This window comes from Melopsittacus undulatus, chromosome Z, assembly GCF_012275295.1.
Source record: "Melopsittacus undulatus isolate bMelUnd1 chromosome Z, bMelUnd1.mat.Z, whole genome shotgun sequence".
NCBI classification, from domain to species: Eukaryota; Metazoa; Chordata; class Aves; order Psittaciformes; family Psittaculidae; genus Melopsittacus; species Melopsittacus undulatus.
In genome coordinates, this window is record NC_047557.1 from 60,509,582 (window position 1) to 60,623,114 (window position 113,533).

The window sequence follows — 113,533 nt, forward strand, 5'->3', positions numbered from 1 at the left end:
TGCCCAGCAGCAACCACTGTGCTCCCATGCACACAGCAGCAACACTCACACGTCCTGGAATGCCACCTTCTCCCTGCTTTGGATAACCAGCTTTGTTACCTGGTGGTCCAGTCACACAGCAGGGCAGGCGCTGGGCACTGCAAACAAGAGGGTACACAGCTCCTGCCTCCTTCAGGGGAGCACTCTGCCTGCATGGCCTGCAGCAAGGCTTGGCCACTGGCCATGTGCTGTCATAGAATCATAGAATTATATGGTTATAGCTGGAAAGGACCTTAAAGATCTAGTTCCAACCTTCCTGCCGTGGCAGGAACACCTCACACTAGACCAGGTGATCAAAGCCCTGTCCTGCCTGTTGCTGTGAGGCTGGCAGGCTGACAGAGACTGCAATGACAACAACATCTACTTATTCTGACTTGAGCTGCCCCATCATGAATGCCACTGACCCCCTTCTGGCTGCAGCTGACAGGCATGGGATTTGGGCTGGACACATGGGACTGTGGGTACCACGAAGACACCAGGTGGGCTTTGTCCACAGCAGCCATGTGGCCCTTCACTCTGGAGGCCATTGCCCCCCACCTCCTGGCCAAAGCTGACATGCTGTGTCCCAGGAAGCTGACCCGGCCTTTACCCAGAACAGATGGCACTCAAGAGGCTGTTACACCATGGCCAAGTCCCTGCACTTTCCACCTATGTCCACACAGATGTCAAGGATCAGCTGCTGCAGAGCTCACTGAAGGAAAGAGCCTGTACTTGTGCCATGGCAAGTGTCACACTTGGCCAAAAAACACCCCAAAACACAGACTGCCCAAAACAGCCCCTCTTCTAAATAAAAGTGCCCTGTTGAACAGAAAGAGTGAGATGGCAGAAATACCATAAAGATATTTAACAAATACCTTTTTCAAGGTTTTTCTTTTTTCAAGACTCTGCAAACCAAGTGTTCACAGTGTATTAGAAAACTTGCCCAGAGCCTAGTCAGAGCCAGTCAGGTGGAAAAGACAGATATGCTTGTGTTCCATTTCTTACTGTGGTTGATTGGTTTAATAATTGGCTGAAAGAAAACACAGTAAATTTTAACAGGGAACTGGGCCATGGCCAACTTTTTCTGCTCTGAGTTCTAAAAAATAAGTGATCCAAGAGATATATACTCCACAAATTAGTAACCCAATGCTTGCTGCTGGGATACGTGATAAAAAGCTCATCCCCACACATACAAAGGAGCCTGTGGCTACAACAGCCCTGTGAGAGGACCATCTTCTAAAAGGACACAGTGATCACCTTTAGCCAGCTGAAGGAACAGGGCTAAATAGTTGTAATATTGACTTGCTTTTCCTGGTCTTGAACTAAAATGAATAGCCAAATATGTCATCCACAGTTGTCTTCCCATGGGGAGAGAAACATAGGTTTAAGTCAGGTGTTTCTTTGTACATTCTTTTTATAAAACAGTCTCAGATGCCTGTTCCATCACTATGATGTGACCCGGGCTAGACACAATGATTTTGCTCCTTTCCAGTGAGCAGGGGAACTGAAACTCAGCTTCATTCTGTATTGCTGCATTTCCACTGATTTTCATAACATCATGAAATCCCTCTGGCCACAAGGGCCAGGGGCAAAAGCACTGTCAGTGCCGGAGTGTGAGCTGCTACAATTCACTTCCATGTCCCTAAAAACAGCTAAGTCACTTTTCACCACCCTTCTCAGATGAAAGGCAGGCATTCTCATCTGCCCCCTACTTTTTCAGGGTGCTTCACTTCCTTGAAAGTGAGCTCTGTATCTAGCTTAAAGATGACTGCAATTTTAACTTCACCACCACCAAAAGCAATTGTGTGCTGGAGGGCAGTCAAAATTTATGACTGCAGAAAACTGTGTGACACACTTCAGATCAGAGTGTGTCCAAGCCTTAGGAACACCAGTGAATTCCCAGTCCCTACCTGGAATCTCTTTTCAAGAAGTTTCAGCAGCAATGGAAAGTAAAATCAGTTCCTTATTTTGCAGCTCTCTATAAATGCTGTTATTTCCATCACTTTTGAGGCTCCAGCTGGAACAAAGCATCTTTGCTGAGTCTCCTTGATCATGAAAATAGTGTTTGAGTATAGTTTCACTCAAATCTTCCCAAAGAAGCTGCCTCACAAATCATAATCCCCTGCAGGGCAAATGAAGCAGCGTCAGCTCCATGCTTGCTTCTGCTCACAGCTCCTCAAGCACGCCAGGGGTACATACCCTCAGGGTGGGAAACAAAATGAGAATGACAACTATTGTGTAGGTTTGAGTGGAGTTTATTTAGCAGTTGGCAGCTGGCCTGGAGTAGTGGGTGAAGATGGGATGTGTTATGGCTCTAAATACAGCAGGCAAATAACACTGTAGGCCTGTGCTTTGCTCTCTCTGGCTCAGCAACCATAAACCCAGGATTCCTCTGCTTTCCACATCAACACAAGCACTGCTGCCTTTTCCAAGGCCTTGATCAGAGCAGTGAGCCTATGTCAGACCCACCCACAGACCCATTCCAGGGCAGTGCCTGCCCAGCACCCTCCCCAGCACAAGGTCCCTTAGGAGACAAACAGGTCAGGATGTCACAGTGCCCCCTGATTGCACAGTTGCTACATGAAGTTCCCAGCACCAACTTTCTCCAGCAATTTCCACCTTTTTTTGTTTTCCTAAGACTGCCTTGAGGTATGTTTTATCAAAAAAAGTTACACCCTGAATGCAGCCGTGAGTATTCCCATGAATATTCCCATGTCCTAAACTGGGATTGATCAACAAATCTGGCTCAGGGATGGGCACAGGCAATGCAGTCATGTTGCTTGGGGAAGGAGGAGCCACCACAGCTGTCTAAAGAAAGCTGAAGTTACCTCAATGGAAAAGGAAGGGTGAATATTGTTTTAGATTAATTGCTATATCAGTTAAATGATCAACTGGTTGTGCAAGTGTTCTAATTTAATCAAAAGGTGTGAATATCTTCCTAAGCCAGCTAGACCAGTGTGGCGCTCAGCCCAAAATAAAGCATAAAAGCTGAGCAACCAGCAAAACAAACTTTTAAGAGAGCTATGGGCTTGAGCTGGCTTCAATGCACGTATTTCTTATCAGTGACTGGAGATATGTAGCATCATGATCATAGATGTATATAGACCTGTAATGGCAATTTTGTCTGTATTCTGATTCAATTGGCTGTTGTAAATGCTATATCGTGGTTGCATTGTGATTCCTGCTTCACTCTGCTAAATCAAAATCCCAGCTAACAAATATTTCCAAATAAGTAAATTTGGTAATAACACATTAGACCGTACTCGTGGAATATCTGAATGAGCTTGGTCATAATGCATTGGACAAGAGAAGTGCTAGGACTGCAAGGCAGCATGGTCAAGACACTCCTCCTCATGAGGTATGCATCTTCGAAGGGGGCTTGGTTTACTCAAGACAATATGCACATCACTGTAACGCAGGATGATTTGAAATGGCCACCCTTTTGTAGCATCAAGGGCACATGGGGAATATGTGCTTAAGACTGTGTACAATGTTTACTAATGTAAGGCCTCAACTTCATGCAAGAAGGGACAGCAGGTGATGTTTCTGTCTGACCTTGATTCAGCTTAATTTTAGCCACTTCAACAATGCAGTAATAAGAAACCAACAACCTTGCATGTATGAAAAAGTAGAACTCTAAATACATTTATTATTCAGTTACATTTGTTTTTCATTGCACAAATTTGGTTTTTATCCCCATGGTTTACATTTTTTTACAAAGCTGTTAGGATTTTTAGAAACTATTAGAATGATCACTTAAGTCTATTTAGGCACAGTTTATTAATGCATAACTGCACTTTGTCCACTTTTTTCTCTGTGTGAAAGATTTAAGGTTGCATTTAAGCTCCAAATTGAAATACATTTCACAGTCTACACTTTTACAGGCATAATGTCTAAAAAGTTTTGATTAAATAGTCTCACCTTATCAAATTTTGCCAATAAAGCCTAAATGAAAGCAACTTCTTTTCCAGAAATGCTGAAATCAGCACAACCCTAAGACAAGAACCATGGTAACTGGCCATTTTCTATGCTAGTCAGTCAGAGGGTAATGAAGAAACAGTCCTCAAGAGGATTTAAAAATCCCCCAGGAGAATTACTCTAACTTGGAAAAAATTTAAATAATTTATCCTGTATGAAAAATAACAAAAAAAAAACCCACAAAAACACAGTGCAGCAAATAAAACACATATGGTGACAAGGATGTGTCCTATCCCCTGGAGTGCTGAGGCTGTGTCAATTGCTCTCCTTTCTGACAATGATAGTTTGAAAACCAGAGTACCATATCCCTGGGGCTACCCTCTGTGAAAATGGCTTTGAAGTTTGAAGCTGTCAGGCCTGTTTGACATGGCTGAAAAACTGTGAGCTTCTAGATTTTTTATGTAACTCTTCTCTTTGGTGAGAAAGCCTGACTACTTCTGGTGTAATATTCATGTATTTGGATTAAAGCTCTGTAACATGGGTTGGGCTGCTTCTGCCTGTAACCGCATACTGCAGTGCTCACAGGGCACAGGGAAGTCCATTCTAGAAGACCTGAAATGAGCTGAAGTTTATTTCAACAACTTTGCTGTATTCTTTATTTTTTTTTTACAAAAAAAAGTAGTGTTAATTGACTGATGGTAAAGTACTCCTCCTGATGCACATGAACAACTACCCGCTTTCTGTAATGCTGCAGAAAGAAACAACAGTATTTGTGACTTTTTAGCACCCACAGCTGTTGTTGCTATTGATAAATGAATGGAATATTTTTGAAAGTAGGTGATGCGTTTGCAGCAGGGGAAAAGGGATGCTGGAGTCTTTGTGTGATTCTCTTGAAAGTATTTAGTGCCCGTGAGCTCCCTGCTGGCTATTGCTCTCAGGGATAACCAGAGGGGCATCTCACATAAGCACAGGCAGTGCACAGCTTTTAGTCCCCTTGCTAAGGATTCCTGTCTTTGGAAATTTCTGACTACAGAGATACTTAAATTTCTTTAGACTTTGAGACAACATTAGACATCAGGCAACTAGAAGGGGATGATATTCATTCCTGCATGTGTCACAACAAAGGTGCACAGATCACAGAATCACAGAATCCCAAGGGTTGGAAGGGACCTCGAAAGATCATCTAGTCCAACTCCCCTGCAAGAGCAGGGTAACTTAGAGTACATCACCAGGGTAACTTAGAGTACATCACACAGGAACTTGTCCAGGCAGGCCTTGAATATCTCCAACGTAGGAGACTCCACAACGCTCCTGGGCAACCTGTTCCAGTGCTCTGTCACTCTTGCAGTAAAGAAGTTCTTCCTGATGTTCACATGGAACCTCCTATGCTCCAGTTTACACCCATTGCCCCTTGTCCTACCACTGGATATCACTGAAAAAAGCCTAGCTCCATCATCCTGACACCCACCCTTTACATATTTGTAAACACTGATGAGGTCACCCCTCAGTCTCCTCTTCTCCAAGCTAAAGAGACCCAGCTCCCTCAGCCTCTCCTCATAAGGGAGGTGTTCCACTCCCTTCATCATCTTTGTGGCTCTGTGCTGGACTCTTTCAAGCAATTCCCTATCTTTCTTGAACTGAGGGGCCCAGAACTGGACACAATATTCCAGATGCGGCCTCACCAAGGCAGAGTAGAGGGGGAGGAGAATCTCTCTTGCCCTACTATACAGGTTAAAAAGCAGTAGCTTGCTCTGCTTGGGTTTAAGATATCTCCATAAGCTCTGCATTTGGGACATTCCCACTCCAGTGCTGCTGCTATGCTCAGATCCCAGGGCAACAGGCAATGCACTCTCTTGCCCCACATTGCAGGAACAAATGGGAAAAAAACCCAGGCACGGGTGAGGCAGGCATGTCTATGCCCTGCATGTGTGCTCTGCACTGCTGGCAGGCTGCATAAAAGCTGGTCACAAGTGCCAGCCCTGAAACCAAGGATGGGGTGCATCCTACAGCTGCTTTTGTTCCCAACAAAGGGCTGGGGGAGGCAGCAAGATAGAGAGTTGATGCTGAGGGGCAGATATATGTGTGTGGCTTCAGGGCCTGGCAACAGAGGGCAGCCCTGGAGGATGCAGGATATTAGGCAACGCAGCTGAAAAGAGGGAGCCTACAGCTGTAGATGGCTGGGGGCATTGGACAAGGCAGTGGCAACTTGGAGCTAAGGAAGCAGAAGCTGCAGCCAGAAGGACAAGCAATACTCCAGCAAGGGGGAGGGCTGTTAGTGACCACCCACAGTTCTATGCTCCTCGTGTGGCTCACAGCAGACCTTTGAGCAAGTGTGTTCAACACCACAGCTTTAAATGTTGTTCTCATTTGCCTGATGACCACTGCGAAATCATGGGCCCCCAGCTGACTGCCACTGGTATTTGGCAGGAGGGACAGAAGGCCACTGACTCAAAGGACCCAGAGACCTCCACTGCACCTGAAGCCCACAACACTACCCTTTTTATAGTAGAACCTTCAAACATCAACTCTCTTTTATCACAAAAGTGCCCGCACGTGTCAGCCACAGTGCAGCCACCTGCTCAGAGAGGGACTATCCCCAAGTAAGGGCAGCTATCACTTTGCCCAGCCACCCCGGTTCAGGGCCAGGCAGTGAGGCAAGAGTGGTGCATGAGGATCACTTGGGAGCTAGAGGTGCCTGTGAAGCTCAGTTGCACTGTGGCCTCCCAGGGTAGGAGGACAGCAGTCACAGGAGTCGCACTGCTAGGTCCATGAGTGGGAAAAGAAGCTGGTAGCTGCCTTCAGTATCCCATCTTGATGTCACGTGGAGGAACAGCAATACAGGTTGTTCCTAAAGGATTTCCCGGATCCGAAGAGCAAGATTTTCCAGTCTCTCACTAGCATTAATGCATGAGCTTCTGACACAAGTGAGCTTGTGAGCAAGGGGAGACTGTAGAAACACAGCAAGCCCATCAGTAACTGTCTGGTGATGATTAGGGAAATACAACCACCACAAGCCAGGGAAATCCATGCTGCCTGATGCATCATTTTTTCCCCCAGCAAAAACACTAGGAGGAGTCATCCACAGAAACAGGAGTCTGCTGCAGTTGCCAGGGGTGCCAAGAGCTGGAGGCCAGCACCCTCAGTAACTGTCTGTGTCCATAGAGAAGTTTCCACTTTCCAGCTTCATCTGTTTAATTTGAACATCTCTCTGGTTTACCAGCTCACGTAGTCTACGGATTTCCTCCTGTTGTCGGTAAAACATCTGCAAAAGCTGTAAGAAAAGTCACATTTTATCTCCCTTGCAGTAAGGAAACACAGACTTATCCTGTCAAATGTCACCAGTCCTGTCAAATCACTTCTGAGAGAAACCATCTAAGGAGGAAGACTTCAACCAACAGAATATATATCAGCAGTGCTCCTGCTGTCCTCTGGCTTGGGCTATAAATGCATGTGTTTCTTAGCACCATTAGCGATGCTACCTTGGATTAATTCAATGGAAAAGATCAGAAAAAGTAACTTTCACACTACTGATCACTCCAAGAGAGCCTAAACACAGAGAGTATCTGGAGTCTAAATTCCTGGATCTGCCATGTCTCCTACTCTGACCTTAGGCATGTCCTTTTACTTCTAGTCTTTTTTCCTATTGATCCTGCACCACTGCACAAGTTTTGGTTACGATACACAGAGGGGTTTGGCTGTCAGTTAAGTCAGATCATGTTGCTGCCAGGACCTTTTCTGGAGCCATTCCCAGGAGCAGGCAGTGACCAGCAGCCAGCCTCAGTGGCACTGCACTGCCAAGTTGCTCCCTAGCAGTGAGCTTCCAAGGCAGGGGCAGAGCCAGACCCTTTCCCATGTCAGGGTCTACAATAGAGCTAAGTGCTCAAGACTATATGGATGCAACCTGGGCCAAGGGAGCAGGATACACCCACTTCTTCCACAGATACCCCTGATGCCTCATGGGGCTCTCTGAATGCAGCTCCCATAGAAGGTTTACACTGCATATACGCCCTTCTCTTTCCCAGAACCTGGAGGTCACAAGCACCTCCTTGTCCCCAGATCATACCAAGCAGGTTAATGCACAAGAATACCTAAGAAGCAGGAATACCAACTGCTCTCACCTTTCCAGACGCCCTCAGCTGGGGTGCAGCTGGGCCACGTTTCTGCTTCAGCCCTGCAGCCATAGCTTGCAGAGATTCTGCCCCACAAAGAACAAAGAGCTTGCACTGGCCCAGGTCTGCAAAATAAATCCTCCCCACATTCTGTCACCTAGTGAATGGCATGCTTCTGCTGGCTGAGGCTTCTACCCACAGTCCCAACCCTTCACCCCAGATATTCACACCTCATTTTCTGTTTTGGGTGGTGGACACTCAAATATGTCAAAGCTACCGGAGAGGCACATTTGCTCATTTTTTGGCAATTTCTCCTCCACTCTGAGAAGTTTTCTTCTATGTTCAATCTCATTTGGCGCCTGCACGTCCTCCAGCGGCATCCTTTCTCCCCAGCCCTGGTGCTGGCTCAGGTCAGCAGTCTTTGCGGGTGGCTCTGGGTCAGAAAGCTGTGGTAAGGAATTCACAACTCCAGAGCCCGGTCTCAAGGATACCAAGAGAGGTCCTAGGGGAGGAAGCAGGTGACAGGTTAGCACTTAGGAACCATACTCAGAAACCAGCTGTAAGCAATTCACTCATACAGCTTGCAGGGATAAATGAGTAGAGTGGAACAAATTCCAGAGTTCGCAGTGGTGAAGATTTTAGCCACCAAATTATTTTAGCTTTCAGCCATATCTGTTATGTCTCTTCTTTTTCTCCCCTTCTTTCTCTGGAACTTGACAGGCAAGGGAGCCAGTAGCAGTTTACCCAAGCTGTGGAGAGCTGAAGGGCTAGGGAGTTCTCCGTGTACTGACCTTTGTTAACTCCATTCAGCCACTCTTGTGCTGTAAGTGCTGGCTGGGCTGCTGTGGTCAAGGGGTAGATGTCTTCCTGGTACGATTCCGACTGCAAGCAAACCAAAGTCCAGAGTCACCGTATCAGTGAGGGTTTGGCTTAGAGGGATTATACTGGATTGTGTTGGAGAAAGAAGTTTGTTCCCCCTCAGCACAGGAAGTGTCATGAGCACTCACCAGCTTGCACATAAAACCTCTTGTCTGCCCTGAGCCTCTCTCCTCCTCACCCCAAATCAGAGTTGCATCTGAAGGCCTATTTTAGTTCCTGCCAATAAGGTATTTACACATCCAGACTGGGGGAGGTTGGTGAAACACTCTAACCCAGTTCTCACAAACTCAGTGCTCCTGAGGATGAAGAAGTGGATACGAAGGATAGGCACAAGTCACAAATTATTAGCTGATCACCAGCTGACAGAAACTGGTCAAGCAGGTAACATTGGCAGAACATGCCTGATTGGTCATTGCAATGAGCATTAGCTCTTGCTGCCTTTCTGAACTCAAGGCACTCATACCTTCCAATGTTTCTGGAATCCATTGCTCCCTTTTACCGTGGGTGATTCTTTCTTCCACAAGCAGATTTTCATGTAACTCAACAACACCTCCAACTCTTCTCTCTTTTGGCATTATGTCAAACACAGACACTCAACTCCCGAGTTACCAGCCAAGGTTTGTTGGCACAGCTGCCCCACAAACTGACCAGCTTTGTTCCTCAGTCCAGGACAGCGAAAATCTGTTATACTTTCCTGCCCTTAAGAGTCACAGAGAGGGGAGCTGCCTTCTTCTTCACTGATATTTGTCCCAGACACGAACATGACCTGAAGTTAACTTACCCGTCGAGGCACAATCATGGAGATGGGCTCAATCAGGCTTTTAGTAGGTATTAGTTTGTAGAAACGGAAGATTTCACAAGCTGACACTTCAAGGCCTCTCTTTGGCATCATTCCTGGTAGGATAGCATGAAACAAACAGGATATAAATCTTCCTAGGAAAGTTAATGTCATCCACATTGGAATAAGGATGCCACTAAACAACAAAAGGAATCACAGCATCAGCTATACAGCAGTGAGGTTTGAAGTTTGCAGTCAAAACTGGCTCAGTGGGACAAATGACAAGACTAAATAATTCTGGTTTCTGTCAGATGATGAAGTTACATATAGAGTCTGTGTTTTTCATGCTAAGCCTCCTTTTCCTTCTTTATTCTCCTGAGCTGCAAATTGAGTGAATAGGACTGAGCAGAACTGGCAGGGAATGCAACAGGATTTGACTATCAAGATCAACAGGAAGGGATTTCAGGACACCTGAACACACTAGAAGAGCTACACAAGTTATGCTGAAAGCTCTTCCAGCCCAGTATCCTTCCCCCAGCACTGTCCCAAAGCAGAATGGAGTAGGAGCAGGACGTGAACATCTACTTTGTCAGAAAGCACCATTTGTCCTTCAGGGAATCCTGAGCCACATAAAGTCTCAAAGTACCTGGTAACCTCACTGGATTTCTATCCCATAAGCTTATAAAGCCCAAAGCCTACTGTCCTCGGTTCAGCAGTAACAGTCATTTTTCTCCTTCTTAGTAGCTGGTGCAGTGCTGTGTTTGTTACTTTCAGCCTGGGAACAACAGTGATAACACCAATGTTTTTAGTTGTTGCTAAGTCATGTTTACTCTGACCAAGAACTTTCTAAGTCTCATGTTCTGCCAGGGAGGAGGGGAAGCTGGGAGGAAGCAGAGACAGGACACCTGACCCAAACTGGCCAAAGAGGTATTCCATACCACAGCACGCCATGCCCACTATACAAAGTGAGGGCAGTTACCTGGAAGGGTTAGATCACTGCTCGGGTCGGGCTTGGTATCGGTCGGTGGATGGTGAGCAGTTGTATTCTTTCCCCTTGTTATTTCCCTTATCATTATTGTTATTGGTGGTAGCAGCAGTGGTTTGTGTTATACCTTAGTTACTGGACTGCTCTTATCAAAACCCGTGGGAATTACATTCTTTCCATTCTCCTTCCAATCCCTCCAGAAGTGGGGGGAGGAAGAAGTAGGGAGGAGTGAGCAAGTGGCTGCATGGTTCTGAATTACTGGCTGGGTTTAAACCACGACACCTACAAAGACAAGTCCATGTCAATTCCCTTAACAAAAGGGATTGTCTCGCCTTTAGACCTTGCTTCATTGTGTCCTACAGAAGCTTTGGTTTTTACTAATACCAAATGACCCCATCAAACAGTAGATTCTACATGAAGGGAGAGTGATCATTACATTGTGCATTCATCTAAATGTAAACCTAAGCTACACTCCTCTACATCTACATTGCATTCTGTTTTGCAAATATTGGGAGATAAGATTTAGTGAAATAACCTTAGCAGTACGATTTGATCAGCATAACAGGTCAGGTCAGGGAAGTAGATTTGATTCATTCAGGCCCTTTAAAAACACTTGTACACTTTCTTTTCAGTGAACACATTTTAAGAAGACTATAACAACTAAAAATTAGCATACTATATACTGCAAGGATCATAAAAGCTGAGTAACAGACAGATATTTCAGTTAAGTTTTAAATAATTTATTCCTTTCCAATAACAGGTTTTTTTGAAGGGCAGAGGTACAATATCCAGTGCTGCTAGATGTCTGTAACAATGTCCTGGAAGAATGGGAGTGTCTGCAAGTAGTGTGCAGTGGTGGCAAATGGTCCTAAAAACGCATCAATGTATAGAGAACTACAGCTTACAGAGCAGTCTGCAGAAGGTTCAAGAAAAGGATACTAATAGGGTCTGAGAGCTGAAAGCCAAATTGTGTAGCTTGAATGAGCTAAGCAATGGGTAGTAAGCGGGCAGGTTAGTAAGCATGGGTCTCCAATGGAGGAGAGGTGACCTAATCACAACAAGTCTATCTCTAACTGGGAAATGCCAGGAAAGGAGAAGGTAGGCAAGCAGTAAGAGTGAAGGTATTAAGATGTGGAGCACCCATTACCAGAAAAACCCCAGAGCAGAAACAATGTCAACAGAGCTCAATGCCAAAAATCTTGGAGCAGATTCACAATGGGCAAGGAGCATCCTCCACCTTTAAATCCAAATTATCCTCCCTTCCACCTTGATTAGGTATGTAGGAGGGGATGCAGCAGTGACTGGTAAAGCTGCCTGACCCATGCTCTGCTGGTCAGAAGGGACCCATCCAACCTGTGCCCCTGTAATATCACCTGTGATATAAAGGTAAACTGGGTCAAGCTGACTGCTGTGCTTCTATAAACCTGAACAGAGACTCAAATCTGGCCCACTCTTTTCGAAATTATATTTTGTATAGTCCTGGACTCTGGCAGCCTTTAAAACAAAGAAGCCACCATCCTCTTGTAACATTTGACATACTCTGTCACTCACCCATTCCTTTCTGTGGTAAATGAGAACGATATTCCATCAGGTAGTACAGGTATGGTTTCTCAGGGCTTATCTCATAGTACCGTATATTTCCGTCACCCTATAGGCAAAGAAAATTAACATAAACCAACCTCTGCTGCTTAGTATGAGAGTCTGAGAAGATTGCCTGGCCTCAGAAGCCATGCAGAGTCAAGAATGAACTAAATATTTACTCCCAGATTCCTGTGTGGGAAGGTTAGAGCTCTGCAGTGTGCCTCCCCAGCATTTGCTGAATGGGAAGCACTTACCTTTCCCACCACATAAAGCATGTGTGTGTCTGAGTCATAGAAGGGAAACAGGATTCCTGAGGAGCCATCCAGATCCTCCTCCAATAAAGGCACAGAAAGGTCATCCTGGCAGGACACAGGAAAAACAGAGAGCTTCAATCACTGGCCAGTCACCTTGAGTCAGGAACATCTCACCCAAGCCCCACCTGACAATGGCACATAAGCCAGCTTCTTCAGAAACTCATAATGACCCTAGGCCATGGCCAGCTGCCCTGAGCAGAGGTTCATGCACAGATTTATTCAGAGTTCTGTGAGTGGGAAATGGGTGTTCTGTCCCAGGCTCTCAATTGAGTGCAGCACCTCAGGACATCAGGTCATGACACCGGTACAAAGCGTGACAGCACAACAAAGAGGCAAAAGACTGTTACAAGGTAGTTAACACAGAGGGATTAAGCGAGACACTGACAAAAGGAAAAGAGTATCACTGTGTAAGAGAGGGGTAGAGAACAGCAGGGTTTCATAGGGCTAGCAGGCATCATGATAGGAGAGTATGTCTTAGAAGTGATCAGTAAGTACTACCTCAATACTCTAATGTCAAAGATCATCAGAAAACAAACACCCCACATTTTTTAACTCAATTGAGGTCTTCACGAATAGGCTGTATCTAGAACTCATTTCTGTTTCCAGTACCGGTATAAATTTGCCTGTAAGACCAGGAAGAGCTGCTTTTAAGTCAGAGCTACAGTGACCATGCAAAGGTTCTTTGAATGATTTCTACCCATAGCAGGCACAGCGTTCTCTCTGTTCTGGTGGATTTCTATGCTGAAAGTTTTGAGAGTTTCTTCAGAAACTCATACTCAATTAACAGTATCATAGCAGTAAGGACTATCACCAAGTATTTGACAGATCACTTCTGAATTGCTGTTATAAACCGGTTCTTGGGTATTTGGCAGGCAGAAAAAGTTAATGAGACAGCAAAAGAGAGAAAACTGAAGCTGGTGTGGTTAAGATTGCTGGTCCAACTCACTTGATCCCACAGTGCAATTTGCCTATTATTCCACCGAGATGTTCCAGTAGAGATCAGTTTTTTCATGTTTCCAAGGAACAAGACTTTACTGGCTTTGTGAGAGTTGTAGCTGGCTTCCTATAGGAAGAGAAAGGACACTGTGTGAGGAAGAGACAGCATCTGTCACATAGCTACATTTCATGTTATGCAAGACCTCCGACTCAGTAACATCTGAAAGATCTGCTCAGCCTGCCTGAAGTACAGCAAGCAAGATTTCATGGGCATCTGAGACAGGCAGCCTGAACTCTTCAGAGCCATCCACAAAAGCCCAGTCAAACTAATAAATTATGTATTTGCAAAAGGGCAATCTCTTAATTGCTGGCAGGGCTTTGCACATCCAAATCTGTGCAAATACCTAGGAATAAGTCAGCTTCACCTTGCCAACAAATACAAAATCCAGGCAACAATAACAACCCTGGCAATGGGACACTTGCACCCTTCTGACCACTTCATCTCTACAAGCCCTGATCTCTACAAGTCCTCCCTGTGACATCCCACACAAAACTGCATGAGACAGCTATGAGAACAATGCCCTTCAAAAGGAGGTTCAAGGAGCAAGAAGCACGGTAGTAAGATGTGGAAACTGTGTTCAACAATGACAGCAAGTGTTCCATCAAAAGTAGAAGGCAATTGTACCACCTGGTGTGTTGGGCAATGGAAGGCACAGAGGAGTCTTCTTTAATGGCAATTAATCTACCCAGAAGAGGAAACACTCCAAGGGGTGAGATCAGCTGAACCACAAACCTCTGAACCCAACCTACCTGTAGAACTGTTCCTGCACGAGGGTCTATCAGACGTATCTTTCTGTCCCTACAGGCTGTGGCAAGGAGACTGCCATCTGTGTTGAATGACATGGAAAGGACCACATCTCTGTGAGCGTTGAGGATCTTCACTGGGTTTGAGATTACAGTCTTTGTGGTGTCAAGGTTCCAGATCATTATCTGGAGAAATAAAATCAGATCTTTGCTGCTTGACCAGCTGGGGGCTTTCTGTACCCTATTCACCTCTTCTCTGCATGCATAGGTCTTGCCATCATAAGTGGTTGTTCTGCAGCATTTAAAATATTCCCTGGTACTTACAGTAATATATCAGGGATACACTGCTCAGAATGTCAAATATTCTAATTTCCTTCACAACTACATTTTATAAATAAAAGTAGCATCAGTGTAGATATTTGCACTAGCAGAAGAATGAAGCCAAATAAAAAAAACACAAAAAAGTGCATGGCACTGCTTATTGTATGTAATCCAGTAAAGGAAAACGGCAGAGTAGACTTAAGTTCATCAGAGACTGGAAAATTAGCAAGTCCTTCTGAACTTGTAGCAATGTCCTTTTGCCTTTGGGGTCACCATGGAATTTCCCCCTGGGGAAGGCTTATGAACTCTTTAGCATTAGTTCACAGCTTGAAATGAAAACAAATTTCAAAACACCCTGCCAAACAGGGTACCCCAGGAGGAGAGCTGCACATAGGACAGACCCACCTTGTAGTCATACCCAGAGCTGAAGAGGATGTTATTAGCAGTAGGATGCCATTCAATGAGACCAACTCTTCGAACATGCCCAAGAAGTTCCTTCTTCGGATTGGTAATGGTTTTTGTTAGCAAGGGCTTGGGGATCTCCCATATTTTCACCTGAATGGCACAGGATGAGTTTTTGTGAGATTCCTGAGTAAGGATCTGATTTGGAACTTACCAATAACTATTATTCCCTTGGTATTATTATGTCCTTGATAGTGAATAGGAATGCTCCTGGCTTTATTGAATGAGAGTTATTTAAACTAGTATCTTTACTTTTCTGTGGGCCGGAGGAATCCTCTTTACCCTCTACCTTTAGCCAGCAGTTCTACCAGTTTGTTTTGACTTGGTAATCCAACACTTACGCTTGGCCAAGCTGTCAACACAATTACAAAAACTTATTTCCAAGGGGAAAAAGTAAATGACAGATCTTGAAGACCTTGCCTCATAACAAACTTTGAGCAAAAGCAAGCAAATCTGAAATAAACTTCGAAAAGTCACATAAAATATTATAGCAGTGATCAATCCAAGCAATCATCCACTCAATACTATCTAGTGAAAGAACCGAGAACTCCCCTGGTCAGATGACAGCTATAGTACTGTCTGTCCCATAGAAATTGCACCAGTGCTGAACACTTTACAGATGACACAGCCATTTGTCAAAGTACACAGAGCCCACGCAGGCGGGCAAAGTACTCAGAAGCCCACAGAGCAGATGTCCCAAAAAGAGAGACTGAGAAGCACTGCACTGAAGTTTATTCAACTTCAACTGGGAGTGTGGTGTCTCATAACAGGTCTACCTGCAGCCCTGGGTTCTTCTACAGGGATGTTGCATGAAGACAAAAAACCTCTGTCCACCTGCAGTGGAAGAAGAAACCTCCAAAAGAGGCTTGATCTATGCAGGTATAATGAGAGTCTTTCCCTCACTAACTGTAGAAACACAAGTATTTAGGATTCTAACAGATTATTAACCCTTTGGCACAATGAAAATTACTATGCTTGTCATATTTTTTCCTAGACTTAGCCTGAAGCAAAAGGGTAATGCTCTTTGAGGTAGATAGGTCATGGAAATTAACCACATCTGCCCAAGTCTCCCATTGTTTGGCCGATGAGGATCACAATTTTCTAAGACAAAGAAGAAGAGCTACAAATCCTGGGACCTGCTGGGAAAGGTCATGAGCATTCCTCTCAACTGAGGAATCAAGCTCATCAGAAACCTAAGGACTGTGGGGTCCAGTAGCCTCCAGACAAACTTCCAGAGTGATAAGAGAAAGCATCACACTTTACAGGTTCAACAACTATCACTAAAGCAATAGGGCTGAGAGTGTAAGAAAGGGAAAAATAGATTGTGTTCATACTGCCTAGAAGGAGTCATTCACCCCACATGCTATTAAATGGTTGGCAGTAAAAGCAGGGAAAAGCCCCTGGCTGGTATCTCATCTTTATTAAATGGCAGAAATTGCCAGTGCTTAGTGAGCAGGAGTGGGTCTTGGAGCCAGCCCTGCCAGGTCAAGCAAGAACAATTCATGAACAATTTACCTTGCTACACCTAGAAGAAAACCTGACAAAGCAAAGTCACAGAATTGCCCTTATAACCACACAGGACATCCTCAGCAAGCTGAATTCATACATTCCTGATGATCTGCCAAAAGGAACAGAAGGGGTAAGAGGATAACCCCTCTCCCCATACTGTTCAAACTCTCAATCCCTGTCCACTTGCTCTGGCCTCAGTTCTAAGCCTGCCTGAAGCAGCACTGGGAACTGTAAAGGGCAACAGGTGAGACTATTGACTATCGACTCACAGAGACTATCCAACCCCTCCCATGCCAAAAATTACCACTCTACAGTCTTCAGCTACACACTGCAAAAGACAGTTGTGGTACCACCAAGGCAAGCTCCAGAAGGGCTGATTAAGGGCCAAGAAACCTCTGAGGAACGTGGGTAATGGGAAATTTCCACTATCTTCACAGAAGCTTGTGGCCATCCTCAAAAACTCCAGGGAGACCCAGTCCAGCAAGAACAATCAGATGCACCCTTGCATACAAGCCAGAACAGGGCTTATGCCACAGTGAGGCTCAGAAACGGTGCAGAGCACCATACCTTTAACAACAAAATGCAAGGAGGCTTGGGTTCTGATGTCCAGCCCAGTGGAAATGGTTGACACCTCTGGGACCCCACAAACTTCCTCAGACTTCTCTCAGGACAGAGAAGGTGCTGCTGTGGAGATGTGCCAAGTCTGAGCTCTCTAGTACAGGCAAGCACAAGACAGATGTTGACACCGTATCTGTCAATGATGTGTGAATTCAACAGCAGGCACTGAGATGAAGGGGGAATGGGAGCAAATCTGAGAAGGGGTGGGATGAAAGGAATTTGTTCAGTCTCTGGCTACCCTTCAACTTCATTGCAGAAAAGCACAGAGGAGATGGAGCCAGAGTCTTTGGAGGTGCACAGGGACAGCACCAAAGGCAAGGAACACAAATGGCAATATGGGCACTCCCTCGGGATCAGAGGAGACCTATTTTGCCTAGAAGGACACTCAGCCCCTGGAAGAAGGGACCAGTGAGGCCACAGGATCTGAAGCCTTGGAGTTCTTCCAGATCACCTGGACAAGGCTTGGAACAACCCAATTCAACTGACCTGCTCTGAGTAGGGCTTGAACTAAGTGAGCTCTACAAGTCTGGCTACTGGCTACCAGGCAAACCAGTCACACTAAGAAACACAGTCTGCTGTCCTCAGTAGTTAGGGGGGAGGGAAGAGGTATCCCTACACTATGTCATTGTGTAGGGGACCACTAAGGTCCTGGTGCCAGGATGATGGGAAGGTGGTACCAAAACAGAGAGTATATTCACAAATAGCAAGACTTCTTAGAACAACTTTTATTGATGAGACCAGTGACAAGCTCAGTATTTTCATTGTTTACATTATCAGGGAATAATGAGCCAGTGCCAAGTTTCAGTAGGAAACTGGAAAAGAGCTGACAGGGAGCAGCTTTTCTGCCTAGACTCCAGAGTCCTGGTAGACAATAGGATAAATATGATCCAGAAGCATGTCCTGGTGGGGATGAAATCTAGCAACATCCTGGCCTGGTACAAAAGGAAGACAGCCATTAGATCAAGGGAAGCAATTTTTTCATTTACTCAGCAATCATTAAACAGCAGCTGGAACACTGCATCCAGTTTTGCAGTATCCCAGGGCAATAAAGATGCTGATAAGTGATTTCAGTGGAGACCACCAGGATGCTTAGGAGGCTGCAGCATTTGCTCTTTGAGGAGAAGATGAGGGAGATGGGTTTGCTTAGCTTGGAGAAGACATAGCTTCAAGACAAACTTAGAAAAGCCTTCAATACTTAGAATACTGCTAAGAAATTAGAGCCAGGCTCTGTCTTGAAGAGCAGGGTGGTAGGACAGGATACAGTGGTTACTAACTACACTGAGTAGTTACTACTAGTAGTTACTAACTACACTGCATATAAGGAAATATATTTCTCCAAGGAAGCAGTGAAGAACAGGTACAGGTTCCCCAGAGAGGTGGTGAAATCTCTATCCTTGGGTTGCCTCCTGTGCTCAATAGACCTGCACAGGAGAACACCCAAGCTCCTTGTGATTCTGTAACTGCAGCAGGAAGTTTCAAAGCTTGTGCTTATTCCTTATCTGAGGATCAAAAGAGAGGTCATGGTAGTGCCTTCCTGCCACAGGTCCACCCTAAAACAGTATGAAAACTCAGCAGGCAGGTTGGAGGATAAAATAAAGCCCTCACAGGCAGCCCGGAAATTTAAAGCCTTCAAAAAATAAAAGACAAGTATATCCAAAGAAGCAAAAGCAAGTCACTACATGAAGGACAATTAAAAGAGACTAGATTTCTAATTCAAGAGTGATTTTTGGCAGAGCTGAAAGGGTAGAGGATGTGCACTAAGCCAGGGTTGGAGGAAATGAGAAGGAAAACCTCCCTAATGCTGTATGGTAGAGAGTGAATATACCCAGCGGAAGAAAACACATGTGGGATCTCTGGAAAAAAAGGACAGTAGTTAGTCAGATGGCTCTGTTGCAGAAGTCAACATCACGCTTTTGAGAGGACATGGGAAAACAACCTTTCATGATCACTTATATATGGGCTAAATTGCCCATTACAAACATTTCAGTTACTAGTCTGCACCTACACTGAGGTAAAATGTGTGACTGCATCTTAATTATATAATACCAGGTAAAGCACTTATTGCAGAATGGTATGATACAGATTCCTCAGCTACTCCATAAACGATCCAGCATAACTTTACAGAGTAACTGGGTCGAGAAACAAACTCAAACTTGCTCTGCAGGGAATTAATCTGAAACAGCTGTTCCAGATTACATTGTGTTGAAACTTTTGTTTGAAATTAAATGAAGAGTTTTATAATGATTAAAATTGAATAGTAATTCAATTTTAAATTCGTATTCTTGTTTTCTCATGCAGACACAACCAAAAAGACAGAAGTTCCCATAAAACAGATCTTTTCTTTACACACTGATTTTGATACATCATCTGGAAGGTCTGACCCCAAGAGAAAGAAAGGATCTTACTTTTATCTGACTTTTTTATATGTATATTTATGTTTTCACATCTCAGCCATGGGCCTTTTGATTTCTTTTTCATTTCTCTCCCCCAGAAGGATACTAGCCATGTAACAACACCATCTACAAGCCGGTAAACTTACTGTGGCATCTTCTGAACACGAAGCTATTACAAAGTCATTGAATGGGTTCCACTTGATGTCCAGAACATTCCCTCTGTGCCCCCATATTCTGGGATAATGTGGGTCGAGCTTGCCTGTCTGGAAAACACATACCAACAAACCTAAGGTGAACCATGTAATTACAGGACATTTTTAAAGATCCAAGACAGCTCCAGCAAAAAAACTCTTTCTCCTTGCTATGCTCCAAGTGCCTTGGGTGGTCTCCTGTCTATTGAGAATGGGGTTTTGTTGTCCCTGATAAGCAAGTCTTGATGATACCACTGAAAAGAAAGGAAAGAAGTGTTCAGGCCTTTCTAATTACTCACTGCTACGAAGAAATCTGTACACATGCAGCAGTTGAGACTGCTGAAGTTAGAAGGCAGTATTTGGTTCAGACACCAAGATAAAACTTTGAGGGGAAACACTCATAAGCATGTTAAATCCTCCATATTTTTAAAGATCTTGGGGAGAGAAACACACACACCATAAGACTTCTTATATCTTTCAGAAGACATTTCTTACAAGCAGGAAAAGAATATATATATATATATATATATTAGCTTTTATTCTTTAACTTTGTCAGCTAGATTTTGTTTTATTTTTCAAGCAAAAAGGCATTTGTGACACAAATTCAAAATGTAGTTTTTCTTTCAACAGCTGTTTCTCCCTGATGGTGCTCAAATCCAGCCATTCACCAGACTGAACCAGATTCCAGACTCTCCTAAAAGACTCCAAGTTTGGGTGGCATCTTCACTACTAAAAATCCTGGGAAGTGCACAAAGGAGTATTGAGAGCCTGATGCCGCATGGGAGCAGTCTTGCATCAGGAAAAAAAGATACTGCAGGCACAGCACTACAAAGCCAAACCAGTGTATTACACGCTAGGAAGCCTGCTGGGGATTTTATTAACATTGGAGCAATACTTGCTTCTCGCTGTCGGGAGCAGGAGAAGTACGGACCCACCTTCTATCCAAGACATTTGTCCAAAAGCAAAGGTCAGACACCTAAAGAGATGTGGTGGCAAGCTGGTCCTGCTTACTGCTTTATTTTTGTCCCACCTCAAAGAATTACAAACTAAAATGAACACAAATGCATGCTTTCATGGAAAGGAGACACTTCTGCTGGTGTTCTCCCTGCTCCTTTCCAGAGGTGAGCCTCAGGAGTGCACAGCAGAGGGGAATCAGTGCTGGCTCTAACTTGGATGTGGCCCGAATGTAATTTTCCCAGCCTTTAAAATGTGTATGGTTCTGAATGCGGAACAGGACACAACATGTAACTATTCTGGCCTCACTGGAAAATTTATCACATAGACTGGGACTAACCTGCTTTAAACTGAACACCAGAGGGCTTTGAAATGTAAAAGACTGTGCTTTTTTAGACTGCAGTCTAGAAAAATCATGACAATGCAAAGTGACTTGGGAAGGCAAAAGAGAACACCATTTAATAAGCAGTGTTCCCCCACCCACAGTGTCCTTTTGTAGGCTTCAGGGCTTGGTTTCAAGTTGGCAACTCAATGGGCTGGGCAGCCAGCTCCACAAGGATTCCTTGATCCCTATGGGAACTCTGTCCCCTCCTAGAGCTGGCTGACTGCTCCCCATTCCATCTGGGAGACTCCCAGGCTGCCCTGAGCCTGCTCAGCCTGCAAGGCTGTCCTACCACCATATCCTCAGCTGGCTCAACTGGCCCTGGAAAAGGAGCCCTTGCCCTTCCAGCCACCAGCCCCAGTGTAGCCTTGCAGCCATGGGACAGAGTAGGACCCCACAACACATGAACCTCCAGGCTGCCAACAAACACATAGGACAGGTAGAACTGCTGGTCTCAGATGCACATCTGCATGTGGAAGTGAAGCTCTTCACATGCTGGGAGAAGTTTTCATCTCAAAAGCTATTTCAGCATCTAATGTATTGTTATTCATGCAGAGGTACCCGACTTCCACAGAGATTTGCAGGGATTGAATATTAGTAATTTTTCAACCTCACACTTTCTAAACTCGCAGCACTTCTGAAAAGTAGCCTTGACAAAAAAACACTTCTACTGGGACAGCCCTTACAGCTCTCCCAGAAGCAGAGTTTGTACAGGGTAGATATCCTCCCTTTAACAACCGGTGCTGACATGTTGAAAGACTGGAGATTGCAAAGAGACAAATATCTCCTGCCTCTTGGGACTTTGTTCTCATTTTTCTATCCCTTTGCTTTACACTGCAAAGGAAGAGACAGATGCAGTCTCAACCAAATCTGATCACGGGAAAACTGCTCTCTCAGTCAAGATCTTTGCTTGCTATGTACTGCCCGTACTTCCTAAATACATCTGTGCCAGACATCAATCTACGCACATGCTGATGGAAGGCCATCATCTCCCAGTTACAGTCACTGAGCCTGTGTCTCCTTGGACTTGCAAAATTAGCAAAAGCAGTCAGTCTGTTCAGCCATCTTCCTCCCTGGTGAGATGTGCTGTTATTCAATGGTACATCTTCACGAGGACCTGCCTGACACATCCTGCATCAGAAGACCATTCTCCAAGTGGAGGCAGATATTAAACTAATTCCTCTTCAGGCTGAAAGCAAAGGCCTGCTGAAAGAGAGTATCTATGGCAAAGAGCTATCTCCCTATATAACCTCTGCTGTTCTCAACCCTAACTCTCCCCCAGGCTCTCAGAGAGGACGAACAGTGCAGCAGTAGAGAGCAGGATTTATGCAAAGACTGATGAGAGAGCTTGGCACCCACAATAAGGAGCACAACAAGCCAGCAAGGAGGCACGGTTCAACAGAGAGAAGTTTAGCCTGCATTTAAGCACATCTTGAAGCAGGCAGTCCCTCTAGTAGCACATGCAGAAAGAACTCCAGAAAGCATTGAAGGGACAAGGGCAGCTCCAAGGGCAGGTTATTCACCAGCCTGGAAAGTGCAGGCCTCCCTTTCCCAGCTACCATCTCTCACATTAGCTAAATGTGATGTCCTGGCTCTTGCGCTTTTCCTCCACACGATGGCAAGGTTGCAACGCTGCTGCTGTCTGTGATCCAGTCAAAAGTAACCACGTATCAGAGGCTCATCATGAGAAGGCAATACGGCCCCATGCATAGTCTCCAGAGCAGCTGCCTTTGGTTCCCTGCAGCTGGGTCCACAGTATGCTGTCTACCATGGTCAGCATCGCAAAGGATGGCAGCCACAAATACCAGCACCACCAGAAGCACAAGTCAAAAGCTGCCTGTTTTTACAAGGTGGGACCAGTTGGGAAGTGTTATCACAGCTCCCAGGCTCAGGGAACCTCTTTCTGTGAGTGGCTGAGGCCACTCTCCACACCCAGCAAGAGTCAGGAACAGCTACTCAGAGAATGTCTGTACAAAGTGCAGCACATACAGATACGTTCCCTGATCCACCACCAATGGTCAACCCTCAAGGGACTTGCATCAGAACCAACACAGTTCATAAAAAGCTCTATAACTTCATCCTGGTTTACATCCCTTAATTCTTCTGGTCTCATCAGCATCTGGAGCAGTGAGCTCCACATCTGAACTGCAGAAGAATTCACATCTGCTGATAAGTTTGCTCCCTTTACCAGGATTCCAGGGATTCCATACAACACAAACCAAGAATTGCTCCTTATGCTTCCTTCCCATCCTCATGACAAGTTTTATATATCTCACTTCTTTGTCTTTCTTTATAGACTGAGGCCTAACCTACAAAGTCTTTCCTCACATATTTTCATTGATGTACTTTAATAACCTTTTTCTGTATCTCCTAGTTCTACCATGCCTTTGAAATAAGCAGTTATTTCTGCAGACAGTTATTTCAGATCTGGATGGAGTGTTAAGCAGGTGTTAAGAATGGAAGAATTACTACTGAAGACTAGCCTAAAGAGCTCTAGAGAGTTGAGAAGAGGTGAGAAGACAGAAAAATGAATAGAAAGCAGTGCAAGCACTCAGCTCATTTTGCCAACACTTTGAGAGCTGGCTCCCACCCCCTCTCCCACAGTCACCAGCTGCCGTTTACAGATGCAGCTTTGTGATAAAGACAAGCTCTTCAGCCTCAACAGATCATGGCTGAGGGGGCAGAAGTGACTCAGTCAAGAAAAACAAGGCAAGGGTTAATTTTAGAAGGACTGTCTTTGAACAGCACCTGCAGTGAAGGAGATTAACAAAGTCTAGGAGGACCAGGAACTGTGCTAAGTTCTTCAAGCATAGCCAGTTCACTTTCATCCTTAGCAAATATATATTGAAAAAGTGGTAATGCAATAACACCATCAATGAATCTTTTAATTAAAGGCTGAACTTTTGCCTTTCATCTGTTCTGCCCTGATTCCAGAGAGCTCATAATCTCATATTTGAGTTAATCCACATTAGTGCATGCCTAATTTTTTCTGAAGCAATAAACATCAGATGGCCTGCTTCTCCCTCTCATCAGATATGTAAGTCATCAAAACCCATAAACATAGGATTTGTTTCTGAAAGGGAAGCTTCTCCAGCATCAATGCTTTAAGCTTAAGAGCTTCACTGCCTGATAACCATTTCTCCACTCTTTCACAAAGAAGGAGGTAGAGCGAAACATACCACATTTCCTTTTGTCATATCTGAAAACATGCCAGTAATGCAGCTTTCAGATTTTGCCCTCTGTGTCTCCTAATTGCTTCTATATTTAAAATTTCTCCTAGGAGACAAACATCCAAATAGCACAGTTCCTGCTCTTTATACAGGAAATGCAAATGAGATGTGAAATGTATGAAGGTGCTAAAAAGCTGCAAGCAGCAATATAAGACATAAAACTATACACAACCCAGGAATCGTCTGCCAGGGCATCTGGGGCCCCTTCTATCACTCTGCAATCTGGACAGCAGCATTAACTGAATATCCTCCTTGTGATCTAGCTCCCTAGAAAGCTTGGCTCTCTTCCAGCCTCAAGATGCTCTCTCAAAAGCCAGCTTGCCTAGGGAGAGCTCACCTGGTGTATGGGAATGACAACAAAGGCCCCCCCGCACGCACACTCAGTCACCACCGCAATGAAGTGGGGGTTTACAGCGCAGAACTGGTTGTCGTGGACGTTGTGGGTGATGGGCACGCAGTCATAGCATTTCTCCTTACTGGCTGGTCTGCCATACACGTGGCGGAACTTGGAGGTGCGGTACTGCAGGTTCCACGACATCTGCAATTGGAGAAACACAACACTCTGTGACATAAGGACCAAGCAAGGCTTGCAGACCCCCACTCCCTAGCACAGGCTCACCCCTCCACATCTGTGCTCCTCACAGCAACCCTCAGACAGCAAGCAGCAGTCACATTTTTCTCTGCTGGTCTTCACCCCTGTGGCATGACCTGTGTCTGCACCTGTTGCAGATGGGCTGACGAAGAGAGGAGAGTGCAGGGGAGAGAAGACAGCTCTCTCCATCACCAGCTGGGCTGTGCATGCAGTCCCTATCACTGGGGCAGGGCCACACGGCAGCAAGTTTAAGAGGAGATGAACCCTGGTAGCACAGAGCTCAGGAAGGGTAAAAGATACATCTTAGGTGCGGAAAGCCTGAAAGATGGCAAGTGAAAAAGCCAGTCTGGATGCATGCTTCATTTAGCCCTGAGGTGGCTTAGGACCAAAATTAAGTCTAAATTTTGCATATATGAAGGGGAAAAAAAGAGATATGACAGATTACAGGAATAGTTGCTGTCACCTGCTGGTTTTTTTTCCCCGCTAACAATGAATGACATTTTGCATGACTAGTTTATAACCGCACCACAGCCTTCTGACATGCAGCATTTTAAATGGTGTTTAAATTAGACACATAAATCACGCTAAACACAAGAAGCCTTCCCACAGAGAGCATTGAAGCTTAACAGAACTCGTGCAAGTGATCTCGAGTAGGAAACTACCAGTGTTGGGCAGAAAAGGCAATTCAGACTATTAACTCTTGCTCTCTCAACAAGACCTAGACAGTGAGGATGGTCCTGGTGTCTAAAGGAAAAGAAAGGCAGATCAGGCAAGAAGGTTATGGGCGAAAGAGATCCCCAGTCAGCTGTGAGTATGGGCAAACATTGAGAGAGGACTTGATTTTGCGCTGTACTGATTTCTTTAACATGCATTTGGTGAACACTGTTATCAGCAATGGTGGATCAAAACACTCCAGTTTGAGATAGGAACCCAACCAAGCAGCTTTTGAGCTACAGCAATACTTAGACCACTCCCTCATGTGGGTAAACATTTAAGGGGAAGCATGCAATGGCAGGAAGTCAAGAGTGTCATCACCCAAAAAGGAAGGGGTCTAAGCAATTCTAAACTTAAATATCCTTGTTGCTGGCATGGTTTTGCATCCTCTTATGATGACTGAGGTTAGGAAACTGTATTGCTTGATCCTGGGCTGTTAAACTGAAACTTTACAAGCACCAGTCAACACAAAGATCCACAACTCACATCCCACATCACACTGGAAGATTTGAGCTATGAATAGTGCTAGAACAGAAGTCCTGTCCTGTCTCCTGTTCCCAGAAGGAGCACAATGTGGTCTGAAGTGCCATGACATATCTGCAATACAGAAGGCACAGATGCCCCTTCTGAACACCACTGCAGTGAGACACATGGAGACACAAGCAGCAGCCCAGACAGAGAAGCTGGGAAGAGCTGGGCTGGGCAAAATACTTCTCTACAGGGCTGTACTTAAGCAGCTCCAAGTTTTGGAAGAACGTTACTTGCTGCACTCCAGGCAGCTATAACAGGTTTTTCACCTTTCACTCTCCACTCCTGCAAGATTGCCAGCTACTCAAAACGGCTGCGTGGCAGTAAGCTGAGTGGTCACTTGTGCCACCAGATCCATTCCCCACCATTCTGTCTTGGAGGCAAGCCCACCTTGAATCCTCTCCCACCCTGGGTGAGTCCTGCAGCAGAGCAGACCCCGCCTTCTCCATAAGGGCCTTTGAGCTCCTCAATGACAATGACCCCTACACTGACATGTTTCCAGGTACACCTCACCCTTTCCACTCCCCACCCTTGCCCACCACCTCCACATTAGGAGGATGGTCCTCTTCCTGCTGCAGGCAGGGGCAGCAGGGGGCTGCACATCATCAGAGCTGACTCCACGGGCCACAGGGAGATAGCTGCAAAATCCTCCCCAGAGCAGGAGGCAGTCACCTCCATGGGGTACCCCTCTCCCACATCCTTCCATGGCAAGCAGTAGCCCCTGGTGTACAATTAACTTTTCCCAGTTCTTCAAAACCTCCTGAGGCTACAGTGCACTTTCCACCTACCTCCCCCCATCCAAGCTGCCACCACACTACAGCACCTTCTTACCAATCTTCTCCTGGCCCTCATCACAGACTTCCACTTCCAGAGGAAAAGGGAACTGGACAAGGAGATCCTGACAGTAGCAGGGCTACATCTGCTCCCCCTCTGCTCTCAGTGCCAGGTCCATCCGAGGGTGCTGGGATCTGCCAGCAGGCTCTGCTCAATGTTCCCTGCAGGGTCCTTCTTTTCCATTTTCAAACATTCATTTCCTTCTTCTTTGTTTTCAGGTTTTGCCAGTCACAATTATTTGGTTTCCTTCCTCTCCTTTACTGCCACACTTTAGTGGAGAAGAACAGAGAGGAACCCCAGGCAAAAGAAAGTGATATGACCACTATCCAAACATAGAATCATAGGATTATAGAATAGTTAGGGTTGGAAAGGACCTTCAGATCATCTAGTTCCTCACACTAAGCCATGTCACACAAGGCTCTCTCCAACATGGCCTTGAACAACACCAGGGATGGAGCATTCACAACTTCCCTGGGCGACCCATTCCAGTACCTCACCACCCTCACAGTAAAGAACTTCTTCCTTATATCCAATCTAAACTTCCCCTGTTTAAGTTTTAACCCATTACCCCTTGTCCTGTCACTACAGACCCTAATGAAGAGTCCCTCCCCAGCATCCTTATAGGCCCCCTTCAGACACTGAAAGGCTGCTTTGAGGTCTCCACGCAGCCTTCTCCAGGCTGAACAGCCCCAACTTTCTCAGCCTGTCTTCATACGGGAGGTGCTCCAGTTCCCTGATCATCCTCGTGGCCCTCCTCTGGACTTGTTCTAACAGTACCATGTCCTTTTTATGTTGAGGACACCAGAACTGCACACAATAGTCCAAGTGAGGTCTTACGAGAGCAGAGTAGAGGGGCAGGATCACCTCCCTTGACCTGCTGGTCATGCTCCTTTTGATGCAGCCCAGGATACGGTTGGCTTTCTGGGTTGTGAGCGCACACTGAAGCCAACGCATGTTCATTTTCTCATCGACCAACACCCCCAAGTCCTTCTCCTTAGGGCTGCTCTGAATCTCTTCTCTGCCCAACCTGCAGCTGTGCCTGGGATTGCTCTGACCCCGGTGTAGGACCTTACACTTGTCATTGTTAATCTTCATGAGGTTGGCATCAGCCCACCTCACAAGTGTGTCAAGGTCCCTCTGGATGGCATTCCTTCCCTCCAGTGGATCAACTGAACCACAGAGTTTGGTGTCACCAGCAAACTTGCTGAGGGCACACTCAATCCCACTGTCCATGTCACCGACAAAGATGTTGAACAAGACCGGTCCCAACAGCAGTCCCTGAGGGACACCGCTCATTACTGGTCTCCAGATAGACATCGAGCCATTGACCACAACTCTTTGCATGCGCCCATCCAGCCAGTTCTTTATCCACCAAGTGATCCACCTGTCAAATTGATGTCTCTCCTATTTAGAGACAAGGATGTCGTGTGGGAAAGTGTCAAATGCTTTGCACAAGTCCACGTAGATGATATCAGCTGCTCCAACCCTGCCCATCCGTTCTGTAGCCCCATCATAGAAGGCCACCAAATTGGTCAGGCAGGATTTCCCCCTACTAAAGCCATGCTGGCTGTCACCAAGCACCTTGTTGTTTTTCATGTGCCCTAGCAGGCCCTCCAGGAGAATCTGCTCCAGGATTTTGCCAGGCACAGAGGTGAGACTGACTGGTCTGTAATTCCCTGGATCATCCATTTTCTCCTCCTTGAAAATGGGGGTTATATTTCCCTTTTTCCAGTCTTCAGGAACTTCACCTGACTGCCACGATTTTTGAAATATGATGGCCAGTGGCTTTGCAACTACATTTGCCAGCTCCTTCAGGACCTGCGGATGGATTTCATCAGATCCCATAGACTTGTGTACATTCAGGTTCTTAAGATGGTCTCGAACCAGATCCTCTCTTACACTGGGCCCAAGTTCTTCATTCTCACCGTCCCTGTGTCTGCCTTCCAGGACTTGGGTGGTGTGGTCAGAGCCATTTCCAGTGAAAACTGAGGCAAAGAAGTCATTGAGAACCTCAGCCTTCTCCAAATCCAGGGTAGCTAGCTCTCCTGACAGCTTCTGGAGGGGGCCTACATTGTTCTTAGTCTGTCTTATTTGCAATGTACCTATAGAATCCCTTCCTGTTACCTTTCACATCCCTACCCAAGCTTAATTCTAACTGGGCCTTAGCTTTCCTAACCTGGTCCCTAGCTTCCCGGACAACAACCCCGTATTCTTCTCAGGCTGCCTGTGCTTGCTTCCACCTTTTATAAGCCTCTTTTTTCCTTTGAATTTTTCTCAGCAGCTCCTTATCCATCCAAGGAGGTCTCCTGGCCCTCCTGCTGCACTTCCTTCTAGTTGGGATGCAACACTCCTGAGCTTGTAGCAGGTGATTCTTGAATATCAACCAACAGCCTTGGGCCTTCCTGCTCTCTAGGGCTATATCCCATGGAACCTTACTAAGCAGGTTCCTGAAGAGGCCAAAGTCTGCAGATTTCGGTTTAGGAAAAGTAACCCTCACCTGGAGCTGAATCCGACAAAGGATGTGAACGGCAACAAGAAAGGTTCCTGAAGGTACCACAGCAGTACAGGGTACTTGAGCAGCACAGGGTAAACTTGAGCCTGCTGAGAAGGGGAGCAGGAGTCCTCTGACAAAGGACACAGAAAAGGCACTGCAGCCTTCATTGCTGTATTGGGTTTGCACAGCAGGGTTTTGGTGGTGGTGGCTCTACCAAAACTCAGCCATACAAGGAGGGAGCTACCAAAACCCTGCCATGTGAGCTGGGGGTGGCTTCTGCAAGAAGCTTCCCCCATGCCCCATGGAGCCAATGCCAGCCTGTGCCAAGACAGACCCACAGTGGCCAAGGACAACTCCACCAGTGATGGTGGAAGAGCCTCTGGCATAATATAGTTAAGAAGGAGAAAGAAAAAACAGTGCAACTGCAGCCCACAATAGGAGTGAGCTGTGGTGGTTTAAGCCAAGCCAGTAACTCAGCACCACGCAGCCACTTGCTCACCTTCTCCTTCCCCTTCCCCTCCAGGTGGGATGGGGAGTATAATCAAAACAATGTAAACCCCAAGGGCTGACATAAGAACAGTACAGTAACTAAAGTATAATATTAAACTACTACTGCTACTAATAATAACAATAAGGGAAATAACAAGGTGGAGAGAGTAGGAAACTAAAAAGCAAAAGGAAAAGCAACAATAAACTCAAGTGCTCAACGATACAATTGCTCACCACCTGCCAAATGATACCCAGCCCAACCCAAGCAGTGATATGGGTCTGCTGTGTGACTCCCTCTAGTTTATATACTGGGCATGACGTGCTGTGGTATGGAATACCCCTTTGGGTAGTTCAGGTCAGGGGTCCTGGCTCTGCTCCCTCCTGGCTTCTTGTTCTCCTCCCCATTGGCAAAGCATGAGAGACTGAAAGGTCTTTGGTCAGAGTAAACATCGCTTAGCAAAAAACAAAACATCCGCATGTTATCAGCATTATTCTCAGACTGAAGCCAAAGCACTGTGCCAGCTACTAGGAAGGAGAAAAAATACTGTTACAGCTGAATCCAGGAGATGGGCATATGAGAGAGAAACAGCAGACACCCAGGTCAGTGCAGAAGGAGGGCAGGAGGTGCTACAGGCACTGGAGCAGGCATTCCCCTGCGGCCTGTGGTGCAGACCATGGTGAGGCAGCTGTGCCTGTGCAGCCCATGAAGGTCCATGGTGGAGCAGATTGCCCTGCAGCACACAGAGGACCCCACACCAGAGCAGGGAGATGTCCAAAAGAGGCTGTGACCCCATGAGCAGCCTGTGCTGGAGCAGGGTCCTGGCAGGAGCTGTGGCCCCATGGAAAGAGGAACCCACACTGGAGCAGGTTTGCTGTGTTCTCCTTGCACAGCCATGTCTGAGCAGAGTGAGCCAGCATGGGCAGAACCCAAGTTCCTGAAAATCCCAGGTGTTTCGCACTGGGTAAGGCCTGAAGCCACAGCTTGGGATCCCCAGCTAACCTCACCTGCTTGTGGGGCTGCAAGAAGCCAGGGCAGCAAGGAGCCAAGGTCCCCACAGCAGGAGCACGCAGACCATCCCTGCACACTGGTCAGTGCCCAGGGGCAGTGTAACCCCACCTTGAGAGGGAGCTGGAGCTGAGGTCTGGGTCTTTTCATCTGGCCAAGGAGGTAGAAGATCCTCCCTCACTTGCTGCTCAGGGGTCTAGTGTCACTGTCCCAAGTACAGAGACCGACGCTGAAGAGATGAAAGGGACTGATGAAGGTACCTCTGCCAGCATGGCACAGAGCCCTTTGCATCCTGAAGAAAGGAGGAAGGCAGCATAGCATTTGCAGTCCAAGCCTCCTGCCCTCCCTACTCATCATCCTCAGCCCACCTCTTTTTGGGGTAAGGCGAACTGGGATGGAAGGAGACACTGAAGACTGTACTAGTGTTCCTATGTTTCTAACCATACAGCTGATGTGAAGAATGTATTTAGTGCTACCCTCCCCTCACCCAGTTCCCAAAGACCGAGTCCTTGTGGCTGTCACTCCACTTCTTCCAACACAGAACATCAGAGAGGTTTTTTTCTGAAGCCGCCAAGGGGCCCTGGAGTAGAATACAGAGATCCCTGCAGTACTCCTCAGACCTCTGCTTACCAGGCTGCAGCAGGCAACCAGCACAACCTTTTTCAGGCTGGATGGTGTTTCCTAGGCAGCTTCTGTTCGTTGAGATGCGCAGTCCTAGCACTGGGAGTACTATCTCATGAAAGAATACTCAGCGCTTTATAGGAAAGAGTAAAATGCATTCATTTGCTTCATATTTCCTCACTGCTGGCACAGAGGAAGCAGCTCCTCTGCTTCTCTAAGCAGGATAACACAACTGCAAAAAATAGAGAAGGGCATAGAGATGGTTTTAAATGATTCCCTGAAGCCTCTCACAGCAGGCATTTCTGGGTGCTTGGCTCTGAGCTGAAAGCAGGGTACAACACAGACTACTCCGAGAGATAGATCTGACCATGTGGAGAGTCTCAGCTACAGAGCAGAAGAACCATGCAAGCTGGTCTCAAAATACAGAAAGATCCTCACCAGAGATTGCCTCCAATGTGCAGCACAGAGTGCAGGCTTCACTGAAAGCCACTGCAAGTAGTCCTGCTCCTTCTATGTGTACAGAAGTTAAGTCACACGTGCAGCAAGCGCAGTCAGCAATGGCTCGTGCTGACTGTGAAGGAAGACCTGAAGGGAATCAACTTAAATTGATCCCAAGTCTGATGCCTGCAAGACCTTTCGTTCCTCTTTTTTTTTTTTTAAGACAGAGTCATATTGTCCTTGGCTCAGCAGCTGGGCCTGATATATAAGATAAAACAGCACAGCCATAGCAATTCTCCACCCATTGTGGAGAACAAGTAGGATTCCTCCTCTTGGCACTCTGATACCCTGAAGCACAGCCTACTCAGCCTTTCTGTGCTTACTTTACATGAACCTGTAAATGCGTATGTGACCTCTAAAGAACAGACAGTTAAAGATGGAGAAGCCAGGTCCACCACTTTTCTTCCAAAGTATGATGCAGCAGCACTGAAGGGACTTTGCTCTGCCTTAGCTTTGACACTTTCACAAGGGTGTTTAGGAAAAGTTACCTTTCCATGAATCATCTGTGAAACCTGACTGTGAAGGTCCTCACTGTTTGCTGAAGATGTGAGCTCCTAAGAGGGTTATGAAGCCTAGGAATGTCTGCAGCACTCAGAAGCAGTTCTGGGAGAGCTATGCTGTGGAGTATTTACTGCACTCCAGGAAACATCACACAAAAAGAAGCATGTCCAACTGACTGAATGTCTGCTTCATCAAAGACCAGTGTGTTCCCACTTGCCCTACTGCATCCCATTTACCCTGGGATTACAGATTTGACTGAACCACACATGAAATTTGTGAATTCTGGATGGATTTCTCCTGCACCTGGACAAAATATCTACATAGGAAAAGTGAAATAGGTTTAAGGAAACCCCAGACATATGATAGCCTAATACAGACCCAGCTGAGAGCACCTTCTCCGGTGCACAGTATCTCGTGAAAGAGTCACAGCAGCCAACTCAGCCCTAATAGTCTCAAAATTCAAAACGTTTACAACACTTTTTTCTGTCTTACTGTCTTTGGTATCCTTGGCATCAACTGTGCCAAGAGCAGGAGGGTGAACAGACCTGGAAGTTATTTTCTTTATGCTGAGGAAGGCCTGAAAGAAGTTTGATGGGCACCTTATCTCCTGGAAATACCAGCTCTCAGGTTTAGCTCCACACAGGTAGGCACTGACCTCTCCAGCACACGCTCTTGGCTTATTTGTGTTCTGTCATTTTCAGTCCCACCCATGAGCTGCTTTCTCTTGCTCAAAGAGCAGAAAATTAACCTGGGGTGGGAGTAGATGGGGGTTTAAAAACAAGCCATAGAATAAGGCACTTGTGCAGAATCAGATCATAATACCCAGTGTGGGTCAAACAGAGCACAAATAGGTGGGAGTCACACCACAGCTGGGAGCAGAGGGAACTGGAGTGTCTTTGGCAGCAACGAGATACTCTCAGCTCACCCAGAGAACAACTGGGTGGTGTGATGGTCTCACTCCAGGAAAGGAGATGCTACGAACCAGCCCTTACCTCATTCCCTTTTGTATAGGCCTGTAAGTCTCTCACAATGGCTGGACACACATCAAGGGCTGTCCTGCACCTAGTTAGAGCAGGGAGGAATTCAGTCTACATCGAGGTCAGATGGGAGATGGGTTTGTAATATGATCAAGAAGTCTGGGGGCAAGAAATCCCACTTAGCATGCTCAGCTTCTACGTTGCACACCTTTCAGAGCATGCCAGCCTTCTGCTCTCAGTCGCCAGGGAGCAGCAAACTCCAAAGCAGACACCATCTGCCACCCCGCATCTCCAATCATGTTTACACTCACAAAATGTTAACAGCAGAGCCTCACAGCGGCAGGTAATATCAGAAGATGAGGGAACCAGGACCTTCATGCATCCCACTGCTGGCCACCAGGAAGGACACTCGTCTTCTAATTCCATGTGCAAACAGCAAAACAATCAGCTACCAGGCCCCCATCTGCCAAATGGGCACAAGCCATTGAGCATGCATGACTCTTTGTGGAGCCAAAATTGTCCACTACCATCCATCCTGATTCAACAACTGGCTTAGCGTCAGTGACTACTTTCCACTGACTTTATGCAAGGGCAAAGGTTAAACAATACTACCATTTAACAACCTGGATGGTCATTGTGTATTTTCTTTCCTCCCAAGCACATTCCCTGCTCTGAAAATACAAGCAAGGAATGAGGTAGTCTGGCTCTAAGCTGAAATACTTAACCACATCAGGAGCTGTCTTTATTTCCAGAATAGAAATGGTACACAAGTGCACAGAGAGAAAGATGTTGGACTGTGAGCTCCTGTTGCGCTCCACAAGCCTGTACTGGGATATCTAATCATAAGCAACACAAACACCAGACAAAAGACTTCAGCTCTGCACACTACTCTTGGGAAAGGTGGCAGACAGAAGAAAATTCAGTGGAGAGTGCTACAGACCAGTGATCAAAGGTGTGCAACGTGCTATGAAATCCTAAAAGCTTCAGGGTGGAGATGATGGAGGGAAGCCATAACAGTAGGCTTCAAACAGGGAAAATTACTACAAAGAGGATGTAAATCATTTGTTTTCAAAGTCTAGGGGAGACAGAGAATCGCAAACCATGTGTTTTAACCACATCAGAGAAGTCTCCAATTAGACAGCAAGAAAAACTGTCTAACATCACAGGAGTGGGACAGGGAAAAGCATAAATCTCCATCAGCAGCATTTCCCAGGCAGACTTGATAAAAGCCAAGCAATGACGACAGAGCTCTGGTTGACCATGATTCAGACAGGAGACAAGACTCAGAGCTAGAACAGAGAAATCACATAATATTGTGATTTCATGTGTGTTAAGCCTGCCACATCCGGAGTGTGGCAGGGCTACATCTGCTCATACTGGCTGCACTATCCCCTCAGCAGGGCACCCACTATTTCTGTTTCAAGCAATTTCAATTGCAATACTTAATGTTAGAACTGAAATTCTTAACATCCAGCACAAACCAGCTGAATCAGATATAGCTGCTGCAGAACAATCTATTTCTTTGTGGTTCCAAGGGCCCTGCTGCAAGCCAAGCTGTTCTGCTATGGCCATCATTCCTGCTATTAACAGGTCAGAATACCTCCTTTCAAATGTATGTCACTGTTTAGGGTCACTATTAAGAGTAGTATAATGGTAGACAAAAGCCAAAAGTTTCATTTAAGTTCACTTGTTTGATGTAGCATTAGAGCTTAAGCCTTCCCTACTGCCCTCATGAAAAAAAGCAGGCCCTATTTCCCTGAGATTAAATTCAACAACTCTGTGAGACTACAAAAAGGACACATAGAGGGAAGAGACCATCCCATCCAGCTGCAGACCTGAAGATGATAGTGAGTAAAAGGGGTGGGACATTCAGAAGCAGACATCACAGCATATCATGGAAAAGGAAGGAAACCAAGGAACAAAAACATTCAAAGTGGCACGAAATGGCATCTGGCAAATTCACAGGAGGTGAGCAAGCCAATGGGCACAAGAAAGTTCTTCTCTTGACTAGGCCACCTGGAGCTCCTTCAAGGAAGTTGCACTGGAACAGGTTGCCCAGGGGGGTTGTGGAGTCTCCTACGTTGGAGATATTCAAGGCCCACCTGGACAAGTTCCTGTGTGATGTACTCTAGGTTACCCTGCTCTTGCAGGGGGGTTGGACTAGATGAGCTTTCGAGGTCCCTTCCAACCCTTGGGACTCTGTGATTCTGTGAAGTTGTCCTAGGTCCCTGGCTACAGAAAGTTTCTCAGGCTAGCCAGGCTGAGAAATACCTCCCTTTTTGCATGGCTCTCCATGGCTATAGTGCACCCACCCAACATGCATTCATCAAGACAGGGGTCCTTGGCCACTTCTGTCCCTACTCCAACAGATAAACACTTCACTGACTCAAGGCTGTAGAGGGAGGAGGCTCGCTGTTGACTCCATTGACACAAACAGGCACCCTACTCCACCAGCTATAACATCACCTTTATTCAAAGCCTTTTTTTACAAGTTTCATCCAAACTAAGCCTGTGCAAGCACAAGATGAGGCATATCCCACAAGACTATATTGCAATGCTCGCACTGAAGCAGAGCACATAAAGGCTTCATGGATAGCAGAATCAGCACTCAATTCAGCCAGTGCAGAGCATCTAGTTCAAGTAACTGTATATAAGCTCTAACAGAAAGCTCTCCAGCTCTGCCTGCCTTCAGCTAAGCAGGGGGAGAACACACTCCCTGTCTGTGCCACTGATCTCAGGGCTATGTCAGTGACCAAAGGACAGCCAGAGCTCTCTGGAGACCAGAATCTGGCACAGTAACTTCTCAAGGAACAGACTTGCATCCTCTTTCCATGCAAACACACACCGAGATGCTCACACTCCTCAGAACATGCCATGCCTGGGCTGAAAGCCTTCCAGTTCATCATATGTGCAATGTGGATGGTGTACACCCCTCACCAAACAACTGTTTTCTGTTTTCTTGTGCTGCTCACCTCTACACAGGGTACAGATACATGCCAATGAATAATAGCTATCTTTGCTTCATGCTTTCCCAGCTTCACACAAGAAGCCTCCCTTCTCCTTGAGAGAGGCACTCCACATGGCCTGTGTGAAAGCTGCCCTGGCATCAGGAGACACAGGCTGAAATCCAGTGAGACAGGACAGACATTCCCATTCTCTGTACCTCAGGACTGCTGATTTTGTTCCTGAGAGCCACCTAGAATGCACTGCAAATTTCATGACATGACCCCCTGTGGGACAGATTGTACCAGGGAACTCCACACCTCAGGACACCTTGCCTCAGTGCACTCCTGGGGAAAGCAAGTGATATGACAATCTTCCAAACACTTTCAGGTTTACCCCTCATTTCTTCTCTTTCGTGCATGGTCAGAAAGAGATAAAAATGGGAGAAATGAAGTAATTCAAATACTCGTAAGGGAAATTTTGAAAGTTACAGCGAACATTTCAATCTGAAATGCCATGAAAACTTTTCATTTCCCTTTTCATTTTCTCTTTTGGAACACTAAACTTATGTGGCACTGGTAATGCCTTTTCCATTTAAACTTCAACATTTTTAGGTGCTTTTTCTATAACCAAAAACCTCACAGGGCAGCCTTGCTAGTCTCTTGTGAGCACTGTTTGCAGGCATCCAAAGAGTGCCACAAGACACTGAAACTCAACTTCACACAAGCAAGCAGACTGAGATTGGCAAAAGGATACACAACTTGGAGGCTCCAGAGGAGACACATATCCTATTCTCAGCCCTGTATCAGCAGGACATGAAATAAAATCTTTAAATACACTCAGCTCCAAGCAATAAAACCAAAAGCAATAATCACTGGCCTTCCCAAAATCTGCCTACGTCCATGATTTTCTCTTGCCCCCTCTCTCCCACTGTCTCCAACTCAGTTTCATTCATCTTACCCTTCCCTCCTGCTAAATCTTCTCTTCCACCTCCCTGTCCTTTCCTTCCACACAGCTGATCATCTCAGAATTCACCCCTCCTCATCCAAAAACAAATAATGTAACTTGCTGCCAAAAGACACAACGAGTCACTCTGGGAAACATGAAACGCCCTGTTAGCTATCTCGTCTCTGCCAATGGCAATTAGATAAAGTTTAGAGCCAGATGACAAGAGCAAGATGTACATGAAGTCAGGCTCAACAATGCACTGAACATCAAGCTGCACATGGAAAATAGGAGAGACATTCCCATTCCCAGTACCCCAGGACTGCTGGTTTTATGCCTGAGAGCCAGCTAACATGCACTGCAAATTTCATGACATGACCCCATGTGGAACAGATTGTACAAAAGAACTCCATAAAAAGTACTTCCCCTCTCCTCACTCTCCTGTCCCCACAACAAATTTATGCTGAATCTGGAAGGCATGTGCTACCTGCTCACAAACCAGGCTTGTGCAATCTTCACACACACACAAAGTCCTGGTTTCAATGCCTTCTCTTTTAAAGAGGGGCTGTTGGCCCCTCTTCTGATGAGACAGAGGCATGCTTCTTGATGAATCTTAACAGAGGAACAGCAGCAGAGCAGGATGCTTCAAACCTCTGCTCTTACCTAGCCAGCATCAGCTAGGAAGCAGTGCAGCGCATACACCAGGTCAGCAAGGTTAGTGTTTCTTACGCCTCCTGCGCAAGATAACTTTCATCAGGATGTGGTACAGCAGCAAGCCTCCCACATAGGCACTTCCACTGGGAAATGGCCTCTCCTAGCAGATGACTAACCAAGCCAACTTAGACTCAGGTCCACCCAGCTAGACTGGGACAACTTTGGCAAAGACAAGTACATCACATCATGGTCTAAGTAATGCTGCTAGTGCTTCTCCCACATGACAAACATCTCTCCCCACGACGTGGTACTGCAGGCCACATACCATAATACACCCTGCCCCTGAGGTTAAATAAGAGCATTCAAAGTGACAAACACTGAAAACACAGTGCGTGGAAGAACTTCTCACACCCAGATGACTTTAAAGCTTTCAACCTCACAGTGCTCCACATGCATTTCTCATGCTTTCTTCTTGCCTTACACAGAGAAAAGGCTGTTGGCTGCAACCCTGATAGAAGCACAGTGATAACAAAACAAGCAAGCAGCTAGAAAGGTGTCTGCTTGTTATGCTAGTCTGCAGCAGCCACTTTGCAGCTACAAGCAACCAGTGCTGGGTTTCAGTTTCCCATCCCATGTGTCCTTGCTGGCCATCAGCTTTCATGGCAAGGAAAAGGGCTTCATTAGAAACAGCAGAGAGGGCAAACATGTTCCTCTTTCTAAATCAAGTGTTGTGGTAAGGTACAGTTTACTGTGAGCAGCACACACAGCTGCTGTAGCAGCTGGCCCACACTGCTACAGGGTCATTCTTGGTTTCCTCTGAAAGGTCATGGCAATGGCCTAAGGACTGGAACAAAGCAGATGTCACCCTTATCTTCAAACATGGCAAGGCAGAAGATCTGGGAAACCTGTTAGAAGGTCTTCAGGGAATGCTGAGGAAAGGAAAAAGACATCAAAGTAAAAAATTACATCAAAAAAGTAAAATATTAGCTGATACACAGATAAGAGTGAGATAGATGGAAAGTCAGCACAGCATTTGTAAACCCTTGCCAGGCCTCAAAAGCCAAGCTGCACTAACAAAAGCCACAATCTCTGTGATACTGTGTACCCAGTTTCCAGTGCTACCCTGGCTCCTCACCACAGTGATAAGGTTAGCAAGAAGGTCCTCAAGTGGATAAGTGGTTTGTGAAAAATGAGTAATATCTACTTTTTGAGTGCTACGGACTTAAGTTCAAAATAAACCCTGGCCACCTTGTTCATAAGCCTACCTGTCTCCCAGGAAGGCTAAATTCACAGAACATAGGCAGACCATCACAGGCCTTGGAAGTCTGTCTTTTTCCTATTCTTCTCATTCATTTCTCTACACCCTTCTCTAGGATCCTTCCCTAACGATCTTTTTTCTAATGTTCTCCAGTAATGGACAGACCATCCTGTGAAGCTTATCCAAGCACTTAGCTGCCTTTACAATGACAAAGCTTTTCCCTGCTTTCAAAATTGAATCTTCTTTTGTGCTATCAGTGTCCCTTGCTTACCCTATTTGACCACACCACAGGAAAAACATATTCCCTTCTTTCCCCTGCAAGCTTTCCTCCACAGTTGACACAGAGCTTTTCAGCATTCTCCAGTTTTTACCTCCTTCTCCTTCTGTCAGCCACATTTTCTGAGCAGCTGATGAATTTGTCCTCGTTGTTTCCAGTATCTTTGGATGACCTGTATTCTTCCAGAGCAGCTGCATCTAAAACTAGCATATATCTATTTTACTGATATGGGCAAGCAGATACGTTCTTTATAATTCACCAGATACTCTTCTGTTCATACTTACCATTTTCTTGCTACAGCATGTCACTGCTCTGTGCTCAGCCTGGAAGGAACTGCAGTCCCTGGACACTTCTCTGCAGAACAGCACTAATCCAACAGTACTGCATCATTGGAAGACCTGAACCTCTTGCTGCAGAACTGATTTTCCCATGCCATCTCTTCAGCTCATCAAGGCAATTTAAAACCAGAACCCTGTCCTCCTGCAGGCTTCCCGCTCCTCCCATTTTCCTGTTCAGTATTTATTCCTTTGTCCTAATTACTAACAAAAGCACCAAACAGTATCAGATGGCAGGAAGAACCCTGTAAACTCTTCCCAATAAATCCTCACATTCTGCTAATAAGCTGTCACATGAGCTCTCCTGTATAGTTCCCTCACCAGATTTACTGGTACGTTACCACAGACAAGGGTATCTAGTGCATATTCACTTATCATAATTGTGTCAAACAGCACTGCACACTTTCCTAAGTCAAGATAAACGATGTCTGCTTCTCCATATCCTCTGGGCTCACCACACTTTGCAAGAGGAAGTGTGAGTGCATTGACAGGATTAGTTTTGTGATGCTCGTCTTGCCTCTTTTGCCTCATTATTTCTCCCACATGTTCTGCTTTTTCTTGTTGTTCTAATATTTTTTTTACCGAAAGGCTGCAGCTTCCCACTGTCCAGAGCTCAGGAATCTCCTCCACCCTCTGCAGAGCTCTCAGAGACAACCTGCTAATTGCTCTGAGTTGATTTCAGACAGTTCTTCATGTGTCCTGCAGCCTGCACTGACTGGAGTTCCCACACATCTGCCATGAGTACTGCCTACCCTTCCCTGTCCCACTATAGCCCAAATTACCACTCATTCCTTCTTGCTGTTGCAGAAGAATTTAGTTAGGCTTGGGTAGGGCTCTGCATTTGTCCCTCAAAGAAGCCAATACGGCTGGAAGCAATGAGCTCTGCTAAACAGGGCTGTGCTGTCGGGCTGATCCCAGGGCACGTCAAGCCTGCTTAAATGGTGATAACCGACCAGTACCCTAGTACACACTGGGCTCCAAGGACAGGAAACTGCTTGTTGCTCTCAACAGCCCACCAGAGGTGCAAGTTCTTTGGGATCTCCAAGGTTTTGCTCTCACGGGGCTTCAGAAACAGGTTTGTGAACCTCAGACCTTAAACTGGGCTCCACTCCAAGTCATGGACGCTCTCCTAGGCATACCTGCAAGAGAGCAGGTCATGCACTCCCAGACACACCTCACCATTCAAATTCCACGTCTGCTTGTGTAGTAACACTATCAAAGAGAAGTTATCAGTAATAAATTCCTTTGGATCCAATGTCAACGAGACAACATGGTTATGCAGCAACCCAGAGCTTTAAATACCATTTGTACGTGTCATCTCAAACAATACCACAAGCTCCAAGGCTACAGATTTATTGTTATGAGAGTAATAAACAGCAGATATGTGGTTTTCACCTCTTGGTTCCACCTAATGCAGGTCAGAAGGAAGCACTTGCCTCTTCCACAACTGTAGACTGATGAGCAACATCCTGCCTACAAGGATGTTGCCAGTTCAGAGGCCCCATATGGACAACCTGACCAGTGGATCATTACCTTGACCATGTCACTTGACAGCCAGTTGCTAAAAGACAGCAAAGTTTGCTTCAGTAAGAGACTAGCTGGCATTTTAGGCATTCAACCCACAGAGCAGGGCAACTACACTCAGTGGCCACAACTAGGAAACAAAGTCTGCCTTGCTGAGTCCACCACCACCTGTGGTGCAAGCAGGGAAAGCTTGCAGGAAAAGCTTGCAGGAAAAGTGACTCCAGGGTTCGCAGCATCACTTAAAGCTGTTTCTGCAAGAAGCACACACTGCCAGCAGGTCAGAAAGGGATCTCTGTGGGTTCAAGAAGTCCAGGCACAAGTACACATGCTGCAGGTAAGCCTCTTCCCACAAAAAGAGGGCCTGTATCTCAGAGTGTGGCACCCTCAACCCTGCATGAGATCTTGCCACTGTGGCTAGCACACAGAAACACAGGAGCAGTTTCCCACAGCCCTGCTGCTGGTGGTGGGTGCTCCAGCATCTGCCTTCCACAGTGGGAATCCCCATGGGTCAAACTGCTGAATATGCATTAGTGGAGCATCCAGCATAGGGCACAGTTAAAGCAGCCACCTGGTTTTCAAACCAGGTTGGCATGCATGCCACACCTCAAACACCTGAGCAGTGTCAGAGAAGCAGTTCAAGTCTGTGCCACAAGAAAACTGAGTTACTGGTGAGGTCTCACAAGCAGGACCAGTCTAGCCAGCAGTTCCGTATGAATAATGCATTAAAACTGAATAAATAAATCCAGGAATAGTTTGTAAACTAGAGAGGAGGTGGAGAGCCATTAGTGAGGTGATCTCACATTGCTTTTTCTATCTCAGTATTCAGGAAAAAAGGCTTAAGAGCAATCCAGACTCTCGAGTGAATCAACAAAACCAAACAAAGGACTGTACCACTGCTCACAGCCTCCAGGCAGTGCATTAGCTTTTAGGGAAGGTCTCATGAATAATGTAGCATGTCTTCCAGAACATCTGTACTCCAATCAATCCATGGTAGTTGTCGTGGTTTAGCATACACTGTGGACTTCCAGAAAACACAGCACTGCACCAGCTACTAAGCAGGAGAAAAATGGCTGCTACTGCTGAACCTAGGGCAGCAGCAAAAATAAAACACCTTTCAGCACTTCTATCAGGCTGCAGGACCTTCTTACAGCTGCTCAGAGGCATATCGGTGGAAAATCAACCCTATCTGCTGCCAGAGCTGGAAGCCTTCTAAATCAGACTGCTGGGAACCAGTCTCTTAAATCACCCATCCTGTGATGGGCCTCGATTTTATCAATTGCTTTTCTTTGTCTTTTGTTCCTAAAGGATCCACACTCACTGTTAAGGGGCTCAGACCAAGGCTTCAGTCCATGCCACCCCCAGAAGCATCAGCCCACAGCTTGCAACCTGCCCAGGGGCCCTCTCCTTCTCTACAGGGACAAGGTAGTCCCATAGCACACCCAGCCTCTCTCCTGAGCTGTAAAAGCAGCTTCATAACCAAAGTACCTTTCCCCAGCATGGGAGTACAAGCAAAGAGCCTTCACCAAAGCCTGGCTTCAGCCATACACTCAAACCTCTGTGTTTTCAGACGCAAAGCAGCTGATGGACAGCACTGCTTTGTCCATGTCCATCACTAGCACCAGTTTGAACATCGGTCCTCTTCAGAAGCACGAAGGTCCCTTCTCCTTGGCAGCTCTTGGAGAAGGAGTTTCCTTGGAGCTGAGAAAACTGCTTCTGTCGCTTCCTCCCAGCAGCAAAACCTGCAGGCTACTGGTGACCTGAGAGAGAGCATGGTGCTGGTGTGGATGGGTTAGGGTCTGCATAGGTGGGTAGGACAAAATGACAACAGCAAGAAACATCTCAAAGGAGACCATATTCAAAAGAGCTTTCATCAGAAAACACAGCTCTAAATAACACTTAGAAACATTTGCAGTTCTCCAGCATGGCAAACATACTTAAATATAGTGCCCTGGAAAGCTGGTTGTGAAAAACACTCTGCCAGTAGTATAAACATTGTGCAAATGCAGAGGATGTGAAGCACAGGGTGACGTTGTCACTCAAGATGCAAATAAGTGGATTCTCTCATCCACAAAACAATGAGGCCCAAACCTTCCTCTGAGCAGGCACAGCAGCCTCTCTTGCTCCTTGTTTTCGGCGCACACTAGCCAAGGCAGGACATGAGCTCTCACACGTGTCCCTGGGAGAAGGCATGGGACACCTTCCCCCATTCTAGCAGTAGGTCAGAGCTTACAGAGGGTACAGGGTGGCCACAGCCTTAGGAGAGGTGGGACAGCAGCCCCTCTGCTGACACAGGCATCATCTGTACTTTTGCCTCCCCCATGTATCAGCTTGGGCTCAGGGAGGCAAACACTGCATGAAGACTTAGCCTGTACTAAACAGCGAAGTGCCAGCATCCCATTGCTACCCTGCACCCCACAAACATCACCACTAGCTGACACCACATCATCTCAGAGCATCCTTCTAGCGAGGGAACCTGATGTGGCCCACCAAGGAGCAAGGACACACCAAAGCCCCAGACTTGGCAAAAAACACATTGTGCAAATGTTCCTGTTAGAAGATACACCAACTATTGTGAACCTTAAAATAACTTCAGACATGTATGTCTGAACAGGCCTGGGCTTCTAGGAGTGAAACAAGAGCCCTCTCCACAAGGCAAGACTGGTTGAGACAGCAAAAAAGCAGTGGCCATCCTGGCTGAGCTTCCCAACTGCATTTGTACTCAATCAAAGCTGAAACCACAGTGCACAGCCCAAGGCAGGCAGCAATACCCAGTGAGGTCCAGCACAAAAACTCCCTGATGGTGACACCTGCTCGTGGTATTACTGCATCCCCACCACCCAGTATTACTGCATGGCTGCGCTCTTCTGTCACGCTGGCACAGCGGGGAGATGGATGAGGAAGCTATAAAATAGCCCAGCCAGGCTATTTTTAACTGGGTCATCCCAGCACAGCCAGCGGCAACAGCCACGAGCAGGGAAGAAAGCAAAGAGAAAAGCTGTCAGAGACTGTAGCCTCAGGCAGCTCTTCAGAAGCTGTCTCTGCTATCACCTGGGCTAATGAGGAGCCCAAGACTGTATTTTGGGTAGGCATCCCCAGAACATTGTACAGTGCAGCCACACCATGAAGTACTGGCTGAATTGTCCATTCTTTACTGCTGGGGTCCCTCCCAAGCCTGACAATGTGTACTTGAGCCTCCCCTGGGACAAGTGGGAGGAGCAAGAAGAAATTAAAACAATAAAGCATACAGAAACACAAGAGAAAATTAGGCCAGAAGGCACTTCTGGAGGTCCCAAGTCCTACCCTCACCCCCCAGCAAAGCCCACTGCAAAGGCAGGTCCTACAGGGATGCTGGTGAGGGACTATTCATTAGGGACTGTAGTGATAGGACAAGGGGTAACGGATTGAAACTTAAACAGGGGAAGTTTAGATTGGATATAAGGAAGAAGTTCTTTCCTGTTAGGGTGGTGAGGTACTGGAATGTGTTGCCCAGGGAGGTAGTGAATGCTCCATCCCTGGCAGTGTTCAAGGCCAGGTTGGACAGAGCCTTGGGTGATATGGTTTAGTGTGAGGTGTCCCTGCCCATGGCAGGGGGGTTGGAACTAGATGATCTTAAGGTCCTTTCCAACCCTAACTATTCTATGATTCTATGTTGCTCAGACTTTCCAGCTGAATTTGGAAGTCCAACAGGGATAGAGATCCCATGGCCTCTGTGGGAAACCTGTCCACACACATTCTTGTGGAGAAGCCCAGGCTGCAAGGTTTGCAAAGTGACCCAGATGACTCTGGTCAGACTTGCTGCCCATCAGAATCCCACAGCCTTCACTGACAAGTAGCTCTCTTGCTCTCTAGCCTGAGCCATTGCAGGGGGCTGCTGCAAATCAGGAGCAGAGGGTGACATTTAGCTTTACTGAAACTCATGGAGGGCTGGTCTTCCCGTCTTGAGGCATAAAGCTGTCCGGGAGCCTTCAGGTTGCTTAGGAAGGCCAGGGGCTGGGAGGTGCCCATGTAGGGGTCTATTGCCAAACCTTGGACTTCCCTGCAGTGGCCAGACAAGCATCACTCTTCCCATGAGCAACCCAAGTGATTTACCCTGGAGCAAAGGAGCCTGAGGCACCATCACTGTCCTGCTGCCAGTGGTGCCTGGAGCTGCACTTCCTGCAGGTTAACACCTCACTGAGGCTGTGGGAGTGAACCACCACCTCACTGCACACACATGCCCCAGGCTGCAGAAGTTGCTCCGTGAGTATTTTTAAGCTAACATCAGTAGAAATCCAGGTGAAGAGCACAGCCCACCCTGCAATGAGTGTGGAGAACACTGTGCTCGGTCAGTACAAAGTCATCTTGTTCTGATTTTTTTATTGACTAAGCATTTGTATTCCCCTGGGGACAGGGCAATCCTCCAGGGATGCTTTCACTCAGTGACAGCACCATTTTCTGACAGTCCAGCCTCCACCTTCACCACATGTTCCATATCAGCTTCATGCGGTGCCCCTACTCCGCAAGCTCTGGCAGAAAGATGATGCATTAGGGACACAAATGGCTTCAGTCAGCATGGCCTTTAAGAAACACAGTAGTGGGTCAGGGGAGCATGAGAAGCTGGTGAGATTCAAAATGATGCCAAAACTCAACTCAGTTTCATTAGGCTTATCAGAGCTCCCAGGTAGGGCAGGGAACAGTGTGACTGAAGCAAAGGATAGGGCCACCTCAGCCTCATTGGAGAGCAAGCTCCTCCTTTCCCTGGTTCACCTGCAGCTTTCCGAGATAGCCTGTGTACTCCAGCAGAAAGGTGAAGCCCTGCCTACATTCTCCAGAGACAATACCCTCTTTCACTCTGCCAGTTACCAGGGCAGCAAAGAAAATATTATTGCTTATCAACTTCCTTGTGAGTATAGTGTGCCTCTGAATTCAATGGGAGGGCAAATTCCACCTTGCAGAGCTCTTCTACCCTGGCAGGATCCTGCTCTGTTACGAAAGAAAAGCAAATACAACAATCCTGGTTCAAAGAACAATCAAAACTGGAAGCCTCCTCCACCCCACACACTGCAAAAAAAAAACACTCATTAGAAAGAGGAAGTGGTGAAATGCACAAACTTTAAGACATTGACACATTTCTTCTTAGAAAGGCAGCCTCAAAAAGCTCATAGCCTGACCTTTTGCAGGCTCAGCAGTTTCTCCTGAAACCAGAGCACCATGCTTTCTCTCTCCTGTTTCACAGGAAGAAGCCTTCTGCTATTCAAGGCCAAGTCAAATTCTGAGTTCCAGGAAAAAAAGTTCAGCTCCCCATTCAAAAGATGAAGCTGGGTCTCAGTAGCCAGCCATGTGCTTTGGTAAGATAGGGGTGCTTGGTCCTACTGCTCTTTATCATGAGGTTTAAGTATGCCTGCAGACATCTGCCAGATTGGGTGTTTCTGCTAAAGGCTACTGTACAGAAGGCTTTCCTTGCAGAAAAGCTGAGATTTACTGGCTTGGGGGGGGGGGGGGGGGGGGGGGCGAGGGGGAGAGAATCCCAAGACTTTGATTAGTTGCCCACAGAAGCCCAAATGGGGTCCAATGGGCTACCCAGGGCTCTTCCCAAACTCTTCTGCCTAGCTGAGGAGCTGTGGCTGCCAGTGGGACACAGGTATGTTAGGAAAAGTGTCCAGCAGGGTGGCAAGGCAGAGGAAATACACCACATGCAGGTGTTTCTCCTGAATTTTGTGAAAGTTTGTAAGCTACACTTGAATGTCTAAGACACAGCCCTTAAAATCTAATGTGATTCGATGCAATAGCACTCCCAGGACTGAAGGTTTGTGCACTGCCCAGACTAGAACACTAGCAGGACATGATGAGATTCTGTCAAGCAAGCTCAAGCCTGGCCTTAGGATCTCATCTCTGAAGCTACCCGGGAAAACTGAGTCTGATCAACCAGGTGAAAATGGAAACTAACACAGAGCCGGGCACTAACCCAGCTCTGACTGCCTGGGTTGGAGAGCACAAACACGGATGTGAGAACACAGCCAAGGGGACCTCATTCGTCTCTGGGAGTCTCCAGGACAGGCTCACAACCAAACTGCCTGTAGCTCTAAATCAGGGCAGCTGTGGAGCCTTCAGAACCCCAAGATGAGGAGCTCCACCAGCCTGGTGCCAGGAAATGCAGCTTTCTCTCACGTCTGACCTACTTTCCTCCAGCTGCAGCTTGCATCCTTTTCTCCTTGTCACACTATCTGTCACTGGCAGGAAGAGTCTGGCTCTGTAACCACCCTTCCAGGAGCTGTATCACACTGCTAGTAAATCAGTTTGGCAACAAAAGACACAGGTACCTACAACCATAGACTAGAGGAGAACCAGCCATGGGTTTCCCATTTATAAGCCATGGAGCAAAGGGAAACAGTCCCCATCCTTCTGGGAGAAATGACAGCAGGATCTTGTTCTTTGAAAGGTGGCAGGCAGCATCAGGTCTTCTCTGCAGTCCATAGCTGCAGAGTTCTTTAATTTCCCTTGCAGCATCATCTGCCTGCAAAAAACACTCAAGGACCCACAGAACAGGAGAATGTGGAGAGCTCTCCAGCAACCATTCAGTGCCTGTGGAATTGCTTTATGATTGCAATTGAGGGTTTTCTCTTTAACTGGCTGATTAAATCAGAATTGGCATTGCTCTGTTCTCTAGAAAAACTCTTAAAGCACTTCACCTAACAGCAAGCCCCATTTATCTCATGCATGGCAAGCCAGCAAGAGAGCACGGCAAAGGCAAGTGCTACAAACACAACAGCCAATGCTTTCTGCTGCAGCATCATAAGTTTTAAAATCAATTCACCATTTAGAGCAGCAACAGCAGGTTCAGTTGTGCTCTTTTCAGTTCATAGCCTGTCTTTGAGTAACGCTAACTAAGTGGGAGGACTACCAATGCCTTCTTTGCCAGGGAAATGAGGTTCTGTGCCCATTTATTCACCCTGTGAGCTTGGCAAATGCAAAGTGCCTTTCAAATCAGTGGCATCATTCTGAACCAAATCCATTGGTGCAAGTGCAGTAGTAGTGTTTGGTTCAGACTGGAAGCATGTTTTTGAAGCACATCTCCTTACTGCTCCCATTTACTGCACTCCAGTTTGCACTGCAAAGCTGTTGAGCATGCAGACAGTATTCACTGCAGATTAAACTAAAATCATTCCAGGATCAGAAGCCAGAGCACTCCATCTGCTAATGGGATCAGCTTAGTCAAATTAAAACACCCAAAATGCCTGCAGATATGAAGTCCTGGTACCACCTCTTTCACTTCACAGATCTACTCCTCTTGCATTGTAGATATGGCTATAGTTAACACAGGAGTGAGGTCAGGCACTGCACAGACACTTTTGCTTAGATACCCCTTCTCTTGACCTTCAGCCTTGCCTGCTTTAGAGTCATAGAATAGTTTGTGTTTGGAAAGGACCTCCAAAGCTCATCTAATCTAACCCCTCCTGCAATGAGCAGGGACATCATACACTAGATAAGGTTACCCAGAACCACATCCACGCTGGCCCTGAATGTCTCCAGGCATGGCGCATCCACCACCTCTCTGAGCAGCCTGCGACTGTGTTTCATCACTCTTACTGTGAAAGACTTCTTCCTCACATCCAGGTCTTCAGATACACTTTCTTTACCTCTTCTCCTCCATGTATTGATCTCTTTTAATGGGTTTGAGTGTTTCTCCGTCTCTGACCATTTTGTTTAGCATCACTGCTCTGCTCTGTGACCTGTCCCCCTCTTCACACCTTATCAACGAAGATCAGCCTCTCCTCCCATATAGTAGCTTATTCCCCAAGTACTTTATTCCTGACAGCCTCTTTGCATATCTCCTCCAGTACAGGTTTTGATCATTCTTCCTCTCCTCCACCGCTTACAGCTGGAAATCACCCCACACAGAACCTCCACATCCCAGCTGAGCTCCGTGCTACAGGCTCACTCTCTCTACCACTGCTATTTTCCTATTTCTCCAGCACAGCTGATAGGATGCCAACAAGCTGATCTTTCCTCTGCCTTTGAGTCAAGTCTGGGCACCTGTGCCTCATGAGCTTTTTGAGCCAAGGGCTTATCTGCCTGCTCAGCCAGCCCTAATGGATTTTCCACCTGCAGATTCATCTAATGGGTTTGCTTGATCCACATCACTGACATCCTGTGTCAATGAGTTCCACTGTTTATCTGTATCCTGTTGTTCCTGGGCAGTGATAAACAGAGAAACAATCACTCCCTATCTGAACTCTATATCCCATCATCCTACCATATGTCACATCCCTTTTCAGGCATACCTTTTACAAACTAGTAGAGAGGCAGTTGCTCCTCTACTGCCAGTCTTCTGCAGTACCAGGTCCTCAGTGAGCTGCAGAAAGGTAGTATTGCATGAGGCATTCAAGACACAGATGCACTGTAGATGTAGCCAGACAGTGTTTAATCTTTTCACAGTGCCAGTAGAAAGGGAAAATAAAACCAAAAATAAGAATAGGAAAGGTAGCATGGGCCTTGAAGTCTGCCTGTGAATTAAAGCAGCATTTGAACTCCTGATATAATGCAGGCCAGGCAGCTTGGGACACAATCTCCATGCCTTAGGCAGCAAAAACAAAGACTGTCTGTGTGAAGAAGAGCAAGAAGAAAAGCACTGGGTAGGACACACTGGGCTACACTGCACCTGACTGAATATGCATTTTTCTCTGGATAACTTATATGTGTTCATGTAGTTACACCTGCATCTAGGGCTCTTCAGTACCAGGGAAACTCTTCAGGCTCCAGGAAACTTCTGCAGACGGCTCAGAGCCAGAGGAGCACCCAGCTGCGCTGCTGCTCAGAGAGATGACACCGAGTGGGAATAGCCCCACAGAGGCATGGAGCAGGCTGAGAGCTACCACTGTTCAGTATAACACCCTGCAATGCCAGGGAGCTGAGGCACAGGAAGGACAGCAGATAATGACAAAGACAGGTATGGAAGCAAAGAAAGGGAAGGAGGTTTAGAAAGAGCTTAAAATAGAGATATGAATTTCCTGGGAAAGACATCTCCTTACATTTATAAACTAAGGCACCATGCAATAATCTGCCAGTATCAGTTGCACCAGAGGCAGCAGTGAAAGGTGTGTGAAAGCCTTCTTGTGCCACGACGGTGCCTGTGCCATTGATCTTCCAACCTCCCACAACTAAGCTTGACTGCAAGACAGGCAGAAACAAGAGTACAAACACTGTTATTTTATTTTTAATATGTAGCTATCATGAAGCCACAGAAAAGTTCACTTTGCAAGTCATTCATGCTGTCAGGGAAGGAAGAATAGGTAAGACGCTGGAAAACACTTCAGAAATATAGAAGATCATACACAAGGTAATGACTGGTTTCACCAGTTTCTCAAAGCTGAAAGAAAGAGGAGGTAGAAAAATTGCCACTTCAGTTCCCTCTTTACACATCAAGCAGTTACAAATCAAGCTTTCATTTAAGCTCAAGAAGTCCTGTTCCACTAACAGCCCACAAAGGGCTGGACATCAAAACCAAGCTCTCAACAGTCAAAAATTCCCCAAGCTAACAGCAAGATGAACTTTACTGAAATTATTTTTGTAGCTGCAGGAATGAGCACAATATATACAAGGACATCCTTTGATATTCTGCCTCCATCCAGTGGACCCACAAAGCAGATGTGTACTGCAGCAGAAAGTTCTCACCACTCACCCAAGTTTAATACTTGGAAAGAAGCATAGGGATATAAGAGATACGGGTAAAAGTAAGCTTTCCAGGTGGACTTCAGCTATAGGGTTCTTTGGTTTAACTTCTTGGAATATTGTCTCCTAATGTCATTACCAGGTTTTCACTCCTAGTATCATGACACAGGCAAGTTTAGGCTGGTAGGAGACTCTGCAGCCCTAGCTTCTAGTCCCAGCAGCCTCTAAGCCAGCCTAGGTGTTCTGGGTTCAGCAGTAGCAGCCATTTTTCTCCTTCTTAGTAGCTGCTGCAGTGCTGTGATTTTGACTTTCAGCCTGAGAACAGCGTTGATAACACCAATGATTTTAGCTGTTGCTCAGTAATGTTTAGTCTGACAAAGGACTTTTCAGACTCATGCTCTGCCAGGGAGGAAGGGCACAGGAAGCCGGGAGGAAGCAGAGGCAGGACACCTGACCCAAACTGGCCAAAGAGGTATTCCATACCACAGCACGTCATACCCACTATATACACTGCGGGCAGTTTCCCAGAAGGGCTAGATCACTGCTCAGGCTGGGTATCAGTCAGCAGGTGATGAGCAGTTGTATTCTCTTCCCTTGTTATTTCCCTTATCATTATTATTATTACTGGTGGTATCAGCAGTGGTTTGTGTTATACCTTAGTTACTGGACCATTCTTATCTCAACCCATGGGAGTTACATTCTTTCCATTCTCCTCCCCATCCCTCCAGGAGCAGGGAGAGAAAGAAGGGCAGGAGTGAGTGAGCAGCTGCATGGCTCTGAGTTACCGGCTCAACTTGAACCATGACGCTAGGTTTCTGAGGGTGTGGCCCACATGAATTCTGAAAATCTCTGAAGGTGTAGGTAGGCAAGCAAACCATCCTGCTAAGGCCCTGTCTGGCTGATAGCTGTGACCTCAGCCAGTCAGTACACACTGCCACAAATGCAGGTACTAGTCCTGCACAGTGCTCTGTGTAGTGGATGACTCCAAGGGGGTGAGTCACCTACCCCTCCTGCTCCAGATCTCTATCTTCACTTACAGTTAGTGTCCAAAGTGGCTCGGAGGACTGCTGCCTTCAAACTGTCATCCCTCCAGTGACCATAAGCCAAAACTCAGGAGAGAAAGTTAGTTGTCATGCTAGGGAAACAAGGAAACCACCTTGGGGCTCTAAAAGCAAGTCCAGCAGAACACGCAGAGAGCTCAGGAAGGGGAGCGTATGCTCTCCAACATGGTGAGACAGGATGCTCTGGGGGCAGCAAGCCAGGGAAAGGAATCTCCGCAGGATGCCAGGCAGCTGCTGTTCAGCTAAAGGCAGGCTAAGAGATGTCACCACCTCCAGAGAACACTGCTGGCTGCACAGAGTGGCATTATTTAGAAGATCATCCTGTTCAAGTTTCTAGCAATGCATCATCCTGAGATGCTATTCCCACAGTTCCTCCTCTTTGTTGTTAAAAAACAATCACATCCTTATTTTGCCAAATAATAACTTCTGCTTCCAGCTACTGGCTGGTTTGTCAGCTGGACTGAAAAATCCATTATCTATGAAGATACAAGAGGATTCTGATCTCTTCAACTCCACAGGAACCAAGAGCTCACCAAAACACAACCTGGATGCCAAGAAAGATATAACTGCTAACTTTATACTTGAGCTTTTACTTATAAAATCTCAGTGAGGGCTTGGGTATTTCTGCTCAAAGACTTGGTTTTCAGGTTGCACGATGCCCACTGTTACAGCACAAGGCTTAATGTACGGCAAGGGCAAGAACCTCAAATAGATAGATGCAAGGGGTGCAGAGTCAAGCCCTTCAATCCCTATTAAACTTCTAAGTGAGTGCCATGATTTCTAAAACTGTGAAAAACTGAATTCATATCAATTTCTGCTGGAAGCTGTTGGATGCCAGGCTATCATAAGCAAAATCAATCTTTTCAATTAAGACTTCAGGCATCAGTTACTGACACCAAGACCTTCACAAATTCAGAGAAACATGAGCTCCAGCCATGACCACAGGCAGGAGGGGTGAGAAGAGAAACTCTGATCTTCCCTGGATGTAAGGGAAAGAGCCTCTATATGTAGGAGGAGCTGAATATTGAGAGCAGGAACTTGGAGCAATGCTATTCTGATTTTGTTTTTGTTCCTCTGTGCATGTATTTTGGTATTCAAATTAAATTAAGGAAAATGGCAGAGAAAAATAATGTGAACTAATTACATTTAAGTAGATGTTAGCAAGACAGTCTTTGACTTCTTCTATTTGTCTATTGCAATTAAAGAGCTGCCTAGATCCTCTGTGCCCATTACCCTGCAATTTTGTTGCCAGCAAGGGCTCATTTCAGTGAGCAGATAGGATGGAAGAAACCAGAGAATGACAAGGAACGCTGGTCATTCCCAGCATCATTCACGCTTCCAGGCAGTGCTCCCAATAACATCAATATGAGGTTCCTTACAAAAGAGCATTGCAACTGTGCCTGTTTAAGCACAGGTCCCAGAGCTGGAGAAGGAAAAACAAGATGGAGTTTGGCCTCTCTTGTTTCCTTGAAGCTATCTAATCAGTTTCCAAGGACTTTGTCTCAATCTCAGGAATAAAATTACCACAAAGGCTGGGACTTTCTGCTGCTTGGTGTTCCTTATTTTCCTCTGTGACTTTGTCTGACAGAGAAAGGCTGTGCAGTCTCTGGTGCAGAAGGCCTCCTCTCCACAGGTAGGAACATCCATGTTTCATGGCACAGAGTTAAAGAGCACAGACACTCACCAGACTGGAAAGAACCCCCTGCACAAGCCAGAGCCCAGAAGGATGCTCAGGAGGTAGAGAGAGGCCAAGCTTTGGGCACCACATTGGAAAATGAGAGCAGGTCAGCAGGAGAAGAGAGAACAGGGGTTAGAGCTGCATGCCATCATGCAGCAGCATGTCTCCACTCTTTAGAAAGGGCTTTGCTTTGCTCGGGGTCAGAAAGTCCTATTTGTGAATCTCAAAGTGCTTTGGAAATAGTAAGCACCAGCATTACCCTAATGGAGCACTGCAGGGTGTATTTTCAAAATGGAGACTTGCTGGCAAGCCTGCAGCACCGCAGAGGGGAAACCCCTGGAAATACTAGGCCAGTCTAGCTTCTCCTCACCAGGCAGAATAACCCTGTGCATGTCAAACCCCCTCAGCCCCTACAGCCTCCTGGGTGATCTAAAGGTCTTTCCTGTTTCTCCTGCAGAGAGGCAGGAGGCACGCCAGTGTAATTGTTATGTGCTGCGGGCTGCTCACCTCGGCTGGCTCTCTGAAGCCAGAGCAGCTTAACATGCACTCCAGGGAAGCCAGGTAATGACTACATGGGAAACACCTCGCCGCAGTATCACTCCTGTCTTCTTGACAGGGAAGCAAGAGACCAGCCCATCTGTATGCGCCAGGAGGTGCAGCCACCATCCAGCTTCACTAGGGATGGGTCTGCAGGTGCTCTTGGGTCTAAGCAGGAGGTTCAGCAGCAAGCTCCTCAGCTGTACCCACTCCTCATATCACTCAACAACAGTGATACTGTTAAATTAATACATTTTATTGTCAAAACCAGCTGGTGCCGTTTTTAAGTGGCACACAAACACTCAGATAAGGCAGTGGGTTGTTTGGGTTTTTTAATTCAAGCAAACTCTCTTGGAGAAGGCTTATTTATGAAAGTGAAGGATAGGGTCTCACCATGAAGGTTCAGAACTCTGCTGAGGTCCCCTTGGGCCAACTAGGAGGGGATGGTGGGGAATTGATCTGGGTCAGTCTCCCGCCACCCTGTTTCTTCACAGAAGGTCTGTGTCATAGGCTGCCACAACTCACCCTCCAGCAGTTTCCCATTGAAACCCCTGCTGTGGAAATGGAGCCCACCAGGGTGGGATGAAGGCTTCATGCTGTGCGGCCACTGTGCACCAAAGAACACAAAAACATCAAAGGCAAACTGACCACAACATCCGAGCAGCCTGCAAGGTCACCACATGCGAAATCTACCTTGTCTTGCCTCTGAGGCAGCAGCCTCTCACTGCAAAGCATCACCGTTGCTTCTCAAATTTGCTAGACCCTTCAGCTTTCTTCCCAAGTCTAACACTGAAGGATCCGTGTGCCTGGGTACTTGCAGCTCGTATCACAGGAACTGGATCCATACTCAAGTGTATGTCCACAAACAACTGCCCACTGCAACTGGGCATCTGGTAGCCCAGAGAGCCCGTGGGCAAGGGAGAGTGGACCTTACACAGGCACAGCATACCAGTTCCAGAGACCAGCAGCCTGCACAGTGCCAACCCACCTAAAACAAGATTCACAGAAACCTGTCATGGAGCCAGGCAACCCAAAATCCAGCATTACTCAGGTACAGACACATTCAAACGTATTATCCAGGGGAGAAGTGAAAGTGATAAACCCACCACATTTGGAGATGCCCTGATGTGCTGTGCACACCCAGCCAGCACAGTCTGATCCATGGGATGGAGGTGAGCGATGGGGCTGGTCAGGCTGATGCAGCCACAGAGGGCAGTGTTCTCCCTCCTCCCTTGGGACTTGCACAACTGGTACCCTCATGCAGAGTTGCTTTGCTTCCGAGGAAGGGAGGTCAGGGGAACCTCGGGGTAGAGCCATGGTGCAGGCAGCAGAACTGTCTGACTCTTTGTTCAAACATCTCCAGTGCCTGGGCCTCCTGTTTCTCAGGTCTGTGACACCTCTATGGAGATGACGGGGTTTGATTTATTGCTACGGCCAAATGGACTGAATTAATTTTAAATACCTCCCATTGATGGAGCTATAGCTTGTCTGCAATAATGCAAATTCACCAAACAACATCAGTACAGATGAAAACACCTTTTTGTCTTGTCTCTAAGAAGCACCCAGCTCCTCCCTACCCTGCCTACCGCAGCTTTGACTGAGGTTTTCCCAAAATGCTTACAGCAAAACATGAACTCCCTTCATGTCTCCAGCAGACACTGCCTATCTCTGATCAAATCAGGAGAGATCCAAACAGGGCACAGTCAATGGGAAAACAAAAGGAGCATCAGGGCTACACAGGCTGGTCCTTTGTTAACCCATTGGGGAGCCTGCACTGGGAAGCCTAGAAAGTACCCAACACCCAACCTCCCCCCAAGTGCAGAAATCACTTCCCCTAAGCACCCAAGAGGCCAGAAAAGGATAAAACTGTCTAGTCAAGCTCCCTTCACAGGGACTGCAGGAGACACAGTGCCTTCTGATGAGGTGAAGTGAATGGGGTGGGGGTGGAAATCTGAACAACCAGAACGCTCCAGAGCAAGACAAGAAGGGTACCACTCCCTGCAGGGTGAACAATGAGTGTTCAGCAACACCCTGCATATAGCTGGCCTCCCCACGCCACCAGAGACTTGTTTGCAAAGTGCTGTCATCATTACATATCCCTGTGCAACGGCCCCGACAAAGCTGAGGGACCAAAGCCAGACCCACGGCAAGAAACAGTTCCTCCAAAGCTGAGCTGCCTGAAAGTAAGACCCCTTCCAAGGGCTTGCCCAGAAAGGGGAACCAGCACCAGGAGACCCCGCTGCTGGAAAGGATGGCCCAGATGTCATTTATGTAGCTGTCATCGTGGGCTGCGCTAGATGTGGACAGACATTAAGCACCTAAAACCCCCTTGACTCCAGCACAAAGGGGCTACATTCAACCCCTCGCACTCATGGAGCCATGGATGAGGCTCTCGCTGTATCAGTTGCACTTACACAGACGCCAAGCCGTGCACCAGTGGGCAGGGCTGGCGGGAGGAGGAGCGGTGTGAATCCCGCCGCCCGAGTCAGCGGGGAGCCCTGTTGCTCCTTGCCCCGACCGCGCACGGCGGCGGCTCCCGCCGGGGCCGGCCCTCGGTCTGCCAGGCTCCGCACTGAAAACCCGCTCCGCAGTTACCTGCGGAACACCGCCGGGGAGGGCGCGACCGGCACCGGCTGCGGCGCTCGATGCCGGTGGCTGCGCGGCAAGCGGGGAAGCCCCGCTCCCCCGCACACGCCGGGAGATGCCCGCGGCACAGGGCGGCGGCCACAAACCCCCGGCCGTCGATGGTCCTGCGGCGGCCCCCACAAAGCGGGGAGTGGCGGAGGGGTCTGCGGCAGCCCGAGTGAGGTGGGCAGGCGCCTGGTTCTCCGAGCCGCCAGGCTCTGCAGGCCCCGGAGCTGCCGCAGGTGCCGCGGCCGGCCCTGCCCACCCGCATCCCGGCCACGCAGCCCTCGCCATCACCCCGGCCTCGCACCTTGCCGCTGGCAGTGGGGGTCCGGCAGCGAGCATGGCAGCCAAGCCGAGCCAGCCCAGCTCTGCCCACCCGCGTCCCGGCCCCGCGGACCCCGGTCTCATACCCTGCCACTGGCGGCGGGGATCCTGACGCGCGCACAGGAGCGGAACCGAGCCGAGCCGTGCCAGACCCGGTTTAGATAGCTCTGCCGGCCGGCGGAACCCGCCCCGGCCCGCCCCTCAAGCCGCGCCCCGCATGTGGGAGGTGCCAGCGGGGCTCAGGGGCTGCCCGCCGCCCTCTGATGCGGGAGCTCGAGACCGCAGAGCTCCGGAACGAGGGGAGGCCGCTACAGAGCGCTCGGGTCCGGTCTGGCAGGGCACCCGTGCCCAGCCCCGAGACGCGATCTGCCGTGGGAAGTGTGGTGTTTGCCCTGCTGCAATCCTGGGGAGAGCCCCACCATAACCACAGCAGAGCGCTCGAGCACCTCTCGTTTCCCGGAATCGATGTGCGCAGTTCCCTGTCACCATCACCCATAGGTCCCTCAGGGTTGTGCCTGGAGAACCTGGTGAACCTGGGTATATTTTCCCAGGGGATGAACTAGGGAATCACCTAGGAACATGGTCCTGACAGCACCAGGACTTTGCCATCATCTTTGCAGTGTGTACCCACAGGCCTTGCCTGTGTGAACGAGTGTGGACTCAAGCTGCAGGGCCTTCACTGATGGCAAATGTCTCTAGAAAGCTTTTCATCACTTAACTCACATTCAAGCTTTGGGGTTAGCTGGCACCCTGGCACCACTACAAGCCTACCTGGTACCCTGGATGAGGAACTTGACAAGTGGACATCAATGCTCAAGATCAAAGGGCAAAGGAGATGTCCTTGGCCAGGTCAGCCACCAAGCCAACACCTCCCTGGTCCTGCCTGTAGAGAGCTTGAGAGCTCACCTCCATGCTTCAGTCCCAACCAGTCAGTGGGGAGCAATGGCAGCACTGGGCTGAGCCAGCGGGTATGGCAAAACTGTGAGACTGGCTGTCCTCCACACATGAGATGCTGCAGTTCAGGTGTCTCTGCTTTGATTCTGTGGTGGTATGTCAGGAGCCTGCCAGCTCCCTCAGATGGGAAAGAAAAGCAAGCCCTTGGCAAGACCAGTCCCACCAAATCCTCTGATAGAGTTGAATTCAGAGAATTTCAGAAGCAGACGGCAGCCCCAGGAGTGATGTCCAAGCCTTGCTGCATGTGCCAGGCTGGGACAACCCAGTATGCTGGGGCAGTCAAGCACAGACATGACTGTGAGAAGCATCGTGCATGGATGGAGCACAGGAAGCAACCCAGCCGTGGACACGAATCGTGGCTGCCCTGCCTATGGGAATTTAGACTACTTCAGAAACTGTACAGAACCCCCTCAGCACATGCTCACATCTTCACCGTGGAGAAGTAGAAGACAGGTCAGGTACTGATGCACAAATGGTGTCCAGTGCTTCCTTTCACACGCACACTGTACTCCAGTTTGAGCTGTAGAAGGCTGCATGAAGGACTGACAGTGGGGACAAAGATGTCTTTGAGGTTATTGGTGGGAAACATTTCTGCTGCCTGCACTGTAGGCCTCTATCTAGTTATGCACAAGTGCCACTCCTCAGAGGTGTTTCAGGTGCTGACATGGTGAATGGTTTTGCTGCCCAGTCACTTCTGCAGTCTAAGACAGGATGGCTGGGACTGGTGTCTCTACTGAGGTGTCCTTAGTGACTGGAGTGAGCTCCACTCTCTGCCTTCTTTCCTGGGACATCTCTTCCCAGGCTGGGCAAACTAATGAGAAGTGGGAAGCTACCACTGCAGGCAGCAGAGTTAGCTATGGAGAGGAGCCTGAGAGCAGCACAGCCAGGCACCACCGTTGTCCCACATGAAACCACATACAGCACTGCAACCTGCAGCAAGCCGCTGGAAGAGCAGAGCCAGCACTTGCATTTGCAGTGGCTGCTCTGTGCTGCAGGAGCCACACTTGTGGTATCTGTGCAGCTACAGAAAAAGCATCTCTCACCTGGCTGGGGGGGGGCAGCTCCCAGGGAGCCAGGTCCTGCCTTGCAGAGAGCAACTGTAGGAGGGAATGAGATGAGACAGAAGCTTTCTGCTTGGTGATAAGCCTTGTGACCCTGTGAAGGGTTTGCAGAGACAATATCCTCAATTAGATTTAGTTCAGGGATATGCTTTATCAGTGCACATCACTTAACACCTGCACTGAAGAGTGCTGCAGCAGGCACTGTACTCTGCTTCATCTCAGCCCACAGAGGGCAAGAGCCTGACATGGCCATAGTAGGTTTGGATGGAGCCTCATGGAGGAAGCTGCTGATTAATTATACCTAATTATCATCACATATAACACCTCCCCTGCTGTCATTATTTCCAGCTCTGTGCAGTGACCTGTGCCCATGTCTAACAGGAGGTAGCACAAAGGGGTTAAGCTGGAAGCTGAGAGATGCCAAAACCCACCAGCTTGGGGGGCTGATTTAAAACACCCTTGTGATGGCAGTGCCAGAACTGGCAGTCCTGTTAGTCTTGTAGCATTGGTATTCCCTGTCTCGTCTCCCCCCCCCCCCCCCCCCCCCCCCCAGCGTGCAAGAGCTTTTGTCACATTGAAAACTATTAAATTATTGAAAGATGAAGCAAAAAATACCAGTTGGCTATAATTTCCTTTTGGAACTTTTCCTACCTGCAAAATGCTGCCATACACAATACTTTTGTACATAACAAAATGGGGTTATAAAAGGAAAAAGTAAAGGTATTTTCAGCAGGGGGCTGTGATGTTGGGCTGAGGACTATTTTTTCCCAAGGCACCCTGAAATACAATTTTTCTTACCTTGAATGCTGCCTTAAGCATCGAAGCTTTCTACCAGCTTGACACCAGAACATGCCAAAGAGGTTCTGTATTGTGAAAATTCAGCTTAAAAGCAGAGCAGTTACTGAGGGACCAGCTGGAATCTCAAACCCAGGCTTCACACTTTGCAGGAAGCCACCAGTTCAGAAGAAATGGGGACTCTGCCTCAATGCCAATGGACCATGTGCCTAAATCAAGTGTCCGGCTGCAGCAGGACAGGGGACCCCTCGCCCCACATGCGTTCACCATGGTTGGTAGTATCTCCTCTTCCACACATCCTGGTGTGCTGTTTCCCACTCTGGAGAGTTCTCAGGGCTGAGCAGGAAGCAGACATGGATATTCTCACAATTTAGCGCAGCTCACAGCCCCTCAATGAGCTCCAGGAACTACCCTGGAGGGCATTATATTATGTCAGCTCCACCACTGTGGTCCTGGCACGGGGAAGTGGTTTGTCCTTTTGCACCTGGCCTGTCCCAAGGCCAGGCAGAGCTAATGTTCTGTAGAGGAGCTCTTAGCACTGAGAAATGTCTGGAGAAGTCCTGGGTTTGGCTCAGGCCACCAAAGCCAGTTCTTAAATGGGAAGAGAATCAGCAATGGTCTTGTGTCTGATAGGGCAGGTGGCAGCCTGCAAGCTGGAGGAGAAACTCAGCACTGTGGGCTATCTCACACCACAGGGTGCTGCTGCTTACTGGGCAATGCCTTGTCCCATATCTCCCTCCTTCACCATGGATGGGAAGCCTGAGCTTGGAATAAACATTAACTCACACAGAAACAACTTCCCTGGCAATGCTTCTTTCAAGGGCAGCATGTCAGCATACAGCAATGGATGGAGTGTCTTTGCTGTGCACTAGCACTTTTACATGCAAGAGCTTCAGTATGTAAAGACTCAAGATCCTTCCAGCCCTGTATCACCCAGAGCCAAAACGGGGTGAGGAAAGGAGGCCTCCCAGCTTCTGTTTGCAGCTCAGGGACTTACAAGCCAGCAGTGGCTTTCTGTGTGTTTGGCCATCCTCCACCAGCCTGTCCTCTCAAAACCATTTAAACTCCTGGTGGCCCCAAAGGCCTGCAACAAGGCTGTCTATAGATTAGTTGCACATGGAGGGGAGGGAGGGAATTGAAAACATAATTTTTAGGGTTGGAGCTGGTATCCAGACGTTTCAATTAAGGCAGAGACTTAATCTACAAATTAAGGCTTAATACAAATAACTTCATGCATACAGCAAAGCTCAGCAAAGGCTGACTCTGGGGTGGAAAGGCACCCACTTTATGCACAGGCACAAGCACAGGCAGAGGGTGCTACTGGGTTGTGCAACCACGTTAAACTGTTTTCCAACCACAGCAATCATCCTTGTGCACTTCATGCAGGGGTAACCTCAGTTTAGAGCACCCCTGGCACTGATACTGCAGCTCTTGCAGGGGCTCAAGGGACTTGTGCAGGGCTAAGCTAAACTCTGGGCCCAGCTGGCATGTTGGGACTTCAGTTCAGTGCTTTTCAGTAGCTTTCTGTGGAACCGAAAGCGAGGAAAACCAATGAGGAATGCCAGTTTGGCTCCAATGTGCAGGTCTCCACAGGCCTGACAGATATTCCTGCATCCACCACATTTCAATAAAGAACAACCACAAGTGACTTGTTGGCAAAATGACCAGAGGAAATGATCCTCAGCAAACACATGTGGAGCAAAACCAAGACCTGGTGAACACACAACAGCAGATAAACGTCCAACAACACTGAGATGTCTTTCCCTTCCGATTTCAATTGTCTTCTTCAGAAAAGTTTATTTTTTAATGGGTTATTATATATCACACAGACCAGTATTTATTTATATACTGTACATGTACATCAGCCTGTGGGTTGGTCTAATAATATGTTTTCAAATGCCTTTTTTAAAAAACATAGTGTCAGGAAGAAAAGATTTTTGACCTACTGCAAAGGGCTTGAAGAAAAATACAGTAGTTAAGTATATTTCTAATTTCCACAGTTTGATTTAAAAGATAATGCCATCCAAAAGTCTGTAACAGTAGCAAAGACCTGTATTTGTGTGCACCCATGCACAAAACAGTATGAGTAAATTAGATTAGCAATATCATCTGTAAAGAAATACCTTCTGCCTTTTGAGCCTCTCTAGGTAGGTGGCAACATTTTAAAACCAGTGCTTTATTACAGATACTATGGTAAGACCCCAGTACCATTTTATTCTTGTTCCACACTTGCAATGTGTGCAGCTGTCAGTGACATACAGGGGACCTACCTCACTCTTGCCCATCCAACTACTCTTCCCAAAGTCTAATATCCACTTTGATTACTTCCATGCTGTGTGGTTGGCCTCCGCAGCTCTCTCCCAACTCAGACTTCTATAATGCTTTGAAACTGTTCGACTTGTGCAGGTGTGCCCAAGCAGACCATGTGTCTCAGGTGAACAGAGACTGGTGCTGTTTCCACTACAGTCTGTGATCCTGCCTATGGCCTACCTGGCTGAGAACAGTGTGTGCTATGAAGGTTTCCTTTCCCTTCCTCTGCAAGCACTGACGGCTTCATACCACAAGAGGTTTAAAAGAGGCATCATCCCCTAAATGGGCTTCAGTTCAAGGTCAGTCTGAAAACACAGAGCAAAGTTCCCCCTACAGCAGTGCCTATTGAATGCTGAAAGTGACAGGCCTGTGGGCACACCTGGAATAAGGCACTGCTCAGCAGGAAAGCAGGACAGTTCTGGAACTGTGTTAGGGAAAATAAGTTGTATTTATATAAAGCACTTGAGCTATCCTGGATCTGTGATGGATTGAGCTCCACAGTCCAGGTGATGGCTGATCCTGGGAGGCAGGGGAGAATCAGACCCCATTCCCAGAGATAGGCAGAGCATCTCCATGTGCCAGACCCACAGGGCCAGCTCCTTGGTTCAGGGGAAATTAATGTTTTTTCTAAGGAATATCAAGCCATCTTCTCTGACCTAGTCCAAGTGGTTTGTAGGTTCACCAGCAGATGGCCATATTCCATAATCCTTCAATACTGGAAACTCTTACAGAAATGACCTACTCCTTCCCATTATGAATGGGAGTCACAGGAATGTCAATGCAGAAACCCAATATAGGAAGAGCAAAACTGTGAGGCAGAGGGAGATGGCCACACACTCATCCTGGCCAAGTGTGAAGTGATCAGAACACCCAGGTGTCCACAGCAGTCAAATTCTCCGTAACATTAAGTAAGCCCTACCAGCAGCCAGGCTGTGGTTGATTTCACTCTGAAAGATTTCCTGTGGAGCAAACCCACCTCTGGAAGGCACAGTGCTGCCAGGGTCAGGCCAACCCATAGATGGCTCTGCTCAGAGCTAAACAAAGAGGAAAGGTATCTCCCAGCATTTCCCAGCCACGCAGGCAGACATATCTTATGCTCCCATGGACTTCTGGCGGAAACAAAATAAACTAGATGCAACTCCATTCTCCCACAACACATTTCAACTGTCCCAGCCCAAGTCCCATAGGAAGATACCCTTCAGCTCCCAGAACTTTCTCTGGCCCAACACTCATCAGGAGACTCAGGAACTGCAGTGTTAAACACAATGCTCTCCTGGCAGGCTATCCCCTGAAGGCACCATGCCTTCACAGAGCAGGTTTCCTTCATGACCAATTCAGCAGCTCTAGGTACCAGTGAGGGAGTGCTCTCAGTTTGTTATTTCTGGTAACTTGTGCATAAGGATATCTTTCAAGCCTCAATCAGAAAAGGCAGAAAACTCCTCCCTGGCTGGGTCTTTTGTATCATCTCAACTTCTGCCATGGTAGCACAACTGGTATTTCCTATGGACCATCAGCTGTAATCCTGATCTGCACAAGACAGGGTAGGCTGAATGAGGAAAAGTTCAAAAGAGAGTAAAATGCCTTTGACACCTTCCAGTCCATTACAAAGCTCGGTCCTATATGGTCCTCCAAATGGTCCTATATACTTACAGCCTTGCTTCCTGAGACAGATGAACTCCTGCTGTGACCACCTTTCCCTCTCTGCTCCATCTCTTACAGACACCTGCTACCAAAGACTGCAAGGTGAGAGGGAAGTGATGAGGAACTCTTTTTGTTAAATCTCTTCTTCCTCTTCACTAACAACCTCCTTCAGGCCCTGAGGTCCCTGCTCTGCTCTCTCTTTTACATAGGCTGCCTTGATCTGTTCCAGTTCACACAGCTCTGCCTCCAGCTCTTCCCTATGCATCGACCGGCGGTTCTTCAGCAGTTTCATGGGGAAGGGATTTAAGTCATTGAAGGCAATGTTCATCAGCTTCCTACAATGGAAAAGACAGATGAGCCAACTTACTGACTGGTGACAGATGGTAACAGATAAGGCTAAGTTAGGAAGGCAAAGTGCAGAGCCTCAGATTTCAGCTATCTGAGCTCAAAAGTCACCAAACAACAAAGTCTTAAAGGAATCACAGGCAACTCCCCACACAAATACCAACCCAAGCAATACTTTAAACAGCCTTGCACTACACCACCTTTTAAAGTACCAGTGTGCAGCCACCAGTCAGGATATGGGGGATCAGATGTCAATTCTGATGGCCCCTAGGGGAGGAATATTCCCAACACTGAGCAATTCTGATCACAAAAATCTTCCTCTCAGACACACATTGCCATGAAAGGTTGTGAGTGGTGCTGTGCTCCCAAATACCCCACCTACAGCTGAGAGAAAGCCAGCAAGTGGCAGCACAAGTTCCAGCTTCTGCGAAAAGGAGGCTGGCCCAGACTCGAGGGCCTGCTCTGCTGTAGTTGCCTTTGCCTGAGCCAAAAAGAGTTTAAGCAACACCATGAAGTGGAATTCAAAAAGAGACAAACTCATACATGTCCTGTGGACCTGCCAATGCACATACAACTCTCTTAAAAGACAGGGTAGACTGACCTAATAGGCAAGCAAGTACAAACCAAGGATGGAAGCTGATGTACAACCCATAGTCCTACCTGCCATCCATGATCATTCTTGTGAAAAAGCGTAGGTACTGGTATATCTCCACACTGTCATGAATTCTTAGGATTTCCTCCTCGTTGTATTTAAAAATCGCAAGAGCATAGCGGAAAATCACCTGAAGGGTTGAAAGGTATTTGAGGTGTCAGTCTTAGGTAGTTGAAGACCAGGCTCTACTTGTATAAAACTTGGGGTGAGGCACATACTACAGTATAGGCTGGACACTGGGTTTCTCCCAATAGGCTATGTTAGGGCAGGCCTAAAGAAGCACAAAGCCAATCCCAAGAGAATGACCCTTTGTAAGGTAATTTACAACCCTAGAGCATACCAGGTCCTCCAAAAAGACAGGACATCACAGGGATTCCACAAGGATTCTCCAGTTCTCACTATGGACAGGGGCAATGCTAGACTCACTTCTTCAGGTACTAACTCTCTGCCCATCTTATTTCTCCTTTATCTGTCATAGTCTCAGCTTTGTCCAGGTCACAGAGCAAAAGACACCATGGCCCATCAGAGAGCTGTTTCATGGCAGGACTACCTGCTCAGAAGTGCCAGGAATCCTGTGCACAGCATCACAGACTAGCTCTGCCTACCAGAAGTGAACAAACAACACAGAGACTGGGAAGCACCAAGACATCTCACCGAACAGGCAGGATATGACAAAAGATTCAACCCCCCATCTCTTTGAAACATGTATGTCCATTGCCCTGCCATCATGTCACAGAGGTAGTGCAGATGGGAGGTAGACCTAGACTGAGAGTTTCACCTTAGTTCCCTCATACAAGAAGGCATCCCACACTCGCAGGAGGATGTCGCTGACCAGGCTGTCCACAAAAGCCACAAGAAACCAGTTGAAAGTGATGAGTGAGACATCAATCCGATAATGCTCAAAATGAGCCATAAGGCGAGGCAGCTTCTCTGACAGGAAGTCTCTGAAGACTCTCTGATCTACCTAAAGTTGACAAAAAAAGAAAACATGTCACAAGCCTCCAGCTGAATTACAGGGTTACTCATAGAACAACATTTTATATCAAATGGCCAGAGTGCTTTCTCATCTGCAGGGAACCCCAAAGTCAGAACTAATGCTGTATTTGATCATGAACTGAGGCAAGTACAGGGAATATAAAAATCTTCTGTTTGCACATGGCATTCCAAGGCAGGGTGCAGATTCCAAAGAAACATCTGAAGAGCTGCAGAATGGAGCTTTCTTCATACTCTGTTCATACTTAGGCCCTTCTTAAAATAAGTAACTGTGTAACTAATAGGCACCTTCCTTCTGACTACCCTCGCCTTCATGTGAGTGGTGCCCAGTTTCCTAGTGCTTAGGGATCAGTTTTGTTGCTCCTGTGTGTTAAAACTTTGTACTCTCAAGTCTACAACACCTCTGCAATGAAATGGATAGCAAGGTGGGTTCACTCTCCTGTGGAAAAATCAAACACAATGGAAGCTGACTGCTAGCTTTTAAACCTTTACCATAAATCACCATGTCACAGACCAAGAAGATGCGAGTGTGCCCAGCTCACCTGTGATGTAATCAGTGTGTCACTGTAGTAGTCTGCTGGCATTAGGTTCTCCACAATATGGACTAGGCACCAGAAGGCACTTTCCTCATCTTCCAGGACTAGCAGGGCAACAGCTGCCAGCCTGTGATGGACAAGACATGGTGAGCCACTACAACACCACCAGCATAGGAACTGCAGAATGCAAGACTCCTCCTGGTATGTCTTTATTTCTATGAGTGTCCAAAACATCAAACGTGGCAGGAGTGTTGGTCAGAGAGGCAAGCGAACTGTTCTGCAGGCTTCTGAAGGAACCATGGGGCTATGTTTTTCTTCCTCATATGCCTCTGTCAGCAAACAGGAAGCATCAAATACACGACTGATGTGACAAAGCCAGATTTGCCAGCTAATGGGATGCTCTGTAGATCTCCTTAAGTTACCAGTGTGCTCATTTTGGCTATTTCCATACAGGAAAGAGCTCTCTCAGAGATACTCCATATTATGGATACATTAATATTAAGTGACACACTCCATGTTAAGTGACACGGCTCACTTTCCCATATGCTCTTCTAAAGCCCTTACCCTCGTCAGCTCCAGTCTTCTTTAAGAAATGAAACTTCAAGATTCCCTGAACCTTCTCTTGTTTAGACAGAACAACCCCAGTTTCCTCAGCCCCTCCCCATGTCATGTTCTGCAACTCCCTCCTCTCTAACTTCCCAACATTTCCTCCAACTCTCCTCAGCAATAGGAATCACTGGGGTGATTCAGAGTTAGAAATTCAGCCTCAGCCTCATCCTGTTATTCTGGGACTGCTTCACACAACCTCCTATGGCTGCTCCTTCCTATTCTGTAACTATGGTGATGTTGAACAAGTGCATCCTGCTGATACCTTAATTCCAGCAACAACACTGGGTAAAAAAACCCCACACCAAATGCAGAACTCTGCAGCCGGGACAGAACTCTACAGAGGCAGGAGCCTGGGGTTGCTCGAATCACTCTGGAGTACATGTTTACACTTTCTCAGTGAAGAAGCAGCATACCTGGCTCCTCACCTGTTCAGTCCCTGGCAGTATCCAATGGGGGGATTGTGCCAAGAGAATGCCAGCAACACCCTCCGGAGCTTGGGGATGAGCTGGGAGGTGGGAGAGGAAAAATGTTTGTTGTTAGTCAGTGTGCGGGGCAGATCAAGCTCAATCTGCCGGCAGGCAGGGTGCTCGGTGCTCTTGCTCTGCCGTAGCAGCCGCTGGTAGTGGTCAGGCCGAGGGCCACAATGCCGGCTGACAATCCACCTCCAGACCCTCTGGCGATGCTCCACTGGAATGCCACTTCGGATCAGGCTCTTCAGCTCTGCAGAGGGGCTTAGTTCTCCAATGCAGTTCCACCTGTCACGGAGGGGCTTCTCTACTACTTCCTGGCTCCGCAGGTTGTTGGACTTTATCTCCAGGGCTTGGATTTTGGCCAGAAGTTTCCAGTCCTCAACTTCATATTCAGGTACAGTCATAAACCCGTACTCGTCGTACTCACTGGAGGGAACAAGGGAGAGATTAGCTCAAAGGACAGTGCTGGTACCTATGTCAAGGACCGCTTACTGCTTGGGGCCATGTCAGCTGCAGCTTGCTGCCAGGTTCCTGTCACCCATGCTGGAGCACAGGTTGTCCTTCACTTCTATGACAGCCACATATGAGAGCCTTCCATGCCTACTGTTTCAGAGCCCTGAAGGCAAATGAGAGCCTGCAGCAACAGCATACATACACAAACTTATGTAACTTTGCTCCAAGCTACAGCCCAATCTCATCAGAGCTCTCTCATCTCACCTGCTCCTCTGCCCCTAAGAGATTATCTAGCTCTACCTGTGTACCTTCTCCTTACCACATTCAAGTGCAGAGACAGTTCTGTAGGAAAGAACTGCAAAGGCTTTGCAGCATGAAACTGAAGAAGAGAGATCCGCAGTCCCTTCTGATGTCTCCCTCTACACAATGCCAATTTCTGATTGACTGAAAAACACCAGGAGCGTTGAAAGTACAGATCATTGAGGGTGATCATCATCACTCCAAAGACTGGGATACTCATAAGACAGCATTATATTCTTGATAGAGAGCAAGCCTGGCCTTGGTGATCTCATCTCCAAAACTACCTGCAGAACCTGTGAGTCTGACCGGCCAGATTACATGGAAACTGCTACAGAACTGGGGTGCTAACTGGGCAGGAAAGTATGAACACAAATTCAAGGACCCCAGCAGCACTGGTGGCATGGCTTTCTGGAGGTCGCCAGTCCAGTCCCCCTTCACTGCAGGACTGTCCCCAGAACTAAACAGGGTGACAGCAGCTTTGTACAGGTGGAACTAGAAAACCCTAAAAGATGGAGATCCCCCACTTCCCAGATGGCCTCCTCTCCTACAGAAGAAGATTACCCTCATGCACAGTGTTTATGTCCCAGGCATGCCATTGCTGTTATCACTTGCTGTACTGTCTTCCACTGCCAAGAAAAGTTTAGTTGTATCGTTTTTAACTTTCCTTCCTACATGCTTCCATCAGGCAGTTGTGGTCTCCACACCACCAAACCAAACCAGCCTCCTCAGCCTCCACTCCTGGGTCATGGCTTCAAGTCCCTCCTACAGAAATGTCCCCAGCTCTTACTTGCCTGTACACTCCCCTCCACAGCCTCCTGCAAGGGTGTGAATATTGCCATGCTCTTGTCCCTCACCTTACAGGGTTCAGGTTAAAGCCTTCTTCTGCTTTTTCCTTCACATCCCACTGGAGTGCTTCCTGGATGAGGCTCCTCACTAACTCAGCATGGGAGCTGGGCAGGCCAGGCACAGCCTCCTGCAGCTTCCGCAACACTGTCAGGTACTTGCTCTCCATCTGGCAGTTTTGTGCTTGTAGGTAGGCACACTGATGGGAAAAAAAGAGCAAATGAGCTGGATCATTCATAGTTCTTCCTGCATTGCCACTGTTCTCTATTGGCCTGCTCTACACATAAAGTGAAGACTCCTGAACAACAAAGCTGAAGGAAACACATCTATCAGTTTTCTACAGTCAGTGGAACCACAGCCATGAATGATCACCATGGTCTATGAACAAGCATAAACTGCAGTAGCTAGCATGAGCAGATGTTGCTTATTGAGTGCAAGAGCTACTGCAGGATCCCCTGATTTATCTAGGTGCACTGACAGCTGTGGCTATCAACTGCACTGCATCAGTTGATAGCCATATCCCAGCCAGCTCAGCTCAGGACACAACCCAAGAGCCACCATGGCAGCTGAGTTCTCTGCAGTCTTTTTCCCTGCTCCTCAGACAAGTTATCTATCCCACATTGAGCTGTACCCTGAAAAAAAGTACACCACTCCTGAGAGTGAGCTATGGCCATACAATTTTCAGGATACTTTGTAGCATCACTGTCAAATTGACCACATGCCCCTCCAACAACTTCAGGTCCCATGGCACTGCTACACAACATTTCTCTAGCACAAGAAGCCCAAGTTCAGACAAAGAGAGTGTGACAGGAGAGTCCCTGACACCACCATACTCCTGGCACACAAAGCGAATGAGGATTGTTACCCCACTCCACAAGTGGGGAACTGAGGCCACACAGGTGACAGACTCACCCAGTATATCACAGGCAGCTCAAGGAAGACTCCTGCTCAGTGGGAAGCAGCAGTTGAAAACAAAAACAGAAACTACAGAAACAGTTAGGCTGCATATAGAAGGGACAGAAAGGAGAATGTGATACATTTATACTACCACTTTAATCAGCATTTTGCCTCACATTCACTATGTTGGTCTGATTACTTCCTCTCTGACGGTTATGGTGGTTTCAGGATCAGAGAAGGGGACTAAATTAGGAGGTAGGCAGGGTTTCAAAGGACAAGAAAGTAAACAGATACAAAAATGGTAGTAGTAGTAGTAATAATAATAATAATAATAATAATAGCAACAACAACTTCAGAAGCAGGTTTTTGCCCTGCTCCAGAATCCACGACTTGGAGACATTCTGAAAACCCAGGGAAGTAATGCACAGGGAGAATCAACAGAACAAATACCAGAATACATTACCAGCCTGGGCAGTGGTTCAGAACCAGAAGGTAGGATTAGACAAGTCTCAGAGTAACCAAGCTATGCACACTTACAAGGCTAGAAAGAAAAACAGAGCTTAAGAAAATATAAGAACCCTGATCCAGCTGCAGGACCTGAGAGCACTGCCACCTACTAGTGCCAAACCTGGTAGAGATACCAAGACTAGATGGAGCCAGGACTCAGACGTTCTGCCAAGTCCTAGGAAAAAAATTATGATTCCCTACACAGTATTGTTTTTATACAAATTTATACATATTGCTTTTATACATATTTATACAAATAAGTATCCAAAAGCATAGCCAAAATGCAGAAACCTGAGTTAAGTTTCAACATCCTTAAGACTGAGCTTTACAAGTATTTTATTGAACAATGAACATGATCATGTCTAATTTGGGAAGAATACAAACTGGGGGGAAAAAAAAGGAAGTCACACTAAAAAAACACATTGAAAAGAAAGCTTATTCCTGGTGTGTTTTGGACCAAAATCCATTACAGTGCTGGCTTTGGAAAGAAATTAGTAACATCTCTCACCAAGGGAAAAAAGTCACTTTGCCTTACCTTCATCAGAAGGGCTTTTTCATTCTCAGCAGCTTTTGTCCAGAGTCGAGTAACCTGGTGGATCTCTGAATTGAGAAACTGGTTCTGGGTTTTGTACGCCTCAATATCATCCTGCCACAAAGTAAAACAGTCATACAAGGAGAGTTCTTGAGGGGCTTGAGAATCATCTCCTACTTCAGAGACTCCAGATGTGGATTTTGTTAAGGACAAGAAAGTATCTCAATGATTTTGTATTCTGGGGAGAAGACAAGACTCCCCAAGACAAATATTGCCTACAAAGGAAGTCAAGGCACAACACTAAATCAAAATGTCATGCATAGACAAGGCAATACTTGAAAATACTAAGTGCACTGCACGTACATGGTTAGAAAACACAGAGACATCTGTGTGATATAAAGCTAGAGAAGCACCTTAAGCAAGATAAAGAATATATGCATTTTGTTCTATAAAAAAACAAAAACAAAAAAACCCAAACAAAACAAAAACAAAACAAAACCAAACTAACACAAATCTCAGTCTCACAGCTGGCAGCAAAAATGAACACCCTCCCACAATGTGGTTAAGTGGCTCTTTTGGCAGTTCTCTACCCCCTGGCTAGTTGGTAATTTTAACTGTGCATATAGTGACACACAATAGGCTGGATTTGAAAGAGCTAGGATGTATTGGGAAGTTCTTCACAAGAAAGAAAATCAAGAGTAACAAACCTAATGAAAGCAGTGAGGCTGAAGCTAACAAAAGAAGGGCAAATAAAGAGGCAGGCATGGAATGGTGACATTAAGTCAAACAAAACAGGCTCTGAGCTGAAGCTGAAACTAACCCAGATGCTTTTGAGTACACTGTTGGTATCAAGTGAACCCCTTCCAGCCTGCCTCTGGTTTGGAGACAGATGAGCAACTAGCAGAAGTGTATTCTATGCTCCCCACAAGGAACATCCTCCCACTGAACAAAAGGGCACAGAAATGGGACCTCCCAAATGACTCGTGCCATCTCACACACCTTCAGGTGTTCAATCTCCTCTTGCTGCTTGTACAATGTCTCCACAGTGATAGTATTGGCTTCTTGCAGAGGGTCAGATTGCTCTCGGGCCATCTGCTCTGTCAAGGCCATGATGACTTCCTGTTTGGCATGGTTCTTCTCCATCAGGAGCTGCACATGCTCCTTGAGTTCCTGGATATGGCTGTCTCTCAGAGTCAATGTCTGCTTCAGTTCCTTCTTTTCTTGCTCAAGAGCTTCCAGTCGACTGGTGAGATCTGCGATTTGTCTCACTTTGTGGCGCACCAGCTCCAGCCTGTCCTTGTCTTCTGCTGCAGTGAGATACATGCTAGATACTCGCTTCTCCTGCTGGGCTGCCTCCAGTGCTTTGTGAAGAAGTTTAACCAGCTCCTGGAAAAGGAACACAAAGCCATCACAATCACAGTGCTGCCCAGGGCAATGGCAGCAGAGAGAGCACAGACCCAGTCAGTAATAAGCAAACAATGAAAGGTCCTCAGGATCTTGAAATCCACGCTTTCAGAAGCAAAACTGCATGATGCAATCTTGAAATCACAGTGCCTCCTCAGTACAGAAGCTCTGCTCTCAGAGATGGCCTGAAAGGTCCCTGCAAGCAGGATACAGATGACTTGACTTTAGGTGAATTGCTAATGGACAAGCTGCTGCTCACACTGTCTAAATTCTGGCCTTCCTACAGTCATCATTCTTGGGAGGCCCAGCAGAGACCAGAGAAGCTGGAGATCTGGTCAGCAGTGTGGTACAATAGGAGGGAGGGAAATAATTTAGTCTACATCTATCTGTGCTACCAGAAGGAACTGTGGTATCCATTTTAATCTTCCCTCTGCCAGAGCCCTCACTCACTCCATGTCACACAAAGTCACAAAAGCCTACCCTGGCAACAGGCTGCTCATTCAGGCTTAGCCTGAATCTCAGCCATTTAAGGAATCCAATCAAGGATGTAACTGATTGCCCACCATGGGACCTGGCTCTCCTGCCTCTTCTGCTAAAAATTCTACCAGCATCACAAGTGTAGAGCCTGATACTGCTCCATGCTTGTGAAGAACATGACCATTCAGGAGAGAAAGCTCTTCCAGGAACCCACGTGCTGACTTCTACAGTCAAATCACTTATTAATGGTGGATCACTGTTCAAAAAGAATGACCTGCCGTTAACAGCATGACTCAACCTGACAGCTCCTGCCAGTACCTATTCAGGATTGTACTTCTATCATTCACTGAACAATAGAGATGCATGAGCAAAACACCTGCAGAGCACAGCTGGATTTTGTTTTGTCTCCCTTTTCCAGCCCATCTGCTATATGCACTTCCTAGCAATGGCTGAATGACAGCCCATTCTTCCTTGTGCTGGGCAAAATCTAGCACATGCAAAGGCGCACCACCAGCAGCTTCAATTGGTCCCCAGTGAGTCCTGGCTGAGCACTTCTCAGCCTAACACCAAGGTGTAAAGCAGTCCCTCTGACCAGTCTCAGGGCCCTGCCCTTAGAAACAGCAAGCTCTTCACCATACTCACCTTCTGTGACTTGACTTCCTCTGTGAGTGTCAGAGTCTGTTGCTGTAGGACACTCACTTTATCCATTGGGTTCCTCTCCCTGGACAGTTCTTCAGGCAAGCCTGGGAAGCCACTGTTCATCCACCTGGCCTTCCTAACCCAGTTGAGCCTGGAGTCCATTCTTCCATCCTCTAGGGTCCCCCCCTTAACTGAAGGGAAATAAGGTTAATTTACATGGAATTGGGTTGCTGCTGTAGACTCCTGAGACTTGCTATGGGGAGACTCGCAATAGCTGAGAAAAGACTGACACACAGGAAAACTGTCCTGCTGGGATCCACATGATTGAAGCACAGACAGTAGGAACAGCCACAGATATACCCAGAACAAGAAAAGCTGCACTGTTTTACAGGTAACAGGTACCTGTTAACCCACCCTGCCTCTCAACCATCTGTCTTGCACACAGCAAATGCAAGTTACCATCACAGAGAAGTAAATTCCCAAGCATGTAATGGAGCTGCTGAACTTAGCCTGTAACCATGCAGCAATTTAACATTTACCTTGAAGAAATAACGGCATGGGCTTGCACCATGGATGGTACTTTTGCCTCTGCAAAAGGCTCCACAGGTAAGAGATAGACAGATGCAGCCTGAAGCAGACCTAGAAGAGTCAGTCTTGTGCCAAGAACACAGGAAGGGACCTAAGATAACGTGAGAGTTTTCATATCCCACGACAACTTGCTACCCCTTTCCTGCTAAGTCTGATCCTCTGCTAAAAGCCACCATACTCAGACCAGCTCATGCAGCTCAGTGACAAGCACCTGCACGCCCTTCCTCCACTTCTGCCTCTTGCTCCTCATCTGGGTTCTCAGGATGCTCCTGGAATTCATTGAAGGTAAAGACATTCCCATTGTTCCCCCACAGCTGCTTTGAGCCACAGATATTGTAGACAGTGTTTCTGAAATAAGAAGAGATCAAGACAGCCCTGTGAACAGGAGAAATCAAGATCACCACAGTCAGTGTATATTCAAATTATTCAGTGCCTTACTTCTCATATCCCACCTCTCCTCCCAAAATATATTTCCTTCATGGGCTAGGAAAAGGCACTGCCCATGACACTGGTGGATCTGAGGGGAGTGAGGTTATAACTGGTGTAAATCAAAAGGTACCACAAAATCAGTACCAGCACAGCAATATAAATCAGCTGGAGATCTTTCCCCGTGTGATTGCGCCTTACACATAAACACACTAAGCTGCACAGAGGGATCAGAGGTAACAGTAGAGCAACCACATCCCTCTCTTGCTTCCTCCCTCTCCTCCTCCTTTCCTCTCCATTCCATTCCTTAGCACACTGTAGAAATCCCCAGGTACCAAGAAAAGCTACAGTACAGCCAAAACTGCCACAATGATCACATCTGAAGCAGTCACGGGTCTTGTGCTCTGAACCACGTGTAATAACCTTGCCACAACAGACTCAACAGACTTCAATGCAGTAAAGAGATTCAGGACCAAAAGTGCAGTCAGACACAGAAACTGTTACAGCTTCTGTGACCAGCTATTGCAAGAAGCACTAAGAGATGACTTTACAGCATCATGCAAAACCACAAATGCACAAGTATTTTCTGTAAAACCTACACAAAAAGGTGTGTGAGTTGCTTATTTTTACACAGATATTTTTCCTTCTCCTCCTGCATTGTCCATCAACTGAAACAAAACCAGACCCTTGTTTTGAGGTCTATGCAAGACACAGTGTCAGCTACTTCCTAACTGTAAATGAAGTTGGCACTTAGATGTTGTTCTGATTTTGCCTTGCTACTGTAAAGCTCCATAACAGAAAAGCAGACACTTCTGACTTCAGAGAACTTATTGCCATGTAAGATCAGGAGGCCTTCATTCCCTGTAGTCTGCAGTTGGTATGCATCCAATGAAACTTTCCTTTCAAGGTTCTTTGAAACTACTGGAAAGTGCTAATGGGCTTCTATCACCAGCCTACAGAGTACAGGCACAAGCTGCCTAGTGCCCCTCAAAAGTGATGTGCACATGCATCACAGCAGGCACATGAACTGCTACCTACACCAAAGAAAGCTTAACCAAGCCCTATAGCTGCCACTAGAATCCTTGCTAAGAGAGCTAGAGGACATGAAAGGCATTGGAACAGGATGATGGGAAAATCCCTCAAGCAGGAATTTTACTTTCACCTGAAATATCCTTCAAAAAGCTATTTCATGGTTCTTCTACCTAGGCAAGACTCCCGTTTCACACAACACATGACAGACAAGGAAGGCACAAAGTGGCAGACTAGCATGTCAAGCACCTGCAGCTCTCCTCACACACTTACTGTATCTCTGTCCAAGGGTGCTTAAGGGAAATGTTCTGCAAAGCAGTAGATGTTTGGGGTGCAGGCAAAGATGCTGCCTTTAAACCCACTGCTTCTGTTGGTGTTTTCACCAGAGGCAGAAAGTCTTCACTGTCAACACCACCTACGTAAAAACAAACCAGGATACAAAAACAAGTGAGGAAGACAGAATTCCACTGGACTTTGGCTCCTTCAGGTAGCTTAAGAACCACAACATCTTAGTAAAGGTCTACATTCCATGTTCAACGGGCCAGGTGGAAAAGGGACAGCAGAGTATCTTTCTGTAGTTTTAGGTCAAATTACAGAAGGTTCCATGTACAGTCATCTATTTAAGGATAATGAAGTCACTTCAACCATTTGTATATGAGAATGACAAACCCTAAGCAAACAAAGTTTAACCACCTAGAGGAATAAGGAAGTGAGATGTTGCTGGTTTTTTCCACCCCAGTGTTTGGTGTTTTTAATGCGCAAATAACACTCCACAAACACAATTTGTTACCAAATTATCACCTGCTATAGCAAAATGCCAAGTTACCCAGAATCTTCTAGAGGACACATTAACTATGAAGGGGGGGTTATTTGTTTCAAACAAAATGTGTATCTAGTCACAACTAAGCAGGTGGACACCCTGCTTGTGCCCTCCCCTGATCCACTGGACTGTGTATTCCCACTGCTAGGAATGCACATCTTATCTGACCACCACTAAAAAAAAATTGCTTGCTGTAAATTTCCTCACAAGAGAAAGGGGATATCCCAAATGTGCACCTTTGACATGCATGAGGGAAATCAAGAGGAAATTAATGACTGTAAGATACCTGAGCATCTCCAGCCACATGCTGTGGATTAGGAAACAGCCCATTCACGTTCACCCAGAATAAGTCCAGAAGTTCCGAACATTGACCAAGCATTGATAGCTGGCACCTGCATTTAAAAACCTGGCCAAAACCTCTGTCCACTTACAGATGAGGAGCACCATCCATCACAGGGGAGGCTGAAAGCAGAAGAAAGGCTGACATATGCAACACCTACTTGTTCTGCCAGCCAGAGGTTCATTCACAAGCTGGGAGCTGCCCACAGGAAATCTGCTTTGAGCATTGCAAAATTCCCAACGTCTCATTTGTAGCTGCTGCAGCCAGTACATCATTGCCTGATTGCTGATTGCCTGAATTAACACAAAACAGGAAAGGGAGGGAAGTAACCTCATCAGCATGAGATGCATCCCAAAGGGCTGACCACCACTTCAGTGCACAAGCCAGCAGAAATAAAGGCCAGCTGTGTCAAGCCTATGCGTTATCCTCTAGTGCTAACACTGACTTGGGAGGACAGAGAAAATCTTCAGCATAGCTTTAGTATCAGAATCTCAGTGGGCCACTGATACAATTTTAACTGGTTTTTGATTCATTATGCTCCAAGGCTAAGCAGAAATGTCACAACTATTTCAGCCGGGAATCACCCACAGAGCTCCTTAAGAGTAATTTTCACAAAGATAAAAACCTAGCAAAAGTTCCTGCTCAGGCAAGTATTTCAGACAAAGGAGCTCATTTCTGTTCAGCAAATTATATGTGGACTGTAGGACTCCTTAACGATTTTAACTCAGCACCCAGTTCAGTTTTTACTCTTATTTTGTTAAACACCAGCCATTTCACAGGTAATGGAGTCCCAGTCTTGCCAAAACAAAGCATGTAATTTAGGTCCAAACCATAACACTCCAGGCTGAGAGGACTGAAGTGAAACTCAACCTATCTTAGCAGAGATGTGTCTGTCCTGACTGGGAATATTTCATAACAGCCCCAAAAGAAGATGCTGCCCCTTACCTTCAAGGTAAAAACTCTGCTTGGTGTTCTGATCTCAAAAACCCCTTCCCCATTTTCCACTTTGCAGTCAAAACTGGCGCTGGAGAGATCAACAGATCCCAAAGGGTTGATGTCCTGTGCAGTTCTGTAGTATAATAAATTACACTTGTTTTCATCGTAAAAGAACCAGCGAGACTTCCAGGTCTTGATTGGCCCCTTGATGCCCAGCTTATTTAAATAGCCACAGAGTTCTTTTCTGGATGCATATCTGCTGGGTTTCAGCTGTACGTTTTCCAGTTCTCCAGAAGAGGAAACCACATCTTTCTCTTTTGCTGAGGCTCCACTGCTGCTGTTACTGTCTGGATTTGACTCCACTAAATTGCCTGGAGTGGGAAGGGAATAAGCTCCACTTTTCAGTCCTTTTTTCATCTCTTTCAGGAAACAGACTCAGAATTGTATTGAAACAGGAAATTCTCTGAGTAAATAAGTAACAGCAGATACCAAACTACTCAGGTCCACATAATTGTTATAGAACCTGCAGCAAATTAAAAAGAAAGAATAAACTCAGGTCTGGCATACAATAAGAGACACTCCCTAGCTTTAAAACTGCCCAACCAAGGTCTCAGACTACTGCTTTTGGTCATTGCTGCCTGCCTTCCTTAGCTCAGATGACCTCTATGTACCTCCTTTCTCCCTTTTTCATTCCCACATTAGCCTGGACTATCAGCCAAGAAGCAGTACCACAATCCCTTGAGTGAAAAATAGTAGAGCCTATGGGTATACCAAATTAATAGCAATAACAAGGACATTTGAAGCCACAGACAACAATGTTAACAGTTGCAGGAAAAAACAGTGCAAGATAACAAGCTCTGGCAGGGCAAATACTTGGCTCAGGAGATTTCAGGTAATTGCATTCTGGCATTTCCACTAAATATTCAGCTAATATTTTAAACCATTGTGTCTGGAGAAGAATCCAACCTTATGCTGCATCCCTATACATCCTTTGTGTCAGTTGAGAATTGTTGTTAAAAAGCACACATATCATGTGTTCAGTCTCCATCCAATAGACCTCATTTGACAGATTATGCACCAGAGAAAGTAATTCTGTGATGCTTGCAAAAGAGACTTGGTTGCTCAGTGGCCAATGTAACCTGCTGGGTTCCAAAAAGAAATGCAGAGTACAAGAGAAAAATAGAAAAACAAGGATGGAAGGGATCTGTGGAGAACTTTAGTCCATCTTCCCTCTGCTGAGAGGGGACCATCTTCAGAGCTGTAGACAACAACTCAGGTCTACATTCTGATGACTTTTGATTATATGCAATGATGACAATTCTGCTACATTTCTGGGCACTTTTTCAAGTGCTCATAATCACATGGCAGGTGTCATTTTTAGCTCAGAGCTGCAGACACCCATGGCCTTTGTCTAAAGAAAGGACTTTATACAACACTCAAAAAAACACCTATAAATAATCACTTGCATTGTTTTTCTTCAGTAAAAACATAATTTAAAAATCAATAAAAAGACTTCAGAAAGTAACATATCTGAAGCAAATATGTATACAAATAAATTGTTTCAGTGTTAAATTAGTGGCAATCCAACTGCAGACACTAAACTATTGAACCTAACAGCCAGCTGTGTGACACCAGGTGAATGGAGATTAATCCAGTGGAGCACACAGAGAGGTTGCCCAAGCTCATGCTCTTCAGAACAACGCATCCTCATGAGTAAAATGAAGGCTTATCCATCTCAACGCTGGCTAAGCCTCATCATGTTTATTGCTGCCCCCTCCTGTTCCCACATTAGCTTTTTAGACAACCGCTGACAATGCTCATGCTTTTTGGAAAGCTATGGAACATCTTTCATTTTATTCCCCTGACATCATGGATCTTCCTGCTGAATTCACTCATAAATGCAAGGAACAACCACTCATGAAGGTGTCTACTCAGCTAAGTTTCTGAAACACCAAAAAGCCTATTTTCCAAGCTAATATTCCCTGGTACAAAGGAACCATCATCAGGAGCAAAAAGCAGTCACAGCTCTCCCTAAAAGACCCTGTGGATTCATGGTAGTACCAGCATAAGGACCTCCTGTACCGTCTGAAGACCCCACCTTCTACCTCTTGCCAGCATGGTGTCCATGGATCCACACCATGAACAGGATCTAGTAAGTATTTTGGATTCAGGCACCAAGTTATAAGGAGTCATGTTATAAGGTGCAGAGAGAACCTTATTGCTCTCTACAACTACCTGAAAGGAGGTTTTAGTGAGGTGGGGATCAGTCTCTTCTCCCCAGTAACAAGTAACAGGACAAGAGATAACAGCCTCAAGGTGCACCAGGAAAGGTTTAGATTGGACAGTAGGAACGATTTCTTCAGAGATAGAGCACTGAAATCAGGCTGCCTAGGGAAGTGGTGGTGTCACTGTCAATGGAAGTGTTCAAACCCCGTATAGGTGAGGCCCTCCGTGATATGGCTTAGTGGTGGTCTTGGCAGTGCTGTGATAAAGGTTGGATCTTAAATGTTGGTTGATGATCTTAGAACTCTTTTTCAGCCTAGCTGATTCTATGATTCTACATCAGATCTGCACTGCAAAGAACTCTAGAGAAGATCTCACCTTCTTAACAGCAGAGAGATGCCCTGAAGTCACCGTCAGTTGGCGTACAGCTACTGCTGCAGGTACCACCGGAGAAGCCTCCAATCAAACACAACGGCAACAGAAGAGGGTCTTCCTCAAGTTCCCTTCCGTCCAGCCGCCGCCCGGGAGCTGTCTGGAAGAGAGACGTAGCTGGAAGAAGCTCCGACACTGACTCAACAACAAAAAGACAAACCCTGCACAGCCCTTTCTGGATCTGCTACCGCGAGCTGCACAAGCCAGGCCCCCCAGCCCGTGTGTGCCTCGGTGCCGCAGAAGCACCTCCCAGCCCAGCTGCACCGCGCCGGGGCACACGCGAAGGCTGCCGGAGCCTGGCACCGCGCTGCGCCACCCCGCCCCGCTGCGCCGGGCGGGGACGGGCACCCTGGCTGCGGGGGGGGTGGTGGAGGGGGCCCGCGGCCGGGGTACCGGCTTGCGTCCGCCGCCCCGAGCTTCCCTCCGGCCGGCTTGGCGGAGCCGGGCGGCAGGGCTGGGGAGCGGAGCCGCGGTGTCTGAGCACTGGGGGACGGCCGCTGCAGCCGCGGAAACAGGAAAAAGAGGACACTGCAGACGGGTACCGGAGAAAATGATTCCTCGGCGTGGTGCGGCATGCTGAAAGCAAGGCAGAGCGGGACAGGGAGGTTCCGTCCGCTGGGCGGGATGTGCACCATGCCTGCAAAACCGCTGGGGCGGTGGGTGCAGACCCTGCTGCTCCCCATACACAGTGCAAGAGCCACGGTTGTGCAGCTGCGGCTAATCGTGTAAGGCAAACGAATTTCACATCCAGAGGTAGTTGGTGCCAGGAGGATGAGGGTTGTATGATCAAGCTGGGCCAAAGGGTGTAAACTGACCCCTGGAAAAGCCTCCAAAAGGAGTACAGAGAGGGAATACGGGTGTCAAAGGCTTCCCTAATACAGTGGTGCAGATCCACTGACAGGATGGACATGCAGCATAGCCAGGCTCACACGCTGTCAGGCAGCTGCCTCTCCTCCTGCAAAGCCTTGCTGGGCTTTGTGGAAACTGGGCTGGACTGGAAAGGCACTTCCTTCACCCTGTCCCCAGGATAGTCTGTACGGCTATGACTTTCCCTGCATGCAGTGATAACTGAGCTGTGATGATGATGATGTGACTCACTTCCGTTACTCCCAAAACCCCCGAGTTTAGCCAAATTTACCAAGTTTTATCACCAACTTTAGCCAAGTTTAGTACCTCAGCAGCAAGAACCAAGTGTCCAGATGTCCAGTGGCTTGTCCTTCTACTGGCTTACAGTCTCAAACCATAGGACACATGGAAATGATCACAGCATGCAAACTCCACACATTTTCTCAGTTAAGCTGATTTCACCCAAATTTGGCTTATACAGCGGTGGGCCATGAGACTAGATCAACTGTGTGAAGTCCTTCTCCCCTCTGAAGCCCGAGCTGCTGTCTCCCCATTGGCTACATCTGGAAGGAGAGGACCAAGTGTGACTCAAAGGGTGGTAGCAGGGCAGCACTAGCCCATGTATAGGCTGCCCTGGACATACTTTAAAAGGCTCACCTGAAGTTCCTCAAATTGGTTACTACCAGTATGGCTGAAAAAGAACTGTCCCGCTTCCAGAGCCGCCTTACACCCTGGCACCAGCACAGACATAAGCAGCTACACAAAGGAGCTGAGCTGGTGGAAAGCCCAAGTGGCGGGTTTGTAGTCAAAACCACAACGACTTCCCGACCCAGACACACTACACGGCTCACGAAAGGAAAGGTGGCTGCCCCACCATCAGCAACGGCACCACAGGAGGAGCCACGCAGCCACCCCAGACCCGCCTCCTGCGCGGGGGTCCCTCTGCACACGGGTGGTGGGTGCCGCCGCAGGGTAGACGAGGTGTCCGGGGAAGGGCTGAGGGGCAGGCCCAGCAGAGCAGCAGCATTGCGGGGCGGCTTCCGGGTACCGGCCGCACCGGGAAGGTCACGGTCACCCCAGAAGCTCTTCGGTACGAAGCGGGACATGACGGGGGGAAGGAGGGGGGACGGTCCGATAAGGCACACAGCTCAGCTGCGCATGCGCCCGTCTCCATGTATGCCCCGCCTCTCCGCCCGCCGCGCAGAAGATGGTGGCGTCGTGAGTCGTGCGGCGGAGTCCCGAGCCCGCCCCGCCATGAGGAACCTGCGGCTGCTGCGGAATGGCGGGTGCCGTTCCGGCCCCACTACCGGCACCCCGCAGTGCTTCTGCCTCGGCGCCGAGCCCGGCACGGTCCTGGTGGGCTCCCAGCACGGCCTGCTGGAGCTGGGATCCGCCCGGGACGCGGTGAGAGGGTTTCCTTGCCATTTTTTGTATGCTCTATCTGTGAAGTCTGAGTGAGCCCTTAGGAGTATTGGCACACGCCAAGCAGCTGTCCGTGAGCATCTTCATGTTGACACTGGGTGTAGAAGTATTAAAAGGGGAGGATAAGAGATAATTAGTAACGAATTGGAAGTTGTAGTATTGCCCCATGTTGTTTGCCCCTTATGTGAGCTTTCTTGTTGTCTGTCTAGCTCTTTTAACATAAGAGGACCTTCATAGTTTTCTGTAGGTAAGTGGAGATAAGTACTTGCACATAGCCTATTTCCTGCTGCCATCTGCATACTTCTGCGGTGTAAGACTTTGTGTAATTGCAGTAGGATGAGATGTACCTGTGGATGTTATTCTGTCACTTTTGCGAAAGTCACGCGGAGATGATGTGTAGTTAAAAAGTCATTGGTTTCTCTACCTCAAGGTGACAAGAGAAGTTGACTTAACTGTGGAGGGTTTCATGCCTGAGGATGGAAGTGGCTGCATCGTGGGTATTGAAGATCTTCCAGAACAGGAGTGTGTGTGTGTTGCTACAGCAGCTGGAGATATCCTACTGTGCAATCTCAGCACAAAGCAGGTAAAATGACAGGAAGGACAGCAATACTGAGGGATTTCAAAGGAAAAGATGACACTTTTAATTTAGGGGCAGTTGTATGTTTGGTGGATGTTGAGCTGTGGCTGTTCTTTTCCTGGGCAGATGAGCTGATGTTTGTGGGAACCTCGAGTAAACTCAGAACATGGGCTCCATCAGAGAAGCAGAATGGAGTGCCTTGCCTGTTGACAGCCATAGTCCTTTATGTTTGCTCAGGGGCTCTTGGCAGTCTTAGAGAAGTAGGCTATTGTTGAGACTAGGTACAGTGTAAAGTAATTAGTTGTTATTTACCTTTTTATTATTATCAGTCAATGCAGAACATTGTGCTGACATGACTTAACTGAAGAGAGAAGGTGTTATGCATTGTGATTTGAAGCCCTAGAAAATACTAAAGGGAAACCAGAATATCTTAGCTGAGTAAATAGGCAGGAACTGAGATATTTGCTTTCTGTTCCTTCCTTGGTGTTAGATTTGTATGATCTTCAGCAAGACAAATACCACAGCAGCAGCCTCTGAAATCTGTATCAGCTCCTGCAGTACCAGCTCAACAGTGCAGGTGTAGGTAGGCATGAGATGACAGTGGTCTGTCTGGGTTAGCTGTCAGATTGTGATTATTTGCAGCTCCCCTCTTTTGGTTCATGTTTAGGTTTGATTCGCAGATACCGCTTAAATTCACAGTTGTAGCTGAAAAATGTGTCTGATATTGCAACTTAAAACATGTTGTAAGGGAATAGAGATGAACAAAAGATGGCGATACCCAAGACTTCTTGCACTGATACATGGGTCAGAGGTTTAATTTCATATCTTTTATTTCACAGCTTTTTGGTTCACTTTCTCAGTTTTAAGGTTTGTTCTTTTGGTGCAGTCTAGGCACCAAGAAAGAAATCCTGAAGGTACTCTGGTTGTTCAGAAACCTTTTGCATGTGGGTATGGTTACTGTGCCCACCAGTGCCCAGTCCCACTTTTTTTTACCTTAAAAGATTGTGACACCCAGCCTTAATTCCTTGAATGGCCTCCTATTGCTGTTTATCACAATTGTTCTGTTCCATGCCTTTTACAAATCAGGGTAACAGTGCATGACAGAAGTTCCCTGCCCACTGCTGTTGCTTATGTACTTGTGATGGCCCAGTAAAACTGGCCCGTTTTTTCATAAACTTTGGAGTTAGTGCAGCTGTATACAATTGCCAAATTCAGCATGCACAAGCTGATCAGAGTTTTAATGGATACAGTGCCCATTAACTGCATGTTGAAATTCTCAAGGTAAGAACCATTATGGCTGTGTTTTGTGACTTCAGTATGTGTACTGATGTAACTACAGACCCAATCAGGCAATATTAGTGTTAACTAATCAGGCTGACATAAGACTGAGAGTTGCAAACCAAAGAGCTTATTAAAACTATGTATGGCAGAAAATGCTAGTCTGTAGGTTATGTGGGCTGTCATGCCTAAACATTCCGGAACCATCTTTGGTTTGAAATGTTTATTTTCTTTATTCAATACAAAGAGCAAAGTATGGCTTGTTACTTTCCTAAGTAGGAAAGAATCTCAACTCTCTTTGTGACTGATTGCTTTTGTGCTGGGATGGTGTTTCTGCACTTCTGTGATCTTACTTTGGTCTTGCAGGTGGAATGCGTTGGAAGTGTGGACAGTGGCCTAAGTACCATGAGCTGGAGTCCTGACCAGGAGCTTGTTTTGTTAGTAACAGGTATCTGCAACAGTCTGTAAGGTTTCTGCCAGTGAAACTCACTGTGGCCAAAATCACAGAATCGCAGTTAAGTTTAAGATAGAAGAAGCAAAATACAAATTTGTGTAATTAGAATTCAGTGAGATTAAAAAAAAACCCAACCTGATCCAACATAGGAGATCTCATTTCATGATGCATGAGATGGTTTTGGTGATAAAAGCAGAAGCTGTTCAATCCAAAAAGCTGAGTGTTACAGAACAGTAATTAGTCTTTCAGATCTTCCAAAGAAATACATATAATCTTGCTTCTAAATTGTGAAGGCTCCTGCTTTGTATCTCCATTTGATTTCTTAGTAATGAAAATTGCTCCTTGTTATTTAGTAGGAAATGCATGTGTCACAGGCTTAACTTAGGTACAGAAATTACAGGCTCAACTTAGCTGCAGGTGTGTGTCACCCAGAAAGTAAAGTTATCTTTAAGCAAAACAGAATCACGGGATGCTTGAGGTTGAAAGGAAACTCTGGAGATCACCTGTCCTACGCCCTTGCAAAAAGCAAGTTACCTGGAGCGAATTGCTGAGAACTGTCCCCAGTCAGATTTTGGATGTCTCCAAGAATGGAGACCTCACAACCTCTGTGGGCATCCTGTTCCTGTCTGTGAATGCACTTACAGTAAAAAAATGGTTTTCTTTTAATGGAATTTGCTGTGGTTTAGTTTGTGCTTATTGCTTCTTGTGCTGTCACTCAGCACCACAGTTTGGCTTTGTCATCTTTACTGTACCCCACCTCCCACATAAGATGTTCATACACACTGATGAGATGAGCCATGAGCATGGCTTCTGTCAGGCTCCCCTCATGTAACAGATTCTCCAAACCCTTTAACCATGTGTGTGACCCTTTGCTGGACTCACTCCAGTATGTCTTTTTCTGTCTTGTACTGGGAGGCCCAAAATTGGAGCCAGCATTATACATGAGTCTCACCAGCACTGAGTAAAGGAGAAGGATCACCTCCCTCAACCTGCTGGCAACACTGCTAATGCAGCTCAGGATGCTGTTGGCCACCTAAGCAGCAGGGACATATTTCTGATTCATGCTCAGCGTGGTGTTCCCCAGGAAACAGGTCATTCTTAATGCCAAGCTGTTTTCCAACTGCTTGACTTCCAAGTCTGTCCTAGTCCATGAGATGATTTTGTTCCAGGTGCAGGTGTGTTGATGAGGTTCTTGACATCCTGTTTTGACTGCATAGCAATGTCCCTGTGGAGAGCAACACAACATTCTGGTATACCTGCTATTCCAGTTTTGTATCCTCTGCAAACTTGCTAAAGGTCCCATTTCTCCAGGTCATTAATGACCATTAATGAAAGTGTTAAACATTGGCCCTAGTGTCCAGAGGCATATCCCTGGTGACTGAACTCAGGCTGAATTTTCTGACACTGATAGCAAGCTTTTTAGCTTGGCAGTTCAGTTGATTTTCAGTCTAGCTCACTGTCTACCCTGTTCTTCATGAGTTTGTCAAAAGCTTTATTAGGGTCAAGATACATGACATCCATTGTTCTCCCCATATCCATTAAGTTAGTCATCTCATCCTAGAAGGCCATCAGGACTTCTGCTTCGTAAATCTATGCTGACTGTTTCCAGTCACCTTGTTCTTCATATCTCAAAATAACATATTTTAAGAGTGCCAGGTTCTTTGAAGGGGAAATGGACTTTTTAAGGTAATGCCAGTAAGAATGTTTTTGAAGCAAGAGCCTTAGAAGTGTTTTGTTCCAGTTTGTGACTTTCTGGTTTGAAGGATGTTTCACTTTGGTATCATATTACTGTTAGAAATGTTTCTATGTTTGAGTCCATGATAGAATAGTAGGACAACACACGAGAACATTTTTTTATTTGCCAGAGATACCATTGCCAATACTGTATTCTACCCTGCAGGTCAGCAAACGCTCATCATGATGACAAGGGAATTTGAACCACTTACTGAGAAGCAACTCCACCAAGATGAGTTTGGAGAAGGTGAGGGGTGCACCGAAATGAAGTTCTAACTGATGTCTTTGGTGTGTGGTGTGCGTGTAGAAAGTAAAGAAATTAGCTGAGCACTTACTGGGCCCAAGGAGGCATTTTAGAGTACTGCTGGTGGGCAGCTGAAAGGGAGCACCAGTATTTTACTTGACAGTATACATTCAAGTGCATTCTCTGTACTAGAGGACTTTCTGGGCAATGTGCATTTCCTGCAAATTTTTAGAATTAAACCTGGATGGAAGGTGTGAGTGGCTTGGAGCTGTGGTTGCATTTACCTTGCTGTGCAGAGTACTGCTGCAAAATTCCACTACAATGATTATTTCTTTTTCAGGAAGGTTTGTAGCTCTTGGATGGGGTAAAAAGGAGACACAGTTCCATGGATCAGAGGGAAAACAGGCAGCACATCGCAAACAGATGGTATTATGCTAGTTCTCTTATGTTAGGCCTATGCTGTCTCTGGGGAAACATGTATAATAGAGTTTGTTATTCCTGCGGTGCCAGTTTGCCACTGCCTTTCTGGTAGCTGCCTTCATAGGCTTCTTCTGTTTCTGTTGTTATCTGAAATGTAGCATTTTTATCCTCCTAATTTAAGGCAGCATCTGGGTGTACTTAGGACCGTTCGTACAGAGCTCAAAAAAAGAAGATTTGCAAGTGCTAGTGCTTGCAGCAATAAAGCTGCCCTTAAATCAGCATGACAGGTTTTGTTTAATATATGCTCTATAGAAACATCCATAAGACCAAGATAAACAGTATGTAATTTGGCTGAGAGGAGCAGAAGTAGCAGTAGTTTGATATCCCAGAAGGCAAGAGTATAACATTTTGGGCTAGTGAGCATCAGCAGTCATACGAGGCTTCTCTGTGTTCCTGCATATTTTAGCTCTTTGGTCCTTTGTCTAGCATTTCCTTGTTTTAGTTTTGTTTTCTCTACTTTTTATTTGGTGGAAAAAACATTCCACTGCTGGATTTTTCTTTCTGTGTGGAAGTTTCAAAATTAAAAACTCCTGCTGAAATTTGGCAGGCCAGAGTGCAGACATGAAATGTGGCCTCTTCTATCTTTTACTGTTAGGAGGGACAGGATGAGGTTTGGCTGTATCTGGGAAAATGTGCTTAATTTGGCAAAGTTAAACCTTTGAACAGCTGGGTCTTCATGTGTATTCTGTTGAGATTTTGTTTTTTCCCTGTATTGTTCTGTGAAGAGTCTGTTTGCCTCAGAGAACACTACTCATCCCAGCCTCTGTCTGCCATGCAAACTGCCTGCATGTCACACATTTCTCACCTTTCCCACTTTTCTCCTTCCAAGGGGTCATGACTCCAGGAATAGATCAAACCCTAATTTACCCTCATTTCCAGCTTATGCACAGCTGGTCTAAGGTGGAGGGGAAGGATAGTGTGTGGTCATGTGAATAGACAGTCATATGCACTTGCAGGAGGAGCAGATTGAATTTACAGACAGTTTTAATAACTGTATTAATAACATCTGAATAGTGAATTTAACTTTGAAGCCTTAAGATTTTTTTAACGGTTTAATTTCATGCCAAGGCTGTTGAAAGAGCTGGCTTAGCAATGCAGCTTGCTTAGACAAAGACAGCAGTTGCCTCCCAAGCTTTGATGCAACTTTCTTTTATGTGACTTCAGGAAGTATCACCTACTTCAGCCTGGGATGATGGCAGGCCTCGGGTGACGTGGAGAGGAGATGGGCAGTTTGTTGCAGTGAGTGCTGTGTGTCCAGAGACAGGTATGGGACCAGACTTCTTTGAAACACAAATATGTAAGAGGATTCTAGAACTAGGTGGTGTTCATGGTCTCTTGGCCACATAAAGCAAAGGTGAATTGAGCTAGTTATTTGCTCTTTTCTCTGTTTTCTTCTGGTGTTCTCAGAGGAATGATCTTTTGAACACTTTATTTGCAGTTTGGTTTTCAGTCCAGTGAGAAGCCAGAAGAGGTTGCTACTGAGTAGTTATTATCTGAATTACATCTTTCACAGGTGTTAAATCACCACTCAAGCTCTTAAGCAATCTGTAGGCTCGCAGTGCCAAGTGGATCGATCTGTTTGGGTTGCCATACCTACTGTCCATCATACTAGCAGTTTGGCCTTGCACATTTCTGTTTAAATGCTAGCAATACTTTTCCCTAGGTTTTACCCTACTGAGTACTTTTCTTACATTACACTCTTACATTTCTTGTAGGACTGTAATTGATGTCTTCTATAACTACTACTACACAGTTTAAATGTATCACTCAACATACCAAACTGCACCAAATTACACTGCTTTACACTAGTTTAGGTTTTTGCCTTCAGTAGTGTAGGTTAGGGAGGATTTTGCATTTTAGCAAGACTTTTAACATTTCTGTGGTGAAAATTGGAGAGGGAAATGGCTATGACTGAGCTACATCAGACCGAAATTCCTATTCAGTTCCTTTAGGGTCACTCATTTACTATGGGAGAACTGACTGAGAAAAAATAAGTTCTTGCCCCTTAAGATGTAAAGAGAAATCTCCTTTTTCTTCATGTGCATCAAAATTTGCCCTCCTACCTTCATAAAACTAGAAAAGTCTCTTCCCAGTGATTTCTTCACCTCATTGCTCTCTCAACCTGTAGGTGCTCGGAAGGTCAGAGTGTGGAACAGAGAGCTTGTGCTACAGTCGACAAGTGAACCTGTCTCAGGATTGGAACAAGCGCTGTCCTGGAAGTGAGTAGTAAAAGAATCTGCATACTGGCAGCAGTGTTGCTTTTTATTCCCTGGTCACAGTCTTTCATCGTAAATTTCATTTCTCTTGTCTATTTTCCCAAAATTTAAAGAAAGCTTTCTTTTGATCCAGCATGAGAAAGAGTAGTCCTTAAAACTCTGAGAAGTATAATACTTGGATTACTTGTGGGAAGAAGGGATAGACTCTCTGCACAGCCTCTATGTCAAGTGGTTTTGGGCTCAACTGTGTAAATAGCTCCCTTTGCCAATGCTGACATTTTGCTTACCTGAGGATGTCATGAGCCTAGGAAAATGTCTCTGCTGCACCTGTGACTTTATCTAAACAGTGCTGAGTAAAATACATCCTTTGCTGTCCTTTTATTCATGTCTGGAGAAAATACGAGATGACTAGTGTTCAAAATGATATTAAAGTGATTATGTGAACAACCACTTTTCATATGGCTCTTTTTTAAGGCCCTCTGGAAACCTGATAGCATCTACGCAAGAAAAACCCAACAGGCATGATGTGGTTTTCTTGGAGAAGAATGGACTTCTTCATGGGGAGTTCACCCTCCCATTCCAAAAAGGGCAGGTTAAGGTAAATGCTGTGTCTAGGCTACTTTGGTTAGAGTGTAATGGAGACAAGGATTAGATATTTTCCAGATTCTAGAAGGCAGTTTTTAACTTACTGCTAGTCCTATTTGAAAAAGAGACCTGAAAGACAACAGTGAAGAAGCCTATGGAGAAGATGCACTGCCTTCTGCAGGCCTGTTTTACAGACAAAAGTACAGGGTGATTGTAGCCCTGGGATGTTTCTGGGCCCTGTATGCTTTCTACTAAGCAAATGCTTCAGAAATGCTGTTCAGGATGTCAGCTATTGCAGGAGTGAGGCAAAATACTCATCCATAATAAGAGAAGTGAGAAGCTACTCCTATGGTGTTAATTCAGATTCTGCCTTTGGAGGCTGAGAGGTCTCTTGGCAGGTGCTTCCTCAGTGCCAAGGAAAGCAAAGAGAATGCTGCTGACATCCTTGTGGGTGTATCAACTCTTCAGCTGCGTGGAACCACTGTGAATGATTCTGCTTCAGCTCTTGGAAGCTTTGCTATATATGAGGGCTATGTTACTATGTTAATTATTAGTATGTAGAGTTAGTGTGTGTGTGTATATGTATATATATATATATGTATAGTTAGGATAGATAACCGTGCACCATTACATAAGGAGCCACTTATGGTCTTGCAAGACATTTGGGAGCATACCCACCCTACACCCTACAGAAGCAACAATATTAGTAAGAGCTGTGTGTGTTTCTGCAGGTTAATGAACTGCTTTGGAATGCAGATTCTACAATTCTGGCTATATGGCTGGAAGACCTGAAAGTGGACAACTCCAGCCCAAACAGTTATGGTGAGAGCACTATGAGGGGCTCTGGCTTTTACACTTGTCTGTGTTGTTAGCAGTTGGTATTCCTCTGCAAGTTAGGAGATGCTGGGGAGGCTTACCTCCAGCTTTGAGACCCATATGCAGAGCAGGAAGAACTGGTAGTTCAGCCTGAGCTCAAAGCATGTTCTGTGCTGCTTTAAGTGGTATTAACGGAATTGTAAAGGTGTGAGACCTTCATAAACCATGCATGCCTTCTCACAAGGGAAGCTCAAAGAATTCTAGCACTGGCTTTTTGCAGGAAGTCTCTTGCTAAGTTTTCTTATGCTGGGTGTTTTATGGCACAACTCTAGGCTGAACTACTATTTTTGTTGCACTTAATTCACCGCTTGAAAAGCAGTGGTGATGGTGAGGGTTCGAGATAGGTCTCCATAGCAGTCTGTAGTAACCATTTGTTTTTCTATAGTTCAGCTGTGGACCACAGGGAACTATCACTGGTACCTGAAGCAAAGTCTACATTTTGGTAGCTTGGAGGAGAATCGGTTGGTGTCACTTCTGTGGGACCGAGAAAACCTGTATAGACTGCATGTACTCTGCCAGGGTTGGCATTACCTCTTCTACGACTGGCACTGGACCGTAGACCATGGTATGGGGGAGAATAGCCAGCACATGGCAAATGTGGCTGTCATAGATGGAGGTAAGCAGTGGGACTGCTTGTTTGCTCTAAGGTCAAAAGAAGTGGCATAGCCTTTGGATGGGATTATGGTAGTTCTTCTGTTAGCTGCTGTTTCTACAAAGCTGTTAGTGAGGGTCATTTCACTAACATTGATGGAAGCTTCAGAGGTGGTTCAATGGAGTTAACTACAGCTCTGTTTCCAGTAACATTGTTCCTACTTTCAATAAAGAACCTAAGAGCCTCACTAACATTTAGGCTGGATTACATCTTGCCTTATTTTTTTCTCTTCCACAGATAAAGTGCTTGTCACAGCATTTCAGCATGCTGTGGTGCCTCCACCCATGTGTACCTATGAGCTCCAGCTCCAACAGGCAGTTAATCAAGTTGCATTTCACACAGATCCCAAACGTAGTGGAGACATGGCTGTCCTGGATGCTGATAACAAGATCTCTGTGTACAGATATGGTGAGAGCATGTTGCACTGTCTCATTAAAGGAAACTCTCTGTTCCTGAGAGCATTAGCCTGGAGGACTAGTAGAGTGATGGTCCCTCAAGCCTTCAGTCATAAGGAGCGAGATACATCTAGTTAATCTGTGGGTTCAAGCTCCATTCTTTAATCTCCAGTACTTTTGTGTGACACAGTACCATTTGGTGGTACACTGGCTGTGTGAGAAGGAATCGTTCAGCACTTAGCTATGTGCTTATGCTGGTAATACCTCCCTGACTAGTTTTGGCTTGAGTAAAGTGCAGCAAGCAGTATCTTATGTTCTGATGGCTTGCTGCTGATTGGCACTGGACATGTCTTGAAATGGCTACTTAGGGTCTGTCTGATGCATCTAGCACTTCCCAAAACAGTCTTATATAAAATGTAATATTCAAGACACTTCTTGCTCTCTCTTGAGTTTTGTAATGTGACATTCCGAGGCAACTGTGTTTCTGAGGGTAAGTGTTAATGAGGATTAGGTGATGGCTGTGCATGGAGGGATGCTATTTTCTGACTTCTGTAGTTTCCTGCAGCATCTCCCTTTTGATAAGAATGAAAATGGAAGGGGCTTTGTTTGCAGGATCTCTAAACTCTGCTTTGTTCTGTGTTTGCTAGGACAAAGCACAATGAGTGACCCCACTGTCAGGTTTGGAGCTGTGGGTGGAAATGGATTTAAAGCAGCAGTAGAAACGCCATACCTGGATAAAACCTACAGGTAATACAGAACTCTAATATAGCTGTAGTGGGGAGAAAAAGATGGCCATATGTTTTAGAGGTTTTAGCTCTGACCATTTGTCTTGAGATTTGAGAGGTGGTCTGATAACACGGTTTCATTGTGCTGACACTGGCTGCAGCTACTGCTAAGGATTGGGCAGCGCAGTAGGCACTTATGAGAAATGCTCTTGTCTGATCTCTTGGTCTAGTGGGAGCAGTGACTGTCAGTGACAGCACTGAAGTAGCCTTTCCCGTGCCTGATGCTCTTGGTATTGTGGGATTCCCTGTGTCTCATCCTTCCATCTCCACCCTAGCCTGTGTCAGGGTTCATGCATTTGCTGACTGTGTTTGTGTCCTGGAGTCCTTTTAGCCATGCTGTGTCTGAACAGCCACGCTGTGCCTAGAAAGACCTTCACTTCTACAGTGAAGTGGCCTATGGAAATCAGATTCTATCTGCTTCCCAGTCTCTCTTATTTTGTGACAGAGTTGATGTGGGCAGCACCAACAATGAAGTGATGAATCCCCTGGGCCTCCGATTTCTCACCTGGCTGCCAGATGACAGCTTCCTCGTGGTTGGTCAGGGCCAGGATGCTGCTCAGTCTGTCCTTCACCATCTGACTGCAGTGCCTCACAAGACTGAAGCTGAAGAGCAGCTCCTCAGTTTATGGTACTAGAGATCTGACAATTGTGGGGGAAGTCTGAGAGTGCCTCTGAGCAGTGCCTAGGAGGAATTAAGTCTCTCAGTAGACATGCAGCCTGGAGGCTGTGGGTTGGGGAGCTTGACTTTTCTTGCAGAAGAATCAAACAGCTCATGAAGCTGCCCACTGGTTAACACTTGCATTTAGTCCTAATGTCTACACCCAGCCTGACAGGAGGCTGTATGCTAGCATGCCTGTGTCAATACAGGATAGCTCTGTTCCTTTGTATGAATTCCAGGCCCTTGGGGTGGGAGGAGGAGCTGAGTTCCTCCATTCTACCCTTTGCTCACCGTTTCCAAGGTCAGGAAGGGGACTGGTAGCCCTTGTTACTCCTGTCTTCCTTCTCCTCACCTGCTGGGCTTTGTGGAGTCAGTTAAGCTAAAACCAGATCACACAAGGAAGCCACCCGGGGTTTCCCAAAGGGATCCTGTGAATTGCTTTCTGAGGAACTGGCACAGGAAAGACAGACTGATTTGCGTATGAACTACAGAGCAGAACAAAAGAAGTGTGGGCTCTGGAGTGCTTTAAGTATGCAGACAGTGCCTAGCACAGTTAGGCAAATGACTGTTGGCTGGAATTGCTGGTGCAATAGCAAACATTAGCTGACACAGGTGTGACAAGACTGCAGAAGGTCATTACATGAACAAGATATCTTTCCATGCTGGAGGTGTGTATTCTTCAGTCAGGCCACAAAAAAAGCAGGATCCTAGATATTACATATATCTCCTGTGACTGATCTGTGTCTTTTGTGTCTTGCTCTAGGTTGTCTGTTCCTGTAGACGGAGAAGTGATCAGCCTGTGCTGCAGCCCAGCAACCAAAACTGTAGCTCTGCAGCTGGCTGATAGACAGATCCTGAAATACCTCTGGGGTAAGCTGGGCCCTATTAAAGTACCTGGTCTGAGATGTAGTTATTACATATTTTCAAGAGGTTTAATGAGATGAGTTGACTTTCAGGGACATAGATGATTCTTGCTGGTAGTTGGTCCTGCCTTTCATGATCTGTCTGCTCCCAGAAATGGGCCCAGATTAGTGAGTTGTGTCAGAAAGCAGTTAGTGTAGGTGAGAGTAATAGTTCAGACTTTGATTTGAGAGGAATATGATTGGTTTAGTGGTTTCAGAAGTGTTGACTGACTGCCACATCATTGGCACTTCTCTCGTTTCACAGAGGAAAAAGGTGCTGCTAAGCCCCTAGAAGCTACCACCTTCTCTGCTGTGTCCTAGACACCTTTTGTGTCAGCCATCCTCCTCTCTGTCAGATAATGTATCTTATTCCCAGCTCGGGTTTTCTTCAGATACATGCCATGTGGTTGTAATGTTTGAATCTTCAGTTGTCTGGGGAACTGTGTGATCTTCTTTGCTCTTCAGAGGCTTCTGCTCCGGTCCTTGAGCCCTGGAGGACTAGCAGTGGCTGTGCTGTTCAGTTCCCCTACCCTTGCATGCAGATGTCTATCACAAGGATTGGTGGTGAAGTAAGTAAGACTGAGCAGACTAAATCCACTATTCAGTTTTCTTTGTATCATATGTGCAGCGTAATCCTCTCCTAACAGCATTCTTTGTAAGACGCTATGCAGAGCTGAGAGCATATCTTTCCTTGTCTTGTAGAGCATTTCTGATGTGTGGCATTTAACACCTGCAACACATCAGAATCTCAGAACACATAGAATTTCCATATTCTATGAATAAAATAAATAATGTCATTGAAGAGTGAGAAATTTCAGATTTAAATTTCCAGCAGTCACTGCTCCAGTGTTTTGGAAACAGGATTTTGTTCTGTCTTAACTGAATGTACCCTACTAGCAAATATGGCTGCATTGAGTTACTGCATCTTTCATTCTACTGGTCTTTCCTATTGTAGATGGTTTCTTGATAGTTACAGCAGCTTAATGAGCAGCTAGCTCTTTTCTGGCAGCTTGAGTTTCTGTTCTTCAGCATGCATCCAGGTGAATGCTATATGGAGTTGCTTTGCTCTGCTCTGAACTACTGCTTTTATTTTGGTATTTTGGACCAAATGCTGCTGAATTTAAAAAAAAAAAAACATAACTTATCTGGTATGGTTTTTGCTTCTGTTATATTACTGTGCAGTTTCTGTTACAGGGTAAAGCAAGCTGGGTTTCCAGCGAAAAGTCTTTAAAGACACTTAAGTGCTCCTGAAATAGAGGCTGCATGACTTCTTGTCCAGCTTCTCCAAGTAATTCACATGGGGTACTTGATATCTAACTGCAAGGCACTTCAGTGCTAGTCAGTGTTGTGAAACCCTGGAGGTTGTGACAACATAGCTTACTTGTCATCCTTTTTATTTACAGGAAGTGATCTTGGGCCTCACAGATCGATGCAGGTTTATTGTTAATGATACTGAGGTACCAAAGTGTTTGCTTCTCATTGTATCCCATTTTCCTCTGCCAAAGGCAGTTTTCCTGTTCCACTCTATATAGTGATAAACTTCATGATTTTTCTACAGGTGGCTTCCAATATCACGTCGTTTGCAACATACAATGAGTTTTTATTGGTGACCACAAACTCCCACACCTGTCAGTGCTTCTGCTTGAAGAACATTCCACTGAAAGGTAAATGCCAGGTGTGGCTGCCTGCAGCTCATGGCCATTGTCTGGGAACCACAAGAAGTCCCTATTTTTCACATCCAAATTTGCTGCTTGCTGTATTTGGGTCACTCAGAACAGCTTCTTAAGAGATGGAGGAAGAAAGCTGTTTTCAGGAATCTACTAGAGAGCAAGGAGCACAGGGAACTGACTTTGTATGTCACGTGTCCTTCTCAGAGAGCAGAATTTGTGCTGTAGTTGTTATCCCTTCACCATTTTCAACAGCTTAGCCCTGCATTCTTTCCCTGCTCTCCAAGTCCAAAAAAAAAAAAGAGCTGTGCAGTATTGCAGGTGTGTGGTAGAGAAAGAATCCCGGTAGAAGGGGTTTCTGGTGGCATCTGGCTGTAAGGGATATGAGGACCCTGAGAAAGGCAGGGTGACAACTTACCTGGCCTTTACATCTTTCAGTGCTCCTTTCACCTGTTGAGCTTTGTGATCCTGTTGTATAGAGGACATATATCCTATGTCCTGTATGACAAAGTAGGGTATAGAGAACATATCTCCTATATGTCCTCTATATCCTACTTTGTGTACAGCAGAGCTGAACTGAGGTCGTGTTCCTCTCTGGAACCATTGAAGATCACTGGCATATTATTGACTCAGTGTATCCAGTATGACCTTGCTGGGCCACATAGGAAAGCCTGACTGGGGCACTATGCTGCAGTATGCCATGTATGCTGATAAATATGCTGTCTTCAGTCCTTCAGGCTGGCCTGAGCAGTGCTGCTGCACCCAACAGTGAGACCCTGCGCAAGGTGGAGCGAGGTTCCCGTATCATCACCGTTGTACCCCAGGACACAAAGGTTGTGCTGCAGGTCAGTGCTCTGTCCACATCTGCTGTCAGGGACCCTAGTGAGGCTCTCAGTGTGCAACTGGCCAACCTGCAAACAATGTGCAGTGCTACAGAACTGCTGCCCTGTACTGTAACTGCTACAGCACAGCACCTCACAAATCTCCAGCTTTAGAGGGATTTTGGGCATACCTGTAGGAGTTAGGCTCAGCACAGGCAGCTGGGTATAAGTGGGAAATTCCTAATGGTTGAGGTAGCATAATGCTGCATATTGTGGCACTCACAATACGTACCTCACGGTGAATCTCGGACACACCTCTTAGTACTTGCTGTATTTGCTAGCAGCCCTCCATTAGTCTTGTCACTAAGTTTTTCTGAAGTGCAGAGCTCACTCTTCAGAACCAACAAAGGTTCAAGAATGGAGAAGGATGGCATTTGAAAAACATCGCTGGAGGTGTGTAGCCCAGCTTCCTGAAAGCAGGTCTAACCTGAAGGCTTGATGAGGTTGCTCTGATTCTTCCCTCATAGAGTGGAGTCCAGGCTCCTGAGAAAGGACTGTTTCTGAGCTGAGAGAATTTTCATGTATTTTTCCACAGTCATTGGAATCATGTTCTTTGAAGTGAACAGGTCCATGCATCTGCAAGTGTCAGACAGGCCTTGAAGACTGACTAGTCCTCCCTTTGCCTTCAATGTAGGCAGAGTAGCTGTACATTATTAATTGCATGGATTTGGTCTTGCAGATGCCAAGAGGAAATCTGGAGACTGTTCACCACCGAGCTCTGGTTCTTGCACAGATTCGGAAGTGGCTAGACAGGTAAATGGCACTGGTGTAGTATGGTCTTCCTTCCCCCACTATGAGCTGTTAGAGGCTGGCTGGCCTGGTTGTGTTGTACTGGAGAAGAGAGGGAGGCTAAATTCAAAGAAATTGGCTGTCAGTGAGTATGAAACTTTCTGGCACTACCAGCTGGAAATGCAGCTTTCAGCAGCCCCAGGTGCTTCTTCACCACTGGGCTTATAAGTGTGCTGAGTCTGTGTGAATAGCAGAAAACTTCATCTGCTCCATTATCTATATACTTCAGTCACTACATGACAGAGTTTGCTGGTTTTCGTATTTTATTTAATTGATTTACACTGAAGTTTTTCTGAAATGGAAGTAGGTCCATTAGATTAAAATGTTTGCTGTTTTAAGAGAGGAAATAAATAATGGCGAAAACCTGCACTGCTTCCTGGTGTGCTGGTCTGTCCCGCTACAGAAGCTGGCAATGAACAGGATTGACTTTGCACTTTCTTTTTCTGGAAGGCAGTCTGTATGGCTTATTGCCTAGGCTGTTCCTTTCCCAGGGGATCTGCGCTTACCTCCAGTCAGTTGCCTTTATTTGCAGATATTGCACCTATGCACTGCCTGAATTATTCTTCTGACTCATTCTCCCAGGCTTATGTTCAGGGAAGCTTTTCAGAGTATGAGGAAGCTGCGAATCAACCTCAATCTTCTCTATGACCACAATCCCAAGGCAAGTATACACTGTTCTATTGTTTTCAATATCTGTCTAGCCTGGAATCCATTGACATGGAAGAGTGGGCTCAAACAAGTAGGTGGTGCTGTCATTTCTGCTTTCAGAGGAAATGGCTGCTCTGCACTGCTGCATCCTCATGCAGGCAGATCAGATTTCGTATTTCCTTGTACACTCAGAGAAGGTCGTAATGTACTTGTTCAGAATAACAGTAGTAACACTCTTGTCTGTTTCAGGTATTTCTGGAGAATGCAGAAAACTTCATCAGGCAGATAGATACTGTGAACTACATCAACTTGTTTTTCACAGAGCTGAAGTGAGTATAATTCTGCAAGTGGAAGCATGCCTATAATCAGTGGTGGTATATCATTTTGTCAAAATGCTGGCAGCTCTTCAGTGTGGGTATAAGGAGTCAGCCAGAAACATGGAATGTTTGGTCATAAAGACTCAAGTAAGCTCAAGAGTTTCAGGGACAGTCAATCTGTCTTTTGGGGAATTCCAGCTTGCTAACAGCCAGTAGATATTTCCAGCAAGGAATTAGTACATCATCTGACAGTTTTGACTTCTGATTATAGCTGTACTGGGATAAATAGAAACATAAAAAAGTTTTGTTGACTCATAAACAGGAGCAAGACAGCACTGCTCACCTGAAGTCTGAGGCCAAGATACTTGCTTAGATTCCCAAATTAGGTCCCCTGACTTCTTTCTTCAAGGCTGAGTGGCAAGAGGTATTAGCACATTGATAATTTCAGGACTTCTCAAGCTTGCTGAAGTAAATAAATTTAGTAGCTGGAACTATCACTTAGATATTTTGCTGTATTTGACATGTTGACCTAACCTTAAGTCTTTATTTAGAAATAAAAGCAAATGGTTTAATTTTCAGAAGTGGTCAGGATGTCCCCAGTGGGTTTTGTAGAAGACAGCTGTATCTTGAAGATCTTGCTTTCTCTTTTTTGTCTAACTAAAATAGTTGTTCTGACCAGTTTGTTGTTTGTTTGGGTTTTTTTCTTTTTGGTTGGTTTTTCTCAATGCCTGTCTTGGCTGAGAATCAGTTGGGATAGATGACAGATGCTGTAGTTTTCTGATAGTGTGGCAGGTTGTGTATCAGTACTGAATGATATATGATCTGTTTTGTTGTGTAGTTATTTTCTGCATACATTGTATTTCTTGATGTTACTGCCTTTGTGCTGGGCTAAGTGATGGACCGTGCTGGTATTCTTGTTAATCTGCTTTTATTTAGAGAAGAAGATTTCACAAAGACTATGTACCCATCTTTGAATGGTAGCAGTAAGGCTCAAGCACACCAGCATCCTGATCAGAAAAAAGTAAACCTTATATGTGATGTGATGAGAGTTGCCATGGAAAACATTGACCCTCAAAAGTGAGCATATTTTTATTGTACATAAAAGAACCATTAGAGAAATTTCTGTTTGGAAATTGTCTTGGAAAACAAAGCATCACCATAGCTGGGAAGGCTGTTTTCAAATAGTATATGTGAAATACTTGAAAGTGGAAATATTCTTCTACAAAGCTTTCCTTTTATAAAAGAAAGACCATTTTAATGCCAAATTTGATTTGGAAGACTGTGTCCAGCTATCCGAGCTTTTGGAGAGTGGTGTTCTCTCTCCATTATGCTGGCTGGCATGGTAAGGAAGTTCATTCTACTCAAAACACCGCAATCTTGTGACATGTTTGGGGGGACATGCTGAGTAGAAAAACCATTCTGGTATATACTGTTCTCTTGCCGTTTTTCCTGCTTTCCTTTAAAATTATTTAAAAACCTGAGCAGTATCGCTGTGGGTTTGGTTTTGTTTGTGTTTCTTTAATAAAATGCAAACCAGAACTTGCATAAACTGTGCTAAAATAAGAACAAGCAGTGCTTCTGCATTCTTTTTTTTATTTACTGCTTCTGTTTCCCTCAGATACTGCCTATCAATACTGACAGCACACATAAAGAAAAATCCTCCAGAACTGGAAACTGCTCTCCAGAAAGTTCATGATCTTCGAGGTGTTGTATCAGGAACTCAAAAGTTTTGAAAGTGGGAAAGTGGGTGGTTTGCAGGAGCATTCACTGTTAGCATGGTTCACACTGAAAATTATTTTAAGGAGAGGCTGTTCATGGAGTATGCCAGAAAACAGAAACTTACTTGAAGCTAGCTGTGTGTTAATGGAGAAGCAGTGTATACACTGATGTTCACGCCCTCAGAGCTCATCCTTTTATCCAAGTATGTCAGCAGACAGCTGTTTCCTCTTCCCCATCAGAAGTCTAGTTCTCCCACCATGGGAAAGGAGGTTCTCATTCTGAGTTCTGCTATCTCAAGCTGGCATATTTCACTTTTATTCTGTGCTGACACTTCTGACTTGTCACTGCTGAACATTTAACAAGTCACTGTGCTTGGGCTGGTCCTCGAAATTTCCCAGGAAAGGCAAAATAACCCCTCCTGTGAGACAAAAAGAGCTGTTGGTTTGATGGTCCCTATCTGGTGTCAAGAATGTGCTTGACTGTGCATCCCCAACCTCAGAATGGAGTTCTGCTGCTGGTGGTGTCACTGACTGTATGCTTTTTTATCTTGTTACAGAAAGTAATACTCCAGATGGCAAAGTTGTGAGTGCAGAAGAAGCACTGAAGTATCTACTTTTCCTTGTTGATGTCAATGAATTGTATAATTATTCCCTGGGGACATACGACTTTGATTTAGTCATCATGGTGGCAGAAAAATCTCAAAAGGTCGTTTTATGGTTCCAGCCAAGGAACCATTTTTCTGCTTTCCTAAAAGTTCTTTGTAATCTGTGGATTAACCCATGTGTTTTGATGGTCAGGCAAGATTCCATTTGCTCAGAAGTCCTGTGTGTGCATGGGATAGTGCTGGGAAGGTGACATATCTCTGCTGTTCCTTAATACACCAGTTTTGGACACGTGCTTATGTTCAAGGTGAAATAGAACTCTTCTAAAGCGGCGCAATAGTGTAGCTTAGAAGAAAGAAGCAACTGTGGTCTGACGGCATACCTTACATTCCCAGTTCTATACTCTTCAGTCTTTCTTACTTGATAGTGGCCATTATAATAATGTTTTATCTTCCAGCAGGTATACTTTCAAATCTCTGAATGGAAATACCCATCAGAATCTTCAGAGTTTCTTAGTATTACAGCAGAGCCTACTGTCAAGTCAGTTAAAACACTCCATGTTAATGGATTCTATGTTACAGCTGCAAATTTATACATAATAATAGCTGAAATCTTTTTGGGAAGCTGGTAATTTAAGTTAGTCAATCTTGGCAAGAGTGCATACACTGGATTGATTCTTGGAGATGGCCTTTTTAGTGTACTGTATGATTTCAAATATGGGCCTCTGTTGGTAATGATGGGGGAAAATAAGGATCTTGCCAGATTAGTTCAACTGCAGTTTTCATTATTCTTTGCAGGACCCAAAAGAGTACTTGCCCTTCTTAAATACCCTCCAGAAGATGGAAACAAATTATCAACGATATACAATAGACAAATACTTAAAGAGATACACAAAAGCTCTTGGGCATCTCAGCAAATGTGGTAGGTGTCCTACACATGCACTGTCTCTAAGGAGAAATTCTTCAGTGGAACATTTCCATTTTGAAGAGCCTTTTGGGGGAAATAGCAGATGAAAGAGAAAGGTTGTACAAAGTCATCTCCATCCTTGCCAGTGTTCAAGACCAGGTTGGATGAAGCCTTGGGTGATATGGTTTGGTGTGAGGTGTCCCTGCCCATGGCAGGGGGGTTGGAACTAGATGATCTTGAGGTCCTTTCCAATTCTAACTATTCTATGATTCTGTGATTCATCTTCCCTTCTCTTAGTGCATGGTTAACTTCTGCTGCCTGTTTATGTAATATAGGATGGCACAGGGAGAAAGGAGTGAGAAAGTTTACTGCTTTATGATCATGAAGCATAAGTCTTGTTTGCTGCTGTTGTAGGTGACTTATCCCCAGTTAATATTGATGGCAGAAGTGGAGCAAACCTCAAGGAAGTGAACACTTTTGTTTACAGTAGTAGAATAGGTGCTTTTATGCTCTTCCACCCAAACACCTCCAGATGCTTCTTGATGCAATGAGTTCAGGCGGGTTGGGAGCCGTGAGAACTGTATGCTCTCTCTTTTATTGCTATGAAAAATAAATTGTTTCTGCAGGTCCTGAACACTTCTCTGAATTTCTGAATTTGGTGAAGGATCAGAATCAGTATCATGAAGCCTTGAAGCTGTACCCCCCTAGCACTCAGGAGTACAAGGTGTGTAAGCATGTTACACTGCAGTGTGCAAACTTTTTATTCTCTCACACATTTGTTTGCCTGTCCTTGGCACCTTGAGTGAGGGCATGGATGAGACGGCAGCTGCTTTTTGTTCAGGTTTTCCTCTGAGATGATAGCAGGAATGACTGTCAGTGCTAATCACGTGAGGTCTGGTCATTGAAGGAATGTCTGTTACTTCTGTGATTCCATGACCAGGAGACCACCTAGGTTTCTGGTTTCTGCTGCACATCTTATGTTGTGCTGAAGAATTTGTGTAACCACAGACTTTCCTTCTTGCATTGACCCTTGTGAGACCCACTTTCTATCTGGCACTTGCAGATTGTGTGGACACACTTTGTTATCCTTAAACTATTCTAAAGAGTGATTGAGAGCTTGTAGTGTGTCCTGTATTGGTTTCTGTGTATTACTGTAGCTTGCTCAAGGCTGAGGTAAAATGTAAATGTATGCATTTAATAGAATTTAATTCAGATATTGTGAATACACAGCACACAAGCCTTTGTAAAAGAAATGGAGGAAGAAGTAATAGGGGAAGTACAGAAACTCTATCTGTTTGCAACATGGTGAAAGCAGAAGGGACTTTCCTCATAAGGGAGATCTGTTCCTGTCTCTGACCTGTTGGGAGTCTTTCTTTATTCCTTTTATATTTTTCCAGTCAGATTCACCCACCTGTTCTTGATGAAGATTGTGGGGTTTGAATAGCATAGTGAATCTCAGGATATTAATACACAGCAGCCTGTGCGTATAGAGTTGTAGGGCTTGCATCCTCCCTTGTGGCATTGTTTGAATCCTGGAGTAAGTTGGTTCAGAAAGGCATTCTAACAACGACCATTCATGTGAGTGGGGAAGAAGGGGTTCATTTCCTGCAGTATGTAGTTTACCCAGCCTTTGGCTTGAAGAGTTCGATACCTCTCCATGTCTCTTGCTTTAGCTGTGTGAAATGTCTCCATCTGCTAATCATCAGCCCTTGGCTTCATAAGAAGTTTGAAATGGGAATGTGCTGGGAGGTTCCTTGAGAGAGGGGGGAAATAAGCTATTTTTGGTGGGCACTTATTTTATACTAATGGAGGACTGCTGACTACAGCTGATTTCATATTTCTCTTTTGTCCCTTTCTTGCAGGATATCAGTGATGCATATGGGGAGTACTTGGTTCAGAAGCAACTATATGAACAGGCTGCACTGATATTTGCTCGTGCTGGGATCTTTGCAAAAGCACTTGATGCATTTCAGGACAGTGGCAGCTGGCAGCAAGCCCTGTGCATGGCAACACGGCTTGGTTACACAAAGGATAAGCTGTCCAGCCTGGCACAGAGCATGGCAGGTAGGCCTTGAGGAGACGTAAGTGTGCAGAGCAAAACTGGCTGCTGTTATTTTTGGTTCAGTTTGAATTTTCCTAAAATTTAATGAAAACCTTGGTCTGCAGCAGTGTTTTCTTTAGGGGAGAATGAAAATCCTAAATTTCACAAGGCTTTGTGTCATTGTACATCACCTTTGTTTCTCAAAAGCACAAAAAGAAGTTGGAGCTGAGCTGGTAGGCACCTATGAGTTGCCAAGCTAAGCTGTGGTCTTCTTGACTTCCCCATGCCAACTGCTTTTTGCACTTTTCCCTTGCAAGCAGTTCCTGAGCTGCTATTCCACATTGCCTCCTTGGTTAACCTCAGAAAGGGGGCAAAGTGCTCCCTGCAGACAGCAGGAATGAAATACACTGGAGCTTTTAGGAGAGATTTTCTTTTACATCCTGACACCCTCCACTTCGCTGTTTCTGTCTCAGACTGACAGGAAGAGGGTCTCTAGCTGACCTTGAGGGACATGCACCAGCAATTTCACCAGCAACTGACTGATAACGTTCAAGTTGATGAGTTCTTGGTATCAGGCAGCTGTTCTTTTTCCTGGCAGATTAAGTGTGTGAGCAGGTACAAAGTGCCTCACTGAGTGGGATTTCCTCTGCTTTGTAGTTTTGTGACACAAAGTACAGCTGCTTCTGAAAAGCTGAACTCCATCTTTTCTTGCAGGAAAACTGGTTGAACAGAGAAAACATGCGGAGGCTGCCATACTCTTGGAGCAGTACACTGAGGTAATAATCACACTCCTGTCTGTGCCCAGTAATATCCTCTGTGTTTTCTTTATTTTTCTGGGCCACACATGACTCCATGCATGGTAACAGCAAAACCGTCTGTGCCATGGGCTCTTCTGGGGATGGCAGAGCAGGCCCAGGTGCTGCAGTGAGTAGAGTGGTGCTGGATGCAATGTCCCTGGGTTTTTCCTTCATAAAGCTTTGGTATGAAAAGGTTTTGTCTTAGAGAGCTGAAGCATGATGGCTGGAGTAATGAAGATGGAGTTCCAGAGGGATTTCCCATCAGTTTAGGAGAAGTAATGTTGTTTTTTGGGTTTGGGGGTTTTGGCTGGTTAGTGTTTTTCTTCATGTTAGCACTTGAGAGTACCTGGCACAGTAGTGAGTAGTGTTTTCCTGTCCTGACAATGATACTGCTGTGTAGGAATGTGCATTTGAGTAGGTGCTAAATGAATGTGTATTATTAGCATCATTAGCAGTACATGGTTGCTTTATCCTTCTAGGACTATGAAGAGGCTCTTCTCCTGCTCTTAGAAGGGGCTCTCTGGGAAGAGGCTTTAAGACTGGTAAGGCATTTCAGAGCACAAGAACCAGAGTGAAAATATTTCTTTAAAGTGCAAGAGCAGAGAGATGAGGTCTGGGTTAGATCCTTAAATAATACCTTGTTTCCTTTCCCTGATCCAGATTCACAAGTATGGCAGACTGGATATCTTGGAGACCAACTTCAAACCTGCTATTCTGGAAGGTGAATCTGTGCAAGAACCTGAGACTTACCTGTGCTATAGAAACTGAAAAAGGTCTTTACCGGGTCTGTGGGAAGTCACAGCACTCCGGTACTGAAAGCCGTATGGAAGGATGCTTTGATTCTGCCTAACTGATGCTGCCCACTTAGCTGCATTTGGCTCTCCACAATGCAGCTTGAAGCCCAGCGGTGTCGTGGGCTCTTTTCAGCTTAGTCAAGCTCCTTCTGAGCTTTTCCAGACCTTACAGTCACAAACTGCAGAGGCATCATGGTCTGCGTGCCCATAAAAAAGCAGGATAGTCCTTACTCCAGAGCACATGTAGCAGTAGAGCCATGAACTGAGAAAAGGGCTAGCTGTCCTATAAGCTTTTATGAGTAGTGTTTAGATTTCCTCTGATTCAAACCTAATTGACATAAAGAGATTTGGACATAGATCTTTCGGCTCTCCTTATATCAGAAACACATTTTTACTCTAGAAAATGCTTGTCTGGCAGATTAATTCACCCTGCATCCAGGTGCATATTGTTTAGTGGGTTCCTATATTACAACCTTTGAATTTCCTTCCATTTCAGTCATTTCGTGTGCTTTGCACCTGACTTCTGAGCTTTCCAAAGGACTATGCTCCTTCAAACTTCTTGTGTAAAAGATAACTTTTTTCTGGTTCTGTTGCACACATGTTCATGTTCTGATTTTCTCACTGAGCAGCTCAGAAGAGTCAGCTGATCTTCCTGTATTCTCAGAAGGCAGCATTTCTTCACCATAAGAGTCGCCTGCAGGTGGTCCGAGAGCTGAAGGAGAAGGCTTGTGAGAGCCTGCAGGGTAGGTATTGAAATGCATACCACTTTCTCCTGCAGAAGTAACTGTGATCATCTTTTCCATTCTGGGTTCCCTTTGTCCTTGTGGAGCTGTACTCTCTTGTAGTTGTGTTGATAATCTACAATAGTAGAACAGCATTCTCCTCACCCCTTTTCACACCACAGTTGGACTGTTATTGTTTGACCTTGCATATTCTGTAAAGACAGCTTTATTCTCAGTGCTGTGTCACAGCTTCATGGGATCAAAATGCGCCTGAGAGCTCTTCAGAACAATTCAGCATTGTTGCCACAGTGTCAGCTTGGCTGGGTCAGGCAGTGCTCAGCATGTCCTTTGTGCTGAGTACCTAACAGATACATTCACCTGACAGCTCCTGCAGGTTTAGAGAAGTGTTCTGAAAGCAGAAATGCTTTGCCCTGCCCTGGTCCAGATTTGCTGCAATGAGATTGTCATCCTTCTGTTTGTGCCTTTTAATATTACAGGCCCCAACAGGGACTGTGGTATTAAACAGCACAGTTGCTGTTTCTCTTGCATGCTAGCTGAGTGGGTTTGAGAACTGTAAGGCCAGCAGGTAGAACAAATCTACCCCAGCTGGTCTTCCAACAAACTACATTACCCAGAGACAAAGCTTGGAATAATGAATTCTTTTTGATACTGTGACAGTTGTTAACATGTTTTGCAGATTATGAAGTGCCAAATTGCCCAGAATTGGATCTTTTCTCTGAAACGAGCAGTGTTGTGACAGCCAGTGACATGAACAGCAAATATTCACACAGCAATTCAAGGATATCAGTGTAAGTGTCTGCTTTCAAATCAGGTAGTATAGCTGCGCTGGTATCAGCATTTGGGAGGGCAGCTTGCTCATGCTTGGCATGCTTCTCCTCGCAGCTGTGCATAGAATCATAGAATAGTTAGGGTTGGAAAGGACCTTAAGATCATCCCATTCCAACCCCCCTGCCATGCCTTGAAGCTGCATTAATTACATGCATTTCATGGTTATTTTGACTCTTGTTGGAAGGGAGAGAGCAGAAAATGGCAGAAGCTACTTAGTGCAACAGGAACTGAGTGGCCAGCAGAGGAGCTGTAAACACAGACTCTGGGCAGGAGCTGGCTCTGTGAGTGTCGGGCATGTTGCCAGAATAGCTGGCTGCAGGAAGCTTGAAACACAATATGGGAGGGTACCTCAAACATTAACAGCTCATGCGCATGGCCTGTGCTCTTTGCCCTAGGTTTTCTACTTTAATGGGTGGGAGTTACTACTAAATAATCATGCCATTGTCTTCCCACAGTGGGTGTCTGTGTTGCTTTTGAGTGCTCCTAAGAATGTGAACTGTAGTGTGGGGTAGGGTGTGCTGGGGGCTGCTGTAGTCTGTGGGACTGCTCTTGAATTCCCTAGCTGAAATGTGGAACAATACAGCTGTGGAAAACTGTGAGCTGCTTAGAACACTTTCTGTGTCCCAGATAAAAACAGGAGCAGAACACAATTTCGGTATTCAGCACACTTGTGTCAGAATGTTTTATCATTTAGCAACATCATGCAGCTAATACTGGCTTATGATTAGAAATTGCTTTCCTGTGCTAACGGCCAGGAGCTGAGCTGCATCAGTGCATAGTTTGTGGAGATAGCAGAAATGAAAATGTGCACAGGCCGGCATGGACCCTGGCACAAAACAGTTTTAAACAGAGCTCAGTTTTGCCTGATAGTGACTACTGCCAAACAATTTACTCTTTGTGCTTAGAGCAGTGCTTTAACTTTGCTACAACATAAATCAGTCCTTCCTGTAGTAAAGAAACTGCCCAACTACTTGTGATTCACACCACAAAGGATTATTGGTTGAGTATCGATGGAAACATTAACACAAGAGTATATAAGTTTACATGCAGTTTCCTGACGTTGGGAGAGAGTAGTAAGTAACTTGTTACTCAAGTTAATGTTTCTTCAGACTTACCCTGATACAGCTGATCCTGTTGTGCATCCTCCTTTTCAGGCGATCCTCAAAGAACCGGCGCAAGGCTGAGCGCAAGAGGTACAGCTTGAAGGAGGGGAGTCCATTTGAAGATATAGCCCTTCTGGAAGTCCTGGGAGAAAATGTTCGTGCTGTTGAGACTCTGAAGGGTAGGACACTTGATGACCTTGATCCACTCCACAGCTTGTAAAGACAGCTGAGGCACCATGCCTCCTCTTGTTCTTAATGGGTGTGATGGGGAGAGAAGCTGCCTGGTCCTTAAGACCACCTGTCTTGGACCTAGATTTAGCTCATCTGCCTCTGTGCTTGGTAGAACACGTAATGGTGTAAGTTCTCCACGCTTGAAGTTTGAGAGCAGAGAAGTGAGGCCTTGCCAGTGCTATCGCAGATTTATCTCACATTTGTACTAAGGCACTGGAGGTACAGGGTAGGGACGGAACCAGTTCACATTTGCTTCTCCTCTTTCTGTGCCTGAAACCAGTGAAATACAGCTGTTCAGTTAGCACAGCTGTGTTAATTGCTGTTGTTTGTGCTTCTGTTCCCTCTTGCAGGAGACGTACATATCCTTCTGAAGCAGCTTGTGTTGTTTGGTTACAGTGAGCAAGCAGGGGCTCTGCAGCAAGCCCTGGAAGAGACTTTGCAGCTGATGGAGACCTCCATCCCAGAAATCTGGACTCCAGACCTGCAGCAGAGCTCTGTCAACCTGGTCTGTGCTCATCTGCAATACCTATCATGTCTGCTATGCAATAACCAAGTATTTAGCAGTGTTTTGCATTCTCCAGTTAAGAGATGCTTCCTTGGCTTCCCAAATCTGCTCTTTTTTTTTTTTTTCTGAAGAGCTCAGATAGATACTCTGTAGCATACCTGCAAACTCAGTGCACTCTAGATGTGTACTACAGGTATAGCCTGCTGTGTCCCTTGCACTGAATGCCATGTTGGATATGATGAGATCTTATAATGCTTGTGTTACCTTGTCCTAGGGGTGACTACATAAGCTCTACTTCAAGCAATTTGTAGAACATGAAAACACTGTTGTATTTTGGGTGATTTTAGGCCTGATGGTTGAAGTGTTTGCATAGCTTTCATCTTCTGGCATACTGGTTGTCAGACCTTGTGTTGTGAAGACTAGCAGACTGGTCAATTTAGTCTGAACCAGTATATCATAAAGAGTATGTTGCAAAAAGAAGGGTTATGTCAGGCTTCCAGACTTCAGCTTAACGCAGAATAAGGAAATCACAAGGACTGCACTTAGTTCCCTTCCAAAGTAAAAGTCTTTATTTCTGATAAGTAGTTTCTGGGCATTCGTGGTGAGCACAAGGTATTTGGCAGTATCTTCTCCCTAACTGCTGACTCTAAGGACAGATTAAAACTGTTCTATGAGACAGGGAGCTGAAGCTCTCAAATGCACTTTAAATATTGCTAGAACTGTAATGAAAGTAGTCCTGCCAAGTCATGACACAGTGCAGTGAAGAAGTAGGTGCTGGGATTAGGATTCTGTGTCCTGAGAAGCTGTCTGAAAGTGGTTCTTTCTGCCTGTGTTAACTTTTCTGAGAGATCGCTGGACTTTGATCACGTATTTCTGGTCACTTTGTACTGTGAGGTCTCCTGCAGGCAGCTGCTTACGCTTTTGAAGACTAGCAGCAGAGTTTTATTTGTCACTATCCCTGCTCTCAGCCTTGCTTTGTGCAGGTTGGAACATGGGTATTGCTTCTTCATACAGGTCCTGGGACCCAATTCAACAGCAAACAGCATTATGGCTGCCTATCAGCAGAAGAGGATGGTGATTCCTGTTGTACAAGGTTGGTTGAGACTCTGAGTTAGGTGTGGGTGTGGAAACTCAGTGAGGTCAGTGGACTTGAGGCTTTCCAAGCGATGCTACCTGCCAACAGTCATAGGAGCTTCTTCTTTTAATTTAGGGTATACCCTCCTGCCTTGTAGGAGGTGAACAGCCTTCTTAATAAGGTTTCATTTGCTCTGAAGTACTTTGCTAAAACTCCTCTCTGGATTGTGCTCCTTAATTCCTTGTGTACTGTCTGTTATGTCGAAAATGTAAGTCTGATTTCTTAGGGAATGTGTTGGATAATTCTGCTTGTAACTTACCCGCTGAATTTTTCTTTCTGGCTTTGGCAGCCAGGCCCTTGAGCAGGCCAGGCTGCAGTCTGCCATTTAAAGTCCTTGCAAATACAACCTTAGGGCTGAGAGACCTACAAGGGCTGGTCCATCTCCCCTGTCTTACCTCTTCCCCATTAGTCCTACAGTCTGTTCCTCTGCTAGTCCAGGAATTACCTGGAGAAATCCTCTAATAAACTTCTAGATGTAATCTGCCTGCTGCCTCTTGACAGGGAAATACTTGTGCTGCTTCTTCAGAGCCAGATGACTTGTGTGTGATGCTTCTGTTACTGGTGAATGAAGTGAATCCTGCTTTCTGCCATTGATTGTTGCCTCTTTGTTCTGAACAATCACACTTAACGGAGAGGGTACTTGATTTGCCTCATATATTTATTTCTGTAAGCAGTTCTGTTTCAGGTACTCTTCCCTGTGCAGGCAGGTCATCAGCAACTAAAGGGAAATGCTATGTGCCAGACTTCCCAGTGTTCTTTAATGTAAAGAAAATTAAACTAAGTAGTTGACAGCTCTGTAGAAACTGTATGGTTGTTCCCTCTGTTCTGACACTTACCATGTTTGCTTTTCAGATCCAGAATTACTTATTCCACCAAAACTCAGTAAAAATCTACAATGGAAACTGCATCTTCTCCAGTAACTAAAAGCAAGAAATCGCAATGGACTCTGAAATGTAACTTTTCACATAACTTCATTACATCTTTACAGAAACCCTTGTCCTGATGTTTCTGATAAACTGTTCTTAGGCTGTGCAAGAGAAGGTTCCCTCCATCTGATGCAGCTGTTGACTATGACCTGTAAAGCATTGTGCTAATGTGGACAGCCGCTCACATCCCACTGCAGAGCTGGTTTATGAGGCTGGGGACTAATGGGATGTGCAGCTCTGAATGCTGCAGGTTGAATCCCACATTTCCCCCCATTGTTCCCTCCCCTACAGATGAATCAATCCCACCAGTGCTGGATGGGCTGGTTTTTCTGCCATCACTCCTACGTGTGGATGGTACCTGCCATGATGACAGGTCACATTTTAAGCTGTTCACCTGGCTTAGAGATCCCATGAGAAGGTCTGTACCAATATCATAATGTTGTAGCTGCTGAACGAATGAGTTGTGTTTTCTCCGTTGAAGCTCAATGTTGGTAATACCAGATTTTCACCAGAGTCACTTTGTTACATCAGAGTGAACCCTGCAGCACCAACAGCATTGCTGTCCTGAAACTGTGCTATTCACACCAGGGAGATCTTGGGGAGATGCAAGAATGAATAAAAGCAGGGGGTAGATTGTGTCACTCACTGCTGGGTTACACTAACCTAGATTAGATCAGTTAATGCTGCTGTATCATATCAGCAGCTGTACTTTGATTATGCTGTGGAGTATTGTGGAATGGTTTCAGCTGGAAACTGATGTAACCTCATACCTGATAATTAGGTTTTACCCCACAGTACTTGTGCAATTGGACTCGAGAGGTAACGCAGCAGTCCTGGGAGTAAATGACAGGGACAAGCTCTGCAGCTGAGGGTGGCAACACCTCCAGAGGTAGCAGCTCCCCTCTACCACCTTCTGGCCTGGCAGCTGCTGTGTTCAATGCAAGCCATTTCAGTTAGGTGCAGTGGAAAAATGCCAGAACAAGGCAGTTCCTGATTGCTGGAGGTACCTCAAGACATGACAATGGGCTGTGTTCTTCCTGCATGGCTGTAGCATGTGTCTAGTGCTGCAGGTCATTAATTCTGTGATGTGAGAACCCCATTGTACTGAAATGGATGGCCACATGGGCTTGCACTGTACATGCCATGCTGGTTGGGGTTGTTGGAGTGGTAAAACAATCCTTTGTCGGTGTTGCATGAAGCATTGGAGTGTTCTTCCAGCCATTCTGAGTTATGGGGCAGTGCAGGGATGGCTTAACCCTGTTGTCAAGCATTGTGACTGCAATGGAAATTTTGCCTTGAAATGGCAAAACACATGAGAGGCTGCACAGGGGTTTTACTGGATTTGGGTCTTTAAAATGGCAGCAGAAGATAGCTGCAGATGAAATACAGAAGCCATCTTTCAGACCTGCAGACAGGGGTGGTGGGAGTGATTGCATGGTCCTTGCCAGGCTGTGGAGGGCTCTGGCCCTGCAACTGAAATTCAACACAGGGCTAATTCCTGACATTTCTTAACCTGATGCCAGGAAATGTGAAGGTCTTGCATGGCCTAATCTATTGTCTAGAAAGCTTCCCCCTAAAAAAACCAACAAAAGGTGAAACTACTGCCAGCTCATTGAGCTTTCATGCTTGTGCCCAAACACAGTAGTTCCCTTAATGTATGTATAGGGGTATTTGTGCTTTTTTTTTGCGGTGATGGCCAAAGCTGAAGACTCTCGGGTCTTAGATGGATTTTCCTATCTGCAAAATCACTGTAAATCTGCCATCCACGTGGAAGACCAGTCTTCTAAATTATTCATGTGGTAATTCACCATCAAACTCCATTGTATTCCTTTACCCCTCCCCCTCCAGACTGAACTTTGACTAAGGAGTGGTAGAGCTGCTAGGCACACCTAGTGTCCTTGAGCCTCCAGGGGGAAATTCCTGCGTTCTTTTCAGTAGCAGCAGCAGCAAAAAAGCCTGCTTTCGCTTGGTTTCTGCTAGGATACACTTTTTCTTCCTCGGTGATACATGTCATCTTAAAATATACTCTGCCTTGGCTGATGTCTGTGCAAACAGGTTGAGTTTGCTCTTCTGCGTTCTGCAGAGGCTCTTACTTCAATTCCTGATAACTGCATCTGTGTGTAAGCCATCAGTGCAG

The 113,533-nt window shown here is 46.1% G+C and overlaps 3 protein-coding genes across 4 annotated transcripts; 1 reads left to right on the plus strand and 2 right to left on the minus strand.

The window, feature by feature from the left end:
- Window positions 1-5,535: 5,535 nt before the first annotated feature.
- CORO2A (coronin 2A) lies at window positions 5,536-57,608 on the minus strand. 2 transcript variants are annotated; one of them, XM_034073200.1, is made up of 12 exons: window positions 57,535-57,608; window positions 24,720-24,920; window positions 19,772-19,888; window positions 15,049-15,198; window positions 14,329-14,508; window positions 13,529-13,645; window positions 12,523-12,627; window positions 12,239-12,335; window positions 9,706-9,818; window positions 8,837-8,927; window positions 8,276-8,547; window positions 5,536-7,207 (listed from the first exon to the last, which is right to left on the minus strand). In XM_034073200.1, exons 2-12 carry the CDS (start codon window positions 24,918-24,920, stop codon window positions 7,076-7,078), a joined length of 1,575 nt encoding a protein of 524 aa, XP_033929091.1. In that variant the 5' UTR covers window positions 57,535-57,608; the 3' UTR covers window positions 5,536-7,075. The 2 variants fall into 2 exon arrangements, with proteins under 2 accessions (XP_033929091.1, XP_005141540.1); XM_005141483.3 differs by lacking the exon at window positions 57,535-57,608 and adding an exon at window positions 25,002-25,044.
- Window positions 57,609-62,023: 4,415 nt separating this feature from the next.
- On the minus strand, window positions 62,024-78,511 carry TBC1D2 (TBC1 domain family member 2). Its single transcript, XM_005141472.3, has 13 exons — window positions 78,015-78,511; window positions 77,230-77,362; window positions 76,183-76,324; window positions 74,666-74,802; window positions 73,870-74,057; window positions 72,346-72,732; window positions 71,350-71,460; window positions 69,422-69,609; window positions 67,770-68,240; window positions 66,742-66,862; window positions 65,985-66,170; window positions 65,215-65,336; window positions 62,024-64,544 (listed from the first exon to the last, which is right to left on the minus strand). The coding sequence occupies exons 1-13, from the start codon at window positions 78,420-78,422 to the stop codon at window positions 64,343-64,345; spliced, it is 2,796 nt and encodes a 931-aa protein (XP_005141529.1). The 5' UTR covers window positions 78,423-78,511; the 3' UTR covers window positions 62,024-64,342.
- A 4,188-nt stretch (window positions 78,512-82,699) lies between these two features.
- ELP1 (elongator acetyltransferase complex subunit 1) lies at window positions 82,700-111,849 on the plus strand. Its single transcript, XM_013130770.3, has 36 exons — window positions 82,700-82,910; window positions 83,359-83,511; window positions 85,150-85,231; window positions 87,138-87,218; window positions 87,556-87,641; window positions 88,860-88,959; window positions 89,824-89,914; window positions 90,386-90,509; window positions 91,228-91,318; window positions 91,758-91,988; window positions 92,262-92,432; window positions 93,067-93,166; window positions 93,650-93,832; window positions 94,626-94,732; window positions 95,230-95,333; window positions 96,168-96,221; window positions 96,323-96,428; window positions 97,161-97,276; window positions 97,992-98,065; window positions 98,684-98,762; window positions 98,999-99,078; window positions 100,003-100,143; window positions 100,685-100,770; window positions 101,342-101,490; window positions 102,185-102,308; window positions 102,920-103,017; window positions 104,156-104,357; window positions 105,049-105,110; window positions 105,611-105,673; window positions 105,792-105,852; window positions 106,555-106,668; window positions 107,345-107,456; window positions 108,651-108,778; window positions 109,181-109,335; window positions 110,350-110,428; window positions 111,323-111,849. Exons 1-36 carry the CDS (start codon window positions 82,761-82,763, stop codon window positions 111,388-111,390), a joined length of 4,005 nt encoding a protein of 1,334 aa, XP_012986224.2. The 5' UTR covers window positions 82,700-82,760; the 3' UTR covers window positions 111,391-111,849.
- The last annotated feature ends 1,684 nt before the right edge of the window (window positions 111,850-113,533 follow it).

Coding starts and splice junctions, on each gene's coding strand:
- ELP1 (XM_013130770.3), top strand. CDS start 82,761: ATGAGGAACCTGCGGCTGCTGCGGAATGGCGGGTGCCGTTCCGGCCCC. Junction 85,232..87,137: donor GCTTGTTTTGTTAGTAACAG/GTATCTGCAACA, acceptor TCTACCCTGCAG/GTCAGCAAACGCTCATCATG. Junction 109,336..110,349: donor AGCAGAGCTCTGTCAACCTG/GTCTGTGCTCAT, acceptor TTCTTCATACAG/GTCCTGGGACCCAATTCAAC.
- CORO2A (XM_034073200.1), bottom strand. CDS start 24,920: ATGTCGTGGAACCTGCAGTACCGCACCTCCAAGTTCCGCCACGTGTAT. Junction 14,509..15,048: donor GCTCTGGGTATGACTACAAG/GTGGGTCTGTCC, acceptor TTATTTCTCCAG/ATAATGATCTGGAACCTTGA. Junction 13,646..14,328: donor GTGCAGGAACAGTTCTACAG/GTAGGTTGGGTT, acceptor CTCTTCCTATAG/GAAGCCAGCTACAACTCTCA.
- TBC1D2 (XM_005141472.3), bottom strand. CDS start 78,422: ATGAAAAAAGGACTGAAAAGTGGAGCTTATTCCCTTCCCACTCCAGGC. Junction 77,363..78,014: donor GCAGAGTTTTTACCTTGAAG/GTAAGGGGCAGC, acceptor GTGTTAATTCAG/GCAATCAGCAATCAGGCAAT. Junction 64,545..65,214: donor AGAATGATCATGGATGGCAG/GTAGGACTATGG, acceptor TTTCCATTGTAG/GAAGCTGATGAACATTGCCT.